Raw genomic sequence first — 144,179 nt, forward strand, 5'->3', positions numbered from 1 at the left:
CTCTGAAAAAGCGCAGAGTAGTTTACAACCCAGAACAACGTATAGCCACCAGAGCAAACTTCGAAAAACTCAAATAAGTAATGGAATAACTCAAAAACCTCTGAAACAGCGCAGAGTAGTTTACAACCCAGCACAACATATAGCCACCAGAACAAACTTCGAAAAACTCAAAAAAGTAAAAAAATATCTCAAAATCTTCTGAAACAGCGGAGAGTAGTTTAGTGCCAAGCACAACCCATATGCACTAGGAGAAAGTTCGAAAACCTCAAAAAAGTATAGAAATAACTCGAAATCTTCTGAAACAGCGTAGAGTAGTGTAGAACCCAGCACAACACATATACACCAGGAGAAACTTCGAAAAACTCAAAAAAGTAATGAAATAACTCGAAAACCTCTAAAACAGCGGACAGTCGTTGAGAACCTAGCACAACACATCCGCAAAATGAGAAACTTCGAAAAACTCAAAAAAGTAAAAAAATATCTCAAAATCTTCTGAAACAGCGGAGAGTAGTTTAGTGCCAAGCACAACCCATATGCACCAGGCGAAACTTCGAAAAACTCACAAAAATAATGAATTAACTCGAAAACCTCTGAACCAGCGGACTGTCGTTGAGAACCTAGCACAACACATCCACAAAATGAGAAACTTCGAAAAACTCAAAAAAGTAATGAAATAACTCGAAAACCTCAAAAACAGCGGAGTAGTTGAGAACCCAGCACAACACATACGCAACTTGAGAAACTTCGAAAAACTCAAAAAAGTAATGACATAACTCGAAAACCTCTAAAACAGCGAAGAGTAGTTGAGAACCCAGCACAACACATACGCAACATGAGAAACTTCGAAAAACTCAAAAAAGTAATGAAGTAACTCAAAAACCTCTGAAACAGAGCAGAGTAGTTTAGAACCCAGCACAACACATAGGCACCAGGAGAAACTTCTAAAAACTCAAAAAAGTAAAAAAACAACTCAAATTCTTCTGAAACTGCGGAGAGTAGTGCAGTTAAGCAGCACAACACATACGCAACATGAGAACCTTCGAAAAACTCAAATAAGTAATGGAATAACTCGAAAACCTCTAAAACAGCGGAGAGTAGTTGAGAACCCAGCACAATCCATATGCACCAGGAGAAACTTCGAAAAACTCAAAAAAGTAATGGAATAACTCAATCACCTCTGAAAAAGCGCAGAGTAGTTTACAACCCAGAACAACGTATAGCCACCAGAGCAAACTTCGAAAAACTCAAAAAAGTAAAAAAATATCTCAAAATCTTCTAAAACAGCGGAGAGTAGTTTAGTGCCAAGCACAACCCATATGCACTAGGAGAAAGTTCGAAAACCTCAAAAAAGTATAAAAATAACTCGAAATCTTCTGAAACAGCGTACAGTAGTGTAGAACCCAGCACAACACATATGCACCAGGAGAAACTTCGAAAAACTCAAAAAAGTAATGAAATAACTCGAAAACCTCTAAAACAGCGGGCAGTCGTTGAGAACCTAGCACAACACATCCACAAAATGAGAAACTTCGAAAAACTCAAAAAAGTAATGACATAACTCGAAAACCTCTAAAACAGCGGAGAGTGGTTGAGAACCCAGCACAACCCATATGCAGCAGGAGAAACTTCGAATAACTGAAAAAAGTAATGACATAACTCGAAAACCTCTAAAACAGCGAAGAGTAGTTGAGAACCCAGCACAACACATACGCAACATGAGAAACTTCGAAAAACTCAAAAAAGTAATGAAGTAACTCAAAAACCTCTGAAACAGAGCAGAGTAGTTTAGAACCCAGCACAACACATAGGCACCAGGAGAAACTTCTAAAAACTCAAAAAAGTAAAAAAACAACTCAAATTCTTCTGAAACTGCGGAGAGTAGGTAGTTAAGCAGCACAACACATACGCAACATGAGAACCTTCGAAAAACTCAAATAAGTAATGACATAACTCGAAAACCTCTAAAACAGCGGAGAGTAGTTGAGAACCCAGCACAATCCATATGCACCAGGAGGAACTTCGAAAAACTCAAAAAAGTAATGGAATAACTCAAAAACCTCTGAAACAGCGCAGAGTAGTTTACAACCCAGCACAACATATAGCCACCAGAACAAACTTCGAAAAACTCAAAAAAGTAAAAAAATATCTCAAAATCTTCTGAAACAGCGGAGAGTAGTTTAGTGCCAAGCACAACCCATATGCACTAGGAGAAAGTTCGAAAACCTCAAAAAAGTATAGAAATAACTCGAAATCTTCTGAAACAGCGTAGATTAGTGTAGAACCCAGCACAACACATATACACCAGGAGAAACTTCGAAAAACTCAAAAAAGTAATGAAATAACTCGAAAACCTCTAAAACAGCGGACAGTCGTTGAGAACCTAGCACAACACACCCGCAAAATGAGAAACTTCGAAAAACTCAAAAAAGTAAAAAAATATCTCAAAATCTTCTGAAACAGCGGAGAGTAGTTTAGTGCCAAGCACAACCCATATGCACCAGGAGAAACTTCGAAAAACTCACAAAAATAATGAATTAACTCGAAAACCTCTAAACCAGCGGACAGTCGTTGAGAACCTAGCACAACACATCCGCAAAATGAGAAACTTCGAAAAACTCAAAAAAGTAATGAAATAACTCGAAAACCTCAAAAACAGCGGAGAGTAGTTGAGAACCCAGCACAACACATACGCAACATGAGAACCTTCGAAAAACTCAAATAAGTAATGACATAACTCGAAAACCTCTAAAAAAGCGGAGAGTAGTTGAGAACCCAGCACAATCCATATGCACCAGGAGAAACTTCGAAAAACTCAAAAAAGTAATGGAATAACTCAAAAACCTCTGAAACAGCGCAGAGTAGTTTACAACCCAGCACAACATATAGCCACCAGAACAAACTTCGAAAAACTCAAAAAAGTAAAAAGATATCTCAAAATCTTCTGAAACAGCGGAGAGTAGTTTAGTGCCAAGCACAACCCATATGCACTAGGAGAAAGTTCGAAAACCTCAAAAAAGTATAGAAATAACTCGAAATCTTCAGAAACAGCGTAGAGTAGTGTAGAACCCAGCACAACACATATACACCAGGAGAAACTTCGAAAAACTCAAAAAAGTAATGAAATAACTCGAAAACCTCTAAAACAGCGGAGAGTAGTTGAGAACCCAGCACAACCCAGCTGCACCAGGAGAAACTTCGAAAAACTCAAAAAAGTAATGACATAACTCGAAAACCTCTAAAACAGCGAAGAGTAGTTGAGAACCCAGCACAACACATACGCAACATGAGAAACTTCGAAAAACTCAAAAAAGTAATGAAGTCACTCAAAAACCTCTGAAACAGAGCAGAGTAGTTGAGAACACAGCACAACACATAGGCACCAGGAGAAACTTCTAAAAACTCAAAAAAGTAAAAAAACAACTCAAATTCTTCTGAAACTGCGGAGAGTAGGTAGTTAAGCAGCACAACACATACGCAACATGAGAACCTTCGAAAAACTCAAATAAGTAATGACATAACTCGAAAACCTCTAAAACAGCGGAGAGTAGTTGAGAACCCAGCACAATCCATATGCACCAGGAGGAACTTCGAAAAACTCAAAAAAGTAATGGAATAACTCAAAAACCTCTGAAACAGCGCAGAGTAGTTTACAACCCAGCACAACATATAGCCACCAGAACAAACTTCGAAAAACTCAAAAAAGTAAAAAAATATCTCAAAATCTTCTGAAACAGCGGAGAGTAGTTTAGTGCCAAGCACAACCCATATGCACTAGGAGAAAGTTCGAAAACCTCAAAAAAGTATAGAAATAACTCGAAATCTTCTGAAACAGCGTAGAGTAGTGTAGAACCCAGCACAACACATATACACCAGGAGAAACTTCGAAAAACTCAAAAAAGTAATGAAATAACTCGAAAACCTCTAAAACAGCGGACAGTCGTTGAGAACCTAGCACAACACATCCGCAAAATGAGAAACTTCGAAAAACTCAAAAAAGTAAAAAAATATCTCAAAATCTTCTGAAACAGAAGAGAGTAGTTTAGTGCCAAGCACAACCCATATGCACCAGGAGAAACTTCGAAAAACTCACACAAATAATGAATTAACTCGAAAACCTCTGAACCAGCGGACAGTCGTTGAGAACCTAGCACAACACATCCGCAAAATGAGAAACTTCGAAAAACTCAAAAAAGTAATGAAATAACTCGAAAACCTCAAAAACAGCGGAGAGTAGTTGAGAACCCAGCACAACACATACGCAACATGAGAACCTTCGAAAAACTCAAATAAGTAATGACATAACTCGAAAACCTCTAAAACAGCGGAGAGTAGTTGAGAACCCAGCACAATCCATATGCACCAGGAGAAACTTCGAAAAACTCAAAAAAGTAATGGAATAACTCAAAAACCTCTGAAACAGCGCAGAGTAGTTTACAACCCAGCACAACATATAGCCACCAGAACAAACTTCGAAAAACTCAAAAAAGTAAAAAAATATCTCAAACTCTTCTGAAACAGCGGAGAGTAGTTTAGTGCCAAGCACAACCCATATGCACTAGGAGAAAGTTCGAAAACCTCAAAAAAGTATAGTAATAACTCGAAATCTTCTGAAACAGCGTAGAGTAGTGTAGAACCCAGCACAACACATATACACCAGGAGAAACTTCGAAAAACTGAAAAAAGTAATGGAATAACTCGAAAACCTCTAAAACAGCGGAGAGTAGTTGAGAACCCAGCACAACCCAGATGCACCAGGAGAAACTTCAAAAAACTCAAAAAAGTAATGACATAACTCGAAAACCTCAAAAACAGCGAACAGTAGTTGAGAACCCAGCACAACACATAGGCAACATGAGAAACTTCGAAAAACTCAAAAAAGTAATGAAGTAACTCAAAAACCTCTGAAACAGAGCAGAGTAGTTTAGAACCCAGCACAACACATAGGCACCAGGAGAAACTTCTAAAAACTCAAAAAAGTAAAAAAACAACTCAAATTCTTCTGAAACTGCGGAGAGTAGTGTAGTTAAGCAGCACAACACATACGCAACATGAGAACCTTCGAAAAACTCAAATAAGTAATGACATAACTCGAAAACCTCTAAAACAGCGGAGAGTAGTTGAGAACCCAGCACAATCCATATGCACCAGGAGAAACTTCGAAAAACTCAAAAAAGTAATGGAATAACTCAAAAACCTCTGAAACAGCGCAGAGTAGTTTACAACCCAGCACAACATATAGCCACCAGAACAAACTTCGAAAAACTCAAAAAAGTAAAAAAATATCTCAAAATCTTCTGAAACAGCGGAGAGTAGTTTAGTGCCAAGCACAACCCATATGCACTAGGAGAAAGTTCGAAAACCTCAAAAAAGTATAGAAATAACTCGAAATCTTCTGAAACAGCGCAGAGTAGTGTAGAACCCAGCACAACACATATACACCAGGAGAAACTTCGAAAAACTCAAAAAAGTAATGAAATAACTCGAAAACCTCTAAAACAGCGGACAGTCGTTGAGAACCTAGCACAACACATCCGCAAAATGAGATACTTCGAAAAACTCAAAAAAGTAAAAAAAATCTCAAAATCTTCTGAAACAGCGGAGAGTAGTTTAGTGCCAAGCACAACCCATATGCACCAGGAGAAACTTCGAAAAACTCACAAAAATAATGAATTAACTCGAAAACCTCTAAACCAGCGGACAGTCGTTGAGAACCTAGCACAACACATCCGCAAAATGAGAAACTTCGAAAAACTCAAAAGAGTAATGAAATAACTCGAAAACCTCAAAAACAGCGGAGAGTAGTTGAGAACACAGCACAACCCAGATGCACCAGGAGAAACTTCGAAAAACTCAAAAAAGTAATGACATAACTCGAAAACCTCAAAAACAGCGAACAGTAGTTGAGAACCCAGCACAACACATACGCAACATGAGAAACTTCTAAAAACTCATAAAAGTAAAAAAACAACTCAAATTCTTCTGAAACTGCGGAGAGTAGTGTAGTTAAGCAGCACAACACATACGCAACATGAGAACCTTCGAAAAACTCAAATAAGTAATGACATAACTCGAAAACCTCTAAAACAGCGGAGAGTAGTTGAGAACCCAGCACAATCCATATGCACCAGGAGAAACTTCGAAAAACTCAAAAAAGTAATGGAATAACTCAAAAACCTCTGAAACAGCGCAGAGTAGTTTACAACCCAGCACAACATATAGCCACCAGAACAAACTTCGAAAAACTCAAAAAAGTAAAAAAATATCTCAAAATCTTCTGAAACAGCGGAGAGTAGTTTAGTGCCAAGCACAACCCATATGCACTAGGAGAAAGTTCGAAAACCTCAAAAAAGTATAGAAATAACTCGAAATCTTCTGAAACAGCGTAGAGTAGTGTAGAACCCAGCACAACACATATACACCAGGAGAAACTTCGAAAAACTCAAAAAAGTAATGAAATAACTCGAAAACCTCTAAAACAGCGAAGAGTAGTTGAGAACTCAGCACAACACATACGCAACATGAGAAACTTCGAAAAACTCAAAAAAGTAATGAAGTAACTCAAAAACCTCTGAAACAGAGCAGAGTAGTTTAGAACCCAGCACAACACATAGGCACCAGGAGAAACTTCTAAAAACTCAAAAAAGTAAAAAAACAACTCAAATTCTTCTGAAACTGCGGAGAGTAGGTAGTTAAGCAGCACAACACATACGCAACATGAGAACCTTCGAAAAACTCAAATAAGTAATGACATAACTCGAAAACCTCTAAAACAGCGGAGAGTAGTTGAGTAACCAGCACAATCCATATGCACCAGGAGGAACTTCGAAAAACTCAAAAAAGTAATGGAATAAGTCAAAAACCTCTGAAACAGCGCAGAGTAGTTTACAACCCAGCACAACATATAGCCACCAGAACAAACTTCGAAAAACTCAAAAAAGTAAAAAAATATCTCAAAATCTTCTGAAACAGCGGAGAGTAGTTTAGTGCCAAGCACAACCCATATGCACTAGGAGAAAGTTCGAAAACCTCAAAAACGTATAGAAATAACTCGAAATCTTCTGAAACAGCGTAGAGTAGTGTAGAACCCAGCACAACACATATACACCAGGAGAAACTTCGAAAAACTCAAAAAAGGAATGAAATAACTCGAAAACCTCTAAAACAGCGGAGAGTAGTTGAGAACCCAGCACAACCCAGATGCACCAGGAGAAACTTCGAAAAACTCAAAAAAGTAATGACATAACTCGAAAACCTCAAAAACAGCGAACAGTAGTTGAGAACCCAGCACAACACATACGCAACATGAGAAACTTCGAAAAACTCAAAAAAGTAATGACATAACTCGAAAACCTCTAAAACAGCGGAGAGTAGTTGAGAACCCAGCACAACACATACGCAACTTGAGAAACTTCGAAAAACTCAAAAAAGTAATGACATAACTCGAAAACCTCTAAAACAGCGAAGAGCAGTTGAGAATCCAGCACAACACATACGCAACATGAGAAACTTCGAAAAACTCAAAAAAGTAATGAAGTAACTCAAAAACCTCTGAAACAGAGCAGAGTAGTTTTGAACCCAGCACAACACATAGGCACCAGGAGAAACTTCTAAAAACTCAAAAAAGTAAAAAAACAACTCAAATTCTTCTGAAACTGCGGAGAGTAGTGTAGTTAAGCAGCATAACACATACGCAACATGAGAACCTTCGAAAAACTCAAATAAGTAATGACATAACTCGAAAACCTCTAAAACAGCGGAGAGTAGTTGAGAACCCAGCACAATCCATATGCACCAGGAGAAACTTCGAAAAACTCAAAAAAGTAATGGAATAACTCAAAAACCTCTGAAACAGCGCAGAGTAGTTTACAACCCAGCACAACATATAGCCACCAGAACAAACTTCGAAAAACTCAAAAAAGTAAAAAAATATCTCAAAATCTTCTGAAACAGCGGAGAGTAGTTTAGTGCCAAGCACAACCCATATGCACTAGGTGAAAGTTCGAAAACCTCAAAAAAGTATAGAAATAACTCGAAATCTTCTGAAACAGCGTAGAGAAGTGTAGAACCCAGCACAACACATATACACCATAAGAAACTTCAAAAAACTCAAAAAAGTAATGAAATAACTCGAAAACCTCAAAAACAGCGGAGAGTAGTTGAGAACCCAGCACAACACATACGCAACTTGAGAAACTTCGAAAAACTCAAAAAAGTAATGAAGTAACTCAAAAACCTCTGAAACAGAGCAGAGTAGTTTAGAACCCAGCACAACACATAGGCACCAGGAGAAACTTCTAAAAACTCAAAAAAGTAAAAAAACAACTCAAATTCTTCTGAAACTGCGGAGAGTAATTTAGTGCCAAGCACAACCCATATGCACTAGGAGAAAGTTCGAAAACCTCAAAAAAGTATAGAAATAACTCGAAATCTTCTGAAACAGCGCAGAGTAGTGTAGAACCCAGCACAACACATATACACCAGGAGAAACTTCGAAAAACTCAAAAAAGTAATGAAATAACTCGAAAACCTCTAAAACAGCGGACAGTCGTTGAGAACCTAGCACAACACATCCGCAAAATGAGAAACTTCGAAAAACTCAAAAAAGTAATGACATAACTCGAAAACCTCTAAAACAGCGAAGAGTAGTTGAGAACCCAGCACAACACATACGCAACATGAGAAACTTCGAAAAACTCAAAAAAGTAATGAAGTAACTCAAAAACCTCTGAAACAGAGCAGAGTAGTTTAGAACCCAGCACAACACATAGGCACCAGGAGAAACTTCTAAAACCTCAAAAAAGTAAAAAAACAACTCAAATTCTTCTGAAACTGCGGAGAGGAGTGTAGTTTAGCAGCACAACACATACACAACATGAGAACCTTCGAAAAACTCAAATAAGTAATGACATAACTCGAAAACCTCTAAAACAGCGGAGAGTAGTTGAGAACCCAGCACAATCCATATGCACCAGGAGAAACTTCGAAAAACTCAAAAAAGTAATGGAATAACTCAAAAACCTCTGAAACAGAGCAGAGTAGTTTAGAACCCAGCACAACACATAGGCACCAGGAGAAACTTCTAAAAACTCAAAAAAGTAAAAAAACAACTCAAATTCTTCTGAAACAGCGGAGAGTAGTTTAGTGCCAAGCACAACCCATATGCACTAGGAGAAAGTTCGAAAACCTCAAAAAAGTATAGAAATAACTCGAAATCTTCTGAAACAGCGTAGTGTAGTGTAGAACCCAGCACAACACATATGCACCAGGAGAAACTTCGAAAAACTCAAAAAAGTAATGGAATAACTCAAAAACCTCTGAAACAGCGCAGAGTAGTTTACAACCCAGCACAACATATAGCCACCAGAACAAACTTCGAAAAACTCAAAAAAGTAAAAAAATATCTCAAAATCTTCTGAAACAGCGGAGAGTAGTTTAGTGCCAAGCACAACCCATATGCACTAGGAGAAAGTTCGAAAACCTCAAAAAAGTATAGAAATAACTCGAAATCTTCTGAAACAGCGTAGAGTAGTGTAGAACCCAGCACAACACATATACACCAGGAGAAACTTCGAAAAACTCAAAAAAGTAATGAAATAACTCGAAAACCTCTAAAACAGCGGACAGTCGTTGAGAACCTAGCACAACACATCCGCAAAATGAGAAACTTCGAAAAACTCAAAAAAGTAAAAAAATATCTCAAAATCTTCTGAAACAGAAGAGAGTAGTTTAGTGCCAAGCACAACCCATATGCACCAGGAGAAACTTCGAAAAACTCACACAAATAATGAATTAACTCGAAAACCTCTGAACCAGCGGACAGTCGTTGAGAACCTAGCACAACACATCCGCAAAATGAGAAACTTCGAAAAACTCAAAAAAGTAATGAAATAACTCGAAAACCTCAAAAACAGCGGAGAGTAGTTGAGAACCCAGCACAACACATACGCAACATGAGAACCTTCGAAAAACTCAAATAAGTAATGACATAACTCGAAAACCTCTAAAACAGCGGAGAGTAGTTGAGAACCCAGCACAATCCATATGCACCAGGAGAAACTTCGAAAAACTCAAAAAAGTAATGGAATAACTCAAAAACCTCTGAAACAGCGCAGAGTAGTTTACAACCCAGCACAACATATAGCCACCAGAACAAACTTCGAAAAACTCAAAAAAGTAAAAAAATATCTCAAACTCTTCTGAAACAGCGGAGAGTAGTTTAGTGCCAAGCACAACCCATATGCACTAGGAGAAAGTTCGAAAACCTCAAAAAAGTATAGTAATAACTCGAAATCTTCTGAAACAGCGTAGAGTAGTGTAGAACCCAGCACAACACATATACACCAGGAGAAACTTCGAAAAACTGAAAAAAGTAATGGAATAACTCGAAAACCTCTAAAACAGCGGAGAGTAGTTGAGAACCCAGCACAACCCAGATGCACCAGGAGAAACTTCAAAAAACTCAAAAAAGTAATGACATAACTCGAAAACCTCAAAAACAGCGAACAGTAGTTGAGAACCCAGCACAACACATAGGCAACATGAGAAACTTCGAAAAACTCAAAAAAGTAATGAAGTAACTCAAAAACCTCTGAAACAGAGCAGAGTAGTTTAGAACCCAGCACAACACATAGGCACCAGGAGAAACTTCTAAAAACTCATAAAAGTAAAAAAACAACTCAAATTCTTCTGAAACTGCGGAGAGTAGTGTAGTTAAGCAGCACAACACATACGCAACATGAGAACCTTCGAAAAACTCAAATAAGTAATGACATAACTCGAAAACCTCTAAAACAGCGGAGAGTAGTTGAGAACCCAGCACAATCCATATGCACCAGGAGAAACTTCGAAAAACTCAAAAAAGTAATGGAATAACTCAAAAACCTCTGAAACAGCGCAGAGTAGTTTACAACCCAGCACAACATATAGCCACCAGAACAAACTTCGAAAAACTCAAAAAAGTAAAAAAATATCTCAAAATCTTCTGAAACAGCGGAGAGTAGTTTAGTGCCAAGCACAACCCATATGCACTAGGAGAAAGTTCGAAAACCTCAAAAAAGTATAGAAATAACTCGAAATCTTCTGAAACAGCGTAGAGTAGTGTAGAACCCAGCACAACACATATACACCAGGAGAAACTTCGAAAAACTCAAAAAAGTAATGAAATAACTCGAAAAACTCTAAAACAGCGGACAGTCGTTGAGAACCTAGCACAACACATCCGCAAAATGAGATACTTCGAAAAACTCAAAAAAGTAAAAAAAATCTCAAAATCTTCTGAAACAGCGGAGAGTAGTTTAGTGCCAAGCACAACCCATATGCACCAGGAGAAACTTCGAAAAACTCACAAAAATAATGAATTAACTCGAAAACCTCTAAACCAGCGGACAGTCGTTGAGAACCTAGCACAACACATCCGCAAAATGAGAAACTTCGAAAAACTCAAAAGAGTAATGAAATAACTCGAAAACCTCAAAAACAGCGGAGAGTAGTTGAGAACACAGCACAACCCAGATGCACCAGGAGAAACTTCGAAAAACTCAAAAAAGTAATGACATAACTCGAAAACCTCAAAAACAGCGAACAGTAGTTGAGAACCCAGCACAACACATACGCAACATGAGAAACTTCTAAAAACTCATAAAAGTAAAAAAACAACTCAAATTCTTCTGAAACTGCGGAGAGTAGTGTAGTTAAGCAGCACAACACATACGCAACATGAGAACCTTCGAAAAACTCAAATAAGTAATGACATAACTCGAAAACCTCTAAAACAGCGGAGAGTAGTTGAGAACCCAGCACAACACATACGCAACATGAGAAACTTCGAAAAACTCAAAAAAGTAATGAAGTCACTCAAAAACCTCTGAAACAGAGCAGAGTAGTTGAGAACACAGCACAACACATAGGCACCAGGAGAAACTTCTAAAAACTCAAAAAAGTAAAAAAACAACTCAAATTCTTCTGAAACTGCGGAGAGTAGGTAGTTAAGCAGCACAACACATACGCAACATGAGAACCTTCGAAAAACTCAAATAAGTAATGACATAACTCGAAAACCTCTAAAACAGCGGAGAGTAGTTGAGAACCCAGCACAATCCATATGCACCAGGAGGAACTTCGAAAAACTCAAAAAAGTAATGGAATAACTCAAAAACCTCTGAAACAGCGCAGAGTAGTTTACAACCCAGCACAACATATAGCCACCAGAACAAACTTCGAAAAACTCAAAAAAGTAAAAAAATATCTCAAAATCTTCTGAAACAGCGGAGAGTAGTTTAGTGCCAAGCACAACCCATATGCACTAGGAGAAAGTTCGAAAACCTCAAAAAAGTATAGAAATAACTCGAAATCTTCTGAAACAGCGTAGAGTAGTGTAGAACCCAGCACAACACATATACACCAGGAGAAACTTCGAAAAACTCAAAAAAGTAATGAAATAACTCGAAAACCTCTAAAACAGCGAAGAGTAGTTGAGAACTCAGCACAACACATACGCAACATGAGAAACTTCGAAAAACTCAAAAAGTAATGAAGTAACTCAAAAACCTCTGAAACAGAGCAGAGTAGTTTAGAACCCAGCACAACACATAGGCACCAGGAGAAACTTCTAAAAACTCAAAAAAGTAAAAAAACAACTCAAATTCTTCTGAAACTGCGGAGAGTAGGTAGTTAAGCAGCACAACACATACGCAACATGAGAACCTTCGAAAAACTCAAATAAGTAATGACATAACTCGAAAACCTCTAAAACAGCGGAGAGTAGTTGAGTAACCAGCACAATCCATATGCACCAGGAGGAACTTCGAAAAACTCAAAAAAGTAATGGAATAAGTCAAAAACCTCTGAAACAGCGCAGAGTAGTTTACAACCCAGCACAACATATAGCCACCAGAACAAACTTCGAAAAACTCAAAAAAGTAAAAAAATATCTCAAAATCTTCTGAAACAGCGGAGAGTAGTTTAGTGCCAAGCACAACCCATATGCACTAGGAGAAAGTTCGAAAACCTCAAAAACGTATAGAAATAACTCGAAATCTTCTGAAACAGCGTAGAGTAGTGTAGAACCCAGCACAACACATATACACCAGGAGAAACTTCGAAAAACTCAAAAAAGGAATGAAATAACTCGAAAACCTCTAAAACAGCGGAGAGTAGTTGAGAACCCAGCACAACCCAGATGCACCAGGAGAAACTTCGAAAAACTCAAAAAAGTAATGACATAACTCGAAAACCTCAAAAACAGCGAACAGTAGTTGAGAACCCAGCACAACACATACGCAACATGAGAAACTTCGAAAAACTCAAAAAAGTAATGACATAACTCGAAAACCTCTAAAACAGCGGAGAGTAGTTGAGAACCCAGCACAACACATACGCAACTTGAGAAACTTCGAAAAACTCAAAAAAGTAATGACATAACTCGAAAACCTCTAAAACAGCGAAGAGCAGTTGAGAATCCAGCACAACACATACGCAACATGAGAAACTTCGAAAAACTCAAAAAAGTAATGAAGTAACTCAAAAACCTCTGAAACAGAGCAGAGTAGTTTTGAACCCAGCACAACACATAGGCACCAGGAGAAACTTCTAAAAACTCAAAAAAGTAAAAAAACAACTCAAATTCTTCTGAAACTGCGGAGAGTAGTGTAGTTAAGCAGCATAACACATACGCAACATGAGAACCTTCGAAAAACTCAAATAAGTAATGACATAACTCGAAAACCTCTAAAACAGCGGAGAGTAGTTGAGAACCCAGCACAATCCATATGCACCAGGAGAAACTTCGAAAAACTCAAAAAAGTAATGGAATAACTCAAAAACCTCTGAAACAGCGCAGAGTAGTTTACAACCCAGCACAACATATAGCCACCAGAACAAACTTCGAAAAACTCAAAAAAGTAAAAAAATATCTCAAAATCTTCTGAAACAGCGGAGAGTAGTTTAGTGCCAAGCACAACCCATATGCACTAGGTGAAAGTTCGAAAACCTCAAAAAAGTATAGAAATAACTCGAAATCTTCTGAAACAGCGTAGAGAAGTGTAGAACCCAGCACAACACATATACACCATAAGAAACTTCAAAAAACTCAAAAAAGTAATGAAATAACTCGAAAACCTCAAAAACAGCGGAGAGTAGTTGAGAACCCAGCACAACACATACGCAACTTGAGAAACTTCGAAAAACTCAAAAAAGTAATGAAGTAACTCAAAAACCTCTGAAACAGAGCAGAGTAGTTTAGAACCCAGCACAACACATAGGCACCAGGAGAAACTTCTAAAAACTCAAAAAAGTAAAAAAACAACTCAAATTCTTCTGAAACTGCGGAGAGTAATTTAGTGCCAAGCACAACCCATATGCACTAGGAGAAAGTTCGAAAACCTCAAAAAAGTATAGAAATAACTCGAAATCTTCTGAAACAGCGCAGAGTAGTGTAGAACCCAGCACAACACATATACACCAGGAGAAACTTCGAAAAACTCAAAAAAGTAATGAAATAACTCGAAAACCTCTAAAACAGCGGACAGTCGTTGAGAACCTAGCACAACACATCCGCAAAATGAGAAACTTCGAAAAACTCAAAAAAGTAATGACATAACTCGAAAACCTCTAAAACAGCGAAGAGTAGTTGAGAACCCAGCACAACACATACGCAACATGAGAAACTTCGAAAAACTCAAAAAAGTAATGAAGTAACTCAAAAACCTCTGAAACAGAGCAGAGTAGTTTAGAACCCAGCACAACACATAGGCACCAGGAGAAACTTCGAAAACCTCAAAAAAGTAAAAAAACAACTCAAATTCTTCTGAAACTGCGGAGAGGAGTGTAGTTTAGCAGCACAACACATACACAACATGAGAACCTTCGAAAAACTCAAATAAGTAATGACATAACTCGAAAACCTCTAAAACAGCGGAGAGTAGTTGAGAACCCAGCACAATCCATATGCACCAGGAGAAACTTCGAAAAACTCAAAAAAGTAATGGAATAACTCAAAAACCTCTGAAACAGAGCAGAGTAGTTTAGAACCCAGCACAACACATAGGCACCAGGAGAAACTTCTAAAAACTCAAAAAAGTAAAAAAACAACTCAAATTCTTCTGAAACAGCGGAGAGTAGTTTAGTGCCAAGCACAACCCATATGCACTAGGAGAAAGTTCGAAAACCTCAAAAAAGTATAGAAATAACTCGAAATCTTCTGAAACAGCGCAGAGTAGTGTAGAACCCAGCACAACACATATACACCAGGAGAAACTTCGAAAAACTCAAAAAAGTAATGAAATAACTCGAAAACCTCTAAAACAGCGGACAGTCGTTGAGAACCTAGCACAACACATCCGCAAAATGAGAAACTTCGAAAAACTCAAAAAAGTAATGACATAACTCGAAAACCTCTAAAACAGCGAAGAGTAGTTGAGAACCCAGCACAACACATACGCAACATGAGAAACTTCGAAAAACTCAAAAAAGTAATGAAGTAACTCAAAAACCTCTGAAACAGAGCAGAGTAGTTTAGAACCCAGCACAACACATACGCAACATGTGAACCTTCGAAAAACTCAAATAAGTAATGACATAACTCAAAAACCTCTAAAACAGCGGAGAGTAGTTGAGAACCCAGCACAATCCATATGCACCAGGAGAAACTTCGAAAAACTCAAAAAAGTAATGGAATAACTCAAAAACCTCTGAAACAGCGCAGAGTAGTTTACAACCCAGCACAACATATAGCCACCAGAACAAACTTCGAAAAACTCAAAAAAGTAAAAAAATATCTCAAAATCTTCTGAAACAGCGGAGAGTAGTTTAGTGCCAAGCACAACCCATATGCACTAGGAGAAAGTTCGAAAACCTCAAAAAAGTATAGAAATAACTCGAAATCTTCTGAAACAGCGTAGAGTAGTGTAGAACCCAGCACAACACATATACACCAGGAGAAACTTCGAAAAACTCAAAAAAGGAATGAAATAACTCGAAAACCTCTAAAACAGCGGAGAGTAGTTGACAACCCAGCACAACCCAGATGCACCAGGAGAAACTTCGAAAAACTCAAAAAAGTAATGACATAACTCGAAAACCTCAAAAACAGCGAACAGTAGTTGAGAACCCAGCACAACACATACGCAACATGAGAAACTTCGAAAAACTCAAAAAAGTAATGACATAACTCGAAAACCTCTAAAACAGCGAAGAGCAGTTGAGAACCCAGCACAACACATACGCAACATGAGAAACTTCGAAAAACTCAAAAAAGTAATGAAGTAACTCAAAAACCTCTGAAACAGAGCAGAGTAGTTTTGAACCCAGCACAACACATAGGCACCAGGAGAAACTTCTAAAAACTCAAAAAAGTAAAAAAACAACTCAAATTCTTCTGAAACTGCGGAGAGTAGTGTAGTTAAGCAGCATAACACATACGCAATATGAGAACCTTCGAAAAACTCAAATAAGTAATGACATAACTCGAAAACCTCTAAAACAGCGGAGAGTAGTTGAGAACCCAGCACAATCCATATGCACCAGGAGAAACTTCGAAAAACTCAAAAAAGTAATGGAATAACTCAAAAACCTCTGAAACAGCGCAGAGTAGTTTACAACCCAGCACAACATATAGCCACCAGAACAAACTTCGAAAAACTCAAAAAAGTAAAAAAAATCTCAAAATCTTCTGAAACAGCGGAGAGTAGTTTAGTGCCAAGCACAACCCATATGCACTGGGTGAAAGTTCGAAAACCTCAAAAAAGTATAGAAATAACTCGAAATCTTCTGAAACAGCGTAGAGAAGTGTAGAACCCAGCACAACACATATACACCATAAGAAACTTCAAAAAACTCAAAAAAGTAATGAAATAACTCGAAAACCTCAAAAACAGCGGAGAGTAGTTGAGAACCCAGCACAACACATACGCAACTTGAGAAACTTCGAAAAACTCAAACAAGTAATGAAGTAACTCAAAAACCTCTGAAACAGAGCAGAGTAGTTTAGAACCCAGCACAACACATAGGCACCAGGAGAAACTTCTAAAAACTCAAAAAAGTAAAAAAGCAACTCAAATTCTTCTGAAACTGCGGAGAGTAATTAATGCCAAGCACAACCCATATGCACTAGGAGAAAGTTCGAAAACCTCAAAAAAGTATAGAAATAACTCGAAATCTTCTGAAACAGCGCAGAGTAGTGTAGAACCCAGCACAACACATATACACCAGGAGAAACTTCGAAAAACTCAAAAAAGTAATGAAATAACTCGAAAACCTCTAAAACAGCGGACAGTCGTTGAGAACCTAGCACAACACATCCGCAAAATGAGAAACTTCGAAAAACTCAAAAAAGTAATGACATAACTCGAAAACCTCTAAAACAGCGAAGAGTAGTTGAGAACCCAGCACAACACATACGCAACATGAGAAACTTCGAAAAACTCAAAAAAGTAATGAAGTAACTCAAAAACCTCTGAAACAGAGCAGAGTAGTTTAGAACCCAGCACAACACATAGGCACCAGGAGAAACTTCGAAAACCTCAAAAAAGTAAAAAAACAACTCAAATTCTTCTGAAACTGCGGAGAGGAGTGTAGTTTAGCAGCACAACACATACACAACATGAGAACCTTCGAAAAACTCAAATAAGTAATGACATAACTCGAAAACCTCTAAAACAGCGGAGAGTAGTTGAGAACCCAGCACAATCCATATGCACCAGGAGAAACTTCGAAAAACTCAAAAAAGTAATGGAATAACTCAAAAACCTCTGAAACAGAGCAGAGTAGTTTAGAACCCAGCACAACACATAGGCACCAGGAGAAACTTCTAAAAACTCAAAAAAGTAAAAAAACAACTCAAATTCTTCTGAAACAGCGGAGAGTAGTTTAGTGCCAAGCACAACCCATATGCACTAGGAGAAAGTTCGAAAACCTCAAAAACGTATAGAAATAACTCGAAATCTTCTGAAACAGCGTAGAGTAGTGTAGAACCCAGCACAACACATATACACCAGGAGAAACTTCGAAAAACTCAAAAAAGGAATGAAATAACTCGAAAACCTCTAAAACAGCGGAGAGTAGTTGAGAACCCAGCACAACCCATATGCAGCAGGAGAAACTTCGAAAAACTCAAAAAAGTAATGACATAACTCGAAAACCTCAAAAACAGCGAACAGTAGTTGAGAACCCAGCACAACACATACGCAACATGAGAAACTTCGAAAAACTCAAAAAAGTAATGACATAACTCGAAAACCTCTAAAACAGCGGAGAGTAGTTGAGAACCCAGCACAACACATACGCAACTTGAGAAACTTCGAAAAACTCAAAAAAGTAATGACATAACTCGAAAACCTCTAAAACAGCGGACAGTCGTTGAGAACCTAGCACAACACATCCGCAAAATGAGAAACTTCGAAATCCTCAAAAAAGTATAGAAATAACTCGAAATCTTCTGAAACAGCGTAGAGTAGTGTAGAACCCAGCACAACACATAGGCACCAGGAGAAACTTCTAAAAACTCAAAAAAGTAAAAAAACAACTCAAATTCTTCTGAAACTGCGGAGAGTAGTGTCGTTAAGCAGCACAACACATACGCAACATGAGAACCTTCGAAAAACTCAAATAAGTAATGACATAACTCGAAAACCTCTAAAACAGCGGAGAGTAGTTGAGAACCCAGCACAATCCATATGCACCAGGAGAAACTTCGAAAAACTCAAAAAAGTAATGGAATAACTCAAAAACCTCTGAAACAGCGCAGAGTAGTTTACAACCCAGCACAACATATAGCCACCAGAACAAACTTCGAAAAACTCAAAAAAGTAAAAAAATATCTCAAAATCTTCTGAAACAGCGGAGAGTAGTTTAGTGCCAAGCACAACCCATATGCACTAGGAGAAAGTTCGAAAACCTCAAAAAAGTATAGAAATAACTCGAAATATTCTGAAACAGCGTAGAGTAGTGTAGAACCCAGCACAACACATATACACCAGGAGAAACTTCGAAAAACTCAAAAAAGTAATGACATAACTCGAAAACCTCTAAAAAAGCGGAGAGTAGTTGCGAACCCAGCACAACCCATATGCACCAGGAGAAACTTCGAAAAACTCAAAAAAGTAATGACATAACTCGAAAACCTCTAAAACAGCGAAGAGTAGTTGAGAACCCAGCACAACACATCCGCAAAATGAGAAACTTCGAAAAACTCAAAAAAGTAATGAAATAACTCGAAAACCTCTAAAACAGCGGACAGTCGTTGAGAACCTAGCACAACACATCCGCAAAATGAGAAACTTCGAAAAACTCAAAAAAGTAATGAAATAACTCGAAAACCTCAAAAACAGCGTAGAGTAGTGTAGAACCCAGCACAACACATAGGCACCAGGAGAAACTTCTAAAAACTCAAAAAAGTAAAAAAACAACTCAAATTCTTCTGAAACTGCGGAGAGTAGTGTCGTTAAGCAGCACAACACATACGCAACATGAGAACCTTCGAAAAACTCAAATAAGTAATGACATAACTCGAAAACCTCTAAAACAGCGGAGAGTAGTTGAGAACCCAGCACAATCCATATGCACCAGGAGAAACTTCGAAAAACTCAAAAAAGTAATGGAATAACTCAAAAACCTCTGAAACAGCGCAGAGTAGTTTACAACCCAGCACAACATATAGCCACCAGAACAAACTTCGAAAAACTCAAAAAAGTAAAAAAATATCTCAAAATCTTCTGAAACAGCGGAGAGTAGTTTAGTGCCAAGCACAACCCATATGCACTAGGAGAAAGTTCGAAAACCTCAAAAAAGTATAGAAATAACTCGAAATATTCTGAAACAGCGTAGAGTAGTGTAGAACCCAGCACAACACATATACACCAGGAGAAACTTCGAAAAACTCAAAAAAGTAATGACATAACTCGAAAACCTCTAAAAAAGCGGAGAGTAGTTGCGAACCCAGCACAACCCATATGCACCAGGAGAAACTTCGAAAAACTCAAAAAAGTAATGACATAACTCGAAAACCTCTAAAACAGCGAAGAGTAGTTGAGAACCCAGCACAACACATCCGCAAAATGAGAAACTTCGAAAAACTCAAAAAAGTAATGAAATAACTCGAAAACCTCTAAAACAGCGGACAGTCGTTGAGAACCTAGCACAACACATCCGCAAAATGAGAAACTTCGAAAAACTCAAAAAAGTAATGAAATAACTCGAAAACCTCAAAAACAGCGGAGAGTAGTTGAGAACCCAGCACAACACATACGCAACATGAGAAACTTCGAAAAACTCAAAAAAGTAATGACATAACTCGAAAACCTCTAAAACAGCGGAGAGTAGTTGAGAACCCAGCACAACCCAGATGCACCAGGAGAAACTTCGAAAAACTCAAAAAAGTATAGAAATAACTCGAAATCTTCTGAAACAGCGTAGAGTAGTGTAGAACCCAGCACAACACATATACACCAGGAGAAACTTCGAAAAACTCAAAAAAGGAATGAAATAACTCGAAAACCTCTAAAACAGCGGAGAGTAGTTGACAACCCAGCACAACCCAGATGCACCAGGAGAAACTTCGAAAAACTCAAAAAAGTAATGACATAACTCGAAAACCTCAAAAACAGCGAACAGTAGTTGAGAACCCAGCACAACACATACGCAACATGAGAAACTTCGAAAAACTCAAAAAAGTAATGACATAACTCGAAAACCTCTAAAACAGCGAAGAGCAGTTGAGAACCCAGCACAACACATACGCAACATGAGAAACTTCGAAAAACTCAAAAAAGTAATGAAGTAACTCAAAAACCTCTGAAACAGAGCAGAGTAGTTTTGAACCCAGCACAACACATAGGCACCAGGAGAAACTTCTAAAAACTCAAAAAAGTAAAAAAACAACTCAAATTCTTCTGAAACTGCGGAGAGTAGTGTAGTTAAGCAGCATAACACATACGCAATATGAGAACCTTCGAAAAACTCAAATAAGTAATGACATAACTCGAAAACCTCTAAAACAGCGGAGAGTAGTTGAGAACCCAGCACAATCCATATGCACCAGGAGAAACTTCGAAAAACTCAAAAAAGTAATGGAATAACTCAAAAACCTCTGAAACAGCGCAGAGTAGTTTACAACCCAGCACAACATATAGCCACCAGAACAAACTTCGAAAAACTCAAAAAAGTAAAAAAAATCTCAAAATCTTCTGAAACAGCGGAGAGTAGTTTAGTGCCAAGCACAACCCATATGCACTGGGTGAAAGTTCGAAAACCTCAAAAAAGTATAGAAATAACTCGAAATCTTCTGAAACAGCGTAGAGAAGTGTAGAACCCAGCACAACACATATACACCATAAGAAACTTCAAAAAACTCAAAAAAGTAATGAAATAACTCGAAAACCTCAAAAACAGCGGAGAGTAGTTGAGAACCCAGCACAACACATACGCAACTTGAGAAACTTCGAAAAACTCAAACAAGTAATGAAGTAACTCAAAAACCTCTGAAACAGAGCAGAGTAGTTTAGAACCCAGCACAACACATAGGCACCAGGAGAAACTTCTAAAAACTCAAAAAAGTAAAAAAGCAACTCAAATTCTTCTGAAACTGCGGAGAGTAATTAATGCCAAGCACAACCCATATGCACTAGGAGAAAGTTCGAAAACCTCAAAAAAGTATAGAAATAACTCGAAATCTTCTGAAACAGCGCAGAGTAGTGTAGAACCCAGCACAACACATATACACCAGGAGAAACTTCGAAAAACTCAAAAAAGTAATGAAATAACTCGAAAACCTCTAAAACAGCGGACAGTCGTTGAGAACCTAGCACAACACATCCGCAAAATGAGAAACTTCGAAAAACTCAAAAAAGTAATGACATAACTCGAAAACCTCTAAAACAGCGAAGAGTAGTTGAGAACCCAGCACAACACATACGCAACATGAGAAACTTCGAAAAACTCAAAAAAGTAATGAAGTAACTCAAAAACCTCTGAAACAGAGCAGAGTAGTTTAGAACCCAGCACAACACATAGGCACCAGGAGAAACTTCGAAAACCTCAAAAAAGTAAAAAAACAACTCAAATTCTTCTGAAACTGCGGAGAGGAGTGTAGTTTAGCAGCACAACACATACACAACATGAGAACCTTCGAAAAACTCAAATAAGTAATGACATAACTCGAAAACCTCTAAAACAGCGGAGAGTAGTTGAGAACCCAGCACAATCCATATGCACCAGGAGAAACTTCGAAAAACTCAAAAAAGTAATGGAATAACTCAAAAACCTCTGAAACAGAGCAGAGTAGTTTAGAACCCAGCACAACACATAGGCACCAGGAGAAACTTCTAAAAACTCAAAAAAGTAAAAAAACAACTCAAATTCTTCTGAAACAGCGGAGAGTAGTTTAGTGCCAAGCACAACCCATATGCACTAGGAGAAAGTTCGAAAACCTCAAAAACGTATAGAAATAACTCGAAATCTTCTGAAACAGCGTAGAGTAGTGTAGAACCCAGCACAACACATATACACCAGGAGAAACTTCGAAAAACTCAAAAAAGGAATGAAATAACTCGAAAACCTCTAAAACAGCGGAGAGTAGTTGAGAACCCAGCACAACCCATATGCAGCAGGAGAAACTTCGAAAAACTCAAAAAAGTAATGACATAACTCGAAAACCTCAAAAACAGCGAACAGTAGTTGAGAACCCAGCACAACACATACGCAACATGAGAAACTTCGAAAAACTCAAAAAAGTAATGACATAACTCGAAAACCTCTAAAACAGCGGAGAGTAGTTGAGAACCCAGCACAACACATACGCAACTTGAGAAACTTCGAAAAACTCAAAAAAGTAATGACATAACTCGAAAACCTCTAAAACAGCGGACAGTCGTTGAGAACCTAGCACAACACATCCGCAAAATGAGAAACTTCGAAATCCTCAAAAAAGTATAGAAATAACTCGAAATCTTCTGAAACAGCGTAGAGTAGTGTAGAACCCAGCACAACACATAGGCACCAGGAGAAACTTCTAAAAACTCAAAAAAGTAAAAAAACAACTCAAATTCTTCTGAAACTGCGGAGAGTAGTGTCGTTAAGCAGCACAACACATACGCAACATGAGAACCTTCGAAAAACTCAAATAAGTAATGACATAACTCGAAAACCTCTAAAACAGCGGAGAGTAGTTGAGAACCCAGCACAATCCATATGCACCAGGAGAAACTTCGAAAAACTCAAAAAAGTAATGGAATAACTCAAAAACCTCTGAAACAGCGCAGAGTAGTTTACAACCCAGCACAACATATAGCCACCAGAACAAACTTCGAAAAACTCAAAAAAGTAAAAAAATATCTCAAAATCTTCTGAAACAGCGGAGAGTAGTTTAGTGCCAAGCACAACCCATATGCACTAGGAGAAAGTTCGAAAACCTCAAAAAAGTATAGAAATAACTCGAAATATTCTGAAACAGCGTAGAGTAGTGTAGAACCCAGCACAACACATATACACCAGGAGAAACTTCGAAAAACTCAAAAAAGTAATGACATAACTCGAAAACCTCTAAAAAAGCGGAGAGTAGTTGCGAACCCAGCACAACCCATATGCACCAGGAGAAACTTCGAAAAACTCAAAAAAGTAATGACATAACTCGAAAACCTCTAAAACAGCGAAGAGTAGTTGAGAACCCAGCACAACACATCCGCAAAATGAGAAACTTCGAAAAACTCAAAAAAGTAATGAAATAACTCGAAAACCTCTAAAACAGCGGACAGTCGTTGAGAACCTAGCACAACACATCCGCAAAATGAGAAACTTCGAAAAACTCAAAAAAGTAATGAAATAACTCGAAAACCTCAAAAACAGCGTAGAGTAGTGTAGAACCCAGCACAACACATAGGCACCAGGAGAAACTTCTAAAAACTCAAAAAAGTAAAAAAACAACTCAAATTCTTCTGAAACTGCGGAGAGTAGTGTCGTTAAGCAGCACAACACATACGCAACATGAGAACCTTCGAAAAACTCAAATAAGTAATGACATAACTCGAAAACCTCTAAAACAGCGGAGAGTAGTTGAGAACCCAGCACAATCCATATGCACCAGGAGAAACTTCGAAAAACTCAAAAAAGTAATGGAATAACTCAAAAACCTCTGAAACAGCGCAGAGTAGTTTACAACCCAGCACAACATATAGCCACCAGAACAAACTTCGAAAAACTCAAAAAAGTAAAAAAATATCTCAAAATCTTCTGAAACAGCGGAGAGTAGTTTAGTGCCAAGCACAACCCATATGCACTAGGAGAAAGTTCGAAAACCTCAAAAAAGTATAGAAATAACTCGAAATATTCTGAAACAGCGTAGAGTAGTGTAGAACCCAGCACAACACATATACACCAGGAGAAACTTCGAAAAACTCAAAAAAGTAATGACATAACTCGAAAACCTCTAAAAAAGCGGAGAGTAGTTGCGAACCCAGCACAACCCATATGCACCAGGAGAAACTTCGAAAAACTCAAAAAAGTAATGACATAACTCGAAAACCTCTAAAACAGCGAAGAGTAGTTGAGAACCCAGCACAACACATCCGCAAAATGAGAAACTTCGAAAAACTCAAAAAAGTAATGAAATAACTCGAAAACCTCTAAAACAGCGGACAGTCGTTGAGAACCTAGCACAACACATCCGCAAAATGAGAAACTTCGAAAAACTCAAAAAAGTAATGAAATAACTCGAAAACCTCAAAAACAGCGGAGAGTAGTTGAGAACCCAGCACAACACATACGCAACATGAGAAACTTCGAAAAACTCAAAAAAGTAATGACATAACTCGAAAACCTCTAAAACAGCGGAGAGTAGTTGAGAACCCAGCACAACCCAGATGCACCAGGAGAAACTTCGAAAAACTCAAAAAAGTAATGACATAACTCGAAAACCTCTAAAACAGCGAAGAGTAGTTTAGAACCCAGCACAACACATACGCAACATGAGAAACTTCGAAAAACTCAAAAAAGTAATGAAGTAACTCAAAAACCTCTGAAACAGAGCAGAGTAGTTTAGAACCCAGCACAACACATAGGCACCAGGAGAAACTTCTAAAAACTCAAAAAAGTAAAAAAACAACTCAAATTCTTCTGAAACTGCGGAGAGTAGTGTAGTTAAGCAGCATAACACATACGCAACATGAGAACCTTCGAAAAACTCAAATAAGTAATGACATACCTCGAAAACCTCTAAAACAGCGGAGAGTAGTTGAGAACCCAGCACAACACATACGCAACATGAGAAACTTCGAAAAACTCAAAAAAGTAATGAAGTAACTCAAAAACCTCTGAAACAGAGCAGAGTAGTTTAGAACCCAGCACAACACATAGGCACCAGGAGAAACTTCTAAAAACTCAAAAAAGTAAAAAAACAACTCAAATTCTTCTGAAACTGCGGAGAGTAGTGTAGTTAAGCAGCACAACACATACGCAACATGAGAACCTTCGAAAAACTCAAATAAGTAATGACATAACTCGAAAACCTCTAAAACAGCGGAGAGTAGTTGAGAACCCAGCACAACATATAGCCACCAGAACAAACTTCGAAAAACTCAAAAAAGTAAAAAAATATCTCAAAATCTTCTGAAACAGCGGAGAGTAGTTTAGTGCCAAGCACCATCACACTGTACCCAGACACTGCTGTAATACTATACATCACACTGTATCCAGGCACCACAGTAATACTCACATCACACTGTACCGTGACAAAAAACAAATGCTCCCTATCATACTGTACCCAGACAACACACTAATACTCCATATTACACTGTACCCAGACACCACTAATACCCCCATCTCATTTTACCCAGACACCACACTAATACTCCCATCACACTGTACCCAGCCACCACATTAATACTCCCATCACACTGTACCTAGACACTGCAGTAATGCTCCTCATCACACTGCACCGAGACACCACACTAATACTCACCATCACACTGTACCCAGACACCACACTAATACTCCCCATCACACTGTATCCAGACGCTGCAGTAATACTCCCCATCACACTGTACCCAGACACCTCGGTAATACTCCCCATCACACTGTCCCTGGGCACCACAGTAGTACTCCCCAGCACACCGTACCCAGACACCACACTAATACTCGCATCACACTGTAACCAGACACCGCAGTAACACTCACCATCACGCTGTTCACAAACACCGCAGGGATATTCCCCATCACACTGCACCCAGACACCACAGGAATACTTCCCATCACACAGTATGCTTACGCCACACCAATATTCCGCATCACACTGTACAGACACGCAGAATAATATTCCCGATCACACTGTACCCAGACACAACAGTAATGCTCCCCATCACACTGTACCCAAACACCGCACTAATAGCCCCCAATCACACTCTATCCAGTCACCGGACTAATACTCCCCATCACACTGTACCCAGACACTGCAGTAATACTCCTCATCACACTGTACCCAGACACGGCACTAATACTCACCATCACACTGTACCCAGACACCACACTAATATTCCCCATCACACTGTATCCAGACACTGCAGTAATACTCCATCACACTGTACTGACACCTCGGTAATACTCCCCATCACACTGTCCCTGGGCACCACAGTAGTACTCCCCAGCACACCGTACCCAGACACCACACTAATACTCGCATCGCACTGTAACCAGACACCGCAGTAATACTCATTATCACACTGTTCACAAACACCGCAGGGATATTCCACATCACACTGCACCCAGACACCACAGGAATACTTCCCATCACACAGTACGCTTACACCGCACCAATATTCCGCATCACACTGTACAGACACGCAGAATAATATTCCCGATCACACTGTACCCAGACACAACAGTAATGCTCCCCATCACACTGTACGCAGACATCACATTAATACTCACCATCACACTGTAACCAAACACTGCAGTAATACTCCCCATCACACTGTACCCAGACACCACATTACTACTCACCATCACACTGTCCCCAGACACTGCAGTAATACTACCCATCACACTTTACCAAGCCATCACAGTAATACTCGCCATCACATTGCACCAAGACACCGCACTAATATTCCCCATCACACTGTAATGAGACACTGCAGTAATACTCCCCATCACACTCTACCCAGGCACCGTAGTAATACCGCACTAGTACTCCCCATCACACTGTACCCAGACACCACACTAATGCTCTCCATCACACTGTACCCAGACACAGCAGTAATGCTCCCCATCACATTGTACTCAGACACCGCACTAATAATCCCCATCACACTCTACCCAGACATCGCATTAATACTCCCCATCACACTCTACCCAGACACAGCGGTAAAACACCCCATCACAATTTACCCAGACACCGCATTAATACTCGCCATCACACTGCACCCCATCACACTGTAGCCAGACATCGCAGTAATACTCCCCATCACATTGTACCCAGACACAGCAGTAATACACCACATCACAATGTACCCAGACAATGCATTAATACTCGCCATCACACTATACCTAGACAGCACACTAATACACCCCATCACACCATAGCCAGACATCGCAGTAATACTCCCCATCACACTGTACCTAGACACCACATCGATACGCCCCATCACACAGTACATAAGAACAGAAGAATTAGGAACAGGAATAGGCCATTTAGCCCCTCGAGCCTGCTCCGCCATTCAACAAGATCATGGCTGATCTGGCCGTGGACTCAGCTCCACTTACCCGCCCGCTCCTAATAACCCTTAATTTCCTTATTGGTTAAAAATCTATCTATCTGTGATTTGAATAGATTCAATGAGCTAGCCTCAACTGCTTTCTTGGGCAGAGAATTCCACAGATTCACAACCCTCTGGGAGAAGAAATTCCTTCTCAACTCTGTTTTAAATTGGCTCCCCCGTATTTTGAGGCTGTGCCCCCAAGTTCGAGTCTCCCCGACCAGTGGAAACAACCTCTCTGCCTCTATCTTGTCTATCCCTTTCATTATTTTAAATGTTTCTATAAGATCACCCCTCATCCTTCTGAACTCCAACGAGTAAAGACCCAGTCTACTCAATCTATCATCATAAGGTAACCCCCTCATCTCCGGAATCAGCCTAGTGAATTGTCTCTGTACCCACTCCAAGGCTAGCATATCCTTCCTTTAAGTAAGGTGACCAAAACTGCACGCAGTACTCCAGGTGCGGCCTCACCAATACCCTGTACAGTTGCAGCAAGACTTCCCTGCTTTTGTATTCCATCCCTCTCGCAATGAAGGCCAACATTACATTTGCCTTCCTGATTACCTGCTGCACCTGCAAACTAACTTTTTGGGGATCTCAAAAAGAGTTTCATGCACAAGGACGCCCAGGTCCCTCTGCACCACAGCATGTTGTAATTTCTCCCCATTCAAATAATATTTCCTTTTACTGTTTTTTTTTCCAAGGTGGATGAACTCACATTTTCCGACATTGTATTCTATCTGCCAAACCTCAGCCCATTCGCTAAACTTATCTAAATCTCTTTGCAGCTTCTCTGTGTCCTCTACACAATCCGCTTTCCCACTAATCTTTGTGTCATCTGCAAATTTTATTACACTGCACTCTGTCCCCTCTTCCAGGTCATCTATGTATATTGTAAACAGTTGTGGTCCCAGCACCGATCCCTGTGGCACACCACTAACCACTGATTTCCAACCCGAAAGGACACATTTATCCCGACTCTCTGCTTTCTGTTAGCCAGCCAATTCTCGATCCATGCTAATACATTTCCTCTGATTCCGCGAACCTTTATCTTCTGCAGTAACCTTTTGTGTGGCACCTTATCGAATGCCTTTTGGAAATCTAAATACACCACATCCATCGGTGCACCTCTATCCACCATGCTCGTTATATCCTCAAAGAATTACCATAAATTAGTTAAACATGATTTCCCCTTCATGAACCCATGTTCCGTCTGGTTGATTGCACTATTCCTATCTAGATGTCCCGTTATTTCTTCCTTAATGACACCGCACTAATACTCCCCATCACACTCTACCCATACTCCACAGTAATACTCCCCATCACACTGTACACAGACACAGCAGTAATACACCCCATCACACAGTACCTAGACACCAAACTAACATTCCCCATCACACTGTACTCAGACACCACAGTAATTCTCCCCATCACACTGTACCCGGATGCCTCAGTAATATTCCCCATCACACTGTACCCAGACACCGCAGTAATTCTCCCCATCACACTGTCCCTGGATGCCACAAAAATACTCCCCATCACACTGTACCTAGACACGACACTAATATTCCCCATCACACTGTACTCAGACTCCGCAGTAATACTCCCCATCACACTGTACCCAGACACAGCAGTAATACACCCCATCACACTGTACCCAGATGCCACAGTAATACTCCGCATCACAGTGTGCCCAGACGACACTCGCCTGAGCACTGTACCCAGACACCACACTAATACTCTCCATCACACTGTAACCAGATACCGCAGTAACACTCCCCATCATACTGTATCCAGACACCACAGTAATACACCCCATCACACTGTACCCAGACACCTCACTAATACTCCCCATCACATTGTTCCCGGGCACCAGAGTAGTACTCCCCAGCACACTGTACCTAGACACCACACTAATACTCAACATCACACTGTCCCCAGACACTGCAGTAATACTCCCCATCACACTTTATCAAGACATCTCAATAATACTCCCCATCACATTGCACCAAGACACCGCACTAATATTCCCCATCACACTGTATCATAGAAACATAGAAAATAGGTGCAGCAGTAGGCCATTCGGCCCTTCGAGCCTGCACCGCCATTCAATGAGTTCATGGCTGAACATGCAACTTCAGTACCCCATTCCTGCTTTCTCGCCATACCCCTTGATCCCCCTAGTAGTAAGGACTACATCTAACTCCTTTTTGAATATATTTAGTGAATTGGCCTCAACAACTTTCTGTGGTAGAGAATTCCACAGATTCACCACTCTGGGTGAAGAGGTTTCTCCTCAACTCGGCTTGCCCCTTATCCTTAGACTGTGACCCGTGGTTCTGGACTTCCCCAACATTGGGAACATTCTTCCTGCATCTAACCTGTCCAAACCCGTCAGAATTTTAAACGTTTCTGTGAGATCCCCTCTCATTCTTCTGAACTCCAGTGAGTACAAGCCCAGTTGATCCAGTCTTTCTTGATATGTCAGTCCCACCATCCCGGGAATCAGTCTGGTGAACCTTCGCTGCACTCCCTCAATAGCAAGAACGTCCTTCCTCAAGTTAGGAGACCAAAACTGTACACAATACTCCAGGTGTGGCCTCACCAAGGCCCTGTACAACTGTAGCAACTCCTCCCTGCCCCTGTACTCAAATCCCCTCGCTATGAAGGCCAACATGCCATTTGCTTTCTTAACCGCCTGCTGTACCTGCATGCCAACCTTCAATGACTGATGTACCATGACACCCAGGTCTTGTTGAACCTCCCCTTTTCCTAATCTGTCACCATTCAGATAATAGTCTGTCTCTCTCTTTTTACCACCAAAGTGGATAACCTCACATTTATCCACATTATACTTCATCTGCCATGCATTTGCCCACTCACCTAACCTATCCAAGTCACTCTGCAGCCTCATAGCATCCTCCTCGCAGCTCACACTGCCACCCAACTTAGTGTCATCCGCAAATTTGGAGACACTGTACTCACACACCGCACTAATACTCCCCATCACACTGTTGCCAGACACTGCAGTAATACTCCCCATCACACTGCACCCAGTCACCGCAATAATTCTCCCAATCACACGGTACACAGACACCTCACTAATACTTCCATCACACTGTAACCAGACTCCGGAGTAATACTCCCAACACACTGTACCATGACATAACCCTAATACTCCCCATCACACTGTACCCAGACAACACAGTAATACTCCCTATCACATTGTACCCAGACACCACACTAATACTCCCCATCACACTGTACCCAGACACCACACTAATGTTCCCCATCACACTGTACGCAGACACCACACTAATGCTTCCCCATCACACAGTACCCAGACACCGCAATAATACTCCCCATCACACTATACTCAGACACCGCTATAATACTCCCCATCACACTCTATCCAGTCACACACTTATACTCCCAATTACACTGTACCCTGACAACAAACTAATACACCCCATCACACTGTACCCAGACACCGCACTAATACTCCCCATCACACTGTACCTAGACATCACAGTAATACTCCCCATCACCGTGTAGCCAGACACCACACTAATCCTCCACATCACATTGTACCGAGACAACACACTAATGCCCCACATCACGTTCCACCCAGACACCACACTTATAGTCGCCATCACACTGTTCCCAGAGACTGCAGTAAAACTCCACATCACACTTTACCCAGACATCGCAGTATTATTCCACATCACACTGTACCCAGGCAACACACTAATACTCCCCATCACACTCACCCAGATACCACACTAATACCCCCCATCACACTGTACCCATCAACAAATTAATACTCCCCATCACACAGTACCCAGACATCGCAGTATTATTCCACATCACACTGTACCCAGGCAACACACTAATACTATCTATCACACTGTACCCAGACACCGCAGTAATACTCCGCATCACACTGTACCCATACACCACATTAATAATGCCCATCACAGTGTAGCCAGACACCACACTAATACTCCACATCACATTGTACCCAGACATCACACTAATACTCCACATCACACAGTACACAGACACTGCAGCAATAATCCACATCACACTGTATCCAGGCACCACAGTAATACTCCCAACACACTGTACCATGACATAACACTAATACTCCCCATCACACTACCCAGACATCACACTAATACTCCCCATCACACTGTACCCAGACACCACACTAATTCTCCACATCTCATTGTACCCAGACATCACACCAACACACCCCATCACACTCTACCCAGAGACCACAGTAATACTCCCCAGCACATTGTACCCAGATACCATACTAATATTCCCATCACACTGTAACCAGACACCGCAGTAATACTCCCCATCACACTGTACCCAGACACCACACTAAAACTCCCCATCACACTGTACCCAGAGATCACATTATTACCCCCGTCACACTGTACCCAGTCACCTCACTAATACTCCCCATCACACTTTACGCAGACACCACACCAATACTCACCATCACACTGTCCCCAGACACTACAGTAATACTCCTCATCACACTTTACCAAGACATCACAGTAATACTCCCCCACACATTGCACCAAGACACAGAAACAGACACAGAAACATAGAAAATAGGTGCAGGAGTAGGCCATTCAGCCCTTCTAGCCTGTACCGCCATTCAATGAGTTCATGACTGAACATGCAACTTCAATACCCCATTCCTGCTTTCTCGCCATACCCCTTGATCCCCCTAGTAGTAAGGACTTCATCTAACTATTTTTGAATATGTTTAGTGAATTGGCCTCAACAACTTTCTGTGGTAGAGAATTCCACAGGTTCACCACTCTCTGGGTGAAGAAGTTTCTCCTCATCTCGGTCCTAAATGGCTTACCCCTTATCCTTAGACTGTGACCCCTGGTTCTGGACTTCCCCAACATTGGGAACATTCTTCCTGCATCTAACCTGTCTAAACCCATCAGAATTTTAAACGTTTCTATGAGGTCCCCTCTCATTCTTCTGAACTCCAGTGAATACAAGCCCAGTTGATCCAGTCTTTCTTGATAGGTCAGTCCTGCCATCGCGGGAATCAGTCTGGTGAACCTTCGCTGCACTCCCTCAATAGCAAGAATGTTCTTCCTCAGGTTAGGAGACCAAAACTGTACACAATACTCCAGGTGTGGCCTCACCAAGGCCCTGTACAACTGTAGCAACACCTCCCTGCCCCTGTACTCAAATCCCCTCGCTATGAAGGCCAACATGCCATTTGCTTTCTTAGCCGGCTGCTGTACCTGCATGCCAACCTTCAATGACTGCTGTACCAGGTCTCGTTGCACCTCCCCTATTCCTAATCTGTCACCATTCAGATAATAGTCTGTCTCTCTGTTTTTACCACCAAAGTGGATAACCTCACATTTATCCACATTATACTTCATCTGCCATGGGAGTATTACTGCGGTGTCTGGGGACACTGTGATGGAGAGTATTAGTCTGGTGTCTGAGTACAGAGTGATGGGGAATATTACTGCATTGTCTGGGTACTGTGATGGGGAGTATTAGTTTGGTGTTTGGTGCAGTGTGATGAGGAGTATTAGTGTGGTGTCTGGGTACAGTGTGATGGGAAGTATTAGTGTGGTGTCTGGGTACAGTGTGATGGGGAGTATTAGTGTGGTATCTGGATGCAGTGTGATGGGGAGTATTACTGCAATGTCTGGGTTTAGTGTGACGGGGAGTATTAGTGTGTTGTCTGGCTACAGTGTGATGAATTATATTATTGCAGTGTCTGTGTACACTTTGATGGCGAGCATTACTGCAGTGTCTGGGGACACTGATGGAGAGTATTAGTGTGGTGTCTGGGTATAGTGTGATGGGGAGTATTAGTGTGGTGTCTGGGTACAGTGTGATGGGAAGTATTAGTGTGGTGTCTGGGTACAGTGTGATGGGGAGCATTAGTGTGGTGGCTGGGTACAATGTGATGAGGAGTATAAGTGTGGTGTCTGGGGATAGTGTGATGGGGAGTATTACTGTGGTATCTGGATGCAGTGTGATGGGGAGTCTTACTGCAATGTCTGGGTACAGTGCGATGGGGAGTATTACTGTGGTGTCTGGGTACTGTGTGATGGGAAGTATTAACTTGGTGTCCAGGTACAGTGTGATGGGGAGTATTAGTGTGGTGTCTGGGTACCGTATAATGCAGAGTATTAGTGTCGTGGCTGGGCACAGTGTGATTGTTAGATCTCTTAATTTCCAATGAAATACGAACTCCGATGGTAGTTTTAACTTTTTAATCTTGGCAGAGAGTAACAAGCTGCTGGCTGATTGCCAGTTCCTTTGTCTTACTGAAACCACATGGCCAAAATGGCTGTATTTATACCTGGATCAATTTACAGAAAAGAACTCGCCTTCTTTGACCTTATAGGCTCACTACCCAAGGCCCGAAAATGTCAAGTTGATTGATGGCTTAATGCAACATGCTACCACTCACGTAGCATCTCTGACTTGTTGTCTGTGAATTTTTACAGCCTGTCTAAATGCAGCCTGTTTGAATTCTCTATCAATCCCCCCTTTGATTCTTTCACAAACTGAATCATAAAACATCAGGTATCACTGGTTAAACATTCTACAAAATAATTTCATACATGTTAATCGAGTTTCCTTCTAAAATTTGTTGATGTATTTCGCCACATGTCCGGACTAGTAGCTTCCACACAAATTTACACCAACCCGAGTTCCATCGTGGCCACAATGGAAGTCTGGTTTTAGTAGGTTAATTAACCTTATTCCAATTTAATCCAAATCAGTATCTTAATTCAACCAGTAAACAACCTTTCCTTAAGCATAACATACCCCTGTGCCACGTACAGATGGTCTGCTGGGACCTGCAAGGTGTCTCACCTGCGGGACAGCAGCTACAGCCGCCTGGTCGCAACAACATTTAATCAACATAAACAAACAATATAAAAGTAAAAGGTATTTACATGTAATTCCCTTGCTACCCTACTATTTCCCTTTGGTGCAGAGGGTCGGCTAGTAAGAAGTAGGCCTATGCCTAGAATACCTACAATCAATAATACAGTAAATTTATACATTTTCGCAAAAAGTAATTGTCCTTATTAGATTTCAGCTTCAGTTACGGGTGCTCGTTTAACGTGTGAAGCGTGGATCCAGGCTTTCTTTCCTTGGACTTTAACAGCTGCCTGGGTGGTCAATAACACTTGATAAGGTCCTCCCACTTGGCAGCCAAAGATTCTTTATGCAACTTTTTCACATAGACCCAGACTCCCGGGATGATGTCGTGTCCTCCTTCGGGTGGATTACCCCAAGCTGCCGATACCTGTCGGGAAACAGAACTAATAGCATTGGTTAGGTTCTGACAGTATGATAACAGAGTGTCACTCATTAAGTGAACATCAGCTTTCTGTAAATCGATAGTTCCTGGCAGCGACATGGGTCTTCCTGTTATAATTTCAAATGAGCTTAGACCTGTAGTTCTGTTCGGGGTTTCCCTAATGCTGCATAGCACTATTGGTAGTGCCTGGGGCCATGGTGTTCCTTCTTGGTGATATTTGGCAAGCCGTTGTTTCAGAGTTCGATTCATTCGTTCTACTTGTCCTGATGATTGTGGATGATAAGGACAGTGTAAATCCCATGTAATGTTCAGTAACCTGCAGACTTCTTGGCAGACAGCACTTGTGAAGTGTGTTCCCTGATCTGAGTCAATACTACTCGGGACTCCCCATCGGTCCTTACACAAGACCTTTGCAGTGTGATTGGCTGTGGCTCTTTTAGTTGGGACAGCTTCTACCCATCTAGAGAATCTGTCGACCATGACAAGAATGTTAGTGTATCCTTCGCATGATGGAAGATATATATAATCAACCTGCAGATGCTGGAATGGTCCGACAGGGGCAGGGGGCCTCAGTTGGGGCATTACCATGATGGGTCCAGAATTATTTTTCTGGCAGACCACACAGCAGTCTGTTACCAGCTGGGCATGTTTTTTAAATCCCCGACCCCACCAGCTTTTCTGGAACCATGCCGTCATCTGTTGTGAGGCCAAGTGTCCCCACGAGTGGATCTGTTGGGCTAAAAAAGGCATAAGCACTTGTGGCGCGACTGGCTTGTCGGTAACTCTGTCTCCAGACACAATCTTCGCATAGCTTAATTCCTGCCTCAATCCATGTCCATTTTTCCTCTCGGGAGCACTCGCCTTGCATTGTTTGAAGGTCTCATGTCAGAGTCCTGAGTGCTTTCAATCTGCACATCTGTGTTGGTTCTTCTGGAGGAACGTCCTGTGAGGTGGCATAAAGAGCTGACTGGTCGACTAGGACATTTCCCTGTTCTTCTGTGGTATAGGTGTACCAGCAGCAATTCCGCCATAACATACCAAAGTCGTGAGCGACTCCAAAAGCATAACATGAATCTGTGTAGACATTAGCTGTCTGTCCTTCTGCTATTTGACATGCTTCTGACAGGGCCCGTAACTCGGCCTGTTGTGCTGACGTTCCTGAGGGTAAACATCCTTTTGCCACTACCTCATATAAGGTTGTAACTGCCCATCCTGCTTTTCTGGTACCATTGTCAACAAAGGAGGAACCATCTGTAAACAGGATGAGGTCTGGGTTGTGCAGAGGCTCCTCTGCTGCTTCTTCTGTTTCTTTTAAAATCTCCACGCAGTCATGCTCTTCACATTCTCCCCCCTCTTGCTCCCTCGATTCTGACATCGGGAGTACAGTTGCGGGATTAACCGGGCTGGCCCGGACGATATGGAGATTAGGAGCTTCCAAAACTGCTGTCCAGCGGGTCCATCTTGCTGCCTTCACCTGAGACATTCTATTCATAGACAGCAAAGCATGTACGGTGTGGGGACACTTGACAATCAGCTTTTAGTCAAGGACTAGACCCGCAGTGATCATTACCGCTCGACATGTAGCTTCCATGGCCCTTAGGCAACTTCCCCATCCGAGGGCTACCGCATCCAGTTTTGCCGAATAATAGCCAATAGGTCTTTACCGATCCCCATGTTTTTGTGTCAGTCTAGCTGTCATATATCCTTCTTTCTCATGAACAAACAGGGTAAATGGCTTACCACTGTCAGGGATTTCCAGAGCTGGTGCCGAACACAAAGCCTTTTTCAAACTCAGGAAGGCCTCTTGCTGTTCTTTAGTGAGGGTGATGGCTTCTTTAGAGGCATGTTTCCCCTTTAAAATATCATTCAGCGGCTGAGCAAGCTGTGTGAAGGAGTCAATCCAATTTCTGTTAAAGTTACACAATCCCAAAAAAGACCGTAGTTCCTGAATAGTGGTGGGCTTTTTAGCAGCCCAAATGGCTGCAGTTCTATCCTGGGTAAGTTCTCTCTTTCCTTGTGAAATCTTTTGTTGATGCTGGCTTTATGTCCTTTCAGCCGAAGGTGATCCAGCAAAGCTCGTAAATCTTGTTCATGCTGTTCTTCCGTGTTTGAAGCTAGCAGGATATTGTCTACATATTGGATGACTGTGGATGACAGGGGAGGTAATTCTCGCAAATGGCTTTGTAAAGCCATGTGGAATACCGTAGGGCTGTTGTGGAAACCCTGTGGTAACCGGGTCCAAGTATACTGTTGTCCTTGGACAGTGAAAGCAAACCACTGTCGAACCTCCGGTGCCAGAGGCACCGACCAAAATCCGTTGGCCATATCTATAACCGAGAAATATTTATGTTCCGGTTTGAGGGTATTAAAAATGGTGGAGGGATCTGCGACCAAAGGAGCTTTTTGATCAATACACTGGTTAGCTTTCCTATAATCGACAGTCAAATGCCAAGTCTCATTAGATTTCTGTACCGGCCACACGGGGCTATTGGAGGAGCTATGCGTTTTAATAAGCACCCCTTGTTTCTCCAATTGCTGAATAACCGGTAAGATTCCCGCGATGGCAGTTGGACTGATGGGATACTGTTTAGTGCATGGAGGCTTGGTCCCTGTAAATGACGCAGGCTCCATCTGGAGCAGGCCACAATCGTTCTTATCTATTTGGAATAGAACGCCCATTCCCAAAAGGGTTTGATCTACTGGGCCTACCCAGACCGGCGTGGTTAGTTCATGTGGACCCAGCCCTATAAGTACCGGTGTTGTCCTTTAAATTTCCATTTTATGGCCCCCAACTCCATAGGCTGTACGTGCCCTACCATCCAACGGCAAAAAGTCTCCATATTGTAGAGGTAAGCATGTTAATTCCGCCCGTGTCTAAAAGACAGTCCACATCCTTATCGCCCACCCTCAGTTATACAAAGCCCATCTCCCCTTTGTTGTATTAGTGCGAGGAGGGGGGCCAGGGTGGGCTCTAATCGTTTTTTGCTATCCCAAGTAACTCCTTCTGTTGTTGTATTGTCAGTCGCTTAAATGCTTCTATGAGGTCGTTATCTTGTGACAAGCCTGGCTTGTTGGCTGAATTGTATCCCTGGCTGCGTCCTCTTCCCCAGCCACGACCTTGCTGTTTTGCCCTGCACGTCTTGGCCCAGTGACCTTCTTTCCCACAATAATGACATTTTCCGGGTCATTTTCCTAATGACTGTTTATCGGAATCCTGGGATTTCCATCCCATAGCCTGTACAGCTCGGACTTTAGCTCCCATATCCCGATCTAATTGGTTACATCGATCCACCAATGCTGCAAAGGTAGTTCCTCTACCTTCCCAGTCTGGTAACACTACCTTAAGCATTTTGGATAGTTCTGGCTTTAGACCTGCCACGAAAGCTGCTTTCAGGGGTCCAAACACTTGTTCATCCATTTCCTCATCCGTATTATTCATACCTGAATGTTCTAGCCACGTGCATCTAAACCACTCGTCATACTCCTCTGTTCCTTTCTGTTGGCAGGCTGCAATTTTTCCCCACTCTGTCTTAGCTGGACTGAAGGCTTGCAGCCAGTGTTTAATCGCCTTCCATCCTGCGTCTAATTCTTGCTCATTCTGCCCCAAAGCTTCATCTACCTTGTTGTGCAATTTTCTTCCCTGTGTTCTTGGCACCATTATGGTCAAAATTTGCACTCCGTCCCAGGGATGAAGTTGATATATATTTCTTAAGCGGTCCAATTGGTCCCATGTTTTTACTCCCCCTTTCTTTGGATTGGGCAATTCCTTGGACCATTTATCAATTTTCTCTGGGTCTGCCGGAGCATGAACTAAGTATTCTGCATGCACCCTTCTCTTTGTTTTTTTGGTTCCGCCCTCATCCGCAGTCTCTTCTGATTTGACAACTCGTCTTTTTTTAAACGGGGCAAAGCGCACCCCTAATTCGTCATCCTCCGACACTGTATTGTCGGAGGATTCAGAATTCGTATCTATTCCTCGGTCGTGTCTTCGGGTTTGCGCTTTTAATTTATCCAAACATGGGTACCCTGGGAATTGATCAATATATTTTCCTTTTCCTATTACTGTCTCTTGACCTAATGATTTTTTCTATTCTTTAATTTCACCTTTAAGATCTTTAACTTCCGCTTCCAGCTTTTCAAGTTCAAGCTTTTTCTGTCGCAGCTGCGCCCAAACTGCTTGCAATTGATCCTTTGTACTGGTCAGTTCTCGATCATGTTGGGAACGCATTATAATTTCATTCCGGTTTCGAATCTGTCCCATAACCGCTAGGAACCATCTAGTTCGCTCTTTATTTTTCATACGGGTCATTTTTCCCAGACCCTTTTAATCTCGTCCAAGGACCATTGTCCTTTGGAGGTTCCGTACTTTTGTTCGATCTTAATACAAGTTTTAGATAAGTTGAATTGTTGCTCTATGTATTCTTTCAACTGTTCGAGAATTAAATCTAGCAAAACTTCAGATGGTGCCTGCCCACCTTTAACAGTTGTAGGCAATTCTTTGCTCTTATCTCCTGCTGCCATTTCTTTACTGAGTTCTTTACTGGGGTCTCGAGTTGTAGGCTTGCTAGCCGATCAATAGGTCGGTGATTAATTAACTAACACACCGCCGAAGTTTAGACATCTATGGGATCTCGAGCCGACTACCAACCTGAGGGTTCGCAAACTGGAGGCTTTCGGAATCGCGTAGGAGAGGCGAATTTAGACTTTTGACCGAGGACTTTTTAAAAAAAAAGAGGTGTCCTTACCTCAATATGTAGGTCCGATGTCCAAAATTCAGTTTCTTTCCTCAGCGATCCTGTTCGCAGCGCCAAAATTGTTAGATCTCTTAATTTCCAATGAAATACGAACTCCGATGGTAGTTTTAACTTTTTAATCTTGGCAGAGAGTAACAAGCTGCTGGCTGATTGCCAGTTCCTTTGTCTTACTGAAACCACATGGCCAAAATGGCTGTATTTATACCTGGATCAATTTACAGAAAAGAACTCGCCTTCTTTGACCTTATTGGCTCACTACCCAAGGTCCGGAAATGTCAAGTTGATTGATGGCTTAATGCAACATGCTACCACTCACGTAGCATCTCTGACTTGTTGTCTGTGAATTTTCACAGCCTGTCTAAATGCAGCCTGTTTGAATTCTCTATCAGTGATGGAGAGTAATACTGCAATGTCTGGGTAGTGTGTGATGGGCAGTATTACTTGATGTCTGGGTGCAGTTAGATGGGGGTATTACTGTGGTGTCTAGGTGCAGTTAGATGGGGGTATTACTGCGTTATCTGCGTACAGTATGATGGGGCGTATTACTGCAGATTCAGGGTACAGTGTGATAGGGAGTGTTAGTCTGGTGTCTGGGTACAGCGTGATGAGGAGTGTTCGTGTGGTGTCTGGGTACACTGTGATGGGGAGTATTACTGCGGTGTCTGGGGACACTGTGATGGAGAGGATTAGTCTGGTGTCTGGATAGAGTGCAATGGGGAGTATTAGTGTGTTGCCAGGGTACAATGTGATGGGGAGTATTAGTGTGCTGTCTGAGTACAGTGTGATGGGGAGTATTACTGCAGATTCAGGGTACAGTGTGATAGGGAGTGTTAGTCTGGTGTCTGGGTACAGCGTGATGAGGAGTGTTCGTGTGGTGTCTGGGTACACTGTGATGGGGAGTATTACTGCGGTGTCTGGGGACACTGTGATGGAGAGGATTAGTCTGGTGTCTGGATAGAGTGCAATGGGGAGTATTAGTGTGTTGCCAGGGTACAATGTGATGGGGAGTATTAGTGTGCTGTCTGAGTACAGTGTGATGGGGAGTATTACTGCAGTGTCTGGGGACACTGTGATGGAGAGTATTAGTCTGGTGTCTGGGTACTGTGTGATGGGAAGTATTAGCTTGGTGTCCAGGTACAGTGTGATGGGGAGTATTAGTGTGATGTCTGAGTACCGTGTGATGCGGAGCATTACTGTCGTGGCTGGGCACAGTGTGATGGGGAGTAATACTGCAATGTCTGGGTAGTGTGTGATGGGCAGTATTACTGTGATGTCTGGGTACAGTGTGATGGGGAGTATTACTGTGGTGTCTGGGTACAGTGTGATGGGGGTAATACTGCATTGTCTGCGTGCAGTGTTATGGGTTGTATTACTGCAGATTCTGGGTACAGTGTGATGGGGAGTGTTACTGTGGTGTCTGGGTGCAGTTTGATGGGGGTATTACTGCGTTGTCTGCGTACAGTGTGATGGGTTGTATTACTGCAGATTCTGGGTACAGCGTGATGGTGAGTGTTGGTCTGGTGTCTGGGTACAGTGTGATGGGGAGTATTCGTGTGGTGTCTGGGTACAGTGTGATGGGGAGTATTACTATGGTGTCTGGGGACACTGATGGAGAGTATTAGTCTGGTGTTTGGGTAGAGTGCAATGGGGAGTATTAGTGTGTTGTCTGGGTACAATGTGATGGGGAGTATTAGTGTGGTGTCTGGATACAGTGTGATAGGGAGTATTAGTGTGTTGTCTGGGTACAGAGTGATGGGGAATATTACTGCAGTGTCTGGGTACTGTGTGATGGGGAGTATTCGTTTGGTGTCTGGTGCAGTGTGATGAGGAGTATTACTGTGGTGTCTGGGTATAGTGTGATAGGGAGTAATACTGCGGTGTCTGGGGACAGTGTGATGGCGACTATTAGTGTACTGAAACAAACATAATTTACGGTAATAAAATCACTAAGTCTTATTACAGTAACATTAACTCTAAATTACTGAATCAAATATCACGTGCAAAATTGCATTTAAATAAGGAAACATTGCCTGCACTCGCCCAGTTGTTCCCTTTTTCTCCTATTCTCGTCCTTTTATAAAACTTTACATCATACTCTTGTTTCAACCAATTCTCCTCTGTCCTATCATGGAGGGTCTGATTCTTGGACTACAGTACCATCGGGTCAAGCAGCCTGCCAAGTCACCACCCAAGTCGATATCAAGTAGACAGTCCTCACCAGTAAGCTCAAACACTTGAGCATTGGTCAGCAATTCAGTCATGAAGGGCATCACAGCCAAGCCTGATTCTACATCCAGTGTCCATTCGTGCTCTTTTCAGCAGGAGTCACTGGATAGGACCAGGAACCGTGGCTAATTTACCCCCTTCCGAGACCATTTGTCATCTCCTGCTGTTGCCCCAGTTGAGATCAGCCACATTAGCTCAGGCTGAGATTTCCTACTCACACTGCCTCATCGCACTATCTTTCTACTTTTTAAAAAAAATTTTAAGCTTAAAATCTTTCTTCGTTGGGCAGCTCCCACCCTTTCTTTAACAAGATCATTGCGACTTTTTAAAAAAGGGTCTCATTGGCTGAGAAAGGTTCCTACAACAGAAAACCCACAGTCTACTCCTAACAAAATATCTTTCTTGCGCTTAAAAAGGCAGTATCCAATGATTCAATTAAACACTGGAAATGGCGCAGCAAACTAGGAATTTAGTGCAAAGACACAATAATCAGTTACATTGAATGAAACAACTTTCAATAATGAGTAGATTGTATCTGTGTCAACACACAGTGTAAAATGAAAGTTATATCCATAACTATGAAGTTTTGTCATTGCCCAGGCAACTGCAGCCGAACAGACAGATGAGTAAATTCATCCACAGACCTGCAGGATTAAAATTTATGCACAAATCATCTTTTGATTGAACCCTGGTAAAATGCAAAATACTTCATTTTTTGCATTATCCCTTTGAATAGCGCCTTGCACGGTATTATGTTTCTTCTAAATAACTACAGACGTCTAACAGCACTGACAGGAGAGCTCCGGGCCTTTCAGCCATGTGGTCAGGGGCAGGGTCCTCAAGCTTCCCTTCAACTCCAATCGGATCGTGCTGCCGGAGTCAAGAAGTGGGGTTTGATCACCGGATCATCCTGCCAGAGTCGGCAGGAGAGTGGAGTTTGGTCACTGGATTCACCTGCCTGAGTCGGGAGATGGGGGAGTTTGGTCACCGGATTTATTTGCCAGAGTCAGGATGTGGGGTGTTTGGTCATCAGATCATCCTGCCAGAGTCGGCAGGAGTAGGGGGGAGGGTGGAGTTTGGTCACTGGATTTATCTGCCAGAGTCGGGATGTGGGGGAGTTTGGTCACCGGATCAACCTGCTGTGACGGGAGGTGGGGGAGTTTGGTCACCGGATCATCCTACCAGAGTCGGCAGGAGGGTGGAAGGGGGGAGGGGGGTGGGGGGAGGGGGGATGGAGTTTGGTCACTGGATTTATTTGCCAGAGTCAGGATGTGGGGGAGTTTGGTCACCAGATCAACCTGCCGTGACAGGAGGTGGGGGAGTTTGGTCACTGGGTCTCGGTGCACCTGTCAGTGAATCAGGAATGTTTCACAATGCATCATGGGCAGAACGTGCAAGAACAGAATGGGTTTTCCTTTCTGCAGGAATATTCCTACGCGTCGTCCTTGCACGTCTGATGGTTATGGACCAATCCTACTTACCACCCAACCCATCATCAAACCTCAGAAGAAATTGCACAACACAGAAAATGGGAGCAAAGGGAATGAAAATGTCTCAGAACAGGTGACACTGAAGTGAGTTAGTATCCTGCGGCTGGGTGCTGTCCTTACATGCTGCAGAATATATATTTAACATATTTTTTTACGGTAAATATTGCACATGAAATGTGGACCATTGGCAAAGCTATTAAAACACATTCGACATCTAAAGGGGCACATGTGGAAAGGCGTCACACAAGTTGATGTGCACAGCACACTGATGGCAAGTATAACAATACACAGACTGAATATGAGGGGTGATGGTTTATGGTTCCAGAGATGAAGTACATTTGAAAAGATTTCATATTAACTATCAATTTTTGAAATTTTAAAGATTTATCTTTTGGTTTTATTAAAAATGTTGGAACAGTAAGTCATTAAAAATGGACGTCATAATTCAAATTGCTTGAAACTACACAACTTTTGAGACTCCAGCAGCAAAGGAAAGGGTAAATGCCGAGACACATATTGCACCTGCAGTACAAGTAATTTTATCTGGGGACTTTTTTCTATAAACTACAGAGCTGTAGCATTTAGGGGTGCTTAGCACAGAAAGTGCAAGATTGAAGCACAGCAGAATGAATGGAAACACAGGTCCTTAAAATGAGGTCCTGTCAGAAATGAGGAGTGTCTATATAGGGAGTCTTCAAGGAACAGAGAGTTGAAAGTATGTCCAATACATACAACTCTCATTGTAAGGCTGTCATAATGAAAGTTGTATTAAAAGAAATACCACCAATGATGTCTCCGCAAGATCCTGCAAATCCCCTGGGAGGACAGATGCACCGTTAGCATCCTCGACCAGGCCAACATCCCCAGCACTGAAGCACTGACCACTCTTGATCAGCTCCGCTCTGGGCAGGCCACATTGTTTGCATGCCAAACACGAGACTCCCAAAGCAAGTGCTCTACTCGGAACTCCTTCACGGCAAATGAGCCAAGGTGGGTAGAGGAAACGTTATAAAGACACCCTCAAAGCCTCCCCGATAAAGTGCAACATCCCCAGCGACACCTGGGAATCCCTGGCCAAAGACCGCCCTAAGTGGAGGAAGTGCATCCGGGAGGGCGCTGAGCACCTCGAGTCTCATCGCCGAGAGCATGCAGAAACCAAGCGCAGGCAGCGGAAAGAGTGTGCGGAAAACCACTCCCACCCACCCTTTCCCTCAACGACTATCTGTCCCACCTGTGACAGGGACTGTGGTTCTCATATTGGACTGTTCAACCACCTAAGGACTCATTTTTAGAGTGGAAGGAAGTCTTCCTTGATTCCGAGGGACTGCCTATGATGATTAAAAGGCTAATAGAGTTTAGCTCCCAGGTTTTTGAAATTACGTTTTATGTTGGCTCCTAAGGACTTATGAAAGGTTTGTGAAAAAATCCAATGTACCAAAATGTTGTCGAAGAGATTATATCACTCAGATAATGCAGCACTATTACATTTTTAACAGAAGGTCACAAAAGGTAAAAATACTTGCAAAACTGTACAATTAGAAATGTAAAAAAATAGCAATTCTCAGTTCCTTGTTAGCCAACAAATGTTGAGAAATGAATATCTTTCTGGCTTAAGGAAGTCACCTTGAACAACCAACTAATCTTAAAATGCACCATTTCAAAGTCGCTTTGAACTGGTTACAGAACCTCTTGTAGCATCTTCTACAATGTCCACGTGCAACTCTGACACCTCATCTCAAAACACTTTCCTTACACCTGTTGGAAGCATTCTCTCAGTCCCACCGATCTTCATGACCGAGTGCCTTCCTGAGATCCCACTCCCTGTCAAATCAATAGAAAGCACGCAAATAGTCACTAACCAACCAGAATTTGACGGAGTTTAAAATTATCGCTTCACGACAATAACAATTTGCATTTATATAGCGTCATTAACGCAGTAAAACATCCCAAGGCATTTCACAGGAGTGTTACCAAACAAAATTTGACATAAATGACAAGATAAGTTTTAACGAGCATCTTAAAGGAGAGCGAGGTAGAGAGGCAGAGAGGTTTTGGGAGGGAATTCCAAAGCTTAGGGCCCAGGCAGTTGAAGGCACGGCCACCGATGGTGGAGCAAAGAAAATCAGGGATGCGCAAGAGGCCTGAATTGGAAGGGTGCAGAGATCGCAGAGGGCTGTAGGAAGTTAGAGAGCTAGGGAGGGGCAACGCCATGGAGGGATTTGAACACAAGGATTAGAATTTTAAAATCAAGATGTTGCCAGACTGGAAGCCACTGTCAGTCAGCGAGTGCAGGAGAGATGTGTGAGCGAGACTTGGTGTCGGTCAGGATATGGGCAGCAGAGTGGGAATGCTAATATGTTACACACAACAGTATAAAAAGCTAAATGAAAGTCAAGAAAACCATTAATACACTGTTCAAACATTTAGTAGTTGCATGTCGAGCAGGTGCCATTGCTTGGAGCGAGAGTGTTGCCACGATGCCTTGTATCTGTCCCTCTGGCGGATGACAATTTCATGTTCTAGACATTTTGTCAGGAGTAGGGTACCGCTGGAGTTGGCTTTCCCTAGCCCCTCTCTGCCAATCACGCCTTCCCAGAGGTCTGTGTCCTTACCGATCCTGGCGTTGAAGTCACCGAGGAGGATCAGTTTGTCATCCGCTGGGACGCAGGACAGGGATTTTGCGAAGTTGGGAGTAAAAACTCTCTTTGATCTTATCTGTTGCATCGAGTGTTGTGGCGTATGCACTGATGACCGTGGCGCATAGATTCCGGGATAGGGTGAGTGGAAGAGTCACAAAGCGTTCGTTAATCCCTGAGGGGGAGTTGTTGAGGAGATCAACCAGCTCATTTTTGATGGTGAAGCCGACTCCATGGAGGAGGCGTTCTTCTTCTGGTTTTCCTTTCCAGAAGGTGTAATCTGCACCTTGTCCCTTGAGCTGGCCTTCCCCTTCCTGCCGGGTCTCGCTTAGGGCGACGATGTCGATATCAAAGCGCCTAAGTTCCCGGGCAACTATGGCGGTGCGGCGTTCCAGCCTGTCATTGTTGGAGTCTTTAAAAAAAGGGAACAAGTCCGACTGCGGCAACTACAGAGGAATCTCCCTGTTATCAACCACTGGGAAAGTTGTCGCTAGAATCCTCCTCAACTGTCTTCTCCCTGTGTCCGAGGAGCTCCTCCTGGAGTCGCAGTATGGATTTCGTCCCCTACGGACATGATGTTTGCAGTGCAACAGCTGCAGAAAAACTGCAAGAGCAGCTCCAGCCCTTATACATGGCCTTCTTCGACCTTACAAAGGCCTTTGACACTGTCAACCGCGAGAGCCCATGGAGCGTCCTCCTCAGTTACGGATGCCCCCCAAAGTACGTCACCATCCTCCATCTGCTTCACGATGACATGCAGGCCGTGATCTGTACCAACAGATCCACGTCCAGATCGGGGTCAAATAGGGCTGAGTCATCGCCCCAACCCTTTTCTCAATCTTCCTTGCTGCTAAGCTCCACCTCACAGTTGACAAGTTCCCCGCTGGAGTGGAGCTAAACTACAGAACCAGTGGGAACCTGTTCAACCTTCGCTGTTTCGAGGTCAGGCCCAAGACCACCCCAACCTCTATCGTGGAGCTACAGTACGCGGACGACGCCAGCGTCTGCGCAAATAGAGGCTGAACTCCAGGTCATAGTCGACGTATTTACTGAGGCGTGCAAAAGCATGGGCCTTACACTAAATATCCGTAAGACAAAGGTCCTCCTCCAGCCTGTCCTCACCGCACAGCACTGCCCCCCCAGTCATCAAGATCCATGGCATAGCCCTGGACAACGTGGACTTCGGGAGTCTCCTATCAACAAGAGCAGGCATTGATGACGAGATTCAACACCACCTTCAGTGCGCCAGTGCAGCCTTCGGCCGCCTGAGGAAAAGTGTGTTTGAAGACCAGACCCTCAAAACTGCCACCAAGCTCATGGTCTACAGGGCTGTAGTAATACCCACCCTCCTGTATGGCTCAGAGACATGGTCCATGTACAATAGACACCTCAAGACACTGGAGAAATACCACCAACGATGTTTCCGCAGGATTCTACAAATCCCCTGGGAGGACAGACGCACCAACATTAGCGTCCTCAACCAGGCCAACATCCCCAGCATTAAAGCACTGACCAAACTTGATCAGCTCCGCTGGGCAGGCCACATAGTTCGCATGCCAGACACGAGACTGCCAAAGCAAGCGCTTTATTCGGAACTCCTTCACGGCAAACGAGCCAAAGATGGGCAGAGGAAATGTTACAAAGACACCCTCAAAGCTTTCCTGATAAAAGTGCAACATCCCCACTGATATCTGGGAGTCCCTAGACAAAGACCTCCCTAAGTGGAGGAAGTGCATCCGGGAGAGTGCTGAGCTCGAGTCTCATTGCCGAGAGCATGCAGAAACCAAGCACAGGCAGCGGAAAGAGCGTGCGGCAAACCTGTCCCACTCGCCCCTTCCCTCAACGACTATCTGTCCCACCTGTGACAGAGACTGTGGCTCTCGTATTCAGCCACTAAAAATTCATTTTAAGAGTGGAAGCAAGTCTCCCTAGATTCCGAGGGACTGCCTATGATGATGATGAATAGTTGCATGTAAAAAAAACAATACTGGATTAGAGTTTCCGCTTTGGGCGCAGTTGGCAATCTGGGTCCAAATTGTGCTCACAATTGCGCTCGTTTTCTGATTTGACTTTTTTGCTCAAGCTTCAATTAATTTGCATATCGCTAAATGTATAATCTTCCACGAACCAGTGCAATCAAGGAGCGTTTTAGAACGTAATTGTTTTATGCTCTTGCATTAAAAAATATTCCTTGATATATTTAAGAGTGGTAACCTGGCGCAGTTTGATTAATACAACTGAAAATGAGTTTATCATAAAAATAACCATTTTTAATCAGTGTCCAGTCCAATCCAATTTGAAATAACTGAAAATGGCTTTAAAAAAAGCTATACAGAACCATTTACTACTTTCAGTGGCATGCAGTAGTAAATGAACTGTTTTTAATATTTAAAAGCTTTTCAAACGGTCCCTATTAGTGCCCATTAGTGAAGACAAACATAGGTCTCTTGCAGTCAGATTCAGGTGAATTTTTAATGCAGAACAAAGAAATGGCAGACCAGTTGAACAAATACTTGGGTTCTGTCTTCACGAAGGAAGACACAAATAACCTTCCAGAAATACTAGGGGACCGAGGGTCTAGTGAGGAGGAGGAAGGATATCCTTATTAGGCGGGAAATTGTGTTAGGGAAAGTGATGGGATTGAAGGCCGATAAATCCCCAGGGCCTGATAGTTTGCATCCCAAAGTACGTAAGGAAGTGACCCTAGAAATAGTGGATGCATTGGTGATCATTTTCCAACAGTCTATCGACTCTGCATCAGTTCCTATGGACTGGAGGGTAGCTAATGTAAAACCACTTTTTAAAGAGAGGAGGGAGAGAGAAAACGGGTAATTATAGACCTGTTAGCCTGACATCAGTAGTGGGGAAAATGTTGGAATCAATTAAGATGAAATAGCAGCGCATTTGGAAAGCAGTGACAGGATCGGTTCAAGTCAGTATGGATTTTTGAAAGGGAAATCTTGCTTGACAAATCTTCGAGAATTTTTTGAGGATGTAACTGGTATAGTGGACAAGGGAGAACCAGTGGATGTGGTGTATTTGGATTTTCAAAAGGCTTTTGAAAGGTCCCACTCAAGAGATTGGTGTGCAAAATTAAAGTACATGGTATTGGGGGTAATGTACTGACGTGGATAGAGAACTGGTTGGCAGACAGGAAGCATAGAGTCGGGATAAATGGGTCCTTTTCAGAATGGCAGGCAGTGACCAGTGGGGTGCCGCAGAGCTCAATGCTGGGACCCCAGCTATTTACAATATACATTAATGATTTAGATGAAGGAAATTGAGTGCAATATCTCCAAGTTTGCAGATGACACTAAGCTAGGTGGCGGTGTGAGCTGTGAGGAGGACGCTAAGAGGCTGCAGGGTGACTTGGACAGGTTAGGTGAGTGGGCAGATGCATGGCAGATGCAGTGTAATGTGGATAAATGTGAGGTTATCCACTTTGGTGGCAAAAACACGAAGGCAGAATATTATCTGAATGGTGGCAGATTAGAAAAAGGGGAGGTGCAACAAGACCTGGGTGTCATGGTACATCAATCATTGAAAGTTGGCATGCAGGTACAGCAGGCGGTGAAGGCGGCTAATGATATGTTGGCCTTCATAGCTAGGGGATTTGAGTATAGGAGCAGGGAGGTCTTACTGCAGTTGTACAAGGCCTTGGGTGAGGCTTCACCTGGAATATTATGTTCAGTTTTGGTCTCCTAATCTGAGGAAGGACTTTCTTACTATTGAGGGAGTGCAGCGAAGGTTCACCAGACTGATTCCCGGGATGGCAGAACTGACAGATGAGGAGAGACTGGATCGACTGGGCTGTATTCACTGGTGTTTAGAAGGATGAGAGGGGATCGCATAGAAAATTCTGACGGGACTGGACTAGAAAATTCTACTAGATGCAGGAAGAATGTTCCCAATGTTCGGGAAGTCCAGAACCAGGGGACATATCTAAGGATAAGGGGTAAGCCATTTAGGACTGAGATGAGGAGAAACTTCTTCACTCAGAGAGTTGTTAACCTGTGGAATTCCCTACCGCAGAGAGTTGTTGATGCCAGTTCATTGGATATATTCAAGAGAGAGTTAGATATGGCCCTTACGGCTAAAGGGAGAGAAAGCAGCAAAGGGGTACTGAGGTGAACGATCAGTCATGATCTTACTGAATGGTGGTGCAGGTTCGAAGGGCCGAATGACCTACTCCTGCATCTATTTTCTATGTTTCTGTGTTTCTATTAAAAAAAACAGCTTAATTTTAAGTGCCTTCTCAAAGGCCTGTAAACGGTTGCAATTAGTGATGGCAACCGTGGTGATTAATTCGATTTGGGGGTGAGAACTGGCTTCCAGCACGATGATTTTTTAAACCTAGCCCAAAAGATCGCGGGAACTTGATTTGGGCTGGATGTAACTTGTGCTGAAATTCCGCGATCTTTTGCGCTGGTTTGAACTATTTGGGGGGAATTGTGTGCGCAGAAACCCCACTGTGTCGAGAGCAATGTGGTCGATAGATTCAACCCAGAGACAGCTAGAACAGAAAGTTTCACCTCATCTGAACTAAAAGAAAATACAAATAAAAACTGGAACTCACTTTTTTCCTTTTGTCTTCCAGCCTATGGTAGGCCGGAGAGTGAAGATCTTCTATCGACTCTGCAATTGGTTTATTTAATGTTTCTGGGAGAAGGAGTCCCAGGAATCCTCCTGACATTCCGGCAATCCCAAACACGATGAATGGCATAGATGGATTTAGCGACTTCTGTAACACAGAAATCCTCACTTCAATACACGCTTGAATGCACAGTGTTAAGGAAAGACAGGTTATAATTAATACAGAACATGCTGCAGGTCATAGCTGTTACCTTAAGAGTAATTTGGTAAACAATATTGTATTAATGCCTGGTATATCTCAGAAATAATTCTAACAGTAATGCTTCGAAGGGGACATTCCTCAAACAATGCAGGAGTTACAAAGCAACAATGAAATATTTCATCAGTGGTATTACAAAGATCTTTACAAAATGAATTAAACCAGGTTATATTATTTTCCCTGCAAGATTAAAATCCAGCAAAAATGACAGAACAAATATAACACCAACGTTTATCAACTGAATAGAACTTCCGCCCAACAACACTGGTCAGGGACACACTGCTGAGAGGGGGAATCGGGACTCTACAGATGGTAACCTAATTAATAAGCAACTGCCATGATTGCATAGATTTTATGTAATAAAGCTGCGAGTGGGAGCGATTACAATGAAATGAATCTGCTCTCGAGTATCAAGTGTTCAGGAGGAATAAACTGCTCAAAGTTCACTCATGCTGTTTACCATGTTATCAAAACCGCTTGAGGGAATTTTTGAGTTACACCGAAGTACATTATTTGATTAAGCGGCAGCATTTACCGTGCAACGGTTAACTTGTCCTGACTTTATAATAGATCTCAAGTAAATAGGAAAACTGCAGCAGACTGGCGCACTCCACAAAAGCTTCAAGGTCTGTGAGGTGCGTGTGAACACGATGCATTTTCCTGCTGAATTCCAGGATCTTTTCCTGCTTTCCTATGATATCACTTGCTGACCTCTGGGCCTCCCGCTCCCCGCCGGCCTCCGGGCCTCCTACTCCCCGCCGGGCCTCCCCGACCTCCAGGCCTCCCGCATCTCACCGGGCCTCCCGCTCCCTCCAGGCCTCCGGGCCTCCCGCTCCTCGCCGGCGTCCGCCCCTCACCATCCCCCCCGGCCTCCTGCTCCCAAGTGCATTACTCCCCTGCGCCCCACTGATTTCAGATTCAGCTCCAAACTGCATTTCAGACCTCTGCCCGCTCACAGCCCTCGTCCGGGCTGGTTGATGGATAAGTATCTCTTTTAAAACAGATAAATCTAACTAGAGGGATGGCAGGGCAGCTCAGTCCTGTGGCGTGCATGTCCTGTGGCATGTGGGAAGTCCTGAACGTTTCACGCAGCCTAGACAACCATGTGTGCAGGAAGTGACTCCAGCTTCAACTACTTGAGCTCCGTGTTTCAGAGCTGGAGTCAATATGGTACATCTGCGAGGCTGAGAGCTACGTGGATAGCACGTTTCAGGAGGGGGTCACCCCGCAACTTAAAAGTGTGTAGGCAGAGGGGAAGTGGGTGACCACCAGACGAAGTAAGAATGCTAGGTAGGTAGTGCAGGAGTCCCCTCGTGAATCCATCCTCTTTTGAGCACCGGTGAAGTTGAGTACAGCCAGGGCCAATTCCAAGGCACCACTGGTGGCTCAGCTGCACAGTGGGAGGGATAAATAGTAAAAGAGCTTTAGTGGTAGGGGATTCAATAGTTAGGGGAACAGACAGGCGTTTCTGCGGCCGTAGACGTGACTCCAGGATGGTATGGTGCCTCCCTGGCGCCAGGGTCATGGATGTCACAGAGCGGATGCAGGGTATTCTGGGGGGGGGGGCGGGGGGGAGAGGGTGAACAGCCAGAGGTCGTGGTTCATATTGGGACCAATGATATAGGTAGAAAGAGGGATGATGTCCTGCAGGCAGAATTTAGGGGGTTAGGAGAAAAATGAAAGAGTAGGACCTCAAAGTTAGTAATCTCCACGTTACTACCGGTGCCATGTGCTAAGAACAGAAGGATAGAGAGGATAAATGTGTGGCTGGATAGTTGGTGCAGGAGGGAGGGCTTTAAATTCCTGAGGCATTGGGACCGCTACTGGGGGAGACGGGACCTGTACAAACCGGACGGGTGCACCTCAACATCGCCGAGACCAATATCCTCGCGGGGAGTTTTGCTAGTGCTGTTGGGGAGAGTTTAAACTAGCTTGGCAGGGGAATGGGAACCTGAGAACAAATTCAATAGGGAAGGAAGTAAAACTGAAATTGGAAAGCAATAATTTAGAAAATGAATCTGTAAGGCAGAGGATACAAGGCTTAGTAAGAAGTAATCAAAGTCTTCCTGTGCTAAATGGTATATACGTTAAAGCAAAGAGTATAGCGAATAAGGTGGATGAGCTAAGAGCACAGGTAGACACTTGGGAGTATGACATTATAGCTATTACAGAGACATGGCTGAAAGAGAGGCAGGTTTGGCAGCTCAATATTCCTGGATACAGAATTTTTAGACAGGATAGAGAGGGGGTTAAAAAAGGGGGGGGTCGTCACAGTACTGATTAAAGTATTACAGCTGTGAGGAAGGATATGAGGTTAGAGGGATCATCAAATGAGACCATGTAGGTCGAACTGAAAAATAAAAAAGGGGCGATCACACTGCTGATTATAAACAGTGGGAGGGAAATAGAAGAGCAAATATATAGGAAAATTGCTGTGAAGTCCAAAAACCATAGGGCAGTAATAGTAGGGGATTGATTGGGACAAATATAGTGTGAAGGGTGCAGAATTCCTAAAATACATTCAAGAGAATTTTTTTTAAAGTCAGTATGTAACAAGCCCAACACGGGAGGGCGGTTTTGGATTTCGTTTTGGGGAATGAAGCTGGGCAGGTGGAAGGAGTATTAGTGGGGGAGCACTTGGGTGCCAATGACCATAATTCAGTCAGATTCAAGGTAGTTATGGATAAGGATATGGATAAAAGTCCCAAATTGGGGAAAAGCTAACTTTGCTAAGTTGAGAAGTGATTTGGCCACAGTGGACTGGAAACAACTACTGGTGGGTAAATCAGTGTGGAGGCATTGAAGGAGATCAGAAGGGCTCAGGCCAAACATATGCCCTTAAAAAAAAGGGTGGGAATAACAATTCTAGAGCCCCCTGGATGTCGAGGGACTTACAGGGGAGGATAAAGAAAAAAAGGGAAGCTTATGTCATAAACAGACGGCTAAATACCGTAGAATCTCTGGAGGAATATAGAAAGTTCAGAGATGGAATTAAAAGGATATTAGGAACGCTAAGAGAGAGAGCACGAGAAATTTTTGGCAAGTAAAATCAAGGAAAACCAAGGAAAGATGTTCTATAAATATATTAAGAGTAAGAGGGTAACTAAAGAAAGCCTATTAGAGACCATGAGATAATCAGTGTGGAGACGGAAGATGTGAATTTGGTTCTTAATGAATACTTTGCAACTGTTTTCACAAAGGGGAAATGCAGATACGGCTATCGAGGAGTGGTGTGAAATTCTGGATGAAATAAACAGAGAGGAGGTATTAAGGGGTTTAACAGCCAGCTTTGAAAGTGGCCAAGTTCCCAGGCCCGGGCTGTTGAGCGAAGCAAGAGGAAATTACAGAGGCCTTGACCATCATTTTCCAGTCCACTTTGGATTCAGGCATGGTGCCGGAGTACTGATCATGTGGTACCCTTGTTTAAGAAGGGAGAAAGGGATAGGCTGAGTAATTACAGGCCTGTCAGCCTAACCTCAGTGGTAGGAAAATTATTGGAAAAAATCCTGAAGGACAGGATAAATTTACATTTAGAAAGGCAAGGATTAATTAGGAACAGTCAGCACGGATTTTTTAAGGGAAGATCATGTTTGACTAACCTGATTGAATTTTTTGAGGAAGTAACCAAAAGGGTCGATGAGGGCAGTGCGTATGATGTTGTGTATATGGACTTTAGCAAAGCTTTTGATAAGGTCCCACATGGTAGACTGGTCACGAAGGTAAAAGCCCATGGGATCCAGGGCAAAGTGGCTAGTTGGATCCAAAATTGGCTTGGAGGTAGGAAGCAGAGGGTAATGGTTGATGGATGTTTGTGTGACTGGAAGGATGTTTCCAGTGGGGTTCCGCAGGGCTCAGTACTGGGTCCCTTGCTATTTGTGATATACATCGATGATCTAGATTTGAATATAGTAGGTATGATTAAGAAGTTTGAAGATGACACTAAAATCCCCACCCCCTCATCCCTTCTGGGGGGGGGGGGGGTCTGGGGGCAAAGAGAGGCAGGGGCCAGGGGGGGAGAGAGAGGGGCTAGGGGAAGAGAGGGGCTGGGGGGGGGGGGGAAGAGAGGGGCTGGGGGGGGGGGGGAAAAGAGAGAGGGGGACCGGGGAGGGAGAGGAGACACAAGGGTTGGGGGGAGGGGTGAGGTATGGTCATTCACTTGTGCTGATGTAAGGAGGGACTTCGGCTGGGGGAGGCAGGCACTTGGACTGGCGTAAGGCACTTCGGCTGGGGGAAGCCGGCGACTTGGACTGGGCTAAGGCACTTTGGCTGGCCCTTGCTGTCTTCTGGGGAGTTCTGTTCTCTGTCGCTTTAGGAAGTCAAAGTGGATAGAGTTGAAATTTGCAAAGTCAGTGAGACCTTGTGATGGGCAGTTCCGGTTACACATTCCAGTGAAACTTGAGAGTGTGGCTTATCCTCCAAGGGGACCAATCATAGACAAAGCGTGGAGCATGGCGGCCATTTTCACAGTATAAATAAACGCGTCCTTAAATTTGTGTCCTCTGGCCTTTCTGCCCATGAAAACAGTTTCTCCCTTTCTACTCTCCATAATTTTCAACACCTCTAATTAAATCTCCCTTTAACCTTCTCTGCTTCAAGGAGAACAATCTCACCTTCTCCAGTCTCTCCACATCACTGAAGTCCCTCATCCCTGGTACCATTCTTGTAAATCTCCTTTGTACACTCTCCAAGGTTTTTACATGCTTCCTTAAGTGTACTGCCCAGAATTGGACACAATACTACAGCCTAATCACCAACCCATTTATTTTAAAGGAATTTAAATAACTGAGTTCAACACCCATAAGCTAAGGCCCCACAGAGCAAGTTCAGGGCAATTTCTGCATATAAAGAAAAGGTAAGACTAACCAGCGATGGTACAAATGGCGCCAGAATCCCACCGACTCTGCATGACATTGAGCAGATTCCTAATCCAGCATTCCTGTATCAAAGAAACCACATCAGCTCAGTGCAGGCTCAAAAATCAAACTGTACGAAGTGTCAGGTCGGTTGCAAATCAGATGGGAGAGTGCACGGCCCTCCCCAGTGGGCAAAATCAATCACCTTTCTGGCTTCAGAATCTTGCTAGAAATTTGATCAGTAATTCATGTCTCTAACCAGATACTTATTGTGGGTCATGTTTCAGGCATCTAGGCTTGAACCCCTGCATGAAACTAAAAGCTAGTTAAACTATCTCCCCTAACCCACACATTAAATTATAAATAGGATGTCCAGACACTTCAAAATGAGAATGCCTCTTGCTTCATATATTTCCCTCTTCAACCACTAAAAGTACTTGCGAAAAACAAGCGGACTCCTGAACTACTGCACTGTCAGTCTGGCAATCATTCCACTCTCTAACAAGTCCTTCCCCAACATAAATCACACGAAGAAACTTTAATGGCCTATCGTCAACCAAAGGGCAATTTTAGAGTGCAAGAACCTGGATGAATTGGACTTCAAGAGAAGCTTTTCAATAAAACCCGATCAACAGGAAATGTTGCTTGAAAAGTAAATGGCAAACCAGAAAAAATACTTTTGGGACCTGAAATGCTATTTTGAACCGCTGGGAAGCAGCGGAACATCTAGCTTGTTGCCTGAATTACAACGTTGAGGGAAAGTTCACCACCTCTGTGATCCCAGCGGGGAACTATACTCAAACGGGACCACTGGTCAGAAAATTTGTGCCATGATGGTTCGATCCACTCTACGACACGTAATGCATTCAAGCGCAGCCCCCATCTCCCTCTCCCCTCCCCTGTTGGGAGGATGGGGGTCGACAAATTGACTCTTTAATTCCCTTCCAGTCTCCACATGGAGAAACTACAGAGTAACAACTTGAAGGGGGGGGGGGGGGGGCGGTGAGGAGGAGAGAAAGAGAGGTGAAGAATAAACGTTGCCAGACCATCCTGACCATTAAGGAAAGCTTTGTCAAACCAGCTTGTCTATAGTGCGAATTTGGTCAGTGCTTTAATCTTGCTGCTTCTATGGGTAAGTTTATATGTCGAGAAATCCGTTGAGGTAAATTCAACCTGTCTGGTCCAATTGGTGAGGTAATTTCCACCTTGTGAGCTAATGGTAGAACATGGTGGGCACCCCACATGTTCTCTTCCTGCTCCCACACCATTATTTCTGGAGTCTCTCAAGGATCTATCCTTGTCCCCATCATATTTCTCATCTACATCATCTAAAAACATAAGATCAGATTCCATGTGCAGACTGAAGACACCCAGCTTCATTGTCTGATTTGTCACACTGCTTGGCCGACATCCCGTACCGGATGAGCAGAATTTTCCTGCAACTAAATATTGGGAAAACCAAAGCCTTTGTCTTCGGTCCCCACCACAAACTCCATTCCCCAACACTGACTCCATCCCTCTCCCTGGCAACTGTCTGAGGGTGAACCAGACCGTTTGCTACCTTGGTGTCGTATTGGACCCGAGGTGAGCTTCCGACCACATATCCGCTCCATCACCAAACACCTACTTCCATCTCCATCTCCGTAACATCGCCCGACTCCATCCCGCCTCAGCTCATTTGCTGCCGAAACCCTCAGCCACACCTTTAATATCTCCAGACTTGACTATTCCAACACTCCCCTGGCCAGCCTCCCATCTTCTACCCTACATAAACTTCAGCTCTTATAACTTGCACCAAGTCCCATTCACCCATCATCCCTACACTGGCTCCCGGTCCCGCAATGCCTCATCCTGGTTTTCAAATCCCTCCATGACATTGCCCCTCCCTATCTCTGTAGTAGTCTGCACTAACACCGTATTCCGCCAGAGGGACAAGTATAAGGCATCGTGGCAACACCCTCGCTCCAAACACTGGCACTTGCTCAACTATGTCATCGTTCAAACCAGGGATCGCAAGGATGTGTGCATCACCCACGCCATGACAGGAGCTGACGATTGCTGGATGGACCACCTCCTAATCTGTTCCATCATCAACATTTTGCCCAAAAGCAGCGATGGCATTGCCGCAAAAAAATCAATGCCGGGGCACTCTAAGACCCAGCTAAGAGAGCCCTATACAGCCAGCTAACCTGTCGACTGTTGATGACTGAGACGCAGAGTGCCCACGGCTCTTGGTCTGCCCTCCAGGCCACCATAACCAGTGTCTGCGAAGAGATGCTCGGTCACTCAACCAGGAAACACCAGGACTGGTTTGATGAGAATGACCAGGAGATCCAAGCACTAATAAATCGTAAGCGCAGGGCATTTCTGAGCCTGAAACAACAACCTAACTCGGGAGCAGCAAATCAGCATTACAGATGACTTAAAGCCGAGGTCAAACAAAAAACCTGCAACCTAAAGAATAGATGGTGGGTGGAGAAAGTGCAGGAGATTCATCAGCTGGCTGACAGCCATGATGTGTGAGGATCCTTCATCGCAGTCAAGGTCACCTACGGTCCAAACACCCAAGGCCCCACTCCACTGCTGGCCAAGAACGGGGAAACACTCATCAAGGACACCGAGGCAGTCAGAACCTGCTGGAAGGAGCACTTCGAAGATCTCTTTAACCGAGACTCTACCTTTGACACGAGTGTCCTCGACTACATCCCGCAGCATGCTACCCACCACCATTTCAGCAAAACCCCAGCACTGCACGAGGTAGAAAAGGCCATCTGCCAGCTCAAGAACAACAAGGCATCGGGAACGGATGGAATCCCTGTTGAGGCACTAAACTATGGCGGAGAGGCACTAAACTATGGCGGAGAGGCACTATTGGCACGAATGCATGAACTCATCTCTCTCATCTGGAAGGAGACCACCATGCTGGGAAGTCTCAGAGATGCTGTAAGCGTGATCATCTTTAAAAAAGGGGACAAGTCCGACGGCAGCAACTACAGAGGAATCTCTGTTATCAGCCACTAGGAAAGTCGTTGCTAGAATCCTTCTCAACCGTCTTCTCCCTGTGGCTGAGGAGCTCCTCCTGGAGTCACAGTGCGGATTTTGTCCCCTACGGGGTGCAATGGACATGATCTTTACGGTGTGACAATTGCAAGAGAAATGCAGGGAACAGCACCAACCCTTGTACATGGCCTTCTTTGACCTCACAAAGGCCTTTGACACTGTCAATCGCGAGGGTCTATGGAGCGTCTTCCTCCGTTTCGGCTGCCCCTAAAAGTTTATATCATCCTCCGCCTGCTCCATGACAACATGCATGATCCTGATCAACGGATCCATCACAGACCCAATCCACGTCCGGACCGGGGTCAAGCAGGCTACGTCATCGCACCAACCCTCTTCTCGATCTTCCTCGCTGCAATGCTCCACCTCACACTCAACAAGCTCCCCGCTGGAGTGGAACTAAACTACAGAACCAGTGGGAACCTGTTCAATCTTCATCATCTCCAGGTCACATCCAAGACCGTCCCAATCTCTGCTGTTGAACTACAGTACACGGACAACGCTTGCGTCTGCGCACAAAGACTGAACTCCAAGTCATAGTTACCATCTTCACTGAGGCGCAAGAAAGCATGGGCCTTACATTAAACATCCGTAAGGCAAAGGTCCTCCACCAACCTGACCCCACCACATAGCACTGTCCCCCAGTCATCAAGACAGCCCTGGACAACGTGGACCACTTTCCATACCTCGGGAGCCTATTATCAGCAAGGACAGACATCGACGACGAGGTTCAATACCGCCTCCAGTGCGCCAGTGCAGCCTTCGGCCACCTGAGGAAGTGTGTGTTCGAAGATCAGGCCCTCAAATCTGCCACCAAGTTCATGGTTTACAGGGCTGTAGTAATACCCACCCTCCTGTATGGCTCAGAGACGTGGACCATGTACAGTAGACATCTCAAATTGCTGGAAAAATACCAACGATGCCTCCGCAAGATCCTGCAAATCCCCTGGGAGGACAGACGCACCAATGTTAGTGTTCTCGATCAGGCCAACATCCCCAACATTGAAGCACTGACCACACTCGACCAACATTGGTCGCATGCCGGACACTAGACTCCCAAAGCAAGCGCTCTACTCGGAACACCTACATGGCAAGCAAGCCCCTGGTGGGCAGAGGAAACGTTTCAAGGACACCTTCAAAGCCTCCTTGATAAAATGTACCATCCCCACCGACACCTGGGAGTCCCTGGCTAAAGACCGCCCTAAGTGGAGGAACAGCATCTGGGAGGTCGCTGAGCACCTCGAGTCTCGTCGCCGAGAGCATGCAGGCAGCGGAAGGAGCGTGCGGCAAACCAGACCCGCCCACCCTTTCCTTCAATGACTGTCTGTCTGACCAGTCAGAGACTGTGGTTCCCGCATTGCACTGTTTAGTCACCTAAGAACTCACTTTTAGAGTGGAAGCAAGTCTTCCTCGATTTCGAAGGAATGCCTATGATGAGTAGTCTGCAGTCTATGATGGAGCACTTGGCCACTTCCAGCAATCTGGGCCCAGCAACAGGAGCCTGAGGAAACCGCCTTTCTAGCTTTGATGCAAGTTCAAATGGCTGCCATTCAGACCCCTACGATCTGAATTCTTGTGCCTGACTACACCCTTTTAAATAACGCTTCCAGTCAGCCTTTGAAACCAATCCCGTGAGGTGTTAATCAATGGATCGGATGCTGGGTGGCACTTCCGGGGTCCGAAAAACATGATAGGGCCCCGATTTGCATGTATTCGTGAGGCGCCCACCTGCTTCCGGCAAGTGCCTCAGCCACCTATAAAACAGCACGTGATTAAAACAGGCGGGAACGGGTAGTAAGTTTTCAGAGATGATTTTAACAGTGTACCCACCTGGCAAATAGGGTTCAAATCACTCTTTTATATTAGTTCGCAGCTACTATAATGACTGCCATGCAAGGGGACCAAGATAGCAGGAACCTTGCCTATTGTAGCAGCTTTGCTTTGTGCTGAAGGTACATGAATGGCTAGAATCAGGCACCCACGAGGCAGTAATTGCTTTAGTTCACTGTTGAGATTCACACATGGTGCTTAAACCCCATGTCTGATGCATAACGTTAGCTAAAGGACTCTGCAAAAAAGACCAAGGATCACCAAGCGTTGTGTTATGTTGAACTCAGAAGACAGTTGAAGATTAAGCATTCCTATCTAACCTTCTAACTGATTGTTACTTCTGTATGATTTTGCTTCTTAGAATAATAACAATTAGTCATTTTAGGTGCACTACAATGTGCTTGATGCTTTTCTGCTGATTCAGAAAGGTCAGGATATACAGTGCTATCCTTCATCCCTTGCGTTACGAGGGATTTCCGTGTAGTACACTATCCATGAATGGTATGTGGGAAAGTTGCACTTCATAGGAAGTGCAGGCCTGTCTCTAAAGAACTTGAATAAAATATTGGAGAAAGAGGCTGTAGGAGGCAAATACCACGAGCAGCAAATAACCAGCTTTCTAAGTTATCATGGAATCATAGAAATTTACAGCATAAAAAGGAGGCCATTTCGGCTATTCGTGTCCATCCCAGCCGTCCAAGAGCTATCCAGCCTAATCACACTTTCCAGCTCTTGATCCGTAGCCCTGTAGATTACGGCACTTTAAGTGCACATCCAAGTATTTTTTAAATGTGGTGAGGCTTTCCGCCTCTGTCACCCTTTCAGGCAGTAAGTTCCAGACCCCCACTATTCTCTTGAAGAAATTTGCCCTCATAAACAACCCCCCCCCCACCACCCAATTACTTCAAATGTATGTCCCCTGGTTGTTGACCCCTCTGCCAAGGGAAACAGGTCCTTCCTATCCACTCTATCCAGGCCCCTCATAATTTTATACACCTCAATCAGGTCTCCCCTCAGCCTCCTCTGTACCAAAGAAAACAGACCCAGCATCTCCAATCTTTCCTCATAGCCAAAATCCTCCAGTCCAGGCAACATTTTTGTAAATCTCCTCTGCACCCTTTCCAGTGCAATCACATCTTTCCTGTAATGTGGTGACCAAAACCGTACACAGTACTCCAGCTGCGGCTAACCAGTGTTTTATACAGTTCAAGCATAACCTCCTTGCTCTTGTGTTTCATGCCTCAACTTATAAAGGCAAGTATTCCATATGCCTTCTTAACCACCTTATCTACCTGGCCTGCTACCTTTAGGGATCTGTGGACCTGCACTCCAAGGTCCCTTTGTTCCTCTGCACTTTTCAGTGTCATACCATTTAATGTGTATTCCCGTTAGACCTCCCCAAATGCATTACCTCACATTTCTCCGGATTGAATTCCATTTGCCACTGTTCTGGCCACGTGACTTGTACATTGATATCTTCCTGCAGTCCGCTGCTTTCTTCTTCCACACAGCCATTTGCAAACTTCTTAATCATACCCCAACATTCAAGTCCAAGTCATTGATATATACCACAAAAAGCAAGGGACCTGCACTAAGCCCTGCGGAACCCCATTGGATACAGGCTTCCAATCACAAAAACACCCTTTGCTTCCTGCCTCAGCCAATTTTGGATCCAACTTGCCACTTTGCCCTGGATCCCATGTTTTTGTGACCAGTCTGCCATGTGAGGTAATGCATTTAGCTTTGCTAAAATCCATATACACATCATATGCACTGCCTCATCGACCCTCCTGGTTACCTTCTCGAAAAATTCAATCATGTTTGTCAGACACGACCTTCCCTTAACAAATTGATTAATCCATGTCTTTCCAAATAAAGATTTATCCTGTCCCTCAGAATTTTTTACAATAATTTTCCCACCTCTGAGGTTAGACTGACTGGCCTGTAATTACTTGGACTATCCCTTTTCTCCCTTTTTAAACAATGGTACAACATTAGCAGTCCTCCAGTCCTCTGGCACCAGATCTGTAGCCAGAGAGGATTGGAAAATGATGGTCAGAGCCTCTGTTATTTCCTCTTGGATAGTTATTTTCACAACCATCAGTTTCAAAACTATTGCCATTTCCTCAGTGGAGCTCTACAATTCCTCAGAAAGGACTGAATGTGCTTTGCAACATCAGCTGAAAAGGATTCCCATTGAAATATATCCATTAATCATCAGTGTGCTCAGGTTGGGAGCACTGTTTATCTTTCAGTTGAAGTGCAACAGAAAAAGCTTTGGTGAAGACTTGGGACCAACTACTGTGATCAGCTGAAGATCATGATAAATTATAACCCGATTATCTAATGTGGCTGGTGCATCACCGTACTCTTGTCAGTGACCGGAGGTAAATTCTTATATTTTTGAATTCACCAACATTCAACTTAAGACCAGGCAGGCTTCTCCCCGTTGTCCTGGCCAGCATTTATCCCTCAACCAACATCACTAAAACAGATTATCCGGTAATTTATCTTATTGCTGTTTGTGGGAGCTTACTGTGCACAAATTGGCTGCAGCGTTTCCTACATTACGACAGTCACTACACTTCAGAAGTACTTTATTGGCTGCACGAAAGGAGCTAAATAAATGCAAGCCTTTCTTTTTTTAAAGTCAAAGGAAAATGGGCTTGACTGATGTAATCGCCAAGAATGAAGAGTATTACCTGATCACAGTTGGATAAAGCTCTGCAGTGAAAACATACACAATGTTAAAGGCAGCGCTGACAGCCAACTTTCCACACAGCGCTAATGAAGTGACGTTCACCAAGAACCCCATGTTAAAGTCTGCTAGAAGAAAAAGAAACAATTTAAATTTAGATATGGGGCAATGGAGTTAGGTTGCAGATCAACTGAATGGCGGAACAGGTTCGAGGGGCTCAGAGGCCTGTTCCTGTGCTCCTATATGATAATGGTAAATGAAACAATTATATTAATCTTTCAAGAGAGTACAGCAATACATAATACCTCAATGACCAGATACAGAATGCCAAACCCATTGTTAACTGTCTTAAGGGAATTTGATCAATTTTGAACGTGTTATATTTTATTATAGTGATCATTAGACTACAGAGTATTAAAATTATGGTATGTCCTCTTACCTGGGAGCCGAGGTAAGAACATGGTACTTATGCAGGCAACCCCTGCAAACAACAGGAATGCTGCCATTGTCTTACGTCTTCCTGACCTGGAGGGATCATCGGAGGGGGGAGAGAGAGAGAAAGAGGAAGAGAGTAGAATAATACCTGTATTATAAGAATATAATCCACCAAATCACAATACATGGAGTGGCTCCTGAAATGGAAAGATATGCACAAGTTTACCCAGTACTAAATATCATCACTCAAACTGAAAGTGCTGCTGTGTAAGTCATACCAGACTTCAATCATTCAATCCTTTAAAATTGCTGTATAATACAATACAGCAGAAAACCAACATCTGTCTGATTCTTAGATCAAGCATCTTAACATTTAATTGACATGATTAAAATCATCGACTGGCTCAGTGGGTAGCACTCTCATCTCTGAAGGTTGTGGGTTCAAGTCCCACTCCAGAGACTTGAGAACAAAAATCTAGCCAGACACTCCAGTGCAGTGCTGAGGGAGTGATGTACTGTCAAAGGTGCCGTCTTTCGAATGGATGTTAAATCGAGGCCCATCTGCCCTCTCGGGTAGATGTAAAAGATGCCACGGCACTATTTCGAACAAGAGCAGGGGAATTATCTCAATCTCTCAAACAACATCACAAACAGATTAACTGGTCTTTATCTCAGTAGTCTTTGTGGGAGCTTGCTGGGCACAAATTGGCAGCTGCATTTCCTACATTACAACCTACATTACACTTCAAAAAGTACTTTATTGGCTATAAATTGTTTTGCGATGAAAGGCACTGTATAAATGCAAGTCTTTCTTTCTCATATGCTCCAGACTAAGTTATTCCGTAAAAACGGGGAGGGGGAAAGAACGTCTAGGGGAGAATTTCCTGGTCAAAATATTCTCCCTTCTCAGGGAAGAAAAAATATGGTCTCATCATAAATTTCTTATACTTGCTTTTTTTTTAAAAAACTGAATTTTCTTGCCTACATTTTCCTGTTCACCCATCACCCTGTGGTTCCCATTCCAACGCCTCCAATTTTGAATTCTCATCCCCATATTTAAATTCCTCCATGGCCTCGCCATCTCTGTAACCTCCTCCAGCCCTACAACCCTCCTTCCCCGGCCCCCCCGAACCTTCCATTCCTCCTATGCATCGCCTACTCCCCACTTTCACCCCGCATTGACAACCATGCCTTCAGCCTCCTATGCTGCACTCTCTGGAATCCTCTCCCTCCCCCTCCTCCTTCAAACACACCTCTTTGATCAGGTTTATGGTCACCACTCCTAATATCTCAACTTTTGGCTCGGCGTCCATTTATCTTTGATTACGCCGCTGTGAAGCACCTTGGGGCGAGTTTCTTAAAGGAATACAAGCTGTTGTTTTTGTATATGGAGCGCTTTTTGAGTCAGGTCTCCTTTCCTGCTCGGCTGTTCCAGTGACATTAAAAGGAGTAACCCAGAGCAACCCCACTGTTAAAAGGCAGAGGCCATGATTGTAAAACCCATCTTAGCGCAGCTCAGGTATCGCCTTCCTCAGCCCCCACATCCACTGGAAACCAAGCGACAGACTGTAGCATTCAACGATTCAGCCGTCACTGATTGGGACAGTCCCAAACTGGTATTGCCAGAGCAACTAACAGCACAGAGAGAGTCTCCTGCTCAATGCAGAACCAATATTTTGGCAGAAAACAGAAGGTAAAAATTCGCCGACCTTGCGCCCGTTTTTTGGCAATATTTTGCAGTTTTTGGCAGAAAACAGCGAACTGGGAAATTCGGAGAAGGCTTGCACTGGCGGTTTTTAAGTACTGCTGGGAAGAGGTCTTGAATTAGCGCTTTCGCCAAAAATTTGGCTCACAGCACACCCATAGTTAGGACGAAAAAAAACACCCAGGAGAAACCTGCGTTGCAACTCTTGGGACAGCGGTAGGTATGTTGAAGACCTGCAAAAAAGGGAAGTTAAAGTTTTATTTTTTAATTCTTTAAAAGGGATTCGATAGTTAAGTGTCTTGTGAATGTTTTGTGATTTTTTTGGGGGGTGTTTTCCGCCCTCCCAAGGCCTCTCTCGCAGCGGTATCAGCCTCGGAGAAAAGTTCCAGAAAATTCGCGCTGCAACGCCGATTTTTACCGCTGTGCGAACTGAAGCCCAAATTTTAGGCCTCGTAGCAGTAGTGGAGTCATAGCGGTATTTTTGGCGAAAAAATACTGCTATCACCAAAAATTGAATTTCTAGCCCAGAAACTGCCGGATCGTCCACTGTCCTGCTTAACTGCAAAGTAACTGCTCAAGAGTTCTACCGTGTGAGAAAGAAGATTATTGCCGCCATAGGACTTCAAAACTTAACAGTTTCCTGGCAAGTAGCTAAACCGCTGAATATTTTTAAAGTGCATATTCAATGTTAAATAGAACTCTCTGCATTGTACTTTACTGATAGAAGGATAACCTGGAATATCGACATACAGTCCCACACTGGACCTGGACTTCAGGACCAGACCAGAGCCTCGAAGTTGCTATTGCTACTGATGGGAGTCAAGAACAACCCAACAGACTACACCAACAACACCAACAACTTGCATTTAGACAGCACCTTTTCACATCCCAAAATGCTTCGCAGAAGCAGAATCAGACAAAAACTGACACCGACATTAGGAGGGGTGACTAAATATTTGGACAAAAATGTATGTTTGATAGAAAGAAAGAACTTGTATTTATAATATTTATAAAGACGACTGTTTGGATATTGTGAGCGACCCCTTAATACAAATACAATTCAAATATGGCAGCAGCAGTTAACCTCTGCTCCCCCAATGGCTTAGTGGGAAGAACTGAATGTAGAACTGAGCTGTACAGGAAGTCCCAGGTTCGATTCCTGGTCACTGCTGAGTTCCACGAGGGCTTCAAATTCCTGAAAAGTGCAACTGTGCAGACATTGACGGACACTTGGAAATGTGTTCATTTCATGTGATAAGGTCAGACTGGTGCAGGGCAAGATAACAGAAGTCTACTGGCACCCCACCATGACTCAACAGGTTTAGGAGTGGAGTGAAGCAAATAACACCTTTATATATGGAAAAAAAGAAAAAAAAAGACTTGTATTTTTACAGCTCCTTTCACAAGCACGTCACAACCAATGAAGTATTTTTTGAAGTCAAGTGACCGTTGTAATGTGGGAAACGCTGTAGCCAATTTACACAAAGCAAGCTTCCACAAACAACAATGACTTGATAATCTGTTTTTGGTGAGGTTTGTTGAGGATAATCTGTTTTTGGTGAGGTTTGTTGAGGTATAAATAATGGCCAGGACATCAAGGAGAACTCTGCAGCTCATCTTCAAAATAGTGACCTAGATCTTTTACATTCTCGAGGGCAGACAGAGGGCTCCAAGTTTAATGTCTCATCCAAAAGACAGCACTCCCTCAGTACTCTTTTTTTTTTCCTCAATCCTAAAATCAAATTGATAAAAGAAATATACTGCTGGTCCTGCCAGTGACTGAAGCCGCTGAAGGTTGCAGAAATCAAAAATACTAATGGCGTATACTGCGAGATGCCCTGCTGGCCAATGACGTGGCTTTCACTGTGAAACCTGCCCTGGAGAATTCCTGTATCTTAAATGGCCCACAATGACCTTTTCAGATGGCAGGTGCTCAGATCGAGTGCTTTTTAAAATAAAAAAAACAGGAGTCAATTTGAGCACTTTGAGAACACACTCAGATAACCAAGCGTGAGCTGGCAGGGTTTTGTGCAAATTCTAAGGAATTGCAAAATAGGCATGGATCTCGGATGATCCCATCACCATCACATGGCTGATTCAGGAGAGGATGGGCAGGGATATTTTCCTCTCACCAATATCTCTAAACAGTGCCCTCTCAAGTTGCTATTGTGAACTGCACTGACTTTAAAATAAAAACCAAGTCTTTACGTTTCTTGTATGTCAAAAGCCAGCCCAGTGAATAAACACACGGAATTCAAGTCCACCGGTTCTTGCTTTTCCCCCCTCAGCAGGCCGTAAACAGCAGATATTTACCAAGGCTGTGTGAGATGTGTTCCATTGTTGAATGTTTACAAATTCATTGCCTCCAACATGTATCAAACACCACAATTCAACAACGAGGCGGTCGGTGTAATTCTTACCAGGATTTGTCAATGAAATAGAGGCACAGGGGAAATGCAGGCACTTCCACAAGGCCATACAAAGCGATGTTCAGGTAGCGATTGCCTTTCAATTCGCCGGCATTCAACGTCAGGCCGTAATACACAAGGCTGCAAACATACCTATTCAAAGAAAGAACATTCCTTTCTCACCAACGTCCCATTTCTAGCGCGGGCTTCATTGCTTTGGGGGGGCGGGATGGGGCAGGAAGGAGAATGAAGATGGGGGGGGCGGCCGGGGGGCGGAAGGGGGCGGCCGGGGGGCGGAGGGGGGCGGCGGGGGGGCGGAGGGGGGCGGCGGGGGGGCAGCGGGGGGCGGCGGGGGGGCAGAGGGGGGCGGCGGGGGGGCAGAGGGGGGCGGCGGGGGGGCAGAGGGGGGGCGGCGGGGGGGCAGAGGGGGGCGGCGGGGGGGCAGAGGGGGGGCGGAGGGGGGCGGCGGGGGGGCAGAGGGGGGCGGCGGGGGGGCAGAGGGGGGCGGCGGGGGGGCAGAGGGGGGCGGCGGGGGGGCAGAGGGGGGCGGCGGGGGGGCAGAGGGGGGCGGCGGGGGGGCAGAGGGGGGCGGCGGGGGGGCAGAGGGGGGCGGCGGGGGGGCAGAGGGGGGCGGCGGGGGGGCAGAGGGGGGCGGCGGGGGGCAGAGGGGGGCGGCGGGGGGCAGAGGGGGGCGGCGGGGGGGCAGAGGGGGGGCGGCGGGGGGGCAGAGGGGGGCGGCGGGGGGGCAGAGGGGGGCGGCGGGGGGGCAGAGGGGGGCGGCGGGGGGGCAGAGGGGGGCGGCGGGGGGGCAGAGGGGGGCGGCGGGGGGGCAGAGGGGGGCGGCGGGGGGGCAGAGGGGGGCGGCGGGGGGGCAGAGGGGGGCGGCGGGGGGCAGAGGGGGGCGGCGGGGGGCAGAGGGGGGCGGCGGGGGGGCAGAGGGGGGCGGCGGGGGGGCAGAGGGGGGCGGCGGGGGGGCAGAGGGGGGCGGCGGGGGGGCAGAGGGGGGCGGCGGGGGGGCAGAGGGGGGCGGCGGGGGGGCAGAGGGGGGCGGCGGGGGGGCAGAGGGGGGCGGCGGGGGGGCAGAGGGGGGCGGCGGGGGGGCAGAGGGGGGCGGCGGGGGGGCAGAGGGGGGCGGCGGGGGGGCAGAGGGGGGCGGCGGGGGGGCAGAGGGGGGCGGCGGGGGGGCAGAGGGGGGCGGCGGGGGGGCAGAGGGGGGCGGCGGGGGGGCAGAGGGGGGCGGCGGGGGGGCAGAGGGGGGCGGCGGGGGGGCAGAGGGGGGCGGCGGGGGGGCAGAGGGGGGCGGCGGGGGGGCAGAGGGGGGCGGCGGGGGGGCAGAGGGGGGCGGCGGGGGGGCAGAGGGGGGCGGCGGGGGGGCAGAGGGGGGCGGCGGGGGGGCAGAGGGGGGCGGCGGGGGGGCAGAGGGGGGCGGCGGGGGGGCAGAGGGGGGCGGCGGGGGGGCAGAGGGGGGCGGCGGGGGGGCAGAGGGGGGCGGCGGGGGGGCAGAGGGGGGCGGCGGGGGGGCAGAGGGGGGCGGCGGGGGGGCAGAGGGGGGCGGCGGGGGGGCAGAGGGGGGCGGCGGGGGGGCAGAGGGGGGCGGCGGGGGGGCAGAGGGGGGCGGCGGGGGGGCAGAGGGGGGCGGCGGGGGGGCAGAGGGGGGCGGCGGGGGGGCAGAGGGGGGCGGCGGGGGGGCAGAGGGGGGCGGCGGGGGGGCAGAGGGGGGCGGCGGGGGGGCAGAGGGGGGCGGCGGGGGGGCAGAGGGGGGCGGCGGGGGGGCAGAGGGGGGCGGCGGGGGGGCAGAGGGGGGCGGCGGGGGGGCAGAGGGGGGCGGCGGGGGGGCAGAGGGGGGCGGCGGGGGGGCAGAGGGGGGCGGCGGGGGGGCAGAGGGGGGCGGCGGGGGGGCAGAGGGGGGCGGCGGGGGGGCAGAGGGGGGCGGCGGGGGGGCAGAGGGGGGCGGCGGGGGGGCAGAGGGGGGCGGCGGGGGGGCAGAGGGGGGCGGCGGGGGGGCAGAGGGGGGCGGCGGGGGGGCAGAGGGGGGCGGCGGGGGGGCAGAGGGGGGCGGCGGGGGGCAGAGGGGGGCGGCGGGGGGCAGAGGGGGGCGGCGGGGGGGCAGAGGGGGGCGGCGGGGGGGCAGAGGGGGGCGGCGGGGGGGCAGAGGGGGGCGGCGGGGGGGCAGAGGGGGGCGGCGGGGGGGCAGAGGGGGGCGGCGGGGGGGCAGAGGGGGGCGGCGGGGGGGCAGAGGGGGGCGGCGGGGGGGCAGAGGGGGGCGGCGGGGGGGCAGAGGGGGGCGGCGGGGGGGCAGAGGGGGGCGGCGGGGGGGCAGAGGGGGGGCAGAGGGGGGCGGCGGGGGGTCAGAGGGGGGTGGCGGGGGGGCAGAGGGGGGTGGCGGGGGGGCAGAGGGGGGTGGCGGGGGGGCAGAGGGGGGTGGCGGGGGGGCAGAGGGGGGTGGCGGGGGGGCAGAGGGGGGTGGCGGGGGGGCAGAGGGGGGTGGCGGGGGGGCAGAGGGGGGTGGCGGGGGAGCAGAGGGGGGTGGCGGGGGGGGCAGAGGGGGTGGCGGCAAGTGGGAGTGGCGAAGCATAGATAGTTAATGCTGAGGTGAGTGAAGTTTTAAGAATTTAAGGATTAAATGGATGATTCAGAAGAATAGGTGATCGGACTGTAAGATGGTGAATGGGTAGTGATCAAGGTGTCGGAGCATGATGGTGTAACAAGAGTGGGAGGAAGCACATGATCAGGAGAAAGGATAGCAAGTGAGCAACTGGGGGTATTTGCTTGCAAGTCCACCGCAAACACAGCCTGCAGTCGCTCCTTTCCCTGTCGCACCGCCCCTACCCAAAAGGAAAGTAGCCCAAGACAGAGAAGCAGCAGAGAGATTGAGAAACATGAAATCAGAGACAGTTAGCAGAGTGCAATTCCTCAGATATCAGAAAGGAGTAACCACAGCAAAATTTCTGCCACTGCTTGCAATGCTCCGTTTTGTGTCATCCCAGTACAAGGGAGCATGGCCTTAATTTACACTGGACATTTCAAACAGGACACCGGATGAATTAATGAACTTGGGACTATTAGCAATTTGCGAGGCGAGACCTCATTTACATTCAATAAAAGATTACTTCGATTTAATGTGATCTTAATTTTCTTCTGCAAAGTTATAAATATAAGTGGAATTGCAAACTGATAAATGATCCTCAAGAACAGTCGATCAAGGTACCTTCGCCTTTTGAAGGGTTTATGACATGCTTCAGAATTGGAAAATCTTTGCACCCTCCTTTTTATGATCACTTACCACACATACATCAAGATGGCAGTCCTCCAGCGTAATGTAGGATGCCTCACCAGGTCCATAACTCCATGAGCTGGTCGACCAATTTTTGTTGTTCCAGCGCAGGGGTTTAGTTGTACAAAGGTCTTCTCGTTCCCATTCCTTTGTGCAATATATTGCAGCACCTCCTCTGCTTCCTCAGTCCTCCCCTGAGAATATAACCACCTTGGCGATTCTGGAACTGTACTGCATCAGAAAATCGGCACCGTGAAACTCGACTCATATCACTGAATTATACGTCACTTAATGGAGCTTTCGTCAGTTTCAACCTGCCCTATTGAATGTGTGCTCCACCTTTCGCCTTTTTGTCATCTCAACAGCACTTCATTAGTGATAATAATCGGTTTGCTATAGAAGCACATGCATTATACGATGGCAATGTTAATCGGAAGCTGTATTTTTTTTTCAGAGCTACTAGGAATCCTGAAGATAAAAATGGAAAATCATATTGGGATTTGTCAGTCAAAAACAAGTACACTTTAACTGTAAGTGCAAAGCAGTTAACGTCCAAAATGTGTCACGCTGAGAAACCCAATTACTGCCCTTCCTACCCACATCATACCCTAGTTGGAGTAGAGACACAAGTGCTGCTGGTGATTGTGTTTATTAAAACTAACTAATCTGATGATTGCCTTCACTGTTTGACACATTAACAACAACAACTTGCATTTATATTGCACCTTTAGCAGTAAAATGTCCCAAGGTGCTTCTCAGGAACATTATCAAACATCATTTGACACCATGCCATAAATGGAGATCTTCAGACAGGTGACTGAGAGAGGTAGGTTTCAAGGAGCGTCTTGAAGGGAGAGGTAGAGATGTGGAGAGGTTTAAGAAGGGAATTCCTGAGCTTACGGCCCAGGCAGCTGAAGGCACGGCTGCCAATGGTGGAGTGATGAAAATCAGAGATGCTCAAGAAATCAGAATTAAAGAATTGGAGGAAGCATTGAATCTTTGCAATAGATGACTTTGCATAGTTAATGTACTCAAAATGTAAGCAGATTCCTTAATTTGTGTGGCAATGGTGTCACCTTCTGCAGTAGTCATTTCTCTCACGGCTGTTTGCAAGACCTTGCTACACACAAATTGGCTGTTGTGTTTGACTGTGTAACAGCCGCCACTGCATTTCAAAAGTAATTAATTGTTCAAAGCGCCTGGGGGAGTCCCAAGAATACCATAAGGTGCTATATAGATGCAAATTCAATCTTTTAATACAGACTTATGAAGAATTTCCACTGGGTTTGCAAATACAGACTACCTTAGAAGATTAAGGGGTGATCTAATTGAGGAGTTTAGGATGATTAAAGGAGTTGATAGGGTAGATAGAGAGAAATGATTTTCTCTGGTTGGGGCGGGGGGGGGAGAAATCCAGAACAAGGGAGCACAACCTTAACATTGGAGCTAAGCTGTTCGGGGTGATGGCAGGAAGCACTTCTTCACACAAAGGGCAGTGGGAATCTGGAACTCTTCCCCAAAAACCTGTTGAGGCTGGGGGTCAATTGAAAATTTCAAAACAGAGATTGAGATTTTTGTTATGCAAGGGTATTAAGGGTTATGGAACTAAGGTGGGTAAATGGAGTAAAGATACAGATCAGCCATGATCTAACTGAATGGTGGAACAGGCTCAAGGAACTGTGTCAGAAATATGTCGCAACTCTAGAACACACAAAACATTATCGCTATTTCTAATACAAGGTCTGAACGGGATCCTGGGAACAATAGATCTGTTAAGTTGACATCTATAGTACAGAACATGCTAAAATTCATTATAAAATTAAGTGATTCAAACCCAAAGCAATAAGAATATAGCCAATGTGGCTTGATAACTTGCTAAGTTAAATTTATTTGCATTGAGGGTGTATAAAAATTGTGGACAATTAGATATCTTGACACAAACTATGTTCTCTGGAAGTTTTTTTTAGCTGAAGTAAAAATTTATGACAAAAGAGGAAATAGTGAATTGGATCATAATTAAGTAAATGGGAAACAAAGTGACGGAAGCATGTTGTAACCAGCAGAGTACCTGAGGGGAAAATCCTGGGACCTCTTACTCACATTTACAAATGATAAAGATGAAGGTATGAAAATTAGGGAGTTAAGGTTGCAGATACAGGTTGGACCTCTCTGGTCCGGCACCCTTGGGACCTGACCAGTGTTTTTCAAACCATGGGAGATCATGCCGAGCCTCGGTATAACCTGTAGACAGCACCTGGGCTCCTGAACGCCTCCACCACGCTCAGGCTGCAAAGCTCGGGCCTCGCTCTCTCTCTGTGGAAATCTCTCAGCCACATTTGTTAATTAACACGGTGGTTTGGTGCTCAACTATAGTTTATAAACCCTCCTCTCCTTCAGGAAGCGTGGGAAACTGATGCCGATACCTAAGCCGAACCACGGATGTTTCCGGACCTGAGAATACCAGACCAGAGAGGTCCAAACTGTACCATCAAGTTATGTAAAAAGGCTGGATGCTTTGAGGGAAGTGACAACATTCAGAGAGATCATCTGATGTCAAGCATCTGGCAGATCAATTGCAGGCGGAATTTAATTGAGAAATGTGTAGGAATAATAGGACTAAAATTGGTTACCAAATGAAGTATATTTTTGGTTTAACAACGGTTCCTTTTCTCCGTCATAATATCACTCATCTTGTTCTCAACCACTTCAGGATTCACCTCTACTCTCGCAAAGACCCAATGAAGAATATAAAGTTCTGGTTAGACCCCATCTGGAGCATTGTGTTCAGTTCTGGGCACCGCCCCTCAGGAAGAATGTATTGGCCTTGAAGAGTTGCAGCTCAGATTCACCAGAATGATAGTGGGTTTAAATGATACCGGTAATGTCAGCTGTGGCTCAGTGGGTAGCACTCTCGCCTCTGAGTCAGAAGGCTGTGGGTACAAGTCCCACTCCAGGAACTTGAGCACAAAATAAAATCTAGGCTGACACTCCAGTGCAGTGCTGAGGGAGTGCTGCACTGTCAGAGGTGCCGTCTTTCGGATGAGACGTTAAACCGAGGCCCCGTCTGACCTCTCAGGTGAACATAAAAGATCCCATGTCATTATTTCGAAGAAGAGCAGGGGAGTTATCCCCGGTGTCCTGGTCAATATTTATCCCTCAATCAATATAACAAAAACAGATTATCTGGTCATTATCACATTGCTGTGTGTGGGAGTTTGCTGTGCGCAAAAGTACTTAATTCTTTCTTTAAGCTATAAGGACTGTTGCAATTTAAAAAAAGACTTGCATTTACACAGCGTCTTTCATGACCTCAGGACGTCCCAAAGTGCTTTACAGCCAATGAAGTACTTTTGAAGTGCAGTCACTGTTGTAATGTAGGAAACGCAGCAGCCAATTTGCGCACAGCAAGCTCCCACCAACAGCAATGTGATAATGACCAGATAATCTGTTTTAGAGATCTGACTTTATTACTTGTGCTTGCTCAGATGCCCAATGTTTTAGGCAAACCCCTCAAATGACACTATTTGTAGGCAAACCCCTCAAACCCAGTGTTCTGGAGATTTGACTTGGAAAGCATGATACCAATTACTTGATGCGATTACTTGATAGTGAAACCAAAACAATCCAAATGAGTGTGACATGCACAATTTCCAGTACAGATGAGAAGTATCACTACACAAAGCCTTTGGACGGAATTACGTTTAATTATGCTTTGTCATCAATAGTCAGATTTATTCCAATTGTGCTTGCATCCAATTCACTCATGATCATTCATCAATATACGCAATGCTAGCTAAATTTTTCGGTAAAGTCCTTTTAAGCATTTAAATAAAAACTTACATGAAGAGGAGGAAAAACAGCACTCCAGGACAATTGGCGACGGCAGCAAGAGTACGCCAGTCCCTGATGTAATAGCCAATAACAGAGAAAGCAGCAATTCCAACTGCAAACACTAAATTGGTGAGCGACCCTGAATTATAAAATATATTCCAGTTATTTAAAATGCAATGCAATTCCTTTCCATTACGAACTGCATACTTTAGATGAGTGAAGCATCAATCTACCAAAGCTTCTGCATAATCCTCCCCAATTATTATAAAATAAGGGAGATCTAGAATGATCCATCTGGATCTGCAACTGCCAGTACCTTTGATCATTAAGGCCCATGAATAACTCATGTTTAAAAAAAAATCTGCCAAACTGTTACAAAGTCAAACATGTTCAATCTTCATCAAATAAGAAATACAACATGGAATGTGTTGAGCAAAACAAATCAGCCTTCTTCATCTACAAGTCAACCCAACTGTGAAGTGTTCGCCACATGTTGAGAGAAAAATTACCCATTACAGGATTTGTAAAAATATATTTTTTCAGAATGTCCAATTGCAGCACTGCAGGACCTGATCAGTGTGCACACCTTCAAAGGACAAATGCTGACATTTGGAGGAGACAGAAATGATCCACAACTTTCCCACTTCTGCAGCTTAAAGTAAGAAGCTAAACTACGGGATACAGACTATGCGGAAATGGTCAAATGCTCATGATCATTGAGAGACGATCTACAAATGATATATAGATTGACTGCCCTGGGTCTTTTCTCTCTTGAAAAGAAAAGACTCAGACGGGATAGGTTAGAGATGTTGATAATGATGAAGGGTTTGGACAAATTGAATCCAAGTTACCTTTTCTGCCGTGTACAGAGCTTAAGCACAAAGGGTCATATTAAGGGCAACAAAAGAAAATAGGAAATGTAGGAAGAACTTATCTTTTTAAACTAGAAGAGTGATCAGTATGTGGAACAGATTTATGGCACAGGGTGAACACGAAACCTTAGTGGGTTTTAAGAAGGAACGACACAGGTTCTTATCAACAAATGGGACTTCGGGTTATTAGAAATGTTAGAAAAAGGAATACTGTGGATCGGTGGCCTAGATCAACCAACGGTGTTCTCCTGCCTGAAAACTGTCTTGCTGGGTAGGTTTGAGATACTGTTCAAGATGCAAGTGAGAACATGTTCATAGCACAACGTTAGACATTGGTCAGGGAAACTCAAGTGACGATGAGAGAGCAATACATTTCAGAAATGCTCTGCATTACTGCCCTCTCTTACTCCCAAACATTTCAAAACAGAATAGCAAGCAGTTGGGCAAATTCATGTGGACCTGATTGACATGAGCTGCTATAAGCAAATTTACTTTATTGGGATAATCAGAGTTAATGTTAAAAATAGCAAGCTGCGTTATATTACACTTGATCCTAAAGCTCCTCATCTATCAGCAGACCCAATCGTCAAAGAGCGGCAGTGCACCCACCTGTCAAAGCCCAATAGGATTTTCCCACAAACTCCTGTGTTAGTACAAAGGCCACCAGGGACATCCCACCATTCACAAGCCCAACAAGAAGTCGCGTCATGGCAAAGATTTCATAGTTCGGAGCGATCGCTGTAAGAAACCCGAACACCACATCGAAAAACAAGCCTGGAAGAAATATAAAGGAATAACGTTTGAAACATTTCTTCAAAGAGACCAGACCATTCAAGAGTTAAGAGGCGGCCCATTATCAATTTCCACTCCATCTGTAGATGGTTGAATTTTCTGTGCTCAGTACACCTTTTATGTTGAAATACGGTGATTGATGGCTGGTGTCATCACCAATAAGACAACAACCAATAAACCGCAAATTAAACCAAATTTAAATGAAATTTAACAAATCAAATCAAAATGTTATTTCTGGAGGTGATGACGCACTCCAGCTCCTCCGGTACCCAGCGGCCGTGAAAGTCCTCAAGTCCCAGCAGCGTGTGCTCAGTACATCATTTCTCAATGTGTACCCATGGAGTGTGCCACGGCTTAACCAAAACTGGGACATCAGGAGTAGTCCAATGGGGTGAAGGGCAGACGGAGGAGGTGTGTGGCAGCAACTGTCACCCACTCCCGACTTCCTGTGGAGGGCGCACTGGTTAAGGATAACTCAATGTTTCCCTTAATATTACTCCAAACATTTATTCCACTAATTTTTCCAATTGAAAAAGCTGTCAATCAGCTTCAGTTCCAGCAGGTCAGGACTCCAACCATTCATCTAAGGAAGTGTCTTAACTTTTTTTAAATTGATAGTGACTAAGATATAATTTAAGTAACATAATTATATATGACACCTCTTAAATAAAAGGTATCATTTGCACCCTTACTTTTGATTGAAACTTTCTCTCAATTTCTCTTGACAGCAGAAAGGTAACTTTCAGAAAGAGACCACCCATGTGTATGCTGTAAAAGGTACAACATGCCTGGAGCGGGGACGGTGAGGTAATTAAGGCATAATACATCAAAAGGCCATCAACATGTTTCTGACCTAATCCAATCAAACCATTTCTTTCCAACTAAAACGGAGTTATTTTTATTTACAAGCAGGATAATGGCTAAATTAGCTGCTGTGTTTGCCTATATAACAGTGGCTACACTTCAAAAGTAATGAATTGGTTCTTTGGGGTGCCGCGAGGATGTGAAATGCGCTATATAAATGCAAGTTCTTTCTTTCTATCTAGAATTGCACAGGATAAAGACACAGCAAATTACTGGTGGCGCAAGTATTTGGAAAATAATAAAGCTAAGAACCTTTCAGAGACCCTTAATGGCACAAGGTGATACACTGGTGCATGTGATTCCTACATGGGGACAAAGTGTCAATTCCAGAAATTGAACTGAAGATGCTAAGAAAAGTCTGCAGTACATATTCCAAACTATAAGGCCTCCAACTGACTGCCAGTCAATCAAGCTCAAAGGCATAAAGTGGACAGACGTTTGCATTCCATGCTAATGAGAGACGGCTGTTTACTCACCACCCAGTGAGTGGTGAACCTGTGGAATTCTCTACCATAGAAAGTTGTTGAGGCCAATTCACTAAATATATTCAAAAAGGAGTTAGATGAAGTCCTTACTACTAGGGGGATCAAGGGGTATGGCGAGAAAGCAGGAATGGGGTACTGAAGTTGCATGTTCAGCCATGAAGTCACTGAATGGTGGTGCAGGCTAGAAGGGCTGAATGGCCTACTCCTGCACCTATTTTCTATGTTTCTATGTCTACTCAGGACTTCTTAATGCTTTAAACAATGTACATTTTTGAACTTCTACTAGAAAAAAAGTCTGTTTGCCAAGTTTGGTCTGTTAAAATGCAATCTGTAAACTTGTATACTTTTAACACTTATCAACAACCAAACTGTCCCTATGTCTGACTGGCATGGCTTACCTACAAATAAAATATCCATGGCCCTTCAGAAGTCCGATCATTTCACTAACACCTAGAGCCCAGCTTCTGCATCTTGGCTACAGATCAGAGAAACTGACTGCTACTTTCTGAAATTTAATGAGGAAAGACAGCCTACTTTTAAAATCTAGCCATTTCCAAACCACATTTATCCTTATATCAGTCTCCGAAATCATTGCACCTTTTAATTGGACAGGCATGTATCGATGTACAAATTCCAGAATAATCTGCGACAGATCTCAATCAATCTCCTAAACTCAGGAACGTCAAGCAATGTGAAACACCTCTCAAGAGCATATTGAATATAAAAATTATTTATACTCTTGCCTGCATATCTACAACAAAAAATGTTGGATATTGTATCTAAAATGTTTTGGGATATTTGAGAGATGTGATCAGGTGCAGCACAAATCCAAACCTTTCTTTCCTTTTTAGTTGTTATCGTATAGCTGAACTCTGCATCGTTTCAGATCAAGTGAACCTATTTCCACATCCGTAATATCACCCGTCTCCACATCTGTCTCTGTCTCAGCATATCTACTGCTGAAACCCCATTCATGCTTCTAGACTCGACTATTCCAATGTTTTCCTGACTGGCCTCTCATTTGCACCCTCCATAAAACTTCACCTCATCCAAAACTCTACTGCCCATATCCAAACTCGCACCTCGTCCCATTCACACATCACCCCTGTGCTCGCTAACTTACATTGCCTGCCGATTCAGCAACGACTCGATTTTAAATTCTCATCCTTGTGTTCAAGTCCCTCCATGGTCTCGCCCCTCCCTATCTTTATAATCTTCTCCACCCTTACAACCATGAGATCTCTGCGCTCCTTCGATTCTGGGCTCTTGCGCATCCCCAATTTTCATCACTTCACCATTAACGGCCATGCCTTCAGCTGCCTCGGCCCTAAACTCTGGAATTCCCTCCCTAAATCTCTCTGCCTCTCTCTTCTCCTTAATACATACCTCTTTGACCAACCTTTTGATCACCTGTCCTTATATCTCATTATGTGGCTTGGTGTTAAATTTTGTTTGATAACGCTCCTGTGAAGCATGTTAAAGACGCTATATAAATGCAGTTGGTGTTGTTGAAATCCCAGTCTTTACATTTAATTAAATTGGTTAAGTAGACCAAGTATAAAATAAATCTCACTTTTATACTTACACATGGTATGATTAAGCTAGCTTAGTTAATTGGGCAGCTAGTAAAAACTGGTTCCCTAAATAGGCCAGTGAGTCAGCCAGGAACAGTATAAAAAGAGGGTGCTTGGTGCAGTCTTGCTCGGAATGCAGTGGCAGTTCAGAGTGCAAAGGTAAGAGTTTGGTAAGTGGGAGAGTTTGGGCAAGTGGGAGCGGGAGGTGTTGCTTTGTCTTGTTTTTCCCACCAGTGCTGACTTCCCGACCTGGGAGGAAAAGAAAACCAAGTGTGACGCCACAGCAAGAGGTTTGGGGATGTCGGAGAGGCCTATAAAGGCCAGCTGGTGCAGCTGCAGCAGGGAGAGAAGGCAAAAAAGTAAAAAGAAATCGAAAGCTGATGTCACAGCCAAGGGGGTAAGTGATTGGCTGGTGATTGGTGAGTAGATTTTTCTTTTTCTTTTCTTTATCAGTAAGTAATCTTTAGCATTATTGTTGCCAAATTAAGTTAATCTAGGGGTTAAGTCATGGCAGGAGAGCTCAGACATGTGTTATGCTCCTCCTGTACTATGTGGGAAGTGTATCCGGTTGCAGCTCCTGACAGATCGCATTGCGGCACTGGAGCTGCGGGTGGATTCACTCTGGAGCATCCACAATGCTGGGAATGACGTGAATAGCATGTTTAGTGAGTTGGTCTTACACAGCCAGATAGGGGATGGGTGACCAACAGGAAGGGCACTGGAAGGAAGGTAGTGCAGGGGTCCCCTGCGGTCATCCCCCTGCAAAACAGATACACCGCTGTTGAGGGGGATAACTCATCAGGGGAGGGCAGCAGCAGCCAAGTCCACGGCACCGTAGGTGGCTCTGCTGCACTGGAGGACAGGAAAAAGAGTGGGAGAGCTATAGTGATAGGGGATTCTATGTAAGGGGATTAGATAGATGTTTCTGCGGCCGCAACCGAGACTCCAGGATGGTATGTTGCCTCCCTGGTGTGCAAGGGTCAAGGATGTCTCGGAGCGGGTGCAGGACATTTTGAAGGGGGGGTAAACAGCCAGTTGTCGTGGTGCATAGGTACCAACGATATAGGTAAAAAAAAACGGGATGAGGTCCGACAAGATGAATTTAACTAGGAGCTAAATTAAAAAGTAGGATCTCAAATGTAGTAATCTCAGGATTGCTACCAGTGCCACGTGCTAGTCAGAGTAGGAATTGCAGGATAGCTCAGATGAATACGTGGCTTGAGGAGTGGTGCAGAAGGGAGGGATTCAAATTTCTGGGACATTGGAACCGGTTCTGGGGGAGGTGGGACCAGTACAAACCGGACGGTCTGCACCTGGGCAGGACCGGAACCAATGTCCTAGGGGGAGTGTTTGCTAGTGCTGTTGGGGAGGGGCTAAACTAATATGGCAGGGGGGATGGGATCCTACGCAGGGAGAAGAGGGAAGTAGAATGCGGGCAGAAGCAAAAGATAGAAAGAAGAAAAATAAAAGTGGAGGGCAGAGAAACCCAAGGCAAAAACCAAAAAGGGCCACATTACAGCAAAATCCTATGAGGCAATGGGTGTTAAAAAGTCAAGACTGAAGGCTCTGTGCCTCAATGCGAGGAATATTCGGAATAAGGTAGACGAGGTAACTGTGCAGATAGCAGTTAACAGATATGATGTAATTGGCATCACGGTGACATGGCTCCAGAGTGACCAAGGCTGGGAACTCAACATCCAGGGGGGTATTCAACATTTAAGAAGGATAGACAGAAAGGAAAAGGAGGTGGGGTGGCGTTGCTGGATAAAGGGGAAATTAATGCAATAATAAGGACATTAGCTTGGATGATGTGGAATCTGGGTGGAGCTATGGAATACCAAAGGGCAGAAAACGCTAGTGGGAGTTGTGTACAGACCACCAAACAGTAGTAGAGGATGGGGACAGCATCAAACAAGAAATTAGGGATGCGTGCAATAAAGGTACAGCAGTTATCATGGGCGACTTTAATCTACATATTGACTGGGCTAACCAAACTGGTAGCAATGTGGTGGAGGAGGATTTCCTGGAGTGTATTAGGGATGGTTTTCTACACCAATATGTCGAGGAACCAACTAGAGGGCTGGCCATCCTAGACCGAGGCCCCTTGGGAAGCGTGACCATAATATGGTAGAATTCTTTATTAATGACAAAGTTAATTCAGAGACTCGGGTCTTGAACTTGGGGAAAGGTAACTTCGATGGTATGAGACGTGACTTGGCTAGAATAGATTGTCGAGTGATACTTAAAGGGTTGACGGTGGATAAGCAATGGCAAACATTTAAAGATCACATGGAGGAACTTCAACAATTGTACATCCCTATCTGGTGTAAAAATAAAACGGAGAAGGTGGCTCAACCGTGGCTAACGAGGGAAATTAAGGATAGTGTTAAATCCAAGGAAGGCCAGAAAAAGCAGCAAACCTGAGGACTGGGAGAATTTTGTAATACAGCAGAGGAGGACAAAGGGTTTAATTAGGAGGGGTGAAATAGAGTATGAGAGGAAGCTTGATGGGAACATAAAAACTGACTGCAAAAGCTTCTATAGATATGTGAAGAGAAAATGATTAGTGAAAACAAACATAGGTCCCTTGCAGTCAGATTCAGGTGAATTTATATAATGGGGAACAAAGAAATGGCAGTCCAGTTAAACAAATACTTTGGTTCTGTTTTCACGAAGGAAGACACAAATAACCTTCCGGAAATACTAGGGGACCGAGGGTCTAGTGAGGAGGAGGAACTGAAGGATATCCTTATAAAACGGGATATTGTGTTAGGGAAATTGATGGGATTGAAGGCCGATAAATCCCCGGGGCCTGATAGTCTGCATCCCAGAGTACTTAAGGAAGTGGCCATCGAAATAGTGGATGCATTGGTGATCATTTTCCAACAGTCTATCGATTCTGGATCAGTTCCTATGGACTGGAGGGTAGCTAATGTAACACCACTGTTTAAAAAAGGAGGGAGAGAGAAAACAGGTAATTATGGACCGGTTAGCCCGACATCAGTAGTGGGGAAAATGTTGGAATCAATTATTAAAGATGAAATAGCTACGCATTTGGAAAGCAGTGACAGGATCGGTCCAAGTCAGCATTGATTTATGAAAGGGAAATCATGCTTGACAAATCTTCTGGAATTTTTTGAGGATGTAACTAGTAGAGTGGACAAGGGAGAACCAGTGGATGTGGTGTATTTGGACTTTCAAAAGGCTTTTGACAAAGTCCCACACAAGAGATTGGTGTGCAAAATCAAAGCACATGGTATTGGGGGTAATGTACTGACATGGATAGAGAACTGATTGGCAGATAGGAAGCAGAGAGTCGGGATAAACGGGTCCTTTTCAGAATGGCAGGCAGTGACTAGTGGAGTACCGCAGGGCTCAGTGCTGGGACCCCAGCTCTTTACAAGATACATTAATGATTTAGATGAAGGAATTGAGTGTAATATCTCCAAGTTTGCAGATGAGACTAAACCGGGTGGCAGTGTGAGCTGTGAGGAGGACGCTAAAAGGCTGCAGGGTGAGTGGGCAAATGCATGGCAAATGCAGTATAATGTGGATAAATGTGAGGTTATCCACTTTGGGGGCAAAAACACAAAGGCAGATTATCTGAATGGCGGCAGATTAGGAAAGGAGGTGGTGCAACGAGACCTGGATGTCATGGTTCATCAGTCATTGAAAGTTGGCATGCAGGTACAGCAGGCAGTGAAGATGGCAAATGGTATGTTGGTCTTCATAGCTAGTGGATTTGAGTATAGGAGCAGGGAGGTCTTACTGCAGTTGTACAGGGCCTTGGTGAGGCCTCACCTGGAATATTGTGTTCAGTTTTGTTCTCCTAATCTGAGGAAGGACATTCTTACTATTGAGGGAGTGCAGCGAAGGTTCACCACACTGATTCCGGGATGGCGGGACTGATATACGAGGAGAGACTGGATCAACTAGGCCTTTATACACTGGAGTTTAGAAGGATGAGAGGGGATCTCATAGAAACTTACAAGATTTTGACGGGACTGGACAGGTTAGATGCGGGAAGAATGTTGCCGATGATGGGGAAGTCCAGAACCAGGGGGCACAGTCTTAGGATAAGGGGTAGGCCATTTAGGACTGAGATGAGGAGAAACTTTTTCATTCAGAGAGTTGTTAACCTGTGGAATTCCCTACCGCAGAGAGTTGTTGATGCCAGTTCATTGGATATATTCAAGAGGGAGTTAGATATGGCCCTTACGGCTAAAGGATCAAGGGGTATGGAGAGAAAGCAGGAAAGGGGTACTGAGGGAATGATCAGCCATGATCTTATTGAATGGTGGTGTGGGCTCGAAGGGCCGAATGGCCTACTCCTGCACCTATTTTCTATGTTTCTATGAACATATTCTGTGCAAGAGCACTTCAGCTAGTCCCACTCCCCTGCTCCTTTAAACCTATCTCTTTGTCCAAGCTTTTGGTCATCTGCTGTAAGTTCTTAAGTGGCTCGATATCAAATTTATTTGTTTTGTCTTATAACACTCCTGTGAAGCACCTTGGGATGTTTTACTATGTTAAAGGTCCTATATAAATGCAAGTTATTTTTGTTGTTGCCCTTTCCACATAGCCCTGATATTTCTTTTTGAAAGCCATAATTGAATCTGCCAACACCACCCTTTCAGGCAGTTCATTTCAGATCATAACTATTATGCTCATAATAAAGGATGAAACTGCGTACTATATGCAATGAGTAAGTGTGTCCTTAGCTCTTTTAATTGAACTCCAGAATGCAGATACAGCGTGGGAGGCCTGCTTACCTGTAAGGAAGATTGGTTTCCTGCCAAATCGGTCAGACAAGGGCCCAAACAAGATGTTACCGATGAGCAGTCCCACGAAGAACAAGGACCCAGCCAAGTTCACTTTGTACGCTTCACGTCTGATTAAGTACCACTATTGGTATATTAAAAAAACAGCAAGTTATTTTTCTTGAAAGCAAACGGTTCATCAGCAATTTAAAATCAATAATTCCAAAGTTTCTCCGAAAGGGATTGGTGGGGGCGGAAACATTTCTGAAAATATGTCACACTGAGCAGGGAACAAGAATTTCTCAGCAGAAGTGCAAAATTACCAGAAAAATCCTAGAACGTGCCACACACAAGGCTGGATGTGTTAGGCAGGCTGGAAAGGGCTGATTTTAACCACTGCCACCCACCCATTCTTGCCAACGGGAAGCCTGAGATATTTAAGAGGCCTGGGCCTCATTTACGTTGCACCACATTCAACACTGCTTCAACCATAGCCCCATAAAGGCATATGCGCCATTGCAAAGGATAACTGAACATAGCACATCAATACACACGCCAGGTAACTGAGTGTGTACCAGAGCGTTCAGCATTCGTTTTCTGGACTTTTACCTGTGCAGGTCTGTGCCAACACAGCACGAGATTGTTGGACAAACATCAACAACCCCGCTGGCCTTAAGAAGCAAAAGTATTTAATAACTGTTTCGGAACATAGGCATAGTAGTAGGCCATTCAGCCTCTCGAGCTTGTTCCACCATTGCCTCAACTCCTTTTACCCACCTTAGCTCTATACCCTTTGTAAGAATTCGTCGAAAACACTTTTTGGACATTGCTACTATATTCACAGTACAGCAGAAGAGCTGGCTGGGGCAGGTCCAAACATGTTTAACTTGAATACACATCAGCTGGGCGAGAATGAGAATGGCTGAAAGCAGGAACATCATGGCTGATAGGCACCGTTTGTCATGGAATGGGAACCCATCAGTGAGACATTAAGTAAAGTGACCGGGGTTTCAGGCCATCGAAAGACAAAGGAAAGCTATTCGACCAGACTTGTTGGAGCCACACATCGAGGTACAGCCCAGTTGACAAAGGAACAGGCACAGACTTGCGTTTGCTTTTCAGTTGCACAGCCTCAGGGGAAGGACAGTCGGACTTTTGACGCGAGAAGAAGCAGTCTTGCAGGTATAAGAGAACGGCAGTTGCAGCCAGGTCTCGCTCTCTCCCCTCTTCTCCTCCTGCTTGCAACGCACAAGGACTGGGCACTCTGTCTGGGACGGAGAGAAGAAACCACCCTCTACGAGCCAAGAGAGCCTTGCTACTTCGACTGGGAGGCTGACCTTGAGACTGGACTTGAATACCAGAGTTTGGTACGGACCCAGAAGATATGCCTCGTTGGGAGAAACAGCGAGTAAGCCAGAGGGGTAATTGGTGAGCATTTATCCCAGCCCACGCATCTTTAAGACCACCGCATAGTGTGAAAGGGTGTCATGTGTTCCAACCAAGCCTTAGGGGTTTTAGTGGGGAGGTTTTTGCAAGGATCATAAGGGACAGATTTCAGTGGTGCAATTTTGAATCCGAGCAGGGATGTTTTAGTCGTGGTTATTCGCGTTAAGGGCCTGTTTAGACAGGCCAGACCTGTGTGTTGTACTGCGTTTGTTTGTATTACACTACCAGGGTGTGTTTACATGGTGCAGGTGTGTTTTAACTTGAATAAAAACATTGTAATGGTGGAGACTGAAAAGATCTGACTATTATTGTATATTACTGTTCACCACTATAATTCCGGTGTCTAGAACTATTGTCAGAGGGGTGATTCGAAACCACCAGGGGCAAAACCATTTACACCTTAGCTAGCAAAAATCTATCGATCCGAGTCTTGAAAACTCCAGCATCCATAACCTTTTGGGGAATAGAGTTCCACTAACTTTTGTGTAATAAAGTGCTTCTCTCATTTTAAGATGGTGCCCCCTTGTTCTAGATTCCTCCACCAGAGGAAATATCTGCACCTGCCCTATCAAATTCTATAATCAACTTAAACACCTCAATTAGACCACCCCTTAATCTTCTATACTCAAGGAAATAGGAACATAGGAAGTTGGGAACAGGAGTAGGTCAATCAGCCCCTCGAGCCTGTTCCACTATTCAATCCCTCGAGCCTGTTCCGCCATTCAATGAGATCATGGTTGATCTGCAACCTAACTCCATGTACCTACCTTTGGCCCATATCCCTTAATATTGTTGATTAACAAAAAGCAATCAATCTCAGATTTAAAATTAACAATTGATCCAGCACCAATTGCCATTTTCAGAAGAGAGTTCCAAACTTTTACCACCCTTCATGCGTAGAAGTGTTTCCTAATTTCACTCCTGAAAAGTCTGACATGTTGAATAATTACTTTGCATCGGTATTTACAGTAGAAAAGGATAGCATACCTGAAATCCCAAAGAAAGTAATGTTGAATCGGAGGCAGGGACTCAATTAACGCAAGTAAAGTAACAGTAATGAAGAAAGTAATGGCACTAGAGTGACAAATCCCCAGGACTAGATGGTTTCCATCCCAGGGTTTTAAAGGAGGATGAGCATATTTCAAGTGCCTTAATTATAATCTTCCAAAGTTCTCTCAATTCAGGAACCCCTCTGTATTCTAGTCCTCTAGATACAAAGCTATAAATACAAAGGCCTGTTATTCTACTTACATTAGTCCCTGTCCCCGATTCAATAATCGTTTCCTTGGGATTTTTGGCATGCTATTCTCTTTCTCTACTGTAAATACTGAGGCAAAGTAATTAGTCAACATGTCCGCCATTTCCTTCTCATTGACAATATTACCGCTATCAGTTTTTAAGGGGCCAACATTGCCCCTGCCTACTCTCTTTTCCTCATGTAATTGTAATAATTCTTAATATTGATTTTGATATCCTTGCAAGTTTCTTTTCATACTCCATTTTTGTAGCTCTTGCTATCTAGTTTGTGACCCTTTGCTGTTCTTCGTATCTTTCCCATTCGCCGTGGTATTTTTTGCATTTTTGTAGGCTTTTTCTTTTAGTTTTATGCTGTCCCTTACCTCTTCAGTCCTTCCATGGCTGTCTTTTTTGGCAAGTAGAGCTCTTGCCCCTCAGGGGTATAAACTGGTTCTATATCACATTAAATTCTTCTTTGAACATCTCCCACTGATCTTCTGTCGTTTTACCCATTAACAGATTTGCCTAGTTTATTGTGGATAGTCTCGGTCTCTTCTCATTGAAGTCGGCTTTACCTAAATCTAGAATCCTGGTAGTTGTTTCGCGTTCTCCCTTTCAAACGCTACATTCAGCTCAATCCGATTATGATCCCTATTAGATAAATGTTCACGCACCATTAGGCTATTAACTAAATCTGGTTCATTACTCATTACTAAATCTAATCTGCCTGTCCCCCTTGTTGCCTCTAGGACATATTGTTGTAGAAAACTATCCCAGACACACAAGAAATTCACTACCTTTCTGACAGGTGCTAGTCTGCTTATCCCAATCTATATGAAAGTTAAAATGCCTTAACTACATGTTTGTCTAATCTCTGCATTTATACAATCTAGCACTTCATAACTACCACCTGGGGGACCATACACATCTCCCACTACAGTCTTAAATCCTTTTCTATTTCTTAATTCTACCCAAAATGTCGCCACTGCCTGATTATCTCGTTATTTCATAGAAACATTGAAAATAGGTGCAGGAGTAAGCCATTTGGCCACTCGAGCCTGCACCACCATTCAATATGATCATGGCTGATCATGCACTTCAGTGCTCCATTCCTGCTTTCTCTCCATATCCCTTAATCCCTTTAGCCGTAAGGGCCACATATAACTCCCTTTTGAATATATTTAACGAACTGGCCTCAACAACTTTCTGTGATAGAGAATTCCACATGCTCACAACTCGGAGTGAAGAATTTTCTCCTCATCTCGGTCCTAAATGGCTTACCCCTTATCCTTAAGACAGTGATCCCTGCTTCTGGACTTCCCCAACATCGGGAACATTCTTCCTACATCTAACCTGTCCAATCCCGTCAGAATTTTATATGTTTCTATGAGATCCCCTCTCATTCTTCCAAATCCCATGAATATAAGCCTAGTCGATCCAGTCTTTCTTCATATGTCAGTCCTGTCATCCCAGGAATCAGTCTGGTGAACCTTTGCTGCACTCCCTCAATAGCAAGAATGGCCTTCCTCAGATTAGGAGACCAAAACTGTCCACAATATTCAAGGTGTGGCCTCACCATGGCCCTGTACAACTGCAATAAGACCTCCCTGCTCCTATACTCAAATCCTCTCGCTATGAAGGCCAACATGCCACTTGCCTTCTTCACCGCCTGCTGTACCTGCATGCCAACTTTCAATGACTGATGTACCATGATACCCAGGTCTCGTTGCACCTCCCCTTTTACTAATCTGTCACCATTCAAATAATAATCTGCCTTCCTGTTTGTACCACCAAAATGGATAACCTCACATTCATTTACATTATACAGCATCTGCCATGTATTTGCCCACTCACCTAACCTGTTCAAAGTCACCCTGCAGCCTCTTAGCATTCTCCTCACAGCTCACACTGCCACCCAGCTTAGTGTCATCTGCACTCCTCTCAGCATTGATGTGATTTCATCCTTAATCAGAAAGGCTACTCCTCTCCCTCTGCCATTTCCTCTATCTTTCCTGTAGACCTTATAACCTGGTATATTTGGTTCCCAGTCCTGATTGTCTTGCAGCCATTTCTCAGGAATGGCTATCATGTCGTACTCTCCAAGTTGAATTTGTGCCTGCAGTTCATGCAATTTATTCTTTATACTCTATGCATTTGTATAAAGAACGCTTATTTTGGCCACACAGCCTAGCCTGTCCTTCCGCTCTAATGTTTTACTCACATGTTTCTTATTTCTCTCCTGGTTTAATCACTATATCTTTCAGCTTTCCCTTTACCTGCAGTGCCTAATGCACAATTTCTGACTGTTACTCTACTCTCTTCCCTTTAGTTTGATTTTGAACTACAATTTCCACCCAAGTCCCCCACCCCCTAACTATTTACGAGTTTAAAATCCTTGTGACCATCCTATTTATCCTTTCCGCTAGGACCCTGATCCCAAACCGGTTCAGGTGGAGCCCGTCTCAACGGTACATTTTCTCCCTGCCCCAATTCTGGTGCCAGTGCCCCATGAAATGGAACCCCTCTTTCCCACACCACTCCTTTATCCCTAATCAGCTTATCCCTGTGCCAATTTGCACGTGGCTCAGGTAATAATTGAGATTATAACCCTTGAGATCCTGATCTTTAATTTAGCTTCTAGGTCCTGGTACTCCCCAAACAGGACCTCTTGCCTACACTTCCCTGTGTTGTTGGTCCCAATATGGACCACAACAACTGGATCCTCCCCTCCAATATCCTTTCAAGCCGATTCAAGACGTCCCTCACCCTAGCACCAGGTAGGCAACATACCAGGCGGGACTCTTGATCTGTCCCCCTAATTATAGAATTCCCTACAACTACCTCTCCTCGTCCTCCTCCTTCTTTATAACAGCCTCCTGCTCCAAAGTGCCGTGGTCCGAATTTTGGCTGTCCTACCGACAGTCTTTATCCTTATCCTCATAGGTAGCAAGTACATTGTACCTGTTGGGATAGGATCAGTTTCTGTGGGCCCTTGTTCCCTTCCTTACCTGGGTTCCCCTTACACTTCACTCTATCAGTCACAACAACCCCATTCTGATCATGCACCTCTCTACGAGGTGTGACCAAAGTTTGAAGCAAACTGTCCAGATACTCATCCCCCTCCCTCATGTGTCAGAGTGTCTCTAACTCGCATTCCAGCTTAATGACTCTGAGCCGGACAGATTCGAGTGGGAGACATCTACTGCAGACTGTCCACAAACTCCCACATACTGCAGTCCAGACACACAACCTGCCCTGCCATATCATAGTCTAATCTTCTTATATTTATTTAATTAGTTCGTCTTTATTCAACAATTATTTATAGTTATATTAATTAGTTTAACTAGTTGAGTTATTAATTTAATAAAATTCATTATAGTTTCCCACCTCTTAGTTTAACCCACTGCCTGGCTTAGAGAGAAAAATTGTTGCTGCTCACCAACCAATCACCTACCTGGTGTCCTGAAGACACTCCTTAGTTTTTGTTGTTGTTGTTGAATTAGCTGGATTTGTACTGTCGGTGCTGTCGACTCCTTGCAGGTCCACACTGTCCTCGCCTCCCGCTGTATTTATCTGCCTCAGGATCTGCCAAATTCAATCCCTCATACAACATCCTCATAGCTTAACCCTCTAAGCCACAATCATTCTGGTGAATCTGCACTGCACTTCCTCCAAGGCCAATATATCCCAGAACTGAACGCAGTACTCTATTTGGTGGCTCGCCAGAGCTTTATACAATTGAAGTATCTCTTTCTTTCCTTGTAAAAGCTTAAAAGTTTGCATTAAAAGTTGTGACAGAAGATGCTGAAGCATCACAAGAGTAAATCTCTGCCTTGACCAACATTCAGCCAAACTACAGATCAGCTGGCAGTCCACAGTGTAAGTCTCATATCCAGCTGCGGAGTGGAACTGTCTGTGACCTCCAGTGGTGGGAGGAAGCAGTGCAACAAAAAGTGCTGCACCACCACAGCCAGTCCAGAATACATCTGCCACGATCTGGCTCCAATAATCTCATCCAACATGCTTCTCTCTCTTTTTTCTGCTGCATTTCTCCACCACCCCGAACTTCATTGAAGGAGTTGCCTTCTCGCTATGGTTCAGCCCCAGAGGTCTGTTCGACACTGGCACCTCACTTAAGTGTCAGAAGGTCATGCGTCCAAGCCCCACTCCAGCGACTTGAGAACATAATGGCCCATATTTTGCTGCTCCTACGGGTGCGTACAAGCCCATAAGGACCACGCAAGTTTTGGGTTTTCACACGCAAAGCGCTCGAGTGAAAACTTGGAACTTGAGATCTGTCAAGAATCTTCTTGACAGATCATTCGCATCCCCAGGAGAAGGCCACCCGCAGGAGGAGAGTTTGCCCAACTTCTGCCCAGCGAATACCCGTGAAATTCTTACGCCTGGTAAAAGCAGTCATAAGGCCTAAGAGTTTAAAAAAACATTAAAATAATTTTTTTTCAATAATTTAAAAAACCTGTGCAATAAGGTAGTTATTTTTTAGCCCCATTAAAACATTTACATTTATTTTTCAAAAAAATGGCATTTTAAATATGTAATTTGTTTTTATTTATTTGGTGTGTCGATGTATTTTGGGGGGTATGCCCATTCATGCTTATGGGGTTTCCGTACATACACAATCCCCAAAAGCATGAATGGGGATCCCCTTCTTTCATTGGTTGGGCCGCCCATGCAAGCCGCCTGCACCTCTGGGATATGTGGGCCTCTACCCACAGGTACCTGGAGAGGCCCAGGACTGCGAGTCGCCGTACATCCTGAACCACCAGGTACGTGGGCATTTTATTTGCGGATCAGAGCCATTTCCCCTCGGGAATCCTCCGACCGCAAATTCAAGGCCAATCTAAACTGACACTTCCAGTGCAGTGCTGAGGGAGTGCTGCACAGTTGGAGATGCAGTCTTTCGGATGAGGCCCCCATCTGCCCTCACAGATGGATCCCATGGCAGTATTTCGAAAAGAGCAGGGGAGTTCTCCCCAGTGTTCCAGCCAATATTTATTCCCAAAACTTCTTTATCATACAAAGAGTAGTGGAAATCTGGTACTTGATTTTCCCAAACAGATTATCTGGTCATTGCTGTTCGTGGGACCTTGCTGTGTGCAAATTGCCTGCCCTGTTTCCAACCTTACAACAGTGACTACACGCCATTTCAATGGCTGAAAGCACTTTGGGCCATTGAGGTCATGAAAGGCACTATATAAATACAAGTTTCACTTCTTGTATAATAAGCCCATGAAAGTGAGTGTTGGAAAGCCAATGTTGTCCACATGTACACACTTTTCAGTGACAGTGGGAACCCCAGACCATTTTGTCCCTCCTTCCCCTTAGCCCAAAGGCCCATTCAGGTTGTCCCACCTGCTGAAATCCGCTAACCAGGAATCGAACCTGGGACATTCTGCTCTGTATGGCTTTGCGCTTTGCTTGTTCATCGGGAGGGGGGGGGGTTAGGCGACTCAGAAGTCACAAGCATTCCTGCTAACTGCTTCGAGACATTACGAAAAGCAGAGCTTCCCTTACGCCCATTGATTGGTTAAAATACCTGACAATCAGGGCTGAAGGTCCGCAGAAATAACCAACCAGACCGAGAGGGGCAGCAGCTGCTAGGACCCAAAAAAGGTATCAGATAAGTTTGGAGTCGCTTGAAATGTGCGATGTGGACCTTTCATGCAGCAACTTTTCATTCAAGAAAGGATCAAGTCATTCAATGATCATACAAAATGTTCAGGCCCTGGTTGGGGGGGGGGGGCTAGTGATTAATGCAAAAAGTTTAAATGCCTCTTGTTCAACCGCATCAATCTTATTACGCTGTAAAGCTTTGAGTGCGTAACCGTTTCTGACCAGCTTTCTATTTGTACTGATGTTACTACACATTTATGTCAATGCTCTGCATTCACACACCTATTGTTCATCTCTGTGCAAAAAAACACATACACACCTGAAAACAAACACAATCGTGCCACTGTACCACTAATAGATCAGGTTCAATCCCTAGTCTGTTTCGATGCCACTAATCTCAACTGTCAGGGCTGTGCAACTAGCCCCAGGGTCTTGGAATTGAGGGCAAGAAAATTTCTAAAAATCAACAAACAATTCCCACTATCTCTTCCTGAAGGTGAGCATGACAAATACAAAATCAGCTCTGGCTGTAACATAAGAAATAGGAGGAGTAGGCCATATGGCCCCTCGAGCCTGCTCCGCCATTTAATACAATCATGACTGATCCAATCATGGACTCAGGTCCACTTCCCCGTCCGCTCCTCATAACCCCTTATTCCCATATCGTTTAAGAAACTGTCTATTTCTGTCTTAAATTTATTCAATGTCCCAGCTTCCACAGCTCTCTGAGGCAGCGAATTCCACAGATCTACAATCCTCAGAAGAAATTTCTCCGCATCTCAGTTTTAAATGGGCGGCGCCTTATTCTAAGATTATGCACCCTAGTTGTAGTCTCCCCCATCAGAGGAAACATCCTCTCTGCATCCACCTTGTTGAGCCCCCTCATAACCTTATGCGTTTCAATAACAGCACCTTTCATTCTTCTGAATTTCAATGAGTAGAGGCCCAATCTACTCAACCTTTCTCATAAGTCAACCCCCTCATCTCCGGAATCAACCTTGTGAACTTTCGCTGAACTGCCTCCAAAGCAAGTATGTCCTTTTGTAAATATGGAAACCAAAACTGCACGCAGTATTCCAGGTGTGGCCTCACCAATACCCGGTACAACTGTAACAAGGCTTCCCCTTTGCAATAAAGGCCAAGATTCCATTGGCCTTCCTGATCACTTGCTGTACCTGCATACTAAACTTTTGTGTTTCATGCACAAGTACCCCCAGGTCCCGCTGTACTGCAGCACTTTGCAAACTTTCTCCATTTAAATAATAACTTGCTCTTTGATTTTTTCTGCCTAAGTGCATGACCTCACACTTTCTAACATTATATTCCACCTGCCAAACTTTTGCCCACTCACTTAGCCTGTCTATGTCCTTTTGCAGATTTTTTTGTGGCCTCCTCACACATTGCTTTTCCTCCCATCTTTGTATAGTCAGCAACGTTACACTCGGTCCCTTCCTCCAAGTCGTTAATAGATTGTAAATAGTTGGGATCCCAGTACTGATCCCTGCAGCACCCCACTGGTTACTGATTTCCAACCCGAGAATGAACTATTTATCCCTACTCTCTGTTTTCTGTTCGTGAGCCAATCCTCTATCCATGCTAATATATTACCCCCAACCCCGTGAACTTTTATCTTGTGCAGTAACCTTTTATGTGGCATCTTGTCAAATGCCTTCTGGAAGTCCAAAATACACCACTGGTTCCCCTTTATCCATGCTGTTCTTTACATCCTCAAAGAAATCTAGCAAATTTGTCAAACATGACTTCCCCTTCATAAATCCATGCTGACTCTGCCCGACCGAATTTTGCTTTTCCAAATGTCCTGCCACTGCTTCTTTAATAATGGACTCCAACATCTTCCCAACCACAGATGTTAGGCTAACTGGTCTATAGTTTCCTGCTTTTTGTCTGCCTCCTTTTTAACTAGGTGCGTTACATTTGCAGTTTTCCAATCTGCTGGGACCTCCCCAGAATCCAGGGAATAAATTACAACCAATGCATCCACTATCCCTGTCGCTACTTCTCTTAATACCCTAGGATGCAAGCCATCAGGTCCAGGGGATTATCCACCTTTAGTTCCATTATCTTACTGAGTACCACCTCATTAGTGATTGTGATTGTGTTAAGTTCCTCTCCCCTATAGCCCCTTGACTATCCACTGTTGGAATATTATTAGTGTCCTCTACCATAAAGACTGATATAAATATTTGTTCAGAGTTTCTGCCATCTCCATGTTTCCCATTACTAATTCCCCGGTCCCGTCCTCTAAGGTACCAACATTTACTCTAGCCACTCTTTTCCTTTTTATATACCTATAGAAATTCTTGCTATCTGTTTTTATATTTCGTGCTAGTTTACTTTCATAGTCTATCTTCCCTTTCTTAATCATTTTTTTTAGTCATTCATTTAATAACGCCTCTCACATTCAAATAAAACCTATCGACACTCACTACCCAAGCTCGTGAAGAGTTAGAACCATATTTTAACACAGATCACTGCCTTAAGAAAAGTAAGGGTGGGATAAAAGAAAAGGTCAGCAGACAGAGCTGACTTGACTTACTGAGGCACATTACACTAGAAGTCAATGACTGCTTGTGCCAAGGTAGTTAGATAGAATTCACACATAAACACTGTTCAGGTGAACCTCCATGACCACTTTTCCATATGGAAATAGCTGCAAGATATGGAAAGAATAAAGACAACCTTTTACAGAAATTTAATTCATTATCCCAATCCTGTCAAATCTACAGAATCTACAGATTCTGCCAAACATCCACTACTCAAGTCATATTAACAAAAACCAGCCCCTCTCACACAAGACCCTATAAATGTTGAGGCCCCCCCTGATGCCTCAGCAGATTTACACAATTATTAGCTGAGCTATACAGGCCAATTAGGTCACAGGTTTGATCCCAGTCTGCTACAATTGGTCTCAGCAACCCTGGGTTAGCAAGGAGATAATCAGCCACGGTTACTGTCAGTTAGTTATCCAGTTACCCACTGATGGAAATTACATTGAGTGTACAGCACAGAAACAGGCCATTCGGCCCAACAGATCTGTGCCAGTGTTTATGCTCCACACCAGCCCCCTCCCACCCTACTCATCTAATCCAAACAAAATATCACTCTAGTCTGATTGCCATTTTCCGGTTGGCAGTGACTAGTGGGGTGCCGCAGAGATCGGTGCTGGGTCCTCAACTATTTACAATCTATATTAATGACTTGGAGAAGGGACCGAGTGTAATGTAGCTAAGTTTGCTGATGATACAAAGATGGATGGGAAAGCAAATTATGAGGACACAAAAAATCTACAAGGAGATATAGACAGGCTAAGTGAGTGGGCAAAAATTTGGCAGATGGAGTATAATGTGGGAAAATGTGAGGTTATTCACTTTGGCAGAAATAATAGGAAAGCAAATTATAATTTAAATGGAGAAAAATTGCAAAGTGCTGCAGTACAGAGACACCTGGGGGTCCTTATGCATGAAACACAAAAAGTTAGTATGCAGGTACAGCAAGTGATCAGGAAGGAAAATGGAATGTTGGCCTTTATTGCAAGGGGGATAGAGTATAAAAGCAGAGAAGTCCTGCTACAACTGTACAGGGTATTGGTGAGGCCACACCTAGAGTACTGTGTACAGTTTTGGTCTCTGTATTTAAGGAAGTATATACTTGCATTGGAGGCTGTGCAGAGAAGGTTCTCTAGGTTGATTCCGGAGATGAGGGGGTTGACTTATGAGGATAGGTTGAGTAGGCTGGGCCTATACACATTGGAGTTCAGAAGAATGAGAAGTGATCTTCTCGAAACATATAAGATAATGAGGGGGCTTGACAAGATGGAGGCACAGAGGATATTTCCACTCATAGGGGAAACTAAAACTCGGGGACATAGTTTCAGAAATAAGGGGCCACCCATTTAAAACTGAGAGGTGGAAGTTGCAAATCTAAGGAATTCTCTGCCCGAGAGAGCTGTGGAGGCTGGGTCATTTAATATATTAAAGGTAGAGCTAGACGGATTTTTGAGTGATAAGGGAGTAAAAGGTGATGGGGAGCGGGCGGGGAAGTGGAGCCGAGTCCATGATCAGATAAGCCATGATCTTATTGAATGGCGGAGCAGGCTCGAGGGGCCAGGTGTTCCTATTTCATGTTCTTATGTTCAAGTCCTTTCTCCTTCATGTACTAATTTAGCTTCCCCTTACTTGGTCATGTGGGCATCACACAAGGTCAGGTTCTGGCTCAGCTATGATGCCTCTGCAGTCAACTAGCGTGCTGACATTCACTGTAAAGGAATAATGGACTGTGTGGCGAAGTACAGAAGGGTGACCAGCAGATGTGGACTCCACCCCTGGCAAGCAAGGAGAATGCTGGTGAGGAATTAATATTTCTGACATATCACACAAGAGACTCTACTATAAAACATAAACACCTGGCGCTGCTCACTTACCTCAGTTGCAATGGAGGTGAAATCTTCCTCAAATATGACATGCTTGACAAGCTCTTCATGCGTGCTGGGCACTTCCACTGTGTTTATCTTGTACTCGGGCTGGGCTCCCACTAGTACAATCAGCATTGACTGACAGGCCACGTAAATCTGCAAAGTAAACACTTTATGTGAACTCATTATATTGACCGTAATGAATGTTATCACCCATTAACCCCCAGGAGAAGCCACTGAATACCCATCTGCTCGTGTGGTATCCCACGCTTCAGATGTGGCAGGAAGTATGCAAGGTCCTCCTCACTAACATCTGAAGACTTGTGCCAAATTGGGAGGGCTGTCCCACAGACTAGTCAAACAACAGGCAGACAGTCATTCTCTCAGAATACCTTTCAGCCAATGTCCCATACTCCTCCATCACCATCCCTGCGTATATCCTGTCCCACCAGCAGGACAGACTCACAGGTGGCGGCACAGTGGTATACAGTCAGGAGGGATGGCCCTGGGAGTCCTCAACATTGACTCCAGATCCCATGAAGTCTCATGGCTTCAAATCAAGCATGGGCAAGGAAACCTGCTGATTACCACCTACTGCCCTCCCTCAGCTGATGAATCAGTACTCCTCCATGTTGAACACCACTTGGAAGAAGCACTGAAGGTAGCAAGGGCACAGAATGTACTCTGGTTGAGGGACTTCCATCACCAAGAGTGGCTCAGTAACCACTACTGACCAAGCACTGAAAGACACAGCTGCCAGACTAGGAATGTGGCATGTGGTGCGAGAATCAACACGAGGGAAAAACCTACTTGACCTCGTCCTCACAAATCTACCTGTCGCTGATGCATCTATCCATGACAGCATTGGTAGCAGTGATCATCGCACAGTCATTGTGGAGACGAAATCCCGTCTTCACACTGAGGACATTCTCCATCGTGTTGTGTGGCACTAAGTGTGATTAAAAAAAAAGGAGGCAGACAAAAAGCAGGAAACTATAGACCAGTTAGCCTAACATCTGTCGTTGTGAAAATGCTGGAGTCCATTATTAAGGAAGCAGTATCGGGACATTTGGAAAAGCATAATTCAATTAAGCAGAGTCAGCATGGTTTCATGAAAAGGAAATCAGGTTTGACAAATTTGCTGGAGTTCTTTGAGGATGTAACGAACAGGGTGGATAAGGGGGAAACCAGTGGATGTTGTGTATTTGGATTTCCAGAGGGCATTCGATAAGGTGCCACATAAGAGGTTACTGCACAAGAAAAAAAGCTCATGGGGTTGGGGGTAATATATTAGCATAGATGGAGGATTGGCTAACTAACAGAAAAAAATAGTGATAAATGGGTCATTTTCCGGTTGGCAAACAGTAACTAGTGGGATGCCGCAGCGATTGGTGCTGGGTCCTCAAGTATTTATAATCTATATTATTGACTTGGATGAAGGGACCGAGTGTAATGTAGTCAAGTTTGCTGATGATACAAAGATGGGTGGGAGGAGGACACAAATAATCTGCAAAGGGATATAGACCAGGCTAAGTGAGTGGGCAAAAATTTGGCAGATGGAGTATAATGTGGGAAAATGTGAGGTTATCCACTTTGGCAGAAATAATAGAAAAGCAAATTATAATTTAAATAGAGAAAAATTGCCAAGTGCAGCAGTACAGAGAGACCTGGGGGTCCTTGTGCATGAAACACAAAAAGTTAGTACGCAGGTACAGCAAGTAATCAGGAAGGCAAATGGAATGTTGGCCTTTATTGCAAAGGGGATAGAGTATAAAAGTCGAGAAGTCCTGCTACAACTGTACAGGATATTGGTAAGACCACATCTGGAATACTGCGTACAGTTTTGGTCTCCGTATTTAAGGAAGGATATACTTGCATTGGAGGCCATTCAGAGAAGATTCACTAGGTTGATTCTGGGGATGAGGGGTTTGATTTATGAAGATAGGTTGAGTAGGATGGGCCTATACGCATTGGAGTTCAGAAGAATGAGAGGTGATCTTGTTGAAACATATAAGTTAATGAGGGGGCTCGACAAACTGAATGCAGAGAGGATATTTCCACTCATAAGGGAAACTAAAACTAGGGCACGTAGTCTCAGAATAAAAGGCCGCCCATTTAAAACTGAGATGAGGAGAAATTTCTTCTCTCGGAGAGTTGTAAATCTGTGGAATTCTCTGCCCCAGAGAGCTGTGGAAGCTGCATCATTGAATATATTTAAGGCGTAGACAGATTTTTGAGCAATAAGGGAGGAAAGGGTTATGGGGGGCTGGCAGGGAAGTGGAGCTGAGTTCATGATCAGATCAGCCATGATCTTATTGAATGGTGGAGCAGGCTCGAGGGGCCAAGTGGCCGACTCCTGCTCCTATTTCTTATGTTCTTATGTATTCAGAACAGATCGAGCGGCTCAAAACTGGGCATCCACGAGGCGCTGTGGGCCATCAGCATCAACAGAATTATATTCCACCACAATCTGTAACATCATGGCCCAGCATATCCCTCACTCTAACCCTGGTTCAATGAGGAGTGCAGAAGGCATGCCAGGAGTAGCACCAGGCTTACCTACAAATAAGGTTCCAACCTAGGGAAGCTGCATGCTATAGACAGAGTTAAGCAATCCCACAATCAACGGATCAGATCAAAGCTCTACAGTCCTGCCACATCCCATTGTGAATGGTGGTGGACAATTAAACAACTAATGGGAGGAAGAGGCTTCATGAATATCCCCATCCTCAATGATGGCAGAGCCCAGCACACAAATGGAAAAGACAAGACTGAAGCATTTGCAACCACCTTCAGTCAGAAATGCCAAGTGGATGATCCATATCGGCCTACTCCCGAGGTCCCCACCATCATAGAAGCCGGTCATCAGCCAATTTGATTCACTCCACGTGATATCAAGAAACAATTGAGCGCACTGGATACAGCAAAGGCTATGGGCCCTGACAACATCCTGGCTATCATGCTGAAGACTTGTGCTCCAGAACTAACCATGCCTCTAGCCAAGCTGTTCCAGTACAGCTACACCACTCCGCTCCACATCTGATTACAGCCTTGGTCCAAACATGGACAAAAGAGCTGAATTTCAGAGATGAGGTGAGAGTGACTACTCTAGACATCAAGGCAGCAGTTCCTCAGGACAGTGTCCTGGGCCCAACCATCTTCAGCTGCTTCATCAATGACCTTCCCTCCATCATAAGGTCAGAAGTGGGAGCGTTTGCTGATGATTGCAGTGTTCAGTTCCATTCACAACTCTTCAGATAATGGAGCAGATCATGCCTGCATGCGCTGATGTGGCAAGTAACATTTGTGCCAAACAAGTGCCAGGCAATGACTATCTCCAACAAGCGAGAGTCTAACCACTGCCCCTTCACATTCAATGGCATTACCATCGTCGAATTCCCCAACATCAACATCTGGGGTCACCATTGACCAGAAACTTAACTGGACATAGAAACATAGAAAATAGGTGCAGGAGTAGGCCATTCAGCCCTTCTAGCCTGCACCGCCATTCAATGAGTTCATGGCAGAACATGCAACTTCAGTACCCCCTTCCTGCCACATAAATACTGTAGCTACAAAAACAGGTCAGAGGCTGGGTATCCTGCAGCGAATGTGTCTCCTCCTGACTCCCCAAACCCTTTACAAGGCACAAGTCAGGGGTGTGATGGAATACTCTTTACTTGCCTGGATGATTGCAGCTCCAACAACACTCAAGAAGCTCGACCCCATCCAGGACAAAGCAGCCCGCTTAATTGTCACCTCATCCACCCCCTGCACTACCGGCACACGGTGGCTACAGTGTGTACCATCTATAAGAGGCACTGCAGCAACACACTAAAGCTTCTTTGGCAGCACCTCCCAAACCCACGACTTTTACCACCTAGAAGGACAAGGGCAGCAGGTGAATGGGAACACCATCACCTGAAAGATCCCCTCCAAGTTACACACCATCCTGACTTGGAAATATATCGCCGTTTGTTCATCGTCAATGGGTCAAAATTCTGGGACTCCATGCCAAACAGCACTGTGGGAGCACCTTCACCACACGGACTGCAGCGGTTCAAGGCAGCAGCTCACCACCACCTTCTCAAGGGCAGTTAGGGATGGGCAATAAATGCCAGCCTTGCCAGCGATGCCCACATCCCAGGAACTAATTAAAAAAGTTTGTGACACAATACAGCCACATAACTGCTGCTGAAATAACTCACTGCAAAATAATAACTTTAGAAGGTTGAGGGGTAATCTAATCAAGGGTTTAAAATGATAAAGGGATTCAGTATGGGTAGACAGAGAAAATATGGGCTTAGACAGTTAAATCACAAGTTGCATAAACTTGGCTTGTATTGCCTTGAGGTTAGAAAGTTGAAGGATGATCTGATTGTGGTGTTTAAAAACTTAAAAACTATTCGATAGGGTAGATTCCGAGAAGCTATTTGCTCTGGTAGGGGAAATTTAGAACAAGGCGGCATAATCTTAAAATCAAGGCTGGGCCTAAGGAGCAAAATCAGGAAGCAATTTTTCACACACAGGATAGTGAAAATCTGGAACACTCTCCCTTATTCCCCCACCCTCCACCCAAAACAAAAGCTATGGGTGTTGGGGCAAGGGAATAAGGGAGAGTGTTCCAGAGTGTTGTTGAAGCTTTCAAGACTGAGATTTATAGATTTTTTGTTAGGTAAGGTCATCAAAGGATATGGAGCAAAGCAGGTAAATGGAGTTGAGGTACAGATCAGCAATGATCTATTTGAATGGCGGACAGGCTCAAGAGGCTCCTATGTTATTATGATGCTTCGGTAGTCCATCACTGCTACATGAAAGCACAGGAGAGGGTCCCCTATCCCCTACCATAACTTTGTACCAACCACTGCCCCAACTCACCAACATGGAGGTCCAGGCTGGTCAATCCTCTATTAAACTGTTTTGTACCAATTTTCCATCATAGTTATACTCAATTCATTCCACGTGATAGATACCTTAGAAAAGTGGGACTTATTATAATCTGGGAACCACTTGCAGACCACCTCCCCTCAACCTGTGGCAGTGGCTGCTCCATTCATGGTCTAACCAGATATCAGATGTCACTGGAGCTGGGGTTATCCTCCTCCATAGAGACAAAGCAATGGTATTTTTTTTAAGGCATTGATATCTAGGCACCCACAGAGGAAGGGAAGCAATCCAATTACATCTGTAATTTCATTGGAACTCAGTCCTGTAGTCCCCCATGCTCCACCAAAGAAAGGCCTCCATTTGACATCATCCTAATTCTCATATTTCAAAATCAGACACTCGTCTGTAGAGTTGTTTTTATTTGCGTGCATAAGAGGATTAAAAAAGCACAGCCAACAACAGATGCGTCATCACATTATGTTACAGACAAGAGGGAAGGAACAAACATTGCATTTATATAGCACCTTTCACAACCTCAGGACATCCCAAAGTGCTTTACAGCCAATGAAGTACTTTTGAAGTGTCACTGTTGTGATGTAGGAAACAGGGCAGCCAATTTGCGCATAGCAAGCTCCCACAAACAGCAATGAGATAATGATAAGAAAATCTGTTTTAGGGATGCTGGTTGAGGAATAAATATTGGCCAGAATGTTACACAGCTGCTGATTATTGCACATACTTGAAGCAGAGCACCTGAATTCCCAACCAGTCCACCAAAACGCTATAAAAAGCCTGTGCAGTGAGTATTCTCTGTAGCTTGTTGGCAGGCCATTGGCTCAAGCTTGGCAACAAGAACATGCCAGCTGTCCAATCCTCCCTCTAAACCTCAACGCAGTTCTTTCAGTTTATTCCTCAACCAAAATGTGGCCGATCCAAAAATATTTCGCTAGTACCGGTTTGTGAATTCAAGTCTCCATCCTGTCCTGATGGAGCCAGAGCTGCCCTGTGTAGGAGACTGAACTGTACCAAGGTATAATGGGCACTTGCATCGGCGGCAAGGCAATTCATATTCAGACCCTCCCTGACCGACATCTCGACACCGTCCTGCAACCCCTCCCGGGACATCCCACTGGCAGGAAGGGTTTGGGGGGGGGGGGGGGGGGTCTTGTCCCAGCCCGGGGAGGCCTAGTCTGCCCGCGCCGCCGCTGTGAATGTCCGGGCCTGCCCCGGCGCCGCAGCGCCCACCTGCAGCAGGACGAATGTGCACGTCAGCTGTTTCTGGTAGCGGCCGAATTCACCGACCGACAACAACGCCCCGTCCACATCCATTTTCCGGCCGCCACCAACCACGGACTAGGAGTCACCGGTTGGGCTATGGTTCCTACACAACGCCACGCCCGGCCCGCCAGCACTCCCTGCACAGCGCTGCCCCCGGCCCGGCCCGGTATCACACCCACACAGCTCCGCCCCCGGCACGGCCCGGTATCACACCCACATAGCTCCGCCCCCGACCCGGCCCGCAGCACTCCCTGTACAGCGCCGCCCCCGGCCCGGCCCGGTATCATCATCATAGGCAGTCCCTCCAAGCGAGGATGACCTGCTTCCACGCCAAAAAGAGATGAGTTCACAGATGTTTCAATGAAGAACCTAATATTGCAGGTTCCGAACTGCATCCTGAAGGGTGGAAGATGCCTGTGCGTGAATTTTTTTTAACGTGGAGTGACCGTTGCACACCAGCTGCCACACGGGCTTGACAGAGTTAGGTCTTGGTCCAGTGCAAGGGTTAACCAAGATGACTGGAGACCAGCTCTGCTGCACGGACCTAATGCACGCACATCGCAGTGTGGGCTGGCCCGTGCTGCCCTTGGGCCCTCGTCTCTTCTGGGCCCCAATCTCACGCCTCTCCTAGTCCCTCTACGAACTCTCGCCGCACATACGCCCCAACTTCGCCGATCCTGCTGTACATGCCCACAGTGCAATCAGCCATCGCCCTTCTGCAGCAACACGCGCTGTTCCCTGAAGTGGCATGCCGCCGCACATTGCTCCCTCAAATGGTCCCGGCCTGCTGATGGTCCTGCAGGCCGGGAACGCGCCAATTTCCGGGCCAGGCCGCTGCACATTGCTCCCTTTAATGGCCCCGGCCAACTGATCACTCCCAGTATCACTCCCCACACAGCGCCTCCTCTGGCTGGGCCCGGTATCACACCAACACAGCACCTCCTCCGGCCAGGCATCACACCCTGACCCCACACAGCACCTTCCACGGCTGGGCCTGGTATTATGGAAACATAGAAATTTATAGCGCAAAAGGGCGCCATTTCCGCCCATCGTTTCCGCGCCGGCCGACAAAGAGCCACACGGCCCTCGGTCAGCAGCCCTGAAGGTTACATATAAACCTATGAACAATGTACAATGGCGGACAGGTAAAGAGCATCTGGCCCAACCAATCTGAGCGCACATAACCACGACACCCTACATTTTACGGCATCGCAACATTTTACACCCTACCCCAACTGGAGCCATGCAATCTCCTGGGAGAGGCAAAAAAACAGATAAAAATCCAGGCCAATTGGGGAAAAGAAATCTTGGAAAATTCCTCTCTGACCCATCCAGGCGATCAAAACAAGTCCAGGAGATCACTCTGGCCGCATAAGATTCCTTGAAGTACTTACCATCATATCAGCGCCAGCCAAAAAGAGGTTATCCAGTCCAATCTCACTTACCAGCTCTAGGTCCGTAACCCTGCAGGTTTCGGCACTTCAAGTGCACATCCAAGCACTTTTTGCCTCTACCACCAGTGAGTTCCAGACCCTCACTGTCATGTATGTAAACATCTTGCAATGGTAATCCTCATGTAACTGTAACCTTCATGCAACTCCTGTACGCTGTACTTATACCCTAGAAATGCAAACCCCGACCACAGGGGGTGAACTTGCGGGAGACACTCCTCACCTGGGTTTCCAGGTATAAAAGGGGAGGTCCCACCCAGGGTCAGCATTCCTTGGTCCTGGGAATAAAGGTTAAGGTCACAGAGTGACTGTGTCTGCTATACATGCCTCTTGTGAATTTATAGTAAGGTGCAGGGACACCACATTTGGCGACGAGAAACGGGAATCACCGAACCACGAGGATGGCCACCGGTAGCACAGAGGAACATTATTGTGTGGGTGAGGACTGGAACAACTTCAAAGATTCCAGCAGAGCTTTGTCATGAAGAACTGGCTGGGAGCGACAGCGGCTGACAAGCGGAGGGTGCATCTACTGACCAGCTGCGGACCACAGACCTGCTCGAACCCCAAAAGCCAGCGGTCAAGTCCTTTGAAGAGCTCAGCCAGCTGATCAGTGAGCATCTCAAGCCGGCGAGTAGCGTACACATGGTCCGGCACTGGTTCTACACACACCGGCATCGGGAGGGACAAAATGTCTCGGAATTCGTTGTGGACCTGCAGCACTTGGCCAGTCTCTGTAAATTCACAGACGCCTGCAGGGGGGAGATGTTAAGGGATTCTTTTCATCGAGGGCATTAATCATGCCGGAATTTTCCGGAAACTCATAAAGACCAAGCACTTGACTTTAGAAGGGGTGGAGTTAATAGCTCAGACCTGCATGGCAGGGGAAGAGGAGACCAAGCTAATTTACGCACGCAGCCCTGGTCCCAACGTGGCGATGGACCAGGGAGTTAACATGGTGAATGCAGGCTCAGGACCCCGCAGACAGGCAAGGGCATTTCGAAACCGCCCAGGCAGCAACAGGCTCTAGGGTGGGCCCGCAACAGGGACAATGGAAAGGGGATCGGCAGTTCACGCCATCACGAGGAACAATGCGTCCCACGATGGGACCATTAACATCCACCATCAGAGTGCTTAGAAACAACCAAATGGGCAATCAGAGAGGAATGCCTGGTAATAGTCCCTTTGTTAACAACAATCTCAGCTCATGCTGGAGGTGCGGGGGTAGACACACTGCGAAAAGCTGCAGGTTCCAGCAATATACCTGTGGGATTTGTAATGTCAGTGGACACTTGGCCAGGATGTGCAAAAAGGCTAGGCTAATCTGCAAGACAGAGGAACCAGACGAGGGGTCTGCAATGCAGGATGAGGCCTGGGGGAAAGCCATGGATGCTGAAGTTCAGTGGGTTCATGTGGCTGACGTCCACAGCTCATACACTAAAACGCCACCCATGATGATGAAAGTCTTATTGAATGGCATCCCAGTGCGCATGGAGCTGGATACGGGAGCTAGCCAGTCACTTATGAGTGCCCAACAATTTGAGAGACTAAGGCCACACAGAGCTAGCAGGCCCAAACTGGAATGCATTGAGACGTAGCTACGGACGTACACCAAAGAGATCATCCCAGTGCTGGGCAGTGCAAACTTGGTGGTAATACATAATGGATCACAGAACCGGCTGCCACTCTGGATTGTCCCGGGAAATGGCCCCGCATTCTTGGGGAGGAGTTGGCTAGCTGAGATGAATTGGAAACGGGGGGATGTGCACGCCATTTCATCTGTGGAGCGAAGTTCATGCTCATAGGTCCTACAAAAATTTGGGTCACTGTTTCAACCCAGTATCGGAACGTTCAAGGGCACCAAAGTAGTGATATGCATCACTCCGGACGCCAGACCAGTGCACCACAAAGTCAGAGCGGTGCCATATGTGATGCGAGAAAAAATTGAAAGTGAATTGGACAGGCTGCTCAGAGAGGGCATAATTTCGGCCATTGAATTCAGCGACTGGGCAAGTCCCATCGTTCCTGTCCTTAAAGCAGATGGCTCGGTCAGGATTTGTGGCGACTACAAAGCCACCATCAACCGAGGGTCGCTGCAAGACCAATACCCGCTCCCGAGAGCGGAGGACCTTTTTGCCACGCTGGCAGGTGGCAGGCTGTTCACGAAGCTGGACTTCACTTCGGCCTACATGACTCAGGAACTGGCTGAAGAATCCAAGCTTCTGACCACCATAACGACGCACAAGTGATTATTTATCTACAACAGCTGTCCATTTGGCATTCGTTCAGCGGCAGCTATCTTTCAGAGAAACATGGAAAGCTTGCTCAAATCCATTCCTGGAACAATCGTATTCCAAGACGACATTCATATAACAGGTCGAGACACCGAGGAACGCCTCCATAACCTGGAGGAGGTACTACGCCGACTGGACCAGGTAGGCTTGCGGCTGAAAAAGGCCAAGTGTGTGTTTTTGGCCCCAGAGGTCGAGTTTTTGGGCAGGAGGGTTGCGGAAGATGGGATCCGGCCCACTGAATCAAAAACAGAGGCGATCCGCCGGGCGCCCAGGCCCAGCAACATGTCGGAGTTGCGATCATTCCTGGGACTTTTGAACTATTTCGGGAACTTTCTGCCGAACTTAAGCACATTGTTGGAGCCGTTACACATGCGTAAAGGTTGTGAATGGCTTTTGGGGGGACTGTCAAGAACAGGCTTTCAATAAGGCAAGGAACCTGCTGTGTTCTAACAAACTGTTGACTTTGTATGACTCCTGTAAAAAAACTGGTTTTAACATGCGATGCATCATCCTACGGGGTTGGGTGTGTGTTGCAGTAGAGTAATGATGACAGCCGACTCCAACCAGTGGCTTATGCCTCCAGGTCACTCTCCCAGGCAGAGCGTGGATATGGCATGGTCGAAAAGGAAGCACTCGCTTGTGTTTACGGTGTGAAAAAGATGCACCAGTAACTTTTCGGTAGACGGTTCGAGCTAGAGACGGACCACAAGCCGTTAACATCCTTGCTGTCCGACAGCAAGCCAATGCATCAGCTCGCATACAGTGATGGGCCCTCATGCTGGCTGCGTATGACCACACCATACGGTACTGGCCAGGCACCAAAAATTGTGCTGACACACTCAGCAGGCTCCCACTGGCCACCACCGAGGGGGCGTCGGAGCAGAGCGCTGAGATGGTCATGGCCGTTGAGGCTTTTGACACCGCAGGCTCCCCCATCACAGCCCACCAGATCAAACTCTGGACCAACAGAGACCCCCCCTCCTACCCATGATAAAGAAATGTGTCCTGACTGGGGATTGGGCGCCCGCACACAGGATGTGCCCCGAGGAGGTCAGACCGTTTCAGAGACGGATGGATGAGCTCTCCATCCAAGCTGACTGCCTGCTATGGGGCAGCTGGGTAGTCATGCCCCAGAAAGGAAGGGAAGCATTCATCAGGGAACTCCACAGCGAGCACCCTGGCATTGCCCAGTCATATGTATGGTGGCCGGGGATTGACTCAGACCTGGAACACTGGGTTCGCAGATGCACGACGTGTGCCCAGCTGGGCAATGCCCCCAGGGAGGCCCCACTCAACCCGTGGCCCTGGCCCACCAAACTATTGTCACGTATTTACGTAGACTATGCAGGCCCGTTCATGGGAAAAATGTTGTCGATGCATACTCGAAATGGATCGAGTGCATTATATTAAACTCGTGCATGACATCCATCACCGTGGAGAGTCTGCATATGGTTTTTGCGACCCGCGGCTTGCCGGACATCCTGGTCAGTGACAATGGCCCGTGTTTCACCAGCCATGAATTCCAGGAGATTATGTCGGGCAATGGTATCAAACACGTCCAGACAGCGCCGTTCAAGCCGGCTTCCAATGGCCAGGCGGAACGTGCGGTCCAAGTCATAAAACAGGACATGCTACACATCTAAGGATCCTCCCTTCAGTACCGCCTATCGCGCCTCCTGCTTGCCTACAGGTCCAGCCCGCATTCGCTCACGGGAGGCCCGCCCGTGGAACTCCTCATGAAATGCGGCTTAAGACACGGCTGTCCCTCATTCACCCAGCCCTGACAGACATTGTTCAGGGCAAGCGCCAGTCCCAAACTGAGTTCCATGATCAAAACTCAAGGGGGAGGTGTATAGAAATGGATGACCCGGTATTTGTTCTTAACCATGCTTTGGGACCCAAGTGGCTTGAGGGCACTGTAATTGGCAAAGAAGGGAATAGGGTCATAGTGGTCATACTAAACAATGGGCAGATATGCCGCAAACACTTGGACCAAGTAAAGAAAAGGTTCAGCATAGACACGGAGGAACCTGAAGAAGAGCATGAGATGTCACCCACACCACTGCCAGTGGATGAGCAACAAGGACAGTCCACAGCATGCACAGTCCCTGTGGCCAGCCCGGACAGGCTGGAATCACTTCAGGTGACAGAGACACATGCTGAGGCTCAGCCACAAGAGCCACAACTGCGGCGCTTCACGAGAAAGCGTCGACCAACTGAAAGACTTAACCTTCGAGACAAAAAGACTTTAGGGGGGAGGTGATGTCATGTATGTAACCATCTTGCAATGGTAATCCTCATGTAACTGTAACCTTCATGCAACTCCTGTACACTGTACTTATACCCTAGAAATGCACACCCTGACCACAGGGAGACACGCCTCACCTGGGTTTCCAGGTATAAAAGGGGAGGTCCCACCCAGGGTCAGCACTCCTTGGTCCTGGGAATAAAGGTTAAGGTCACAGAGTGACCGTGTCTGCTATACATGCCTCGTATGAATTTGTAGTAAGGTGCAGGGACACCACACTCACAGCTCTCTGCGTGAAGAAGCTTCTCCTCAAATCCCCCCTGAACCTTCTACCAACCACCTTAAACGTATACCCCCTCATAATTAACCCTTCCATAGTGGACAAGGGAGAACCAGTTGATGTGGTGTATTTGGACTTTCAAAAGGCTTTCGACAAGGTCCCACACAAGAGATTAATGTGCAAAGTTAAAGCACATGGGATTTGGGGTAGTGTGCTGACGTGGATTGAGAACTGGTTGGCAGACAGGAAACAAAAGAGTAGAAGTACATGGGTACTTTTCAGAATGGCAGGCAGTGACTAGTGGGGTACCGCAAGGTTCTGTGCTGGGGCCCCAGCTTTTTACATTGTACATTAATGATTTAGACGAGGGGATTATGTTCAGCCATGAACTCATTGAATGGCAGTGCAGGCTCGAAGGGCCGAATGGCCTACTCCTGCACCTATTTTCTATGTTTCTATGTTTCTATGTAGTATCTCCAAATTTGCGGATGACACTAAGTTGGGTGGCAGTGTGAGCTGCGAGGAGGATGCTATGAGACTGCAGAGTGACTTAGATAGGTTAGGGGTGTGGGCAAATGCATGGCAGATGAAGTATAATGTGGATAAATGTGAGGTTATCCACTTTGGTGGTAAAAACAGAGAGACAGACTATTATCTGAATGGTGACAGATTAGGAAAAGGGGAGATGCAACGAGTCATTAAAGGTTGGCATGCAGGTACAGCAAGCGGTAAGAAAGCAAATGGCATGTTGGCCTACATAGTGAGAGGATTTGAGTACAGGGGCAGGTAGGGGTTACTACAGTTGTACAGGGCCTTGGTGAGGCCACACCTGGAGTATTGTGTACAGTTTTGGTCTCCTAAATTGAGGAAGGACATTCTTGCTATTGAGGGAGTGCAGCGAAGGTTCACCAGACTGATTCCCGGGATGGCGGGACTGACATATCAAGAAAGACTGGATCAACTGGGCTTGTATTCACTGGAGTTCAGAAGAATGTGAGGGGATCTCATAGAAACGTTTAAAATTCTGATGGGTTTAGACAGGTTAGATGCAGGAAGAATGTTCCCAATGTTGGGTAAGTCCAGAACCAGGGGTCACAGTCTAAGGATAAGGGGTAAGCCATTTAGGACCGAGATGAGGAGAAACGTCTTCACCCAGAGAGTGGTGAACCTGTGGAATTCTCTACCACAGAAAGTTGTTGAGGCCAATTCACTAAATATATTCAAAAAGGAGTTAGATGTAGTCCTTACTACTAGGGGGATCAAGGGGTATGGCGAGAAAGCAGGAATGGGGTACTGAAGTTGCATGTTCAGCCATGAACTCATTGAATGGCAGTACAGGCTCGAAGGGCTGAATGGCCTGCTCCTGCACCTATTTTCTATGTTTCTATGTTTCTAAGGGAAATAGGCCCTTGCTATCCATTATATCCAGGCCCCTCAAAATTTTATCCACCTCTATTCCAAGGAGAACAAATCCAGCCAATCCAATCTGTCCTCATAGCTAAGATTTTCCATTCCAGGCAGCATCCTCGTAAATCTCCTCTGCACCCTCTACAGTGCTTCCTATAATACGGTGACCAGAACTGCATGCAGTATTCCAGCTCTGGCCTAACCAGTCTATTATACAATTTAAGCATAACCTTCCTGCTCTTGTATTCTATGCCTCGGCCAATGAAGGCAAGCATTCCGTATGCCTTTTTAACCACCTTATTCACCTGTCCTGCTACTTTCAGGGATCTGTAGACAAGTACTCCAAGGTCCCTTTGTTCATCTGCACTTCTAAGTGGCCTTCCTTATTATCCCTTTCCAAGTGCATTACCTCACATTTCTCTGAATTAAATTCCATTTGCCACTGTTCTGCCCACCTGTAGATTGATATCCTTCTGCAGCCCATGACATTCCTCTTCATTATCAACCACACAGCCAATTTTAGTGTCATCTGCAAACTTCTTAATCACACCCCCTATATTCAAATGTAAATCATTGATGTATAGAAACATAGAAAGATAGAAAATAGGAGTAGGCCATTCGGCCCTTCGAGCCTGCACCGCCATTCAATACCCCTTTCCTGCGTTCTCTCCATACCCCTTGATCCCCTTAGCCATAAGGGCCATATCTAACTCCCTCTTGAATATATCCAATGAACTGGCATCAACAACTCTCTGCGGTAGGGAATCCCATAGGTTAACAACTCTCTGAGTGAAGAAGTTTCTCTTCGTCTCAGTCCTAAAAGGCCTACCCCTTATCCTAAGACTATGTCCCCTGGTTCTGGACTTCCCCAACATCAGGAACATTCTTCCTGCATCTAACCTGTCCAGTCCCGTCAGAATCTTATGAGATCCCCTCTCATCCTTCTAAACTCCAGTGAATAAAGGCCCAGTTGATCCAGTCTCTCCTCATATGACAGTCCAGCCATCCGTGGAATCAGTCTGGTGAACCTTCGATGCACTCGCTCAGTAGCAAGAACGTCCTTCCTCAGATTAGGAACCAAAACTGAACACAATATTCCAGGTGAGGCCTCACTAAGGCCCCGTACAACTGCAGTAAGACCTCCCTACTCCTATACTCAAATCCCATAGCTATGAATGCCAACATACCATTTGCCTTCTTCACCGCCTGCTGTACCACTTTCAGTGACTGATGAACCATGACACTCAGGTCTTGTTGCACCTCCCCTTTTCCTAATCTGCCGCCATTCAGATAATATTCTGCCTTTGTGTTTTTGCCCCAACAATGGATAACCTCACATTTATCCACATTATACTGCCTCTGCCATGCATTTGCCTACTCACCTAACCTATCCAAGTCACCCTGCAGCCTCACAGCGTCCTCCTCACAGCTCACACCGCCACCCAGTTTAGTGTCATCCGCAAACACTCATTCCTTCATCTAAATCATTAATATATATTGCAAAGAGTTGGGGCCCCAGCACTGAACCCTGCGGCACCCCACTAGTCACTGCCTGCCATTCTGAAAAGGACCCATTTATCCCGACTCTCTGCTTCCTGTCTGCCAACCAGTTCCCTATCCACATCAGTATATTACCCCCATTACCACGCGCTTTGATTTTGCATATCAATTTCTTGTACGGGACCTTGTCAAAAGCCTTTTGAAAGTCCAAATACACCACATCCACTGGTTCTTCCTTGTCCACTCTACTAGTTACATCCTCAAAAAATTCCAGAAGATTCGTCAAGCATGATTTCCCTTTCATAAATCCATGCTGACTTGGACCGATCCTGTCACTGCTTTCCAAATGCGCTGCTATTTCATCCTTAATGATTGATTCCAACATTTTCCCTACTACTGATGTCTGGCTAACCGGTCTATAATTACCTGTTTTCTCTCTCCCTCCTTTTTTAAAAAGTGGTGTTACATTAGCTACCCTCCAGTCCATAGGAACTGATCCAGAGTCGATAGACTGTTGGAAAATGATCGGCAATGCATCCAATATTTCTAGAGCCACTTCCTTAAGTACTCTGGGATGCAGATTATCAGGCCCCGGGGATTTATCGGCCTTCAATCCCATCAATTTCCCGAACACAATTTCCCGCCCAATAAGGATATCCCTCATTTCCTCCTTCTCACTAGACCCACTGTCTCCTAGTACATTCGGAAGATTATTTGTGTCTTCCTTCGTTTGTCTTCACTAATCTTTTTCTCTTCACATATTTATAGAAGCTTTTGCAGTCCGTTTTTATGTTCCCAGCAAGCTTCCTCTTGTACTCTATTTCCCCCCTCTTAATTAAACCCTTAGTCCTCCTCTGTTGAAGTCTAAATTTCTCCCAGTCCTCAGATTTGTTGCTTTTTCTAGCCAATTTATATGCCTCTTCCCTGGCTTTAACACTATCCTTAATTTCCCTTGTTAGCCATGGTTGAGCCACCTTCCCCGTTTTATTTTTACTCCAGACAGGGATGGACAATTGCTGAAGTTCATCCATGTGATCTTTAAATGTTTGCCATTGCTTATCCACCGTCAACCCTTTAAGTATCCTTTGCCAGTCTATTCTAGCCAATTTACGCCTCATACCATCGAAGTTACCTTTCCTTAAGTTCAGGACCCTAGTTTCCGAATTAACTGTGTCACTCTCCATCTTAATAAAGAATTCTACCATATTATGGTCACTCTTCCCCAAGGGGCCTCGCACAACAAGATTGCTAATTAGGCTCTTCTCATTACACATCACTCAGTCTAGGATGGCCTGCTCTCGAGTTGGTTCCTCGACATATTGGTCTAGAAAACCATCTCTAATACACTCCAGGAAATCCTCTTCCACCGCAATGCTACCAGTTTGGTTTGCCCAATCAAAAATAGAATAAAGTTGCCCATGACAACTGCTGTACCTTTATTGCACACATCCCTTATTTCTTGTTTGATGCTGTCCCCAACCTCACTACTACTGTTTGGTGGTCTGTACACAACTCCCACTAGCGTTTTCTGCCCTTTGGAATTCCGCAGCTCCACCCATACTGATTCCACATCATCCAGGCTAATGTCCCTCCTTACTATTGCATTAATTTCCTCTTTAACCAGCAACGCCACTCCGCCTCCTTTTCCTCTCTGCCTAAATATTGAATATCCCCTGATGTTGAGTTCCCAGCCTTGGTCACCCTGGAGCCATGTCACCGTGATGCCAATTACATCATATCTGTTAACTGCTGTCTGCGCAGTTAATTTGTCCACCTTATTCCGAATACTCCTCGCATTGAGGCACAGAGCCTTCAGGCTTGTCTTTTTAGAATTTTGCTGTAATATGGCCCTTTTTGTTTTTTGCCTTGGGTTTATCTGCCCTCCACTTTTACTATTCTCCTTTCTATCTTTTGCTTCTGCCTCCATTTTATTTCCCTCTGTCTCCCTGCATAGATTCCCATCCCCCTGCCATGTTAGTTTAACTCCTCCCAACAGCACTAGCAAACACTCCCCCTAGGACATTGGTTCCGGTCCTGCCCAGGTGCAGGCCGTCCGGTTTGTACTGGTCCCACCTCCCCCAGAACCGGTTCCAATGTCCCAGGAATTTGAATCCCTCCCTTCTGCACCACTCCTCAAGCCATGTATTCATCTGAGCTATCCTGCGATTCCTATTCTGAATAGCACAAAAACTAAGGGACCCAGTACTGAGCCCTGCGGAACATCCAGTGGAAACATACTTCCAGTCACAAAAACATCCATCAACCATTACGCTTTGCATCCTATCTCTAAGCCAATTTTGGATCCAACTTGCCACTTTGCCCTGGATGCCATGGACTTTTACCTTTGTGACCAGTCAGCCATGTGGGACCTTATTAAAAGCTTTGCTAAAGTCCAAATTCACTACATCATACGCACTACTCTTGTCGATCCTCCTGGTTACCTCCTCGAAAAATTTTATCAGATTAGTCAAACACGATCTTCCCTTAACAAATCCATGCTGACTATCCCTAATTAAACCTTGCCTTTCCAAATGTAGATTTATCCCGTCCTTCAGGAATTTTTCCAATAATTTTCCCACCACTGAGGTTAGGCTGACAGGCCTGTAATTACTCGACCTATCACTTTCTCCCTTCTTAAACAAGGGTGCTACATTAGCAATCCTCCAATCCTCCGGCACCATGCCCAGATCCAAAGAGGACTGGATTCAGAGGACTCCCCACACAGCGCCAGCGTCGGCCAAGCCCGATATCACACCCTGACCTCAGTGCACCGAAGGCTGCACTGACACACTGTAGGCGGTGTTGGATTTTGTCATTGATGTCTGCCCTCGCTGACACGAGGCTCCCAAGATATGGAAAGTGGTCCTCACTGTCCAAGGTCTTGTCGTGGATCTTGATGACTGGGGGACAGTACTGTGAAGCGGGGGCAGGTTGGTGGAGAACTTACAGATGTTTAATGTAAGGCCCAGACTCTCATACGCTTCAGTGAATGTGTCAACAATAGTTTGTTCAACCTCTGAGTGTGCCCAAATGCAAGCATCATCTGCATACTGTAGTTCAATGACAAAGGTTGGGATGACCTTGGTACTTGACTGGAGGCAACGGAGGATGAACAATTTCCCATTTATCCTGTCGATTAGCTCCACTCCAGCGGGAAACTTGTTGGAGGTTAGGCGAAGTATTGCAGTGAGAAAGATTGAGAAGAGCATTGGTACAATGATGCAGCCTTGCTTGACCTGGGTCTGCACTTGTCATCATCATCATAGGTAGTCCCTCGGAATCAAGGAAGACTTGCTTCCACTCTTAAAATGAGTCCTTAGGTGGCTGAACTTGTATTGAGTCTGTGGTGGATCTGTTAGGATCACGGCTTGCACATCATCGTAAAGCAGGCGGAGGATGGTGACAAATTTTTGAGGCCAGCCGAATTTGAGGACAACACATCCCTCCCGGTTGACAGAGTCAAAAGCCTTCATGAGGTCAAAGAAGGCTATATAAAGAGGTTGATGCTGCTCCCTACATCTTTCTTGGATTTGTCGCGCGCTGAAAATCATGTCCGTTGTGCCTTTAAGTGGGAGGAATCCGTTTGCGACTCTGGGACGAACTCTTCAGCACTGTGGCCGGTATCACACCCACATCCAGCACCCCCTCTGGCCAAGCCTGGTATCACACCCTGACCCCACACAGCGTCCCCTCTGGCCAGGTCCGTTATCACACCCTGACCCCACACTGCGCCCCCTCCAGCCAGGCCCAATATCACACACTGACCCCACACAGCGCCCCCTCCGACCAGGCCCGGTATCACACCCTGACATCACACAGCGCCCCCTCTGGCAGAGTCCAGTATCACACCCTGACTCCACACAGCGCCTCCTTCGGCCAGGTACGTTATCACACCCTGACCCCACACAGCGCCCAGTCTGGCAGGGTCCAGTATCATACCCTGACCCCACACAGCACCCCCTCCAGCCAGGTCCAGTCTCACACCCTGACTCCACACAGCACCGCCCCTGGCAGGGTCCAGTATCACACCCTGACCCCACACAGCGCCGCCCCTGGCCACGTTCAATATCATACCCTGACCCCACACAGCGCCCCCTCCGGCCGGGCCCGGTATCACACCCTGACCACACACAGCACCATCCCCAGTCGGTCCCGGTATCACACCCTGACCCTACACAGCGCCCCCGGCAAGGTCCAGTATAACATCCTGACTCCACACAGCGCTCCCTCAGGTCAGCCCTGTATCACACCCTGATCCCATACAGCGCTGCCCCCGGCCAGGCCCGGTGTCACACCCTGACCCCACACAGCGCCCCCTCCGGCCAGGCCCGGTATCACACCCTGACCCCACACAGTGCCCCCTCTGGCAAGGTCCAGTATCACACCCTGACCCCACACAGCGACGCCCCTGGCCAGGCCTGGTATCACACCCTGACCCCACACAGCGCCTCCTCTGCCAGGCCCAGTATCACACCCTGACTCCACACTGCGCCGCCCCTGTCAGGGTCCAGTATCACACCCTGACCCCACATAGTGCCCCCTCCGGCCGGGCCCACTATCGCAACCTGACCCCACAGAGCACCCCCTCTGGCCGCACCTGGTATCACACCCTGACTGCACACAGCGCCCCCTCCGGCCGGGCCTGGTATCACACCCTGATCACACACAGCGCCCCCGCCGGCAGCTTCTGATATTTGACAAGGTCACTAACATCATAAATTGCATGTTGCTGTTAAGTTAACGCTCACAAGAACTTAATATACAAACTAATCGGGAGCATAGGTGAAACCCAACATAAAAACAAAAATTGCTGTAAATACTCAGCAGATCAGGCAGCATCTGTGGAGAGAGAAACAGAGTTAACGTTTCAGATCAGTGACCTTCAATCAGAACTGGAAATTGTTAGTAAAGTAATAGTTTTTAAGCAGTTATAGACACAGGGAAAGGTGGGAGGGGAGGAAAGTACACAAGAGAAGGTCTGTGATAGGTGGAAGGCAGGAGTGGTGAGCAATGCAAGGCAAAATGAGGTGGTAATATGGCAGATGGGTCTTTTGTTACGTTATTGCCTCATTTCCACCCCCCTTTGCCTTGCACCATCGGCCCTTTTGTCATTTAATCACTCATGTCTTCCATCCTGAAACATTAACTCTGTTTCTTTCCACAGATGTTGCATAATGAGTATCTCCAGCGTTTTCTGTTTTTATTTCAGATTTCTAGCATCAGCAGCATTTTGCTTTTCTTATAGGTCCGACACATTTGTTGGACCTAGATGAATTGGTTGGCAGAATTGTGTTCCTCACATACCATATCAGTTTGAGACAATGAGATTTAGAATCATAGAATGGTTACAGCATGGAAGAATTCCATTCGGCCTGTCGAGACCATGCCGACTCTCAGTTAGTCCCACTCCACCGCCCATACCCCATAGCCCAGCAAAGCCGTGGTTGAGTCTGCCTCCATCATCCCTTTCAGGTAGTGCATTCCAGATCTTAACCACTCGCTGCGTAAAAAAGTTTTTTCTTATGTCGCCTTTGATTCTTTTGCCAATCAATTTAAATCTGTGCCCTCTGGTTTTCGACCCTTTTGCCAATGGGAACAGTTTCTCTCTATCTACTCTGTCCAGACCCCTCGTGATTTTGAACACCTCTATCAAATCTCCTCTCAACCTTCCCTGCTCCAAGGAGAAAACCACTAGCTTCTCTCATCCTTGGAATCATTCTCCTAAATCTTTTATGCACTCTCTCTAAGATCTTCACATCCTTCCTAAAGTGCGGTGCCCAGAATTGGACACCACAGTCCATTTGGGGCTGAACCAATGTTTTACACAGGTTCATCATAACTTCCATACTTTTGTACTCCATGGGGGAAGAAATTGGGCTATTTTGCGCCTCCCGTTAGCATGGGGCACAAATTGTTTTATGCCCGGGCGTGGAAAAAACAGCGCCCCCCCACTAAATCCAATAGGGGTTTTGCGGCACCCGTAACACATAACGCCCCACTCAGCTGTACCCAGCGATGTGATGTCATTGTCATACGCAGTGCTTCAAACAAAAATTGTCCCTCATCCCTTGAGTTAGCACCTGGCGCTAACAATGACAGCTTCAGCTGTCGTGTTTCAGTTGGATGTCGCCCGGAGGAGTTCTATTTAAAGGCGTCAGCATCGGGTAAAGTTTTAGTCAGCCAATAATGATTGCTGCTTAATTCCACATAGGCAGGCTTTTTGACAGATTTCACCAATTGAAGGAGTGTTCTGGCTGTTGAAGATTCGCGACTTTCATTGAGGGCAGATTTGAAAGTTCAACATTTATCTTGATTCATGGGGCTGTGTAGGCACTCGGCCCCCCGCTCAGACATCACCATCAGAGGCAAATTAGGCAGAGAGGAAGACAGCAAAATGTGGCCAGAGGACAGCAAAATGGGAGGCCTTACCTCTCAGGGTATTCCAACAGCAGTTCTCCTGCATCAATTTCACTGAGGAACAGCGTGTTCAAAGGCTACGCTTTACCAAGGCCATGATCACAGAGCTCTGTCACCTCCTGCAAACAGACCTTGAGCCTCAGACCAGGGTGAGGAAGACTCTCTCAGTGTCAGTCAAGGTCACCATTGTGCTCAATTTCAATGCCAGCCGATCCTTCCAGTGTGCAACAGGTGACATCTCCAACATCTGCCAGTTTGCCATCCATTGCTGCATCTGCGAGGTCAAAGATGCTCGCTACAGAAGGAAAAGGGACTACATTTGCTTCCCCATGATCGGAGAGAAGCAGCTGGAGCGTGCATGTGGTCTTGCCAGGATAGCGGGCTTCCCCATGATGCAGGGCACCATTGACTGCACCCAATTCGCTTTACGGGCACCGCATCACAATCCTGAGGTTTTCTGTAACCGCAAAGGTTACCACTCACTAAATATGCAATTGGTGTGCAACCACACACACTGAATCCTCACTATCATTGCAGCAGTGTGTCCCCAGTGGCTGCAGCATGGCTGCTGGAAGGCTGCTGAGTGTCGGTGCCAGAGACTACAGATGGCCTTGCAGGAAACCCTCGACCAGCTCTGGACCTGGAAGGCCCGGCTGTAGACTGCACCACCTCAGGCTGTGCAGCAGCAGTCTGGGCTGGCTGGATGACAGGCAGCGACAAATGCGATGGCGGAGTGACAGTGGTTGGATCAGGAATGCTGTCATGCTGAGAGAGGACAGCAGGTTCCTGCTCCATTGACCCACTGCCACTCCCTCGGGGCAACACCTCAGCATCCCTCCCAATCTGCTGGAGCACAGATAGGTGGCCTACCTCAACACTATGTGATCCCTGGCGGACTGTGGACCCAGACGACGATGGCAGCTGTCAGAGCACAAGCGGCATCAAGCTGAGACTGTATGAGAGCAGTCTGAGCTTCCATGTCAGAAACCATAGATACATTACAGCACTAAGACACTGCGTGGCATCCGCCTGTGCTGGCATGGAAGCTGCCACATCAGCCATGACATGCCTCATGAGATTTGGGGCTTCACAGTTTCTCTGGGAGTCCAACATCTTCTGCAGACTGGAAATGATGGGCTCCATGGTGTGCGCAGAGCTCTGTGCAATGTTGGAGGCGGACTCCTCCACGCTCCTTACCATTGCCAAGAGGCTCTCAGGCGCCCTTTCCATTGCACCTATCATGCATGGCCATCACCCTTCTGTGAACGCCTCCCCATCGAGAGCCTCATCTCAGTCCTGTGCAGCAGGACTCAATGCACAAACTCTCCCTCCGGGGAGGTGGCTCCCGAGCTACCCTTTCCCTTTGACCTTGCTGCAGCCTGCTCGGCCCTGGTGCAGACCCCTCTATTAAGCTAGCCTCTAACAAAATGTAGTGCCAGTCTTTGAGCTGGTGCTTGTGGGTGGTTTTGCCCCTGGTGGTTTCGAATCACCGCTCTTACAATAGTTCTAGACACCGGAATTACAGTGTTGAACAGTAATATACAGTCATAGACAGATCTTTATGGTTTCAACCATCACAATGCTTATATTCCAGTTAAAGCACACACCTGCACCAGAATTGGCTATGTTAAACTCAGTCCCTTCTTTCAAATCGTTAATATAGATTGTAAATAGTTGGGGTCCCAGCACTGATCCCTGCAGCACCCAACCAGTTACTGATTGCCAACCCGAGAATAAACCATTTATCCCGAATCTCAGTCGTGGGGAAAATGTTGGAATCAATTATTAAAGATGAAATAGGAGCGCATTTGAAAAGCAGTGATAGGATCGGTCCAAGTCAGCATGGATTTATGAAAGGGAAATCTTGCTTGGCAAATCTTCGAGAATTTTTTGAGGATGTAACTGGTAGAGTGGACAAGGGAGAACCAGTGGATGTGGTGTATTTGAACGTTCAAAAGACAAGGTCACACACAAGAGATTGGTGTGCAAAATTAAAGCACATGGTATTGGGGGTAATGTACTGACATGGCTAGAGAACTGGTTGGGCAAACAGGAAGCAGAGAGTCGGGATAAACAGGTCCTTTTCAGAATGGCAGGCGGTGACTAGTGGGGTGCCGCAGGGCTCAGTGCTGGGACCCCAGCTTTTTACAATATACATTAATGATTTAGATGAAGGAATTGAGTGTAATATCTCCAAGTTTGCAGATGACACTAAGCTGGGTGGCGGTGTGAGCTGTGAGGAGGGCGCTAAGAGGCTGCAGGGTGCATTGGACAGGTTAGGTGAGTGGGCAAATGCATGGCAGATGCAGTATAATGTGGATAAATGTGAGGTAATCCACTTTGGTGGCAAAAACACGAAGGCAGAATATTATCTGAATGGCGGCAGATTAGGAAAAGGGGAGGTGCAACGAGACCTGGGTGTCATGGTACATAAGTCATTGAAAGTTGGCATGCAGGTACAGCAGGCGGTGAAGAAGGCAAATGGTATGTTGGCCTTCATAGCTAGGAGATTTCAGTATAGGAGCAGGGAGGTCTTACTGCAGTTGTACAGGACCTTGGTAAGGCCTCACCTGGAATATTGTGTTCAGTTTTGGTCTCCTAATCTGAGGAAGGATGTTCTTGCTATTGAGGGAGTGCAGCGAAGGTTCACCAGACTGATTCCCGGGATGGCAGGACTGACATATGAGGAGAGACTGGATCGACTGGGCTTGTAGTCACTGGAGTTTAGAAGGATGAGAGGGGATCTCGTAGAAACATATAAAATTCTGATGGGACTGGACAGGTTAGATGCAGGAAGAATGTTCCCGATGTTGGGGAAATCCAGAACCAGGGGACATAGTCTAAGGATAAGGGGTAAGCCATTTAGGACTGAGAGGAGGAGAAACTTCTTCACTCAGAGAGTTGTTAACCTGTGGAATTCCCTACCGCAGAGATTTGTTGATGCCAGTTCATTGGATATATTCAAGAGAGAGTTAGATATGGCCCTTACGGCTAAAGGGATCAAGGGGTATGGAGAGAAAGCAGGAAAGGGTTACTGAGGTGAACGATCACCCATGATCTTATTGAATGGTGGTGCAGGCTTGAAGGGCGAATGGCCTACTCCTGCACCTATTTTCTATGTTTCTATGTTTCTCTGTTTTCTGTTTGTTAGCCAATCTTCTATCCATGCTAATATATTACCCCCAACCCCGTGAACTTTTATCTCGTGCAGTAAACATTTGTGTGGCACCTTGTCAAATGCCTTTTGGAAGTCCAAATGCACCACATCCACTGGTTCCCCTTTATCCACCCTGTTTGTTACATCCTCAAAGAATTCCAGCAAATTTGTCAAACATGACTTCCCCTTCATCCATGCTGACTCTGCCTGACCAAATTTCTTTATCCAAATGTCCTGTTACTGCTTCTTTAATAATGGACTCCAATATTTTCCAAACCTCAGATGTTAGGCTAACTGGTCTATCGTTTCCTGCTTTTTGTTTGCCTCCTTTTTTGAATAGGGGCATTATATTTTGCAGTTTTCCAATCTGCTGGGACCTCCCCAGAATCCAGGGAATTTTGGTAAATTACAACCATTGCATCCACAATCCCTGCCGCTACTTCTCTTAAGACCCTAGGATGCAAGCTATCAGGTCTACGGGATTTATCTGCCTTTAGTCCCATTATCTTACTGAGTATCACCTTCTTAGTGATTGTGATTGTGTTAAGTTCCTCCCCTCCTATAGCCCCTTGACTATCCACTGTTGGAATATTGTTAGTGTCCTCTACTGTAAAAACGGAAACAAAATACTTGTTTAGAGTTTCTGCCATCTCCATGTTCCCCATTACTAATTCCCCAGTCTCATCCTCTAAGGAACCAACATTTACTTTAGCCATTCTTTTTCTTTTTATATACGTATAGAAACTCTTGCTATCTGTTTTTATATTTTGTTGTAGTTTACTTTCATAGTCTATCTTCCCTTTCTTAATCATTTTTTTAGTCATTCTTTGCTGGTTTTTAAAAGCTTCCAATCTTCTGTCCTGCCACTAGCTTTGGCCACTTTGTATGCCCTTGTTTTTAATCGAATACCTACCTTTATTTCTTTAGTTAACCACGAATGGCTTTCTTTTCTCTTGCATCCTTTCCTCCTTACTGGAATATATTTTTCTTGAGAGTTGTGAAATATCTCTTTAAATGTACACCACTGTTCATCAACCATCCTACACTTCAATCTGTTTTCCGAATCCACTTTAGCCAACTCTGCCCTCATATCTTCATAATCTCCTTTATTTAAGCTTAGTACACTGGTTAGAGATCCAACTTTCTCACTCTCCATCTGAATTTGAAATTCAACCATGCTGTGGTCACTCGTTCTAAGTGGATCCTTTACTTGGAGATTGTTTATTAATCCTGTCTCATTACACAGGACCAGATCTAAGGTAGTCTGCCCACTGGTTGGTTCCGTTACATACTGCTCAAGGAACCCGTCCCTTATGCACTCTATGAACTCTTCCTCAAGGCTACCCTGACCAATTTGATTTGTCCAATCAATATGGAGGTTAAAATCACCCATGATTATTGCTGTTCCCTTTTTACAAGCCCCCACTATTTCCTGGTTTATGCTCCGACCAACGGAGTTGCTACTGTTAGGGGGCCTATATACTACGTCCTTTTCCCCTTGTTATTCCTTATCGCCACCCAAAGTATTTCAACATCCTGATCCTTTGAGCATACATCATTTCTCACTATTGCAGTGATTCCATCCTTTATCAATAGAGCTACCCCACCTCCTTTTCCTTTCTGTCTGTCCTTCCGGATTGTCAAATACCCCTGAATATTTAATTCCCGGTCCTGGTCACCTTGCAACCACGTCTTTGTAATGGCTATCAGATCTTACCCATGTCTCAATTTGTGCCGCCAATTCGACTATTTTGTTACAAATGCTACGTGCATTTAGACAAAGTGTCTTTAAATTTGTTTTTTTACCCTTTTTCCTGCTTGTTTCCTCTCTCCTTCAAACTCACTTCCTTTATTTTTGCTTTCCAATTCCAGTTTTTCTCCCCTCTCTACTGAATCTGCTCTCAGGTTCCCATCCCTCTGACAAGCTAGTATAAACCCTCCCCAACAGCACTCGGAAATCCCCCCTGCGAGGATAGAGGATATTGGTCCCGGCTCTGTTGAGGTGCAACCCGTCTGGCTTGTGTTGGCGGCCAGCTTGGGCTTACTCAGGCCTTGCACTCTCAGATGCATCTGTGAGAGCAATAAAGTCCATCAGGCAATGCGAGCACTGCGCACTGTGCCGTCCTTCATTCGCCCATCTAATAACATTTCAATTGGGTTAGTAGAACGATCTGGGACGATCCCGTAAAGAGCTGGGAGTGCTTTACGGCCCAATGCGTGGCTAGAAGATGCCTCTCACAATTGGAATATCCCCATTCTACATCTGTGAGGACTCTTGAGGAGTACACCATGGGCCTCAGTTTGCCGTGCCGCTCCTGGAGCAGCACCGCGCTCAAACTGTCCCCGCTGGCTGCTACTTCCAAAAACAAATCTTCCCCACCATTAATCGCCCCCATGCGGGTGCCATCTGCAGGTCTCCCTTGAGACGATTGAAAGCTGCCGCGCAGCCCTCATCCCACTCCCATCCTTGCGGAGGAGCCGAAGCAGAGGGGCTGCTGTGGCGGCGTAATCCTCAATAAAATCCCGGCAGTATCCCATGAGCCCCAGGAGGGATCTCACCCCCAGCACGGTATTGAGGGTTGGTAACTCCTGTACCGCCTTCTGTCTGGCATCATCTATAGCCCTTTTCCTAGCCCTCATGGTCAGCCTGAGAATTTTACTCCTCACTGACCAATCTGAGCTTTCTTGGGATTGACCTTGAACCCTCTCTCAGCAGCTCCAGCAGCTCAGCCAGCAGTGGACCATGCTCCTCCTCCTCATCGTCCACATACTGCACCAACTGCTGGGGTCTGCTGACTCCCTTTAAGGCGTCTGCAATGCACTCTTGGAATACTGAGGGGCTGTTATGAAATCCCTGGGGAAGGCATGTCCATGTGTACTGCTGTCCTTTAAAAGTGAAGGCAATCTTGTACTGGTCTTCCCGTTTCAGGGGAATCGACAAAAACCCGTTTGAAATGTCCAGCACCGTAACTGTGGTCACGGATGCTGGAATACTCCCTATCAGATCAGCTACGGCTGCGACTGTGAGCGTGCAGGCTGGAATGTTTTTGTTGAGCACCCGATAATCCACAATGTCTCTGCACAACTGGTCTGGTTTCCTAACCGGCCAAAGTGGCGAGTTCACGTGTGTGGCTATGGGCCTCAACACTTCCTGTGCTACCAGGATCCCAGTGCCATCTCCAAATCAGCCTTTGCCTCTCTGGGGAAACTGTACTGCTTCTGTGGCCGTGACACAGGGTCCCCCTGTACTCGGACTTCCACCCCCCGTCACCCTACCACAGTCGTGCTTGTGTGCGGTGAACGATGTGAGGTTGTCCCGCATGTACGCCTGGTAGTTCATCAGGTAGTATTGACCAATTGCTCTAGGTCGTACCTACCCTTCGGCTTCATGATACACATGTTGCCTTTTCCTTCCCCTTTCCTTTGGATCACTCCAACCTCTTTCTCCTTATCGGAACCCATTGCTCCCCACAGGCAGTGATTCCTCAAGTCTACAATAATCCTGTGGGCTCGAGGACTCCTGACCCGGCTGTTCTCACTTTATTAGGATGCATTCCCACCTGGTGTTGAGGGATCCTAAATCTATGGCTAACGGCCTGGACATCGTCCCCTCCTGCTCGTTCCCGGTGAACCCCACGAGATTGAATGGAACTTTGCTGGACCAGGGTGAATCGGTCGGGTTACTCGCATGGATCACCGTGCTCGAAGCTCCAGTGTCCACCAAGTACTTCCTCTCTACCTTCTCCACCCCTATCCTCACACATGGTCTGCTCCACTCACCTTATGTGAGTGAACACAGGTACTCAGGCTGGCTGCGCGCTAGTCAGGGTGGTGGGATTACCGGAGCGGTCGGGACTTCCCTGCTCACCGCAGCGTCTATCCTTCCCTGCTCTGGCACAAAAACTGTCTGAAGGGCGGCCACCAGAACATCAAATTGTTCCGTGGTTGGTCCCTTCGCCTCGAAAGGTTTTGTCTCAGGCACTGGAGGATCTCCGTTGCGTTGCCCCCTTCCTCGGGGCCGGGCAGTCTTTCCTCCAGTGGCTCAGCTTCCCACACCCGAAACACACCCTAGCCTTCCCTGCGCTACCCCTTCCTGACACCATTCCTTTTTACTAGTCTCACTGGCCTTTATTCCATGTACCTTGCTCTTACTTGCTTTGACCTCTTCTTCTGAGCTGGTTATAAAAGCCAGGCTCATGTGACAGAGCACTCTGGCCTCCTTATTCGTGAGATCCTCGGAATCAAACCAGGCCTCCGCTTTTACCCTTATTCGTGCAAGCTGTTTGCCATGAGGGTCCTGAGCCAATGCTTTCTCAGCCTCCCCTGCAACTGTGCTCTGTCGAGCACCCCACATGTGGCCTTATCGTGGACGGGCCAGAGCCTGTCCGTGAATGCTTGAGGTGCTTCCCCTGCCAGTTGCAATGTCCTTTCTACTCTAGAGAACTGACTACCCTGGGTGTCATGTATGTAACCACTATGTAACACCACTGTATTACTGTACACACTCAACCTAGATGCACACCTTGACCACAAGGGGTGAACTTGTGGGAGACTGCCCATACCTGTCCATCCAGGTATATAAAGGGAGGTCCCATGCAGCAGGGTCATCACTTTTGGGAGTCCTGTAAATAAAGAGCAGTTCACGGAGTGACCTTGTCCTGAGAATGTGCCTCGTGTGGTTTCATGCTGTAGAGTAAGGACTTTACATTGGCGACGAGAAATGGGAATTCACAAACCACGAGAATGGCCACCAGTAGCACAGAGGAACGGTACTGTGTCGGGGAAGACTGGGACGATTTTATTGAGAGGCTTCAGCAAAGCTTCGTTATAAAAGAATGGCTGGGGGATGCAGCAGCCGACAAGCGAAGGGCTCATCTTTTGACCAGCTGTGGACCAAAGACATACGCGCTCATGAAGGACTTACTAGCACCCGAAAGCCGGCGGACAAAACCTTTGAGGAACTTAGCAAACTGATCGGGGAGCACCTCAAACCGGCAGATTCTACACCCACCGACGTTGTGAAGTACAGAGCATACTGGACTTCGTAGCGGACCTCCGGCATTTGGCCAGCCTCTGTAAGTTCACAGACGCCTGCAGGGGGAAGGTGCTAAGGGACTTCTTTATTGAGGGCATCGGTCATGCGGGAATTTTCCACAAGTTAATTGAGACCAAGGATTTGACCTTGGAAGCGGCAGCGTTGTTAGCTCAAACTTTCATGGCGGGGGAGGAAGAGACGAAAATAATATACGTGCGCAATTCGGCCTCTCATGCGGCAATGGATCAGGGATCATTAAGGCGACTCAGAGCCCCACAGGCAGGCAAGGGCAGTCTGACACTCCCAAGCAGCAATAGACACCAGAGTAGGATTTCAACAGAGACAATGGCAGGCTGAACGGACATTTATGCCATCACAGTGGGCAATGCGGCCCGGGATAGGGCCATTGACACCCACCAATAGAGTACTCAAGAGCAGTCAAAGGGACAGTCAGCGTGGAATGCCTAGCCATAGCCCCTTTGTTCCCAACAATGGAAACTTTAACTTATGCTGGAGGTGTGGGGGAAAACACTCAGCTAGATCTTGCAGATTTCAACAGTTTGTGTGCAGGAACTGCAATCTCACTCGTCATTTAGCTCAAATGTGCAGGAAGCCTGTAGCCAGACTAATATATGAGTCGGATGGACCAGAAGAGGCAGGATGACTTTTGGGGCAAATCGATGGACGCTGAGGTTCAGCGGGTCCAGGTGGCAAACATTCACAATTCATACACCAAAACGCCATGTATTGAGACACAATTACGGACTTACACCAAAGAAATCATTCCGGTGCTAGGCAGTGCAATGTTGGCTGTCACACACAATGGATTAGTGAATCGGCTGCTGCTCTGGATTGACCCGGGCAATGATCCAACACTGTTGGGGAGGAGCTGGTTAGCCGAGATGAACTGGAAATGGGGGGATGTTCACGCAATGTCATCTGTGGAGCGAAGTTTGTGCTCACAAGTCCGACAACAATTCGATTCACTATTCCAACCCGGCGTCGGAACTGTCAAAGGCACTAAAGTAGTGATACTCATCACCCCGGACACCAGGCCAGTGCACCACAAAGCCAGAGCGGTGCCGTATGTACTGCGTAACAAAATTGAGAGTGAATTGGACCGGCTGTTGAGAGAGGTCATCGTCTCGCCTGTTGAATTCAGCAACTGGGCGAGCCCCATTGTTCCCGTCCTTAAAGCGGATGGCTCTGTCAGGATCTGTGGCGACTGCAAGGCCACCATCAATCGGGTGTCCCTACAAGATCAATAGCCGCTCCCGAGAGCGAAGGACCTTTTCGCCACGCTGGCAGGCAGCAAGCTGTTCACCAAGTTGGACCTCACTTCAGCCTATATGACCCAGGAACTGACCGACGAATCTAAACTACTGACCACCATCACCACGCACAAGAGACTGTTCGTTTATAACAGGTGCTCGTTCGGCATTTGATCAGCGGCCGCGATTTTTCAACGAAACATGGAAGGCCTGCTCAAATCTGTTCCTGGAACGATCATATTCCAGGATGACATCCTCATCACGGGTCGAGACACCGAGGAACACCTCCACAACCTGGAGGAGGTGCTACGCCGACTGGACCGGGTAGGCCTGCGACTCAAGAAGTCTAAATGTGTGTTCCTAGCTCCTGAGGTTGAGTTTCTGGGCAGGGGGGTTGCTGAAGATGGGATTCAGCCCACCGAATCCAAAACAGGCGATTCAACGAGCACCCAGGCCCTGCAACACATCGGAGTTGCGTTCATTCCTGGGACTGTTGAACTATTTCGGGAACTTTCTGCCGAACTTGAGCACGTTGTTGGAGCCGCTACACGTGCTCCTGCGTAAGGGTTGTGACTGGTTTTGGGGGGACTGTCAGGAACGGGCTTTTGATCGGGCGCATAACCTACTTTGTTCGAACAAGTTGTTGACCCTGTACGACCCCTGTAAAAAATTGGTTCTGGCATGTGATGCCTCGTCCTATGAGGTAGGGTGCATGTGCAGCAGGGCAATGCTGAGGGTCAACTACAACCTGTGGCTTATGCCTCCAGGTCACTCTTTCAAGCAGAACGGGGATATGGGATGGTTGAAAAGGAAGCACTCGCATGTGTCTACGGTGTAAAAAAAATGCATCAGTACCTCTTTGGTAGGAAGTTTGAATTAGAAACGGACCACAAACCATTAACATCCCTGTTGTCAGATAGTAAGGGTGTCAATGCCAATGCATCAGCTCATATACAGCGATGGGCTCTCACGCTGCCTGCCTATGACTACTCCATCCGGCACCTACCCGGCACTGAAAATTGTGCAGGCGCACTCAGAAGGCTTCCACTGGCCACCACCGAGGCTGTCGTGGCCTTTGACAGCGCAGGCTCCCCCATCACAGCCCGCCAGATCAAAATCTGGACCAACAGAGATCCCCTCCTATCCCTGATTAAGAAATGTGTTCTGACTGGGGATTGGATGCCCACACACGGAGCATGCCCTGAGGAGGTCAGACCGTTCCATAGACGGATGGATGAGCTCTCCATCCAAGCCGCCTGCCTCCTATGGGGCAGTCGGGTAGTTATGCCCTAGAAGGGCAGGGAGGCATTCATCAGGGAATTCCACAGCGAGCACCCAGGTATTGTGCTGATGAAGGCCATTGCCCGGTCACACGTTTGGTGGCCTGGAATCGATTCAGACCTGGAACACTGTGTTCGCAGGTGCACGACGTGTGCCCAGCTGGGTAATGCCCCTAGGGAGGCCCCGCTCAGCCCGTGGCCCTGGCCCACCAGGCCATGGTCACGCATTCATGTAGACTACGTGGGCCCGTTCATAGGAAAGATGTTCCTCATTGTGGTAGATGCATACTCGAAATGGATCAAGTGCATCATTCTGAATTCATGCACGACATCTACCACTGTGGAAAGCCTACGTGCGATCTTTGCAACCCATGGCTTGCCGGACATCTTGGTTAGTGATAATGGCCCATGTTTCACAAGCTACAAATTCCTGGAGTTTATGTCGGGGAATGGCATCAACCACATCATAATAGCGCCGTTCAAGCCGGCCTCCAATGGCCAGGCGGAATGTGTAGTTCAAATCATCAAGCAAGGTATGCTCAGGATTCAAGGACCCTCCCTACAATGCCGCCTATCTCGCCTCCTACTGGCCTATAGATCCCGACCGCACTCACTCACGGGGGTCCCACCCGCAGAGCTACTCATGAAATGGACACTCAAAACTCGGTTGTCCCTCATTCACTCAGTCCTGACCGACATAGCTAAGGGCAAGCGCCAGTCCCAAAACGAGTACCATGACCGTAATTCAAGGGGGAGATGTATAAACATAAATGATCCTGTATTCATCCTCAATCACGCCATGGGGCCCAAATGGCTTGAGGGTACTGTAATTGACAAAGAGGGGAATAGGGTCATCATGGTAAAACTCAACAATGGTCAGATATGCCGTAAGCATCTGGACCAAGTAAAAAAAAGATTCAGCATTGACACGGAGGAACCTGAAGAAGACCATGAGATGGAGCTCACACCACCGCCAGTGAACGAGCCACAAGAGCAATCAGAAGAATGCACAGTCCCTCCGGTCAGCCCGGACAGGCCGGAATCGCCACAGGTGACAGACACTCACATCAGTGTCCAACAACCAAAGCTCCAACTGCGGCGCTCCACGAGGGAGCGTAGACCACCTGAAAGACTAAACCTATGATCCTAATAAGACTTTGGGGGAGGTGATGTCATGTATGTAACCACTATGTAACACCATTGTATTACTGTACACACTCAACCTAGATGCACACCTTGACCACAAGGGTTGAACCTGTGGGATACTGCCCATATCTGTCCATCAGGTATATAAAGGGAGGTCCCACGCAGGGTCATCACTTTTGGGAGTCCTGTAAATAAAGAGCAGGTCACGGAGTGACCTTGTCCCGAGAATGTGCCTCGTGTGGTTTCATGCTGTAGAGTAAGGACTTTACACTGGGTATGACACATGGCTCTCAAGATTTCCTCCTTTAAGCCGGCCGTGGTCCCTTGTCCCCGTTTGGTCTCAGTGGACAGGGCCTGATACAGTTTCCCATCCAGGGAAAACAGCAACAGCTTGTGAGCCTCGGCCTCACTACACCCGTTAATCCCCCCAACCTGGTCCACCTCGATGAAGTGAACTGAGGGGTCCCCTTTTTTCTTTAACTTGGGCACCTCCAAAATCATATTCTGCAGCTGTGGGGTTGTGAATGGAATCACAAAATCATTTTGCAGCGCGCCCTGACCCGCACCATCTACGGGTGCCCGAACTTCTGCTGCCGAATGGGCCACATCGGTCCCTTTGGCGCATCAAGCGGTGGTCAGATGTCCCTACCCTGCCCCAATCCTCGCTTTCTTCTCCTTCCTCTTCCCAGTCCACCCAAGCTTCCCCCGGGGGCATCAAGCAAACCATGCCTTTAGCTTTGGCTAGAGCTTGAGTCAAGCTTTGAATTTTTTCTTGGCAGGGCCCGTGATCCCCACTCTCAAAGCCCCCTATTGTTAGCTACCCTGTAAGCTGTCTTAATATCTCTCAGCTGCCCCTCCAGCCCATCAACGTTACCCGTTAAGCGGGCATTATCCTCCCGTAGAGCTTGACCTCGGTGACCTGGCATTGCAGGTACTCCCCGGTGTTACGGGAGGTTTCCTCCTGAGTACGTCTCTTCTGCCTCTCCTCGTGTAACTCATCCACTAATCTGTTCCCCACTGTGGCCTTTGCGGCTGATTTGGAGCTCTGCCTTAAGCTTACCAACATGCTGCTTGAGCAGCTGGACTTGCTTCTGCAAACCCAGGAGCCAAATGGCCTTTTCTTTTGCCTTTTTGTGCTCCTTACAGCAGCTTTGACCTCAGGATGCAATGGTTGCAATGTTACCATGTTGGCTGTGGTCAGTTGCTGCCGCGATGGTGATGTCCGAAGTTACTGGGAACTGTTTTTTCTCTGCCTTGATGATGTTCTTCCTTCTTCGTCGGTAGCAGAGCAGTGTGGCCCAGGAGTGTCGTCGAGACTGAAAATGCCGATGTTCAGAAGAGCTGCATAGAAGGCTATGTAGCAAGCTCTCTGGAAGGCTCATTAAGGCTGCTGTGTCTAACCGTAAAACAGGGCCTCAGTTATACTACGTTCTAATCTGCGCGCCAAATCAGCCCCAATTCTTTATCTTAATTTTGGCGGGCTTGATATTTCTTTGTCATATTTTGGCAGGCTCATTAATGGTAACTCGTTTCGGATGTGTCGATCTGTCGAATTCGTTTCTCGATCGGGAAAATTAGTTTTGGTATTTGCGTTTGTCTGCCTAGGCCTGGGTTTTCCATGTGGGCCGGATGGGCCATTAACATTATGTATGCGCTGGATGGGTTTCCTGCTTGGAGCTATGGCTGGCTATCTCTGGGTCGATTATTGCTGTGTTATTGTTTCCTGGTGAGAAGGGTTTTCGAGTTTACACAATTCCCCAGACACTTTGTTTAGCTTCAATACCCCAGACGGTTTCAAAGACTGGCTTTTTTAGAGGCTAGTTGTTCCTCAGTTTTGCAGTCCTTTTTCTACATGGACCCAATATGCCTTTTAAAATCCCAAACTTGGTTAAAACTCGTAGTTTCTTCCCATGCATTTTAGGATCCCAAACTTTCTGGCCGATAGTCCCAAATCGAATTTCCTTTCCAATGAGTCCAAACACTGGGGGCTTTCCACAAATTTTGCAATCTTACAGTCCCCCTTACATGCTAGGATTTCATGCTAGGTGAGCAAAATTCTTGATTCCCGAGAGCCAACCTTCCCCTGTATTTATGTAGCTAAAACTTAAACCTGAATACCCACTTTGAAATGTAATGCAGTTTACAGACAAATACAGTCATTCCAATTACATTACAGCATAGAGGGGGTCCGACGCCCCTCCATTACTCTGGTTTTACTGAAAATAAGGGTACATAATCAAATAAATTTTTTTTAAAGTAAAATTCTTACAACACTCGACCTCTGCATTTTAGCAGCAGATGAAAATCCAAAAACTCAAATCAGACATGATAATATGGTTACCCCTCCTTGTGCGATCGGCAAGTTTGGCCAGGGAGCGTACAGCACCCTTTGGTGCCGGACCTGACGGCCTCTGCGTTTCACTCGACAAGTGAGACACCATAAGTCAATGATCATGAGTTGACAGACAACTAAAACATGGGATGCCATTCTGACCCCGGCTGGGATTTCTATGTTTCTGAAAATGCCCCACCAAGGTGGAATTGTGATCTCTAGAATTTTCCTCCCTATCTCGATTGTTTTCTGTTCTAGAGTATAGAAATATTTTTGTGAGATTTCTACAGCTTCTAGTAGAACGGTAAGATGTTCAGGTAGAGAGGGAATTTCGTAGCCAAAATGTGCAACATAATCCTGCAGGTTGGTGATGTTTTCACTCACAGTGAGGTGAACAGTGGAGGGTTCGGGAATGGGGAGAATCCGTTCCTGGGCCACTTGAACTTCTGCCTCGGGTTTAAAGCAAAAATTGTTGTCCATGCTGGTAGTGGGCCACACTGATGGTGACCCAATATGTCCCACCCCCATGTATGCAACCTGTGGGGGAACATGGTCTTGTGCCATTACCTCCATGGTACAGTTGATAGACTGTGTCCCAGCAGCTTTAAACCCACACTGTGGTTTAGAATAGGCATTCAAGTGCTGGGGACACAGTATTATGTGTGCACCTCGGCTCCGGCCCTGGGTGAGGTCAGTACCCGTCATAGCATGCTCCCACTTTATGACATACGGTGGGACCGCTGCGAAACGAATGTGTGCACCTCCTTGAATGACTCCAATGTTCTCCACCCTGTATACCGGTGCGGGTCGGGCTGTCCTTAGTACTATCCCCATGATGGTGTGATTAGAACGTCCGCAATCCACTGGGACAGGGTAGGCTTCAGAAGCTAGGCCGAGTTGGCACGGGCTTAGTTAATTACTATACGGGTGGAGGGCTGCGAGGTGCTTGTTGCTGATCCAGGAGGGGCCTAAACCTTGTTTTAAATCCTCCAGGTTGTTGCGGCCCTCACCCACACAGTACACACATCACATTCTGAGCAGCCTGGTCTGAGGCATTCCTATCTTCCCGTATGAGTGCATTCACCGTTTGTGCGTACCTTTCCAGCTCAGCAACAATCTCCTTTAAATGGACCATCGTAGCCTGATCCTTGTGTAACTCTGAGCCCACCACTGTGTTTTCCTCTTTTAGGATCTTTCCGAGTTGGTTCTTTCGACCATTTATTTGCATTTGCAGTTCTATATAGCCCAGGCTATTTATGCAGAAAAATGTCGTCCATGGTTCCCTTTTTTGGTCTCCCCATGTCCATGGTGTCCCTAGCGTGTATGGTGTATAAATATGCTTTGTCTACGTTGCCAAAGTCTAACTCGTAAAATTGCTTGAACATTTCTCTGAGTAGGGCCTGGTACTGCCGTTCTGTCTCCTTCGGGCACCAGTCAGGTAAGTGTACCTCGGTAAGATTTAAATAACTGAAGCTACTGCATAGTGTACTGCCTGGTATAACACCTTTACGGTCAGTACCAATACTAATCCGTTTCCTGGTCCCTTGGCGGTGGTAGTATTGGTACTGACCATATTATTGTTCGCATTGGCGGGGTCATGGGCATGGGTTTCTTAAAGCGTGCTATAAGTTCGGTAGCGTTAATTGGGAGTGGGGATGTGGGACCGCACTTGCGTGTAGGCTGGAATCTCACCCCATCCCTTCCCCGTCATCTTGCCATTGCCTGGTGAAGCCGATTGATATGCCTGCGGGATAGATCTTCTCTGATCCCCACATGCAGACGTAAATCCCCTGTTTAGACTCCCACCACTTGTCCCAACACACTTTCACTCCTCCCCGTGTCCCCGTGATGGTACGGTACATATCGTTACCGAGTCGTTCCCAGTCAGATTCCTGATCCCCCGCCTCCTCGCTCAGCTTCCTGAGCCACCACCAGCCAGGGGAATCTTTCCTTTACAAGTCAAAAATACACGTTTCCCTTCCATAACACTGACCCGCGCAGCAACGACCCATATCCTGGGGCATGGGACGGAAGCCTTCCCATAGGTGAACCCTTCCTGTTTGGAGTAGCGAGTGGAATTAGACCCCATCCACCCTGGCCACCTTCCCTCGTGGGCGTAAACGATGAACTGCAGGGGGTGTGCCGCCCCCTGCAGTTACGATCGGTGCTCTCGCTCCTGAGCACCCATGAGGGTTCTTCCCCGTCCCCTCGGTCACCGCTGCTCATCCCCATCAGGGCGAGCAGGAGCAGGACCCTTTTCATGTTGTTCTCCTTCCTGTAGGAACACATAATACAGATAGCCCAGCCCTGAGAAAAGCTCTCCAGCTTGACAAAAGGTAATCGAGTTCCAATTTGAGCGCATTTCTTTTCGAAAGCTTAATAAAGTCTTTAACCAACTGGCTGCCTTTATTCCAATTCCTGTCTCGGAACTGGTGTCTGTTTTTTAACTTTTGTCTCTTAGTCATAGTAATCTTATCGTCCTTGTAGTGCCTCTTTTACTGACTGCAAAATGGGGTCTTTTCCTTTCCCCAGAAAATACTACATGTGCTTCCTTTAAAAGCTGTACTGATGGGTTCTTCATACTCCCGGATACTACCTGGTCTGAGTTACTAGCCGTCAAGGTGGATTCCTCTACTTATTCCCGAAGGGGTTCTTACATACCTTCCCCAAATACTACCAGGTACATGTCACTAGTCAGAGACTGGCTGCCGGCCGAAAGTCTTTCATTTCATATACGTTTCACTACTTCTCTAAGGTTTCTTTAAGGTCGTGGTGACCTTAAACATTCTTAAGACACACATCATCCTATTTATGTACATCTGCCACTCGTCTCCGGGTGGCCAGGTTAATCCCTGTTCTTCTCTTTTCTTCTTGGGCCTCTGGGTTTCCAGCGTGGCCGGCGGTAAGTCGGCCTGTACCGCAGGACCCGGAGTGTCCTGACCGGAGGTGGGTCTGAGTCCTACATTATCGGGGAACGACCCCTCTGGTGCGACAGCACACAGCCCGTTTAGAGGTGGCTACAAAGTTCATTTCGTTACCTGAGGGATCTGCCTGGTTCATTTTGTTCACTGAGGGGTGCAGGCTGGGGATTCTCAGTTGGTGGCTGGTGCAGCACTATCTCTCCCGGGGGTCCCTCATCGCCCAAGGCTACCGGCAGGGGGTCCCTGCTCACAGACTGCTCCCTGAATTAGGTGCTATTTTGCGGCTGGTCACCCTCTCGGGTGAACCACTTCAATTGGGGCACTGGTAACCACGGTGTCTTAGGACGTGACGTGCGGAGAGTCCTTCTCAAGGCTCTGACTACTTGGGGTGCGTTCGAGTCCCAAATGATTGGGGAATAGCTCCTCCAGTAATATAGTTCACTGCCCCTCCTGGTACAGTCTGCAGGCCTGCCATGTCCCCTGTGGGATCTCCACAGTCGGGGGTTGCTGACTGAGGATCCCTGTCCTTAGAACGGTTCCCTGTTCTTGGCTGTCCCCTGCACTTAGCTGCTATTCTGGGGTTAAGCAGTTTGCACTGGTTTATGTGGAACCACTTTGTACGGCGGGGCATCTTTACGGCATAGACCTTGTCGGCAATGTGGTACAGCCTCATGTACAGTGTCTCAAACGCCCCCACTCGAGCTTAGTTCCGTACCATAACCTGGTCCCCTATCTCCCACTGGGGGGAGGGAGAGAGAGAGACTGTGGGGAGGGAGAGAGAAAAACTGGGGGAGGGAGAGAGAGAGGCTGGGCAGGGGATAGAGAAACGTGGAGAGAGAGCGAGAGGCTGGTGGAGAAAGAGATACTGGGGGAGAGAGAGAGATTGGAGGGAGGGAGAGAGCGAGACTGGGGGAGGGAGAGAGCGAGACTGGGGGGGAGGGAGCGAGCAAGACTGGAGGGAGGGAGACAGCCAGATTGGGGGAGGGAGCGAGACTGGGGGAGGATGAGAGCGAGACTGGGGAAGAGAGCGAGTGGGACTGTGGGGAGGGAGAGGACTAGACTTGGGGGTGGGAGAGAGCGAGGCGGGGGGAGCGCGGTGTCATAGAAACAGAGAAACAGAGAAAATAGGTGCAGGAGTTGGCGATTCGGCCCTTCGGGCCTGCCCCACCATTCAATATGATCATGGCTGATCATGCAACTTCAGTACCCCATTAACTTTCTCTCCATACCGCTTGATCCCTTTAGCTGTAAGGGCCACATCTAACTCCCTTTTGAATATATCTAACGAACTGGCCTCAACAACTTTCTGTGGTAGAGAATTCCACAGGTTCACAATTCTCCGAGTGAAGAAGTTTCTCCTCATCTCAGTCCTAAATGGCTTACCCAATTATCCTAAAACTGTGAACCCTGGTTCTGGACTTCCCCAACATTGGGAACATGCTTCCTGCATCTAACCTGTCCAATCCCGTCAGAATTTTATATGTTTCTATGAGATCCCCTCTCATGTACATAACACCACTATATTACTATACACACTTGACCTTGGTGCACACCTTGACCACAAGAGGTGCACTTGTGGGAGACTGCCCCATACCTGGGCACCCAGGTATATAAAGGGAGGTCCCACGCAGGGTTAGGTTGTCTTAGTGCTGTAAATAAAAAGTTAAGGTCTTTGTGAGACCTTGTCCCCAGGATGTGCCTTGTGTAGTTTTATACAATAGAGTAAGGAATTTACAGTGGCGACGAGAAATGGGAATTCACGACCCACGAGAATGGCCACCGGTAGCACAGAAGAACGGTACTGTGTTGGGGAAGTTTGGGATGATTTTGTTGAGAGGCTTCAGCAGAGTTTTGTTATGAAGGAATGGCTGGGGGATGCGGCGGCTGACAAGCGCAGGGCTCACCTCTTGACCAGCTGCGGACTAAAGATTAAAGACTGAAGGACTTACTGGCACCCGAAAAGCCGGTGGACAAAATCTTTGAGGAGCTCAGCAAGTTAATTGGGGAGCACCTAAACCGGCGAGCAGCATACACATGGCCCGACACAGATTCTACACCCACAGACGTCATGAAGGATAGAGTATACTGGACTTTGTAGCGGACCTTTGGCGTTTGGCCAACCTCTGTAAGTTCACAGACGACTGTAGGGGGGAGATGCTAAGGGACTTCTTTAACGAGGGCAACAGTCATGCGGGAATTTTCCGTAAATCAATTGAGACCAAGGATTTGACCTTGGAAGCGGCGACGTTGATGGCTCAAACTTTCATGGCGGGGGAGGAAGAGACGAAAACGATATACGTGCGCAATTTTGCCCCCAATACTGCAATGACTTTTGGGGCAAATCGATGGACACCGAGGTTCAGCGGGTCCATGTGGCGAATATTCACAGTGCATACACCAGAACGCCACCAATGATGATGAGGGATTTATTAAACGGCATCCCAGTACACATGGAGCTGGACACGGGGTCCAGCCAGTCACTCATGGCCGTTCAGCAATTCGAGAAACTATGGCCCATCAAAACCAGTAGACCCAAACTAGAAAGCATTGAGACACAATTACGGACGTACACTAAAGAGATTATTCCAGTGCTAGGCAGTGCAATGTTGGCTGCAATTGACTAGTAAATCGGGCGATGGTCCCGCACTGTTGGGGAGGAGCTGGTCAGCCGAGATGAACTGGAAGTGGGCGGATGTTCACGCAATGTCATCTGTGGAGTGAAGTTCGTGCTCACAAGTCCTACAACAATTCGATTCACTATTTCAGCCTGGCGTCGGGACTTTCAAAGGCACTAAAGTAGCGATACACATCACCCCGAACGCCAGACCGGTGCACCACAAAGCCAGAACGGTGTCGTATGTGATGCGTGGAAAAATCGAGAGCGAGTTGGACCGGCTGTTGAGAGAGGGCATCATCTCGCCCGTTGAATTCAGTGACTGGGCGAGCCCCATTGTTCCCGTCCTACAAGCGGATGGTTCTGTCAGGATCTGTGGCGACTACAAGGCCACCATCAATCGGGTGTCCCTACAAGATCAATACCCCCTCCCGAGAGCGGAGGACCTTTTCGCCACGCTGGCCGGCGACAAGCTGTTCACCAAGTTGGACCTCACTTCAGCCTATATGACTCAGAAACTGGTCGACGAATCTAAACTACTGACCACCATCACCACGCACAAGGGACTGTTCATTTATAACAGGTGCCCGTTTGGCATTTGGTTAGCGGCCGCAATTTTTCAAAGAAACATGGAAAGCCTGCTTAAATCCGTTCCTGGAACGATCATATTCCAGGACGCTATCCTCATCACGGGTCGAGACATCGAGGAAAACCTCCACAACCTGGAGGAGGTGCTACGCCGACTGGACCGGGTAGGCCTGCGACTCAAGAAGTCTAAATGTGTGTTTTTAGCTCCTGAGGTTGAGTTTCTGGGCAGGAGGGTTGCTGCAGATGGGATTCGGCCCACTGAATCCAAAACGGAGGCGATTTGACGAGCACCCAGGCCCTGCAACACATTGGAGATGCGTTCATTCCTGGGACTGTTGAACTATTTCGGAAACTTTCTGCCGAACTTGAGCACATTGCTGGAGCTGCGAAAGAGATGCGATTGGTTTTGGGGGGACTATCAGGAACGGGCATGGAACTTACTTTGTTCTAACAAATTCTTGACCCTGTACGACCCCTGTAAAAAAATTGGTTCTGACATGTGATGCATCGTCCTATGGGGTTGGCTGCGTGTTGCAGCAGGGCAATGCTGAGGGTTAACTACAACCTGTGGCTTATGCCTCCAGGTCACTCTCTCAAGCAGAACAGGGATATGGCATGGTTGAGAAAGAAGCGCTTGCATGTGTCTATGGTGTGAAAAAAATGCATCAGTACCTCTTTGGTAGGAAATTTGAATCAGAGACAGACCACAAGCCATTAACGTCCCTGTTGTCAGACAGCAAGGCTGTCAACGCCAATATATCTGCTCGCATACAGCGATGGGCCCTCATGCTGGCTGCTTATGACTACACAATTCGGCACCGGCCTGGCACTGAATATTGCGCAGCCGCGCTTAGCAGGCTTCCGCTGGCCACCACTGAGGGGACAGCGGAGCAATGCACTGAGATGGTCATGGCTGTTGATGCCTTCGACAGCGCAGGCTCCCCCATCACAGCCCGCCAGATCAAAATCTGGACAGAGATCTCCTCCTATCCCTGATTAAGAAATGTGTTCTGACTGGGGATTGGGCGCCCGCACACGGAGCATGCCCTGAGGAGGTCAGACCTTTTCACAGATGGATGGATGAGCTCTCCATCCAGGCCGACTGCCTATGGGGCAGCCGGGTAGTTATGCCCCAGAAGGGGAGGAAGGCATTCATCAGGGATCTCCACAGCGAGCACCCAGGCATCGTGCTGAAGGCCATTGCCCGGTCACACATTTGGTGGCCTGGAATTGATTCAGACCTGGAACACTGTGTTCGCTGGTGCACGACGTGTGCCCAGCTGGGTAATGCCCCCAGGGAGTCCCCGCTCAGCCCATGACCCTGGCCCACCAGGCCACGGTCACGCATTCATGTAGACTACGTGGTCCCGTTCATGGGAAAGATGTTTCTCATCGTGGTGGATGTGTACTCGAAATGGACCGAGTGCATCATTTTGAATTCATGCATGACATCCACCATTGTGCAAATAGATGTTAACAAATATGATGTGATTGGGATTACGGAGACGTGGCTCCAGGATGATCAGGGCTGGGAACTCAACATTCAGGGGTATTCAACATTCAGGAAGGATAGAATAAAAGGAAAAGGAGGTGGGGTAGCATTGCTGGTTAAAGAGGAGATTAATGCAATAGTTCCGAAAGACATTAGCTTGGATGATGTGGAATCTATATGGATAGAGCTGCAGAACACCAAAGGGCAAAAAACGTTAGTAGGAGTTGTGTACAGACCCCCAAACAGTAATAGGGATGTTGGGGAGGGCATCAAACAGGAAATTATGGGTGCATACAATAAAGGTGTAGCAGTTATAATGGGTGACTTTAATATGCACATAGATTGGGCTAGCCAAACTGGAAGCAATACGGTGGAGGAGGATTTCCTGGAGTGCATAAGGGATGGTTTTCTAGACCAATATGTTGAGGAACCAACTAGGGGAGACCATCTTAGACTGGGTGTTGTGTAATGAGAGAGGATTAATTAGCAATCTCATTGTGCGAGGCCCCTTGGGGAAGAGTGACCATAATATGGTGGAATTCTGCATCAGGATGGAGAATGAAACAGTAAATTCAGAGACCATGGTCCAGAACTTAAAGGCGGCTAACTTTGAAGGTATGAGGCGTGAATTGGCTAGGATAGATTGGCGAATGATACTTAGGGGGTTGACTGTGGATGGGCAATGGCAGACATTTAGAGACCGCATGGATGAATTACAACAATTGTATATTCCTGTCTGGCGTAAAAATAAAAAAGGGAAGGTGGCTCAATCGTGGCTATCTAGGGAAATCAGGGATAGTATTAAAGCCAAGGAAGTGGCATACAAATTGGCCAGAAATAGCAGCGAACCTGGGGACTGGGAGAAATTTAGAACTCAGCAGAGGAGGACAAAGGGTTTGATTAGGGCAGGGAAAATGGAGTACGAGAAGAAGCTTGCAGGGAACATTAAGGCAGATTGCAAAAGTTTCTATAGGTATGTAAAGAGAAAAAGGTTAGTAAAGACAAACGTAGGTCCCCTGCAGTCTGAATCAGGGGAAGTCATAACGGGGAACAAAGAAATGGCAGACCAATTGAACAAGTACTTTGGTTCGGTATTCACTAAGGAGGATACAAACAACCTTCCGGATATAAAAGGGGTCAGAGGGTCGAGTAAGGAGGGGGAACTGAGGGAAATCTTTATTAGTCGGGAAATTGTGTTGGGGAAATTGATGGGATTGAAGGCCGATAAATCCCCAGGGCCTGATGGACTGCATCCCAGAGTACTTAAGGAGGTGGCCTTGGAAATAGCGGATGCATTGACAGTCATTTTCCAACATTCCATTGACTCTGGATCAGTTCCTATGGAGTGGAGGGTAGCCAATGTAACCCCACTTTTTAAAAAAGGAGGGAGAGAGAAAACAGGGAATTATAGACCGGTCAGCCTGACCTCAGTAGTGGGTAAAATGATGGAATCAATTATTAAGGATGTCATAGCAGCGCATTTGGAAAGAGGTGACATGATAGGTCCAAGTCAGCATGGATTTGTGAAAGGGAAATCATGCTTGACAAATCTTCTGGAATTTTTTGAGGATGTTTCCAGTAAAGTGGACAAAGGAGAACCAGTTGATGTGGTATATTTGGAATTTCAGAAGGCTTTCGACAAGTTCCCACACAAGAGATTAATGTGCAAAGTTAAAGCACATGGGATTGGGGGTAGTGTGCTGACGTGGATTGAGAACTGGTTGTCAGACAGGAAGCAAAGAGTAGGAGTAAACGGGTACTTTTCAGAATGGCAGGCAGGGTGCCGCAAGGTTCTGTGCTGGGGCCCCAGCTGTTTACATTGTACATTAATGATTTAGACGAGGGGATTAAATGCAGTATCTCCAAATTTGCGGATGACACTAAGTTGGGTGGCAGTGTGAGCTGCGAGGAGGATGCTATGAGGCTGCAGAGTGACTTGGATAGGTTAGGTGAGTGGGCAAATGCATGGCACATGAAGTATAATGTGGATAAATGTGAGGTTATCCACTTTGGTGGTAAAAACAGAGAGACAGACTATTATCTGAATGGTGACAGATTAGGAAAAGGGAAGGTGCAACGAGACCTGGGTGTCATGGTACATCAGTCATTGATGGTTAGCATGCAGGTACAGCAGGCGATTAAGAAAGCAAATGGCATGTTGGCCTTCATAGCGAGGGGATTTGAATACAGGGGCAGGGAGGTGTTGCTACAGTTGTACAGGGCCTTGGTGAGGCCACACCTGGAGTATTGTGTACAGTTTTGGTCTCCTAACTTGAGGAAGGACATTCTTGCTATTGAGGGAGTGCAGCGAAGATTCACCAGACTGATTCCCGGGATGGCGGGACTGACCTATCAAGAAAGACTGGATCAACTGGGCTTGTATTCACTGGAGTTCAGAAGAATGAGAGGGGACCTCATGGAAACGTTTAAAATTCTGATGGGTTTAGACAGGTTAGATGCAGGAAGAATGTTCCCAATGTTGGGGAAGTCCAGAACCAGGGGTCACAGTCTGAGGATAAGGGGATCGAGATGAGGAGAAACTTCTTCACCCAGAGAGTGGTGAACCTGTGGAATTCTCTACCACAGAAAGTAGTTGAGGCCAATTCACTAAATATATTCAAAAGGGAGTTAGATGAAGTCCTTACTACTCGGGGGATCAAGGGTTATGGCGAGAAAGCAGGAAGGGGGTACTGAAGTTTCATGTTCAGCCATGAACTCATTGAATGGCGGTGCAGGCTAGAAGGGCTGAATGGCCTGCTCCTGCACCTATTTTCTATGTTTCTATGTTTATAAGGCTATGTGCGATCTTCGCAACCCCTGGTTAGTGATAATGGCCCATGTTTCACAAGCTACGAATTCTGGGAGTTTATGTCGGGTAATGGCATCAACCACGTCAGGACAGCGCTGTTTAAGCCGGCCTCCAATGGCCAGGCGAAACATGCGGTCCAAATCATTAAGCAAGGTATGCTCAGGGTCCAAGGACCCTCCCTACAATGCCGCCTATCGCGCCTCCTGTTGGCCTATAGATCCGGACCACACTCGCTCACGGTGGTCCCGCCCGCAGAGCTACTAATGAAACGGACACTCAAAACTCAGTTGTCCCTAATTCACCCAGTCCTGACCAACATTGTTGAGGACAAGCGCAAGTCCCAAAACGAGTACCACGACCGTAATTCAAGGGGGAGGTGTATAGAAATAAATGATCCTGTATTCGTCCCCAATCACGCCATGGGGCCCAAATGCTTGAGGGTACTATAATTGACAAAGAGGGGAATAGGGGCAATGTGGTAATAGGATCATATGCCGCAAACATCTGGACCAAGTAAAAAAAAAGGTTCAGCACCGACACGGAGGAACCTGAAGA

General features: G+C 45.8%; 1 protein-coding gene across 4 annotated transcripts; it reads right to left on the reverse strand.

Annotated features, from left to right (window-relative positions):
• Positions 1–43,908: 43,908 nt before the first annotated feature.
• On the reverse strand, positions 43,909–103,529 carry LOC139250664 (solute carrier family 22 member 15-like). 4 transcript variants are annotated; one of them, XM_070873038.1, is made up of 12 exons: positions 103,350–103,529; positions 97,227–97,373; positions 84,482–84,614; positions 76,604–76,768; positions 75,132–75,261; positions 71,301–71,522; positions 68,030–68,170; positions 63,909–63,994; positions 63,474–63,594; positions 55,895–55,967; positions 50,756–50,920; positions 43,909–45,364 (listed from the first exon to the last, which is right to left on the reverse strand). In XM_070873038.1, exons 1-12 carry the CDS (start codon positions 103,431–103,433, stop codon positions 45,332–45,334), a joined length of 1,500 nt encoding a protein of 499 aa, XP_070729139.1. In that variant the 5' UTR covers positions 103,434–103,529; the 3' UTR covers positions 43,909–45,331. The 4 variants fall into 4 exon arrangements, with proteins under 4 accessions (XP_070729139.1, XP_070729138.1, XP_070729140.1 ...); XM_070873037.1 differs by having other exon boundaries at positions 63,474–63,597; XM_070873039.1 differs by lacking the exon at positions 103,350–103,529 and adding an exon at positions 98,052–98,205 and having other exon boundaries at positions 63,474–63,597.
• Between the last annotated feature and the right edge of the window lie 40,650 nt (positions 103,530–144,179).

The sequence above is a fragment of the Pristiophorus japonicus genome, unplaced genomic scaffold (genome assembly GCF_044704955.1).
Source record: "Pristiophorus japonicus isolate sPriJap1 unplaced genomic scaffold, sPriJap1.hap1 HAP1_SCAFFOLD_407, whole genome shotgun sequence".
Classification (NCBI taxonomy): domain Eukaryota; kingdom Metazoa; phylum Chordata; class Chondrichthyes; family Pristiophoridae; genus Pristiophorus; species Pristiophorus japonicus.

What these genes read in the sequence shown, in the direction of transcription:
- LOC139250664 (XM_070873037.1), bottom strand. Translation starts at nt 103,433, where the DNA reads ATGGATGTGGACGGGGCGTTGTTGTCGGTCGGTGAATTCGGCCGCTAC. An exon ending in GCACATTCGTCCTGCTGCAG is followed by an intron (nt 97,374 to 103,349) that starts GTGGGCGCTGCG and finishes TTTACTTTGCAG; the next exon opens with ATTTACGTGGCCTGTCAGTC. An exon ending in TGGAAGACAAAAGGAAAAAA is followed by an intron (nt 45,365 to 50,755) that starts GTGAGTTCCAGT and finishes TTGATTTGACAG; the next exon opens with GGAGTGGGATCTCAGGAAGG.